The sequence below is a fragment of the Solea solea genome, chromosome 21, assembly GCF_958295425.1.
Source record: "Solea solea chromosome 21, fSolSol10.1, whole genome shotgun sequence".
Classification (NCBI taxonomy): Eukaryota; Metazoa; Chordata; class Actinopteri; order Pleuronectiformes; family Soleidae; genus Solea; species Solea solea.
The window spans coordinates 18,415,686-18,557,646 of NC_081154.1; the positions used below are offsets into that span (position 1 = coordinate 18,415,686).

At 40.7% G+C, this 141,961-nt stretch overlaps 11 protein-coding genes and 1 non-coding gene across 20 annotated transcripts in view; 6 read left to right on the plus strand and 6 right to left on the minus strand.

Moving 5' to 3' along the window:
- kif22 (kinesin family member 22) overlaps positions 1-2,618 on the minus strand; it is an 8,355-nt gene extending 5,737 nt beyond the window's left edge. The window contains exons 1-5 of one of the 4 annotated variants that reach the window (XM_058620553.1): positions 2,468-2,618; positions 1,975-2,169; positions 1,751-1,878; positions 684-835; positions 327-536 (exon numbers count right to left, since the gene is read on the minus strand). In XM_058620553.1, coding sequence (XP_058476536.1) covers positions 327-536; positions 684-835; positions 1,751-1,878; positions 1,975-2,162 — 678 coding nt within the window. In that variant the 5' untranslated portion in view covers positions 2,163-2,169; positions 2,468-2,618. The other 3 variants (XM_058620552.1, XM_058620555.1, XM_058620554.1) reach the window with 3 other exon arrangements.
- A 282-nt stretch (positions 2,619-2,900) lies between these two features.
- On the plus strand, positions 2,901-6,553 carry pagr1 (PAXIP1 associated glutamate-rich protein 1). 4 transcript variants are annotated; one of them, XM_058620576.1, is made up of 5 exons: positions 2,901-3,232; positions 3,854-4,115; positions 4,948-5,281; positions 5,369-5,457; positions 6,108-6,553. In XM_058620576.1, exons 2-5 carry the CDS (start codon positions 3,917-3,919, stop codon positions 6,341-6,343), a joined length of 858 nt encoding a protein of 285 aa, XP_058476559.1. In that variant the 5' UTR covers positions 2,901-3,232; positions 3,854-3,916; the 3' UTR covers positions 6,344-6,553. The 4 variants fall into 4 exon arrangements, with proteins under 4 accessions (XP_058476559.1, XP_058476560.1, XP_058476561.1 ...); XM_058620577.1 differs by having other exon boundaries at positions 3,857-4,115; XM_058620578.1 differs by having other exon boundaries at positions 2,901-3,095.
- A 2,255-nt stretch (positions 6,554-8,808) lies between these two features.
- On the minus strand, positions 8,809-23,136 carry tlcd3bb (TLC domain containing 3Bb). The gene is made up of 7 exons (XM_058620574.1): positions 22,654-23,136; positions 20,469-20,672; positions 18,829-18,912; positions 17,824-18,049; positions 16,548-16,643; positions 13,941-14,050; positions 8,809-12,672 (listed from the first exon to the last, which is right to left on the minus strand). Exons 2-7 carry the CDS (start codon positions 20,591-20,593, stop codon positions 12,405-12,407), a joined length of 909 nt encoding a protein of 302 aa, XP_058476557.1. The 5' UTR covers positions 20,594-20,672; positions 22,654-23,136; the 3' UTR covers positions 8,809-12,404.
- Positions 23,137-24,610: 1,474 nt separating this feature from the next.
- Positions 24,611-34,392, minus strand: mazb (MYC-associated zinc finger protein b (purine-binding transcription factor)). Of its 3 annotated transcripts, none has more exons than XM_058620563.1 (7): positions 33,573-34,392; positions 33,213-33,363; positions 31,519-31,823; positions 29,741-29,988; positions 29,583-29,646; positions 28,192-28,363; positions 24,611-27,444 (listed from the first exon to the last, which is right to left on the minus strand). In XM_058620563.1, exons 1-7 carry the CDS (start codon positions 33,603-33,605, stop codon positions 27,101-27,103), a joined length of 1,317 nt encoding a protein of 438 aa, XP_058476546.1. In that variant the 5' UTR covers positions 33,606-34,392; the 3' UTR covers positions 24,611-27,100. The 3 variants fall into 3 exon arrangements, with proteins under 3 accessions (XP_058476546.1, XP_058476545.1, XP_058476544.1); XM_058620562.1 differs by having other exon boundaries at positions 29,616-29,646; positions 31,387-31,823; XM_058620561.1 differs by having other exon boundaries at positions 31,387-31,823; positions 33,573-34,391.
- Positions 34,393-37,113: 2,721 nt separating this feature from the next.
- On the minus strand, positions 37,114-74,148 carry taok2b (TAO kinase 2b). Its single transcript, XM_058620589.1, has 21 exons — positions 73,577-74,148; positions 70,193-70,333; positions 65,000-65,071; positions 64,800-64,901; positions 62,479-62,524; positions 62,287-62,383; positions 61,978-62,091; positions 61,374-61,465; positions 61,136-61,229; positions 59,910-59,991; positions 56,564-56,731; positions 55,279-55,485; positions 54,441-54,510; positions 54,224-54,353; positions 53,738-53,915; positions 53,381-53,509; positions 52,948-53,151; positions 51,705-51,944; positions 45,267-45,479; positions 43,048-43,230; positions 37,114-40,748 (listed from the first exon to the last, which is right to left on the minus strand). Exons 2-21 carry the CDS (start codon positions 70,322-70,324, stop codon positions 39,798-39,800), a joined length of 3,504 nt encoding a protein of 1,167 aa, XP_058476572.1. The 5' UTR covers positions 70,325-70,333; positions 73,577-74,148; the 3' UTR covers positions 37,114-39,797.
- A 4,683-nt stretch (positions 74,149-78,831) lies between these two features.
- On the plus strand, positions 78,832-83,833 carry cabp5a (calcium binding protein 5a). Its single transcript, XM_058620583.1, has 7 exons — positions 78,832-79,120; positions 79,646-79,695; positions 80,515-80,545; positions 81,637-81,780; positions 82,478-82,587; positions 83,149-83,296; positions 83,440-83,833. The coding sequence occupies exons 1-7, from the start codon at positions 78,847-78,849 to the stop codon at positions 83,466-83,468; spliced, it is 786 nt and encodes a 261-aa protein (XP_058476566.1). The 5' UTR covers positions 78,832-78,846; the 3' UTR covers positions 83,469-83,833.
- A 2,801-nt stretch (positions 83,834-86,634) lies between these two features.
- nif3l1 (NIF3 NGG1 interacting factor 3-like 1 (S. cerevisiae)) lies at positions 86,635-92,670 on the plus strand. Its single transcript, XM_058620156.1, has 7 exons — positions 86,635-86,686; positions 88,118-88,734; positions 88,914-89,070; positions 89,156-89,279; positions 89,452-89,590; positions 91,276-91,359; positions 91,474-92,670. Coding segments are annotated over exons 1-7 (1,308 nt in total). The 5' UTR covers positions 86,635-86,684; the 3' UTR covers positions 91,659-92,670.
- Positions 92,671-99,841: 7,171 nt separating this feature from the next.
- On the plus strand, positions 99,842-109,860 carry prodh2 (proline dehydrogenase 2). The gene is made up of 11 exons (XM_058621200.1): positions 99,842-99,899; positions 100,006-100,401; positions 102,776-102,966; positions 103,477-103,603; positions 104,816-104,887; positions 104,979-105,059; positions 105,162-105,305; positions 105,462-105,628; positions 106,357-106,467; positions 109,357-109,445; positions 109,643-109,860. The coding sequence occupies exons 2-11, from the start codon at positions 100,168-100,170 to the stop codon at positions 109,816-109,818; spliced, it is 1,392 nt and encodes a 463-aa protein (XP_058477183.1). The 5' UTR covers positions 99,842-99,899; positions 100,006-100,167; the 3' UTR covers positions 109,819-109,860.
- Positions 109,861-111,825: 1,965 nt separating this feature from the next.
- LOC131448551 (ras-related protein Rab-37-like) lies at positions 111,826-121,396 on the minus strand. The gene is made up of 9 exons (XM_058621120.1): positions 120,928-121,396; positions 116,354-116,464; positions 115,392-115,433; positions 115,227-115,293; positions 115,091-115,143; positions 114,948-115,013; positions 114,265-114,321; positions 114,059-114,135; positions 111,826-113,538 (listed from the first exon to the last, which is right to left on the minus strand). Exons 1-9 carry the CDS (start codon positions 121,063-121,065, stop codon positions 113,433-113,435), a joined length of 717 nt encoding a protein of 238 aa, XP_058477103.1. The 5' UTR covers positions 121,066-121,396; the 3' UTR covers positions 111,826-113,432.
- Positions 121,397-123,767: 2,371 nt separating this feature from the next.
- Positions 123,768-123,861, plus strand: trnai-uau (transfer RNA isoleucine (anticodon UAU)). The gene is made up of 2 exons: positions 123,768-123,805; positions 123,826-123,861. It is a non-coding gene; the product is annotated as a tRNA-Ile (tRNA).
- A 5,513-nt stretch (positions 123,862-129,374) lies between these two features.
- Positions 129,375-130,844, minus strand: mrpl27 (mitochondrial ribosomal protein L27). Its single transcript, XM_058621196.1, has 4 exons — positions 130,783-130,844; positions 130,225-130,353; positions 129,973-130,040; positions 129,375-129,883 (listed from the first exon to the last, which is right to left on the minus strand). Exons 1-4 carry the CDS (start codon positions 130,820-130,822, stop codon positions 129,677-129,679), a joined length of 444 nt encoding a protein of 147 aa, XP_058477179.1. The 5' UTR covers positions 130,823-130,844; the 3' UTR covers positions 129,375-129,676.
- Positions 130,845-131,158: 314 nt separating this feature from the next.
- Positions 131,159-136,510, plus strand: eme1 (essential meiotic structure-specific endonuclease 1). The gene is made up of 9 exons (XM_058620185.1): positions 131,159-131,342; positions 132,356-133,115; positions 133,523-133,650; positions 133,750-133,839; positions 134,302-134,423; positions 134,508-134,649; positions 135,380-135,495; positions 135,608-135,797; positions 135,953-136,510. The coding sequence occupies exons 2-9, from the start codon at positions 132,383-132,385 to the stop codon at positions 136,124-136,126; spliced, it is 1,695 nt and encodes a 564-aa protein (XP_058476168.1). The 5' UTR covers positions 131,159-131,342; positions 132,356-132,382; the 3' UTR covers positions 136,127-136,510.
- Positions 136,511-141,961: the final 5,451 nt, after the last annotated feature.

Below are 141,961 nucleotides of genomic sequence, written 5' to 3' on the forward strand. Positions count from 1 at the left end.
AAAATTGTCAGATAAGCCAGCCTGAGTCTGGAATAAACACGACATTGTGCATATTCAGTGCTCAAAACACAGGAAGTAACAAAGAATATGGAAACGGGACAAAGTTGGTAAAATGGCAGATTGTGTCTCCATCAGAAAAGTCCCAGGAAGCCCAGAAGTTGCTAGTGGGAGTGTTGCAACAGAGATTTGATTTCAGCACCAGCTACCAAATCCTGGCCTACTGCTCAGAGGCCCGACCTGTTTAAGATGCTTTCTCATGCACAAATACACCCAAACAAGAAAACACTGCCTGAAATGTGATTTACAGGGATAATGAAGAATCAAACCTTGATGAGGAGAATAGCATGGCTGCGACTGGAGCGCTGATTTAGTTTGGTTGAAGCTGTTGTACGATTGAGGCTGGCGGGAATAAAGTGTTTGTCAAAATCTGAGAAGGAGGAGATTGTTGTGTGAGTGAGGCCCGGTATGAGGATGTTCTTGTCCTTGTCCTCTCTGATTGGCAGATCCTGAGAGCCTGGCGACAGAAGATCAAGTACCTGAGAGAAGGGCAGATGGACGCGATGGATGACTGGCTGCAGGGGACGTAACGTTTTTCACATGCAGTAAAAACAGCAATGACTATAATTTGCAGAAATGAAATGGCTGGAGAACCATCAAAGATCAACAAAACTAACTCATGGTACCTTCTCATTGTAAATTTCCAGATAAGACATGCCAATGCTGTATTCCCATCCTTCACCCTCATCCTTCGCTTTGACCAGTTTGAAGACTTCCCGAACGGCTCGGGGGATCACACCTGGCTGCTCTGAACTGCCCAACATGGTGTGCGTCTTACCTGTTGGCAAGGACAGAAATTAACCTCATGATCACTTTGAATGTTTTATGTCACGTGTATGAAATGTTCTCCTGTTTAACAAAAGTTTCCCAAACTCTTACAACAGCAAAAATCTTATTTTTTAATTTAGTTATTTTTAACAATAAGACTGAAATGTTTTTGATGGTCTTTGTGACAGTATTGACATGGCACTCAAACACTATACAAAACTATTTTAGTTTTAGTTTTAGACAAAGTATTGAGAGAAATGTTTAATGTGCACTCGTGACTGGATTATAAAATCCAACAAAGACAAAACGTGAAAAAAATGCACTGGGTGACCGTCTGTGAGTCAGATGGTGGTCTACATGAGTCAAGATTCTTGGAGCTTTATCCAAAGGCTTATAAAGAACACCAATGTCATGGGATAGCATCTCTCTGGCCCGAGCTGCTCTCATCAGATAACAGAGTTATCAAAATGGATAACTAAAGGCGAGCGCTCCATCTCTGAAACCATCTGTTTCACTAACTTTAGCCTTTTATAGGTTTAACTGCAGTGTAGGTCATATTTGAAAAGGACCAGTATGTAGAGCAGGTGCAGCAGTTCGGCTAACGGGAGCAGACACTCCCTCTGAAATCACCCTGAAATTGTGTTGTGAGTGGTTGAAGTCTCTCCTGTCCAAGATTTAGTTGCGAGTTGTAAAGCTGAAACATTGCTGGAAGTTAATTGATCAAATGTACAAATGACTTTTGCTGGCTGTTCTAGCAGCATCTCAATGAGTGCAAATGATGTGTGTGAGAGCACTAAACACTGGTATGCTACATGAATGGACAATAAGTTAAGATGCAGTGTAGAGCACTTTGAGAGGTCGCTGAGATTAGGAAAAACACTTTAAATGCAGATCATAAAATGGCTTTTCAAGAGCTTAAACATACCTGCTCCTGTTGGCCCATAGGCAAACACACTGGCATTTTGACCATTCAATATGTGAGGCAGGACGGGCTTCACCGATGAGAGGAAAACCTCTTGTTGCGTTGTTTGTTCTCCATGAAATACGTCAAAACTGAAAAAAACACAGCACCATAACGATGTTGTACAATAATGAGATAAAACACGATTTCATTTAAACATTATGCATTGATATGTGGAGGAAACGTACTGATATTTAACTGTTTCTGTGGCATTCCTCCAGTTGATTATCTCCAGGTTTTGCGAGTCCAAACCTTTCACACATAGACCCTCGTTTTTCTCATCAAGTTTGCCCATATAGGGTCGCAGACGAACCGCAACCCGAACTCTGGATGTCTTCTTGTTGCCTCCGTCTGCTGTCGCCACACGCTGAGCCATGTTTGTGCTGAAAAACAAAAGGCCAGAGTCAGCTGCCACGTACACGAGACAAACACTGGACTATGACTTTGGAAAATTAAAGTTCGTGGCTGAAGATTCACAAACTTAACATAATCACACATTCGCGACCTTCCCGTGCTTACTTCTATTTGTTTGTTTGTTTCTATCGGCTAACAAGCTAACCTGGTCGGCTTCAGGTTACGTTAAACTCCGCGGTGGTCTCACACGAACATTAGCTCGACGAAGGTCTGTTTCTGCTTCACCGAATTCATGCCAAATGTTTTGTAATAACTTACCAGTATTACTTGTGGACTTCTAGTGGACGAAACCCCTTCTTATTCTCCAAGTTGTACTTTTAGCGACATTGTGGACGCTGTTTTTTAACAATGGCGGTCGCCCCCTCTACAAGCCAAGCCAACGGAACACTTTTCAAAAGAAGAGCGCTGTCCCCGGAAGTGGCTATCGACCAATCAGGAGTCGCCCCAACACTGGCGCCAATTTGACGTTTAACGTCCTGACATAGAAACATATATTCCTACGTCAAAACACCTTTCAACAATGTGATATGTAAATATATATATGCGCCATTTGAGATGTGACATTAGCGTGGAGAGTAAAGCGAAACGCAAAATACAATTTGCGATTGCTCGCTGCACAGGAAGTTACGTCACAGCAGATCTTTACAACATCGACGTTGACTACAGGTGCACTTCAACACAGTATCGATGTACTATCCACATGATGATTAGTCAGTGGAAAACACAGCGCTGCGAAGCCGACCGTCACGTAGTTGTTGGAATCCAAAATGGCGCTATGTTTATGTCCATACTTGGTTGTTTTTTATACTTAGCAAGTGAAATGGAAAGTGCCGGTGAAATAAAACCCTGGAAAAAATAACTGAACTTCAACAATTGTGGTCAACGACAAAAACAGGTCGGTGATATGTAGTCAAGGGTCATGTTGTCTGTTAGCTCAGTGTAATTGCTATTAGAAGAAGCTAGCTTGTGCCTGAGAGCCATCAATTCCACCTTATTTCCTCCCGAAGCTTCATAAGTCTACAGGGAATAAAGGTATGTTTCGAATGTGACGTAGCAGCTCACTCACCTGCTCTTAGGGTACATGGTTCATGTGTGTCAAGTCGTTTAATCATCAATCTGGGTATATATTAGTTAAACGTTCCAGATATTCACTTTGTAATTGTTCCTATGCATTTAATTCACTTAATATAACACTCCAGCAAAATGACGCAAGTTTCATTCATTCTATTCACGTGTATAGATATTTTAACTGCAGATTTGATTCTAACATTATAATTATCCACAAGGATAATGGAGTTACAATCATGACAATAGAATAGAATAGAATAGAAATACTTTATTCATCCCCAAGGGGAAATTGTTTCGAAATAGCAGCAATACAAGAAAATATTATAAACATAAAATGTAAAATGTACAACAGTGGGGGAAAAAATAGTGCAATAATAGAGGAATGGCATAAAGGAGTGCAATGGCATACCGTATGTCATGGTTCATACACATGAATGGAAAAACTTGACTTCATCGAGACTTGAATTACAGACATCTGTAATACATACTCATTATTTAATATTTAAACTGCTTGACATAATGGTTAAATACCTGCTATGACTCTCTAGCCTGATGTAAACTGAAATGTGTGTATATGTTCATCAGTAGATCTGTGAGTTGGAGGTTGAGCAGCAGCAGCAGCAGCAGCGGCGGCGGCGGCAGTGGGTCATGATGCAGGCGGAGGCCACAGAGTCTTCACTCAGAGAGGGCATAGAAGCTCTGGGTGTGACAGACACGTCTTCAGCTGGCAAAGATGAGGAGGAGGAGGCGAGCAACACAGAGAGGAAGGATACTGAGCTGACAGCTGCCACAGAAGAAGAGCAGGAACAGGGTGAGGAGGAGAATACTGCAGCCAAGGAGGAGCAAGGTAACAAAAACACAGTGGTATCTTTACATCACTTTACATCACTAAGAGATAAGAGGTCTTAGTCTTCTGAGGTGAGGATATAGGAGAATGCCACATTTGAAATTTTGAATAACATATTATATAACAATTTAAAATCTCACAATACAATGAAAGTCCACTGTGTTTGTGGATTTTACGCTTTGGCTCCAGTCCAGCGTTACTGCACCAGCTTCTGAATCTTTTGTTTTTATTCACTAAAGAAAATGTTCTTTGGCTGGATGTTCATTGATAGTAGTCGTGCTGCTTTAAGGAAGTGTAGTTGTTTTTGTTTGATTTAGTTTTTTGGGATCCACCATAAACTACTGAGCCTACAGTGTCATCGTCATAACTCCAGTTCTTGATGTTACACTGTTGTAATTCATGTGATGAATTGAATGAATTACAATACTGTCATTAAAGTATCATATAATGACATATTTACTAAAACTAGCGATACTATTTTAACCACACTTAACAACTCCCATTGAATGAAAATAATGTGGTGAAATGACATATAATCGCATGTCAGTATGAAGTGAATGAGATATTTTTAAACACATTACTGATGATATTTATGATAAATGCAAGTCACAAATACAGTTGTTTCTGTTTTTAACTGATAAACAAGAGAGACATTTGTGGATTTCTACCGCATATGTTTTATATTGACAGTGCAGAACAATGTCTTATAATATTTCTAACGATGTTGTGTTTTGTCTCTGGTTCTGTGTCAGAACCACACGGCAGACAATCCTAACTGTCCTTTTATATACGGCATTTTCACTCTTTGTGTTCATTTTCATTGCTTTTTCAGGTGCAGACATGGACACAGTGGAAGGAGAGACGGACAAAGACGAGGCGCAGACAGAGCTGGGTGAGACGGGTGAGGAAGGGAAACAGGCTGCTGACGCGGGCGATGAATGGGAGATTGCATACAGTGACGAGGAAATGGAGGACCCCAAAAACTGGATGCCTCCTCCTTCTGAGATCAAAAGACTTTACGAACTTCTTGCTAAAGGAGAGACGCTGGAATTGAACTTTGAGCCTCTTCCTAGAAGACCGCCTACACCTGAACACGCACAGTCACCCGACAGAGATGACGAGGAAGAGGCAGCGAAGGAAAGGGATAGGGAAGAGAGAGAGTGCAAGTCAGTCTCCCCACTGGACTCACTCATTTCAGCTCTGCTGGTTTGGGATTTGAAGGCTTTTTTTTTCTAATTTCTATTTTCTTTCAGGCCTCCATCTCCAACTGAGTTTGACTTTGACGAGGAGCAGATGCAAGCCACTCCGAAAAATGCCTTTATCAACAGACGCAGAACACCAGGTGTGATACTCTAGAACAAACTCGCTCATTTTCTACTGCTCTATCCTTCTCACGAGGGTCGCAGGGAGCTGGAGTCAATCCCAGCTGACGTAGAGCAAAGGCGGGTACAGACTGGACAGCTCACCAGTCCATCGCAGGGCGAACACACACACACACACACAAGCAGCCATTCACTCTCACATTCACACCGACGCTCAGTTTAGACCCTCAGGTGAATCAGGATTTAAACCAGCGACCCTCTCGCTGTGAGGTAACAATGAATTATATTCATGTAAAAATCATGATTCAGATTCAGTGCTTCGGTTTAGATTGGCATAGCCTGTTTGATTTCTTGGATTTCATGTTGACAGATGTTTATTATTCAAAAAGGATAGATCGTTTTTTCACATGAAGCACTGACGTACAGTCAGCTGAAAACGCAGATTTTTCTCTCTGTACTATGATGACGTGATGAATAACATCCTTAAGATGTCTGTAAATTTTGATGTTATTCCTTGCGTCTCCACTGTGTCTCATGCTGGTCCTCGGTAATGTACCTCATTCAAGCACACAAAAACATGCGAACTATCCCTTTAAAGGATGTCTTTCTTCAGCTACTGTGTGTCTTTCTCTCTTTGGTATGGACTTAAACGTTGTTCCCTCTCTCCAAGGATCTTCTGCTCGCTCCTCTGTGAAACGAGAAGCTCGGCTGGACAAGGTTCTGTCAGACATGCAGCGACACCGGAAGATTGAGCAGCACATCCTGCGCACGGGCCGCGATCTCTTCAAGAGCGAGAAGAAGGTGGAGGAGGCGCTGTCTCCTCACAGCCAGAGGGAGCGAGAGAAGGAGAGGGAACGAGACAGCAACCCCAACACCATCTTCTCCCCGAGACAGAGGAGATACTGAAGGTTTCACTGAGACCAGGACCAGGACCAGAACTGTCGAAAAACTTGAATCTTTTTTTAGAAATTTTGTATTTCTATGACATTTGTTTTCTGCGTGTGATTTTTATAATGAATAAATAGCGTAACCCTGGAATAACTACAACACAGTTGTGCTCGCCATTTCAAGAGTTTTTAAAGATTAAGAAGAAGAAATAAATCACTTCAAACATGATTCACTGAAAACACTGTGGCTGATTTTTATTTACAGTTTTACAGTCTGTGCACATTCAATACGTAGGATTTACGATTCCCAATTCAGTGACTTGGACTTTAGTATCAGACCCATACTTCATCACATTGCTGCAAATATAATAACATTTCAGAGTGTACAACATTATTGCTAATACAGAATTGAAATATACAAATTTAAAGAGATCCCAAACTTCTGGCCCATGAGCCACATGTGGACCTCCAATCGATTTTATTTGGCCTGCCACTTAACATAAAGTTATAATAGAGTTATTCATGTGTGTTTTAGTAATCCTCATAAATACATTGTTCATGTCAACTATATATTGATCAACAGACACTTTTATTTTGAAATATCTATCATTGCAATATCCTGTATCCAGAATATCATGATGTAATTGTAAGCTCACTGGAGACCGTAAATGAGGGGTTTCTTTGCAGCAGAAGCCGCTGCAGCACCCGTCACGTGGCTTGCGTCATCTGGGTCCTCCGTCACCGGCTGCAGCACAGTTAACAGGCGGGACTTCACATGTACATTTGCCCTTTGGTCAGTGGCAGCATCTGCAACTGGTTGAATTTGGGCCACAGGAATGTTGCGGCTTTGTGGAGATCAGTGATGGACTTGGCCATTTTTTTCCCTCAACCGGTGCACATGCCGCTGACGCACGGCTGCGCTCTGTGCAGTATCGTTGGCATTGCATACACAGTCTATTCACGTTTATTATTATAGTAAGAAAATACCAGTTTATACGTATATGTACATATGTATATGTACATATATATACATATATACATATACATATACATACATATGTACATATAAACATATACATACATATGTATATATACATATACATACATATATGTATATATACATACACATACATATATATGTATATATACATACATATATACATATATGTATATATACATACATATATACATATATGTATATATACATACATATATACATATATGTATATATACATACACATACATATATATGTATATATACATACATATATACATGTATATATGTATATATACATATACATATATATGTACATATATACATACATATACAGCGGAGAAAATAAGTATTGAACGCGTCAACATTTTTCTCACTAAATATATTTCCGATGGGGCTATTGGGAAAATTTTCACCAGATGTCAGTAACAACCCAAGTTATCCACACATACAAAGAAATAAAAACAAATGAGTCCACAAATGAAGTTGTGTGTAATAAAGTGAAATGACACAGGGAGAAAGTATTGAATACACTTGCTGAAATGTATTTAATACTTAGTAGAAAAGCTTTTGTTGGTAATGGCAGCTTCAAGAGGCCTCCTGTATGGAGAAACTAGTCGCACACATTGATCAGCTGTGATTTTTGCCCATTCTTCCACACAAATTGTCTTCAAATCTTAAAGGCCATCTTGAAATGCTTCTTGAGTGTCACCTTGCTAATGAGAAATCTTTATAGGCCACCAATTACGACTTATCCAGCTAATATTAATTTGCACTGATAGGGGGCAGGATTGCTTCCTAAATATTGGCTTCCTGTGCCTTCTTACATCTTTTTTTCTTCATGTGTTCAATACTATTTCCCTGTGTCATTTCACTTACTTACTTACACATAACTTTTGTCATGGACATTCATGTTTTTATTTCTTTGTATGTGTGGATACGGTTGTTACCTCTCTCTCGTTCTCTCTCTGTGTCCTCATCTTGCAGGTTGCAGGATCCAGATCCAGTTTCGAGGCTATTACTATCATACGTATCATCACTATTACCATTATTATTCTGTTATAATTAAAGTTGATATCAGTATACAGTTTATCAACAGTCTCTGCTGCTGCTTATATAATATAAATGACATTGTAGTTCTATAAACATGTCATCACTGACTGTATAAATTTATAATCTCTCTCTTCTGTAATAATAATAATAATAATAATAATAATCTCTCTTCTCCCTCTGGTCCTTTCCGTCCCCCTCCTCTCCTCTGTCCCTCATTTTTCCTTTTAAACAAAACCGGTCGAGGCAGATGCTGCACATGTGAGTCTGGTTGACAGAGATTTGCCTAGTGTTTGCTCAGTGTGTGAACTGTTGTGTTTCTCTGCTCTTCATGATGTCGTCTATGTTCAGACCTGAGATAATGTATGTTGTGTATGTGATTCAGTGCCATGCAAATCAAATCAAATCAAATAAAATAGAAGAACACACAGGAGACAGACTCAGGACAGAGAAGTATATTTTTAGCTAAGTTGGAGTAACAATAGCGCCTTCATACAAGGCTCAGAAGCACAGAGTATAGTATGTCTGCATAAATATGCATTCAAAAAACCACAAACCAAATAAATAAATAAATAAATAAATACTTACAAATAAATAACGAGCATTTTCTTGTGGAATAATATACAGTACATCGGTTGAAATGTTTTTGTATTTGTCAAGAAGCGGTTATGGTGTATTAGGTCATGGGGTGGGGGGGGGGTTCTCTGTGTCCAACATGCCCACAGTTTAGTTTGGCACGCGCTGCCCTGTCCGCATGGTTTCTGAGTTTAATGCTTTCTCTTTTTTTTTTTTTTTTGACCCATTTCCAGGACAGTGTAGCTGCTTTAAACGAACAAAACAAAACAAAACAAGCCCGTTTGTTCAGTGACGGTTCATGGAACCAGCGGCTCAGTGATCAGAGCAATTCATACAAGAATTCAGTGGTTAGGTTTTTTTTTTTTTAAAGAAAATGAGCAAAATCAGCATCAAGCTAGAAGAAAATGTGCTGAAGGCGGAGCACGAGGAAATGACTGTGGAGCTTTGATGAATCCCTTTAGAAAACATTCAGCCAATTCAATGAGATTTACATCAGCGCTTAAAAAGGGACAGTTCAGGGTCCTTTTTTTGAGGTACGGACACAAGCCTGTGACACAGGAGGCGTTTCTCAAGCTCAAGGAAGAATCCTTCCACCTCAGAACCTCAGCAATCAATGCAGCCTTTCACACACTTGCTAGTACGCTCACTGTACGGCTCAAGACTTGGAAGAATCCTCTCTCCTAAGGTAGGGTCCTCGATCGTGAGAAACACCAAGAGTTTGGCTTCCATAGGAAACAGGGCTGCCAATGAGGGAAAACTGACACTAACAAAAAACTGAACTATCCCTTTAACGAAGAAAAAGAACGATTGGGTTTAAAGCGGCAGCTACTGTGGAAGCGAACAGCAGCGACGGCAGGAAGTGGAATGAAGTCGTATCTACACTGAAACAGGAAGCAGCGACGTGTAACGTTAGGGCTCGTCTGCATTCACCGAGCGGCCGAAAACTCCAAATGTAACAAAAACCCGAGGGGGAGGGGCTAATACTGACATGGAAACATGTGGACTATTCCATTACATTGGCGACGTAAACCTGTCACGTGATTGTGCCCGAGGGGGGAAATCTCCTCCGAGGATACAAATAAATAAAGACATAAAGAAAAGTAAACAAGGGTGAGAAGGGATAAGGCAGCAGAATACAGTCTCCCGTCTACAGATGAGTCAGTCTGCAGGTTGGTTACATTTGTGTTAGAGTGACAGTGATTACATAGAGGATACAGATAATTAAACACTAACAAGTCAAAATACTGCTTAGCCAGGAGAATCTTTTTGCCTTTTTTTTAACTTTTTTTAAGGTCTTCTTCAAGACTAAAGTGAAAGAGACCTTCTGTCTACAGCAAATGTACTAACATACAATATAATACATTCCTAGTTTCATTTCCAGCTCTCCTGCACAGGCAGAGAGCTCAGAGTTTGATCTACATGAGGGAAACAGCCACCTATGCTCACTATACATACATACTTACGTCCGGCAGATTCCTCTCAGGTGTCAGTGCGTGTTCCCGTCTGTCACAGTGTCTGACGACATCATGAAAATACTCCAGTGTCAAAACATCACTCCTTTCACTGTCCCACAAATGAGCTGAAGTACAAGTCGGCCGGCAACCGAATCACCCGGCCACTAAGTCTGGGCCACACGGGACGCTAGTGTGAGCGGCGAGTGACGCGCACTTAAAAGAAGAACTTAAGGTTCATGGAGACGGGGAGTGAGGCAACAGTCTGCTGTGGTCAGCCCTGACAGCGTGCATGACACATGCATGTGATCTCTGCATGGACAATGTCTTTGCTGTTGTCCTTGTGGATGCTCTGAAACACTCATTTCAATTCTGTGACTGAATGACGTAGAAGACCCTGCTGCAGTCTCTTAGGCATTCAAATGTGTTTTCTGTGATCACATGGCGCCTTAAACACAGGTGTAAACACAGGTGTAAACACAGGTGTAAAAACACCCGTGGACGGATTGGTATCGTCTCCACCCACAACGTCGTCATCGCCTCCTCCTGCTTCGAAAAGCAAAGAGGAGTCCGTACAATAGCACAACTTCATGTGTGGCTAACGTTGTTGTTGTTGTTGTTGTTGTGGCAAAAAAAAACAACAAAAACAACATGCAACACTATGGTCTGCTGCAGAAAATCTACAAAAGGGCGAGGACTGTGATCACCAGGGTTAAATGTTACCTGATCATTATCTGATCACAGAAAACACAACTGATGACAACTGACAAGAACTTCAACGATCTCTCACCAAGCAACATGATTTCTTTCACTGATCTCATAAGACGTTAACACCTCATTTTATTTGTTTTAAATTTAAACCTAATGTAAAAAGTATTGATAAATATTAAAATTTCGATTTTTTTTTTAACTGTAAATGCATCGTCTTTAGGCTTTTTCCTTGACATTGGCCTCAATAACTAGTCAAAATCAGTTATTTTGACTAGTTATAAAGTATATATGTATAACTAGCCCTGCAAAAATATTGGCCGACCCCCAAGTCTTAAATATTAGCAAGAACTCATACGTGTATGTAGTGATCTATTATTATTATTATGGCTCCGTCCCACATCAGTTAAAGTTAGCGTCATTTTAAAAGGTGTATCGATATTTCCTGTGTTCTAATAGAGAACATGACATCAGGAGACTTGGTTTAGGCTATTTCAACTGGATGTAACGGATTCATGTAATCATGTAATGATTCATGTGCACTGACATTACATTTACCGTTGTGCATTTAGCAGACGCTTTTATCCAAACAAGGGACTGGAGCACAACCTGCCAGGGCTGGAGATGCGTCTGCACACCTCTGAGCTGCTCCACCTCATCTCACCGGTTTTATTTATTTAAAAAGAGAAGATTTTGTTTAGAGACACAGGAAATGTTTTCGAGGTGAGAAGCATTATTTTGTTTTGTGGATAAAATATTACATTTATGAACAGCATTGTTTCCAGGTTTGGGGAACAATAATCATTCTTACTTGCAGACCGACTACAGTCCAGCAAAGGTCTCACAGTAAACGCCAGTGATGTCTCAGCCGTACTTTAGAAAGTGCCTTTCAGATCATGGATGTTGTGATTTGGCGCTACATAAGTTCAATTTGATTCCTATAGTCATTGACACTGAGGTCAAAGGTCAGTTTTTGATATGAACCAGACACAAGCAGAGAGAATCAGTGAAGGATCTGAGAGACGCAGCGTGGCAGACAATCAAATAAAAAGAAGTGGTTCTAAGACTTAGACTGGCTCCAGTGTGGCCCCAGGGCCTCAGTGTGGCCCCTGGGCGTCAGTGTGGCTGCCGGCCCCCAAACACTTCAGCACTATTTGAGGCCGTCGTCTGTAGCTTTCTTCATATTGCTACATTTTTCAAGTCTCACTTTTCCCTTTCACAGCTTTCTTTCCTTTAACAAACTTCATTGGTACATTCGCCCTCCCCCTCCCTCCCTCTCCCTCCCTCCCCCTCCACTCCTCTCAGTGAGTGGCCAGCTCGGGCTCTGTGGAGCGGGTGCTGTAGCCGTTGGCGGGCTGCGGCAGAGCGCTCCCGTCCTTCCGGCGCTCCTTTGGCGAGGCCGTCGTTGGGCGTGGTCTCTGGGAGCGGGAGGAGCCCAAGAATAGTCGCAGAGCTCCCCTGCAAATGAGGGAGAACCAATAGAGCTGCGGGGCCATAAGCAGGGAGGCACCCAGGTTACAGTGCCACGGCACAGAGAAGGGAACCATGTGGAATGGGATAGAGGCGTACCTGGATACAAGCAGAGGAAACACATGTGTCAGACCTGACACACGAAAACCACTCCAGATCTTTTTTAACTTGGATTCTATCATGGAAAGAGCATTTTGGGAGCACTGAAAACACATGTCGACAAACAATAAACTACTCTGGGAAAACAACCAGGTCATAGTCCCAATATTTGTTTAGTTTGATTGGTTCATAACTTTTATTTTCTTTCCTTAGTCGCTCCGGTTTTATTTCTGTGGTTGGATAGATTGTAATGCCTACTTATTCGAATAAAACTTTATTCACAAAAAATAGTTTGCACATAAGGTAAACGCACAGTAAACTACGCTAACTAACATTGAACTGGTAGGAAATTAAATGTTAGCATGTCATTTGTAATTAATTGTGTACGACACATGTTCAGCTTTCAGTTTAACGTGACGAGTTAAACGGCGTTCACTTAACGTCACGTTACACGTCATGTGACGTCCGTTTCATTTAATACAAATGTATTTGTCTCATTGTAATTTAAACGTGAAATAAACAAACCACAATAATAGATATGTTTTAGATCTGGCCACATACAAATAGATACATTATTAAAACGATTCAAATAAACTTAAACATTTGGTATAAATGAGAGTTGATGACTTAAATAATAATAATTTAATTATTGGTCCTATATGGGATTATTGTTATTCTTGTATTTTTTGGTAACTTTACTTTGTTGCTACATTATTTTGTTAAGTTGGCATCAAAAGATATAAGTAAATGAATCTTTCAGACCTATAAGCAGTGTTCATGTGATTTCACACATTCATAGCGTTTGTGTGAAATCAATTAACGCATAATAATCCTAATATTGTGATTCATTCTCTGTGAACAGTCGTACCAAGAACATCTATAATCATCACATCCCTAATCCCACATTCAGTTCACTAAGCAAACGCCTGTCACCTGCTCCTGATACATGAAGGAACCTTAGACTTGTCCTCACTTCTGCTGTCGGGCTTCACACGTTTATCGTTAGCGTGATCGTATGATGGGAAAAGGTTATTTTAGGTTTAAATAAAAGTGTGGAGCAGCCGTCGGCTCACTGTCCTCTCAGCAGTGAAGGAGGAGAGCAGTCAAACAGGAGGACGATCAATATACACAGTGAACAGTGATGATTATAAACAGGAGAGCCGGGAGAAGTCAAGCACATACAGTCTGTGTGAGTACGAGATCACGTGACCGACACCAGCTCAGCGAGAACACAGACTCTGAGAGAGGAGACGAGCAGAAAGACATACCTTCCATAGACGTAGTAGAGGTAAGGGAAGAGGAGGACTCGACAGATGAAAAAAGTGATCAGCATTAGAGCTCCGTTCACTTTGTGCAGGAGAGTGTGTTGCTGTTTGTACTGAGAGACGAAAGAAAACAAGAGGGAGAGATCGAGAGGGGGGAGAAAAGCAAGCGGTACAGTTTGGTGAAAGCTTGAAGACGTCAGGTACGGGATTGTTTCATGTCACAATAATACCGACTAAAATGATTGGGATTGACAATATCATGAGAAGTGGAAAAATAGGAAAAACAAGAGAACTACTGTAAGTCCAGAGTAAAAGGAGCCGCTCAGACTCACTGGCAGCTCATGAACAACTTCACTGCTCATGTCTTTATACGTCCAAACATGTTTTCACCAGGTACAGAGAGATTATTTACTCTATACACTTTTTAAAGCACATTCTGTATTTATATCGTTTATGTAAAAAGGTATTTATTTTTGGGGGGTGGAGATTTGCACATTCGTTTTCTTTGTTTTGTGTGTGTGTGTGTGTGTGTGTGTGTGTGTGTGTGTGTGTGTGTGTGTGTGTGTGTGTGTGTGTGTGTGTGTGTGTGTGTGTGTGTGTGTGTGTGTGTGTGTGTGTGTGTGTGTGTATTATGTTGGAAATAAAGCCTTCATTCATTCATTCATTCATTTTGAAGTGCTGAAGTTTCCGCTATCCTCTGCACATTAGTGCACACACACTGGCTGCACTGGTTTGTTTGTGTGCAGGATACACATGAAAAACGCTACTGTTTGGTGACAATGATCAACATTACACAGCAGACGTGAGTGATGCTCCAGTTGTTTCCAGTGACACAGCGTTGTCTGTAAATATTACTGTAGCTGTGCTGGAAATAGTCGTCGATCAGTGCCTCGTGTTTTATTTATCAAATACACACCAGCAGAATGCAGCCTGTATTATGATCAATGTTTCTGAACATACTTTTAATCCATGGTTTAGAGAGGAGTGATTATTTTTGACTGAACAAATATCATCTCAACAATAATTAACTTAAAAAAACACACAACAGGCCAGAATCAGTGTATGTGATGGCTGAGTAGAATTCACCAGAAACCACCAAATATGGCCAAACTATTTCTCTAGTAGTAGTGTGTGACTTCTTACAGGCGCTCACTGTCCGCCCTCGTCAGCATTTTCAAGCCACTCACGTGAAATATTAATGATTTTCTCTGTTCATGATTATCCATATAATGGAAATTCAGCACCATCAACTTACTGTGAGTGTTTTTTATCCAGAGACTGTATATGAAAATAAATGGACCCGTTTGACCTGCACCCAGGCTGCTACAGTATGTGTCCACTCGTGTGGGATGCCCAGAAATAGCTCATTTTCCTATTAACCTGCGTTCAAACCAAGTTCTTTAGGCGGTCAGTGCAGTCGCTGCCTTGTGACTAACTGCTACTTCCTTTCATTTGGCAAACCTGGAGACTAGGACTGGGTGAGATGGGAACAAAAATCCCAGTTTATTTCTTTGTGTTTTGAAGGTGAAATGAAGGATATTTATGTGTTAGAAACAATGAAAAAATAAATATGGTCAAATTCTGCTATCACACAAATAATTAGGCTTCAAATTTAAAAAGAGTTAAGTGACTTTCTAAATCTTTTTTTTTTTTTTTTTAAAATCAATATTTATAACATTTAGCACCGACTGATGCAATATGATGAATATCAATGCAACAGCCTTTAAAAGCAGGAAAAGTCATCACAGATTTCACTATATGACGATATTCAAAATCTAAAACCATGTCTTGTCTCACGTCATCATATTGATATAATGTTCATATACTGAAGACTATGTCCATTCTATACACAATCAGCCTTTATTGTGACGAAGATAAAGATAAGAACTTTATCTTCATCTAGAACCTGAACATACTGTTAATATCAGCGTGTTTGACATGTCACACACCCACACAGATAAAGAGAGGCCAGCACGTCATGGGGCTGATGTATAAAAGGTGGTTTTGTGCGTGTGTTGTTTACAGAAGACAACTTCACTTTTATCTTCAACAGTTAATCTGTTTCATTGAGATATCGCTCAGGACAAGCTTGAATATCCAAGAATGACATGACATCCCAACAATAAACACACTATTGTTCTTTCTTTTTTCCCCCTCCTAGCAGGACCACAGCCTTTAACCCACTGCTGTCAATCAAACAACAACAATCGCTGTTGTCAGGGAAAGAAGGGCAGGGTGCACAGTGACGGAGGACAGAAGGACAAGCTGAGATCTGAGGTCTGCTGAACAACCAGTCTAAATACTGTAGGAGCCTCAGATGAGGAGAAAGTAAAGGAGGACACACACACACACACACACACACACACACACACACACACACACACACGTAAATGCAGCTCCTACAACATGTATTCACTAAAAAAAAAAAACTGTGGTACCAAGTCAGCAGAAGACAGTGGACATGAAAGAGGGGCATGGTGAGAATGACAGGAAACACAGTCTCCAGTGAATGAGGGAAGAAAGGAGCAGAGTGCAGAGGAACGTCAGTGGCACAAACACGCACAAACACGCACAAACCCGTTTTACCTGAGGCTGAGAAGGAAAACTCACCTGGATAAGTATTTTTCCTAAGCAGACAGACGGAGTGCTGAGTTCAGCCATGAACATTATACCCTGGAAATAATCCCCCCGTCCTTGTCTCCAGAACTAAAGTGAGAGAGAAAATGATTTTATGATTTGTACAGAATGCACAAAACAAGTATTTGCTGCTTGGTAACAAATACACAAATGTTAATACACGTCTACCTTGAACAAGTTCAACTTTTAAAGACTAATTCCCACTTTTTCAGAGTCAGTGGATCTCTGTGGAGGACTTTTTAAATCTGTGGTGACGTAAAACAAGTGTACAAAACCTGATTTAATCAGTACAGCAATACATTTATGAGCTACAAGAGATGCACAGCTCATAAATATAATTTATGTATATAAGGCTAAGAATAGGTTTGATGCTTTAATCTCATTGTTAAATAACATTTTCTGACAGGAAAGTGAAGTTTGTGCTTTGTAAAGCGCTCACTCTCCTGCACCAGAGTCCATAGAGAAAATCTGCACTTTTACATGAAGGAACACAGGAGCCGCTGATCCACTGCTGCCCGTCTCTCAGGAGATTTAAAAAGTTTGACTTTGCAGCTCTGGTGTTTCAAATCTTTCAAGGCAGCAGTAGAACAGCAGCCAGCTCAAAATGCTGATTTCATCTATGGACTTTGAGTGAGCTGTTAAAAACTGTGCTGGCAGCCATGTTTTGCCTGAAAGCAAAGAGTCTCTTTGTGATGATCACTTTCATATTGTGTCAACAGATTCTAATATATTAGAGCAGGGGTGTCAAACTCGAATGACCTGGGGGCCAATGAGCATCTAGTCTGGTCAAGCGGGGGCCGACAGAGGAAAAAATGTGGGCAATAGAAGATATTCATTATGATATTAGACAGATTTGCAAAGTAAAAGTGCTTGTTTTGATATAAAATGATTCACAATAGAAACATTTTTATGATGCACAAAAACAATAATAACAAGGTTAATTGTGATTAAAACAGCTTAAATATATATAATTTCATATTGAGTGTGATACATTTAATAAAGCAATGATTACAACTGAATGTCTTATTACTATTATAAAATATTGTTGCAAATACATTTAGTTTTATATTCTGTCTCTATTCCATCACCTCGCACAGTGGTTTGACACATGTGTATTAGAGTGTTCCTCTGTCAACATGAAACTAAAAAAAGAAAGAAAATGAATGTAATGTTGTGGCTGATTGTCAAATTCTTCTCGATGCCTTCATCAAATCTCAGCTAAGCAGAAGGAGCCGTGCTTGATAGTTACCACAGAGACTGGGAAGCAGACGGTGACCATGACAACATGGTGCAGCACCATGAGGAACTCGCGCCGCAAGTAGCTGGTCAGCGCAGAGCTCATATGCTGCGGTGCTGCCGAGGCCTCCTCGTGCCCTTTGACCCGCAGCTTGTACCAGTAGCACATGAACATGGCATAAATGTCGTAGACAAAGTAGGGGACAGCAAACATGATGTAAGTGCTGGTCAGCCAGTGTCTGTGTGGAGAAGAAAAGAGAGTGGCTTTAAAAACACTGAAGTGTCTCTGCAACAGCTTCTCTAACACCATATTAGGCTGTTCAAACACAACCAGCGCACTGATTATTCCTAACACACAGATACTATCTGTCCACTCCTTAATCCAAAGATTTACAGTTAGAGATTAAATGCATGGAGCCATCAGAAAGTAAACAAACATCAGAGATAGCATGAGTGTCATTATTCATTTGTATTACTGGATCAGATAACTACAGAGGCCTAATGCATTCACTTCACAAGAGTACAAGTGGATCAAACTGAGAGAGCGGGACATGTTTCAACAGAGCCCTCTACAAGGCCATGAAAGCTTTTCTTGTTTTTTTATGAAGCTTATTAGTTCAGAAAGACAGAGCTAATTATTGTTTTTTTTTCTTCTTAAAGGGAAAAATCATCAGGTTTCCTCAGGTAAAGGCAAAATACTTCCATAGAGATCAGAGGACAAATGTAAAAAAACACTGAGTACTGTACTGATCCCTGATGCACAGTCAGTGCTGTGGACTGTGTCATTTTTTGTGTGGAAAAACTGAAATAAGCAGCAGCACTTTAGCTGTGTCCTAGCATAACATATTTGGAGTATTGTTTTTTTTTCTTAGGTTTTTAAAATGTCTGTTTATGGCTAGATCGTCTTTTTCCATACGACATGATTACGACCCTATTTTCTCTCTCGACGCATTACAACACAGAACAGGCTTGTCTGACATGTTACTAAACATGTTATGAACAGCATGTCTTTACTTACCGGTCCTCAATGATGTCCTCGCAGGAGGAAGCAATGATGTAGCCAGCTGAGGAAGCCATGACTGCCTGAACTGACGACACCAACCTGTTTGCAGAGAACAGACCGTAAACAAATAATGAGGTTTTTCATTTTCCAAGATTAAAAAAGAAAAGATTCAAGACTATTGACTTAACCAAGCTGAAGCAATAACTGCAGCCACAAGTTATTATGTATGGCTGTCAATGTGACTATTAACGAGTATATAAAGAAGAGATATTCAGGGTTCCCACAAAACCTTTCCACAACTTCCATGTCTCAATTTAAGTAGTACAAAGGTTGGCCCCCATCGTGACTATGGTCGTTTCCACACCTAATAGTCTCTGCTAGACTTGGCACGATTGGGGACTCGCAACATTCAGCCGCTCCGAGTTTACTTTCACACTTTAGTGAAACCAACCCAACTTTTTGAATAACGTATTCTCCTCCTCGCCTGAGGCGGCGCTGCATCAAGAATTACTTAAGGAGCAGACGCGACAATAACGAACAAGAAAACTCACTCAGCTGTTGGTTAATGCAGGACAACCTGTGTTTCCTCCACATCAGAGCAAAACATGGAGCTGCAAATCCAAGAAAAAACCTTGGATGCAAACAAATCACAAGCTATCCATTGTTAGCAATACGAGTGATAAGTAGAGGAACCAGCCCGTTGAGGGTTTTATAGGTAAGGCATTTTGAAAGTTTTAAGATTCTCAAATCTCAAGAAGTTGTAATAATTGGACAATGATAAGAGTATGGTTTTCTGGCAAATACCTTGATGGCTTTTTCTTGGAATCACATGTTTCCGAGTTTCAAACTCCAAGTTGCGTATACAACTACAAACACACTGACCTGAAATAAGTGTTACTTTAAATGTTTTAGCAGCAGGAACGCTCGCCACGCCCAGCAGGGGGCAGCAGTTTATCCATTTCTGCAATTGAGTGTAAAAGTCTCGAGTAGGCTATAAGGACACATCTCTGTGAAGACACTTGTGAGGACACACGTCCAACACAAACTGTAGTTTGTGTAACTTTGTAAAAAACATTCACGACCCAAACCAATGTGAACAGAATTAATTCAGCAATTTTATATCATAGCACACAGGAGTTGTTGATCCACTGCAGCCTCTCTCTGTGGGGGAAAAATCTCACTCTGACATGTAATGTAATTCACTCAATAATAAAGGAATGAAAAATAAGTACCTCAGCCATCTGAATCGTTCACACCAGTGTCATAGAATAATCTCCGAGTTAACTTCATTCATTTTCAAAAGGTACAGCATATTATTTTGGTTTCAAGTAGCAGCTACAGTGAATTCACAATTCACTAAAACCTACATTTGAGTGTAATGTAGATTTAAAGTGTTTTAAATCACAACAAAGTGAGTTTCCTGTGTGCAGCGTGGCAATGTCACCGGGCTACACAAAACCTCAACAGTACTATACAGAGAAACAGAGTCATGTGGAGCTGGCAGGCTTAATCAGCATTATAAAAAGCTCATTTGACAATGGCTTTAATGAAACAAGTATTCGTGTTTGTATTCAAAAGTTACAGTGTCAAAGTGTCACAATTCTACAACATGGAAGTTTAAGAAAAGAGAATAACCAAGAGTAAGGTTTCCTTACCTGGCAGACACGATGACTGCATCTCCTTCGCTCCATCTCAGTGCTGGGATGGACTTGAGGCATTGCTTGGACAGTAAGAACAGACCGGGAAAGAACACAGACCCAGCAGCTAGGATGGTCAGCATGGTCCCTGGAGATGTGTCTGAGAGGTGCAAAGTTCAGCGGGCAATCTGGTCCTAGAGATCTGTCGCTCTCTCCCCCTCTCTGCAAATTACAACACGACAAGGAGTGGTTTATATTGATCTTACTGGTGGACACTCCCATATGGTTGCGTTTACTGAGATAGCCACAAAACAGACTATCAGAGGGCAACATATAGGGTTCTGCTCTGAGTACAGCTGACCTGACGAGAGGTAAGTCAGTCGGGACATAATGGGAGACATTCAAAATACTGTTACTCATCTTCTACCACTTTATCCTCCACATGGAGGAAAGCCCAGCTGACAAAGACCAAACTTATAACAACCTATATATAACCCATAAATCATTCTTGCACAGCTGTTCTAGCCATCATGGCACTAATGGTTAACAAAAAGAGGAAATGGGGAAACTTACTTAAACATTTTTCCCACTTTGTAATTCTTCAACCATCATTGGTAGGTTATTATTATTATTATTATTATTATTATTATTATTAATAAATGAATTTCTTATTTATGCAAGTATGCACAGTTTTGTTCCCACAAACTCTGCAAAGTCACTACATTTTCATTTCTTTGTCCAGACATTTGACAGTTTAGTTAATTGATTATACATTTGATGCGTTTCATATTTAACTTGTCCATTGATTTTAGTAAAAATATGTAGATGCCGATTGGAAAAACTGACAGACAACTCAAGTGTTTTTCAATAAATGCTTACTTAAGATGCATTACTAAAATAAAATCATGCAAACAGCAGCTGGTTGATTTCTGAAAATCACCATCGGCCTTAGAACAGTAGAATCAGTCAACCTATAATTTTACTTCACAATGCTCATCTTCAATGTACATATTAAGTGCTTCATTTTAAATATTCCTGTTAATTTTATCTTGACTTGACAGCAAATAAGGAGTATCCAATGAAGAATTGTAAATGAGTACTTTAAGTTAAATGTGAAAAGCTGACTGATTCCCATCTGGACCTTTGTGGATTTAAATAGCCCTTTCTTCTTATTTACATACTGACTGCAGGGTCAGAGCATCACTTTAGTTTAGTTGATTCTGTACAACTGATGTGACACAGTCAGTCAATCTTGAGGAAACCATGAGGTCCATCTATACCGTCGTGCACTTTGCTTCCATCGGACAAGCTGACTCATTAAAAGTTGGAAGTCCATTAGCAAAATACGCATTGCGCTTTTTTATAGTCCTGAACGTCGAAATTATCGACACAGCCACGAGCTGCTGCTTCTCGTGGGTTAGGTGTTTACTCACTTGACCCGTCACAGTGGAAAGAAAGCAGTTTACTGTCGAAGGCTTTGCGGGCGGCTCAACACACAAGCAGACGCCGGCTGACTTAACCGATATGGCACGAGCAGTATTAGCATCTATGTTAGCGTTAGCATTAGCAATGCTGTCTAATTTGCACCACAATAAGTTTCTACGAGAACATTTAAAGCTACTTGACAACCAAACACACGCCAAGTTAGCTGCAATGTAAGCTCACAGTCAAACGTGCCAGCTAGTTAAGCTAACGACAGGCAGCCACAGGTAACGCTAGCTGTCATTTGATGGTCATATTGTTCATAAATAACTCTTTGAGTCAGCGGTCAAATGTGGATGTTTAACGAGAAGAAATAACGCTGCTAACCGCTGCATGTCATCCTTCAAGCCCAGAAACCAACAGTCCGCGCTGCTCATTTACTGCTAACAATGACGCTTTGACACTTAGCTAACGTTAGCGGTTCAGTTCACTCACTGCTGCCGCTCCAGTTCCCAACAGTCTTGTTATAAAGCACAATAAAAACACGGCAACTAGCGAGACGAGTACAGCCACAGACCACAGAGAAGACACGAATGTTCCACGGCCCGCGCTGTGCCTCCCGTTCATAGAAATGTTATAGTTATGCTAAACTGTTTCGCTCGGTTGTTATTTGTTTGTAGCAGTTAGCAGTGGCACACTGATCCTCGTGCACGCCACCCACAGCTAACTGGCTAACACACTCAAGAGTTCACGCGTGTTTAGAAGAAATCAAAGCATTTACGCAGAGACTGTGCAGAGTCCGGTCAGCGGCCAGTCGAAGCTCGAGTCCTGCAGAAAGCGTTCAACGTTAGAGGTGTCCCCGGGCTCTGCGTCTCGATGATCCGCATGTTTATGTGGCCACTTCAATGTCTGAAGGGTAGCGGCAGAGAGCTAACGCTAGCTTGCAGCAATTTAGATCGAAATCTGTGCGAGGGCAGCTCTCTGGGAGCATTGGTGACTAATTTGCGGTGTGTCCAGCTCACGCAAATAACTGCTCTAAAGTGAGGTGAAGCGACGGCAGAGCGGAGACAGTGCGGTCCGGTCCGGTCCAGGTGTGAGGGCGACGCTAGCTGCTGCAGCCGCTATGTCATCGCTACAACAGAGCAGATGTTACGTTGACTCAACAGTGAGGTCTGCGCCAGTTAGCGGAGCGGAGCTGAGCTGGGCTGAGCTGAGCTGAGCTCCCACAGCAGCGGCAGCAGCTCCAGGCTGCAGCTTCTGTCATGACGACACACATGTGCACCAGCACACTCACTGCTCCACTGCTCTGAACTGGCTTTCCGTTGTTTTCAATTAGTATTCTCCAGGAGGAATTCATGATTAACACCAGCTGCTGTCACACTGACTAATTATTACTTATACACTTCAATAAAAAAAAATTAAAAAAAACAAGCTGGCATTTAAATATATTAAAAGTTATTTATAATAATATTTTGTAATTTCCTGCTAGAAAATATTTATTAATTGATGACAAATTGCCCCACTGTCATCGTGTCGAGTTTCAAACAAATGTAATGTTTTTAATAAGTTTTGTTTTTCTTTTTAATAATAAATACATTTAATAAGGTTAATTCAGCTGTTGAAAACGGACAACATATGTATAATTATTATCATTATTATTATTATGCAATTCCCCGCACCTTCCATAACTTTCTACAACTGCACACTTGGTTGTATTCTAATATTCTATTTCTTATTCTCGGTGCAGCTGGGTGTATGACCTTCTCTTTTTTTCCACTTTTATTGTTATGATTTATATTTAATTCTAATATTTTGTTGAGTTCTTTGTGTAGCTGCTAATATCTACATCACATTTGGTTGAAATGTGTTAAATATTCTTATTTACATGTTTATTTTGCATTTCATTTCTTATATCTTTCTGTATGTGACATTTTACGAGTTGTTAGGTGTCTGAAACTGTGCTGCTGCAGTAACACACAAATATCCCAGATTTTGGGATCAATAAAACACACCTGTCTTTATATCTTTAAATCATATCATATTTATTCCACTTTAAGCGTGTCTTTAACAACACAGCAAAGTGTGCCATAGTGGGAAGTAAGTTATTATTTTCATCAAATTTAAGCTGCAATAGACAATATTCTGTCTCCATCTCTTTTCCCCTTTTCTCCTCAGTTTTTTATCCAACACAGCAGCGGCAGATGCTGCACATCTGAGTTTTGTTTGCTGAAATGTTGAGTTTCTCTCTATATGATACTATGAAAAGTGATTTGTTGCTATACAAATGAAAAACATTTGATTATTTGTGCTTTTGAGGTTAAAACTGATTGCACAGTGTAATGCAGTCTAATGCATATTTATGTTGATCCTCTCTCTAACTCTTGTTAAGTCTTAGCAATAACTCAATAACAACATATATCACAGTTCCATTTTCCTTAATCTTGATTGAAGAAATGATCAATATCAGTTATGAAATGATACTATTGAGCCATCATTGAGGCATTTGTGGCTCAAAAATTTAATTTGTGTTTCCCGAACTTCAAAATGATGATCTCAAATATCCTGTTTTGTCCACAAATCAAAATGAATCCGTTTGAATGATTTCTTCCGTTTCATGGAGCAAAGAATCTGAAATCGTATCAAAATAGTTCAGTAAATGACTAATGGCATAATCATTCATGTAAGCAGACCGCGACGTGGCAGTCAAACAACACACAAAAACAGACGAGACACACGAGGCCTGTTTAGCATTTTTACTTTAAACTTTCCAAATTACAAAATAATAACATGAGCTCTACTTCATCTACAAAATAAGATAATATTTATGACTGTAGTAAGCATCATTGATTTTTTTTTTTGCTCTAACAACCTTTTAGACATGCATACTGTTGAGAAATATAAAAATATAAATATAAATACATCCCATTAATATTCTTAATGAATCCATGACTAAGATTTGAAATATTTCATCTTAAAGAATTAAAATGCAGTTGAGTACAATAAGGCTTTAAGATGTATAACAAGAGCTGTACAGAGTCCTAGAGTAGAGGTATTATTTTTTTTTTATCTTCGTGTAATGGAGAAAACCTAAAAATGTACTCTCTTTTTTTTTTTTTTTTAATAATAATAATAATACATCACTACTTTTTCTCAACAGGAAGAACACATTTCCAAGGAAAGGAGAGGAAAGAAAAAGAAAGAAATCTACAAATTTAAAAGATAACATATCAAGGACAAAAACTGAAATAGCACTCCAGTACACGACCAGGATTTGTTTAACAGCATACCAACTGTGTGTTGTTGTCAAACTCCCAGTGGACTTGTTCACCTGAGTGGTGAGTTCAGAAGCCCTTTCCTGACACCACACAACTCAAAACAACCGAAAACATTATCCAGAGAACAAGTGAGAGTAGAGCATTCTTCACATGTTCGTGTGGAACCATCGTGATTTGTGTGCTATACACAGAGTTCGACGACTAAATCTATGCAGACGCTTCACTCATTGGACTGATACACAGAGAAAAACAAACAAAATAAACGATTATGGCAATGACAGTTAGAATCAAACGAATGGCCGACAATGTTAAAAAAAAAAAAAATCAACACTTTCATAAATATTATTGTTTACAGCGGACTAAATTAGTGGAACTGCTAAAAACGTTTCCTGTGTCGAGACACCTCCCTAACAATAAGCATGACCGAGCGCGCTTGTTTTCATGCACAAAAGGTAGTTCTCTGGAGCATAGTCGCCATGTCAGAAGCTCGAGTGCTGATTAGCAGTTGTGTGACGTTGTGTTTTTTTTAATGGCCAGACTCGGAGAGGGAAGACTCAGAGCAAGAAAATCCAAGAAACCCATTTTGACCCTCGCTGAATCAAACAATGACTACATGTAAGGTGCTTGACACGCCTAATCACCCCTCTACTCTCATCTCTGTACTGTTTTTAAGGAAACAAAGTAACCAGTACATCCATGACACATTTACACGTGTGTGGTCGTCTGTCCTGATCTGGTTACAGCCCTCTAGAAACGTCAGACACTCGCGGTACGTGTCAAATCAAATCATGAAGAGACAAACGCGCTAGACGAGCGCTGACTTATACAAAACTACATTACTAATGCCTTCCTTTGTCATGTTTGATTTGGAGTTATTCTCACCCTCCTGCTTTTCTTTCAACACAGGCCATTTGGATTCTCTGTAAGTGAGCTTTAAAATGGAGGTAAGATCAGAGCTGGTGTGAGATATACAGTACTTGATGCACTTGCAGAGAGCAGCCAATGTCAGAGAGAGGGAGGGAGAGAGAGAGAGAGAGGGCAGAGAGGGAAGAGTATTACAGTAGATGCTCACAATACCACAGTTTATTTTCTTATTTACCTATATACTGTCGTTAGTGTCAGTGAACCTGCCGTAGCCACAAACGCCCCCTTTGTTTTTCCAATGACTTCATCACTCTACAAACGCAGGTTTTCCTCTTTCTCTTGTTCTCCAGCTCTAAGCTGACGGCTGTTAAAGGGATAGTTCAGTTTGTATAAGGTACCGACACAGAGTCAATCAGCCTTCTGCAGCCTTGCCTGATAAATGATCAGTCAGTCAATCATTTACCTGCTTCCCACTGGAAACAGAAGTTTGTAAATCGCTCGCACCACCGCGGAAAAAGTCCAACTGAGAAAAGCAGCAATTTTTCAGCACATCACACCCTAGAGTTGTTGATCCACTGCTGCCTCCTGAAATCATAAACTTAGTGACACAAACATCATAAATGAGGCAGTGGTAGATTGTGTCACTAGCTAAAAACACTGATTTTTCCTCTATGGACACTGGTGTGGGAGATCGGGTGGTTTATAAACGTCAGTTTCCAGTAAAGAAAATAAGATAAATCAAAGAACACATCGTAAACATCACAGACCTAAGTGAAAATAGCTTTTACATGGAGGGTCTTTTGCTTGCTTCTCCTCTGACAGATGTTTTCATAAGCAAACCTACCTAAATGTCTCAGGCTGTTCCTAACACACGAGGCGCTCACACAACGGACTTTGTGCCAGTACCTCATACAACCAAATATGTATATATATGTATATATCACCCTTTTTTTCCCCCCACCCTCAATAATATCCTCATCTACTACATGGTAAACCTGAAACCTGATCAGCATCTACGAGTTACTCCAACCTTCTCTAACCTTGCCCTCTGCAAAGGGACTGAGGTTATTATTGCTGAGCTCTCTATTGCTAACTCTGGGACTGTGGCGCTGCAATGCTAGAGCAGTCTGTGACCAGCAGGTCCACCACCGTGTTGCCAGTGACATACACAGTGGGTGCTGTCACCATGTTGCTAAGGGAGACGGAGCTGCTGGCAGCCACATTAGAAGTGACGGGGCTCGGGGCACCTTGGCTGTTGCCATGGGTGCCCATGTGCCCCTGGAGCTGCGTGGGCGTCTTGCAGTGGACGCCACACAAGTGACAGACGAGCACGCCGCCAGAGCCCGAGCCTCCGAAGCCCCCGGGACTGTCCTTCCACTCCTGGCCGTGGTGCTTCTGGGCATGGACACGAAGGTACGTCAGCGTGGTGAAGCCTGACGGAGAAGACGGACAGAGAGAAAGATGGATGTTAGATGGATGTTAGAGCAGAGCTTCACTCAGAGACAAACAGACGCAAACAATTAAGTCGTGTCTTATCTATAGACAGTCGTGGGTGAAAGATTACGCGGTGATCACAGTGGCAGGACAATCACCCACTCGCTCTGTTATGTTACACATGGTTCATACACATTTTCCAAGGCCAAAAACCTTTTTTAATGTTTTTGAGCATCTTACAGCTGTGGTAGATTAATACCAATACACACATACTCAAAAAGAAAAGACTATTTCAGTCTTTCTCTCCGTGATAAGTGATGGTATTATACTATAAACAACCTAAAGGGTGTATTATAATCATCACAGTCACACACAGGCCCACTTTTTACTTTTGACTTAAGCAATAAGCTAACATTAAAATTCAAGCATTCATATGAACCCTGTAGAAGCTGGCAGGAGAAGTTTCTCCAAAATGTCCAAAAGCAACGTCTGTGTGGACGTTTGACGTCTCACATACAGCCGCTCTAGAAATGTCTCAGAAAACGTCCAAACGTCAGTGAACGTCTGAAAGCAGCCGTGACGTGGAAGTGAAAAACAACTCAAACAAAACAAAACAAAACAGAGAGTTCAGATGTTACACGTATGATGAACATGGAGCTGTTTCCTGTCGGCAGGTCAGGAAAGGAACACTGAAATCATGATCTATTATCAGCATACAGGTCATATACAAGCGCTTGTGTACTCACTACGGTTACAGAGGTGGCAGGCGTGGTGCTGCGACTGGTTGTGAACCCTCATGTGATCTGTGATGTAAGCAGCAGACAGCAGTTTTCCACAGATGTGGCAGGGGACCTTCTCCTCGTGGCGAATCATGTGCGCACGCAGACGATCCTTCGTGGCAAAGCTGGACTCGCAGGTCTGAAAGAAGAGGCGAGGGATAAGAGATAAAATACAATATGACGCCTGAGAACTTAAGAGATGATATTATTGCAGACATTTCTATTTAGTTTCACAGATTATCAGATTCAAACCAATTAAAAAACAGTGTTCAAGCTCCAATCATAGATAAGCAGTGTTTTACCACTGAGTGAACAATTCTACTCTCTATATACTGAACACTATGCATCACATTAACACTTAGTGAACAACTTGCACATCAACTCTTATTGCATATACACACATTGCCATGTCATACCTCTACTTGCCCATTCTTGTACTGTTATTGCTTATTGTTTTTATATTGTTATCGGTTTTAACCACTTTTATCCTAATCCTTCTTCAACTTTATTTTGGACTTTGTCATGACTACACCTTATCATAATTCCTGATTATGCATTGCACAAAGTGTACAGCATGTGAAGAAGTGTTCCTGTAAAGATCAGATATGAAGCTTTGAGCTTCTGCATGACGACCTTTGGTTATCTGGACACGGAGGTTTGCGCTCACTGAAAATCTGGCGACATTTATTTATTTATTCATGCATTTAACTAAAGGCTCACTGAATAAAATGTATGCCCACCTTAGTCCATGATATTTTAAGAATACACTCACTGCATTATCTCACTTCCAAAACTTTTCACTCCTCACACCAAAGTCTATAGAGAAAATCAATCATTTTACATGGAAGCACACAGGAACTGTCGATCCACTGCTGCCTATGTTCAAATGTGTTATTTTGTGACTTGACCACTTGTTTGAAATGGTTCAGATTAACCTCAGTGACACAAACTGACCACAGGAGGCAGCAGTCGACCCCGTGAGCTCAAATCACTGTTCGCCATGGACATCGGTGTAGCAACGCAACATGGTTTCCAAACTTCAGTTTCCAGCCTGAAGAGGCTGCTTTACACACTTAAGCAAGATAAACACAGACTTAAGAAAACATTGATTTTATAAGGTGAGCCTCTAGTTTAAGCGGCTAAAACCAGGTTCAGGCAGCCATGTTTTCAGTGAGTTCCCATGTCTCTGGAAAAGCTCGGTGCTGACTGTGTAATGCATCTACAGTACAGAGATGAAACAGGTAAACATGTTGTAATGTATAGTTCTGGACTTCAGAGATCCACCAGTGATTGGACTAAAAACAGACGCTTTGCAAAGCTGCTAAATGTGGACACTGCAGAGGGCAGACAGGACGTACTGGGCATTTGAAAGGTCGCTCTGAGGAGTGCACCTGTCTCACGTGACTGTTCAGATGGTCAGGCCTTAAAGAGAAAAGAAAGGAAACATTAGAGGAAGCACTTACACACAAGGTAAACTACAGGTGTCAGGTGGGAACAGTACTTCATGATCGTTCACCTGGAGAAAGCCTTGCCACAGTGGGGGCAGACGTAGGGTTTTTCCACACCACCTTGGTGAGAGCGCACATGGTGGCTCATGCGGTCCTTCCTCTTGAAGCGCTGCTGGCAAATGGGACAGGAGAACGGCTTCTCGTCCGAGTGTGACAGGCGGTGGCGGTTGAGGTGGTAGACGTCGCGGAAGGCCTTCCCACATGTCTCACAGGCGTGGTTCTTCTTCACTGGGTTGGGGTTCGGATTTGTGGGACGCTGCGGCAAAACAGACAGATAGATGTGCACACTACAGAGATTAGACCACCAGTGTTTTCCTCACAGGAGCAAATATTGACCATGTCAGGTGTGCTACATCCTGTTTGTGTTCGGCACGGGGTCATACTTTCTGTGTCCACGTGTTCGACTGACGTAAACTTCATTTTTCCATGATGGTCTACCAGACGCTGGCAAGCACACATCTATAGTTTGAGTCCACAGAGATGAGTTGGTGGTGTGCTCCACCACTGGAGACTCACACGAGCCTCAAGACGGGCAGTTTGGCAAAGAGCCATGATAAGATTTTGCATCCAAATATTCAAGATACGTCAAGATTTCCTCGAAATGATCATTAACGAAATATTTGATTGAATAAGAACTGAAACAAGTGATTGAGACCATTAACTCCTTTAAATTTGAGTTTTTCTTTAAGCTCCTCCCTCTCTACGGGTCGTACAGCTTATCAGTGAAGGACTCCATTTAGATTTAGTCAGTTTAAAGTGTCCAGTTAACACAATCAATGGGGAGTGGGTACCTTACCCAAGGTTTCAAGGCACCCCAGCCTGTTGGGATTCAACCGAGCAACCTTCCAGTTACAGTAAAATGTTGACTGAGATTATAAATGCCTGCTTGGAGACTATGTGACGTTAGCCAATAACCAAAGCCGTGTTTCCATCATGGTACAGTTCGGTTTGGTACAGTATGGTATGGTTTGGAACGGTAAAGTCCTCGGTCGGGCTCGCGTTTGGACTGAGAACAGAACCTTCATTTGTGACTCAACAGACAACGGAGCAACCGTTAAAGAAACGACTAATGTGTTTGGTCACCATCAGCTGACCGTTGTGGATCTAGCTCCACCCATACCGTACCACACAGTTACCCTGGTACCTCAAGAGAAGGGTACCGAAAAATGGAAGGGTTGAGGATGGTTATTCTGATACTATTCCTAGTGGAAACGCAAAAAAAAATAAGTACTGTACCAAACTGTTTCACCAGCGGAAACACACCAGAGATTGTGTACACTGACGTTTGACCGACGTGGACCCTCACATTAGTGTGAATGGGACATGTGGAAAGCAGCTCTGTCCAGACACAGAACAGTATGACCCAGGCCTGACAGAGAACATGCAGGGGAGCGTGGGGAGGGGGGGGGGGGCTTCTAGCACAGTGTTTCTCAAACTAGGGGCCAGTGCCAAACATTGGGATGGAACTGACTGGTCCCTAAATTTCATTTTACAATGTTTATGCAATTTTAATAAACAGGAGGATTTCATTCAGACTACGTATGACAGCAGGCGAGGGAGATGCTTGAATCATCCCTGAGGCAACACAGTTTAAGAAACATTATGCTGGAAGGTTGGGGTTGTCGACAGCCATCTCCACAAGGCCCTGACCCACCTGTACTGTCGCCCCTGTGGCCATGACGACAGCAGCAGGAGGCGGAGCATGGGGGTTAACACTAGCCATTACGTTTGGCATGGCAACCCCTTCACCATCCTGACTACCCAGGGGAGGCTGCTGTGCACCCACCAACACGCCGGGAGGGGCGAGAGTGGGAGGCGTGGAGAGGTGGAGCAGTGAGAGGGGAACAGTGGGCCTCTCCATCCTCCCTCCAGCCCCCACCACCATCGCCGACGGGGCCGACACCGCCACTGCCACCGCCACCTGGCCCGCTGCTCCCTCCTTCGCCCCCTCCACCTGCTCTCTGGCCCTGTCCTTCATGCGTACCCCGGTGTGGACCGACTGGTGCCGCCGCAGGTTGTAGTTGTTCTTGAACTGCTTGTTGCAGATGGCACAGATGTGGGGCACACGGGCCGGCCGAGACACTGGCTTCACTGGACCAGAGGGAGGCGGGACACAAGGCAGAAAGAAAAACAACAATCTGTTCATTTACACGAGATGAGTTTGGATTTTCAAAGAAGTCACTTTATAACAGCAACGGGTTTTTACTTCCGTTTCACATCACTACTGATTTATTACATTTATCAGCAAATTGACATTCTAAGATGTTCTGATTAACACTGAAACTGTTGTTTCTTAATTGTTTGGCTTAAAAAAAACTTCATGACACTGAGTCAATAATTATCTATGATGGATTGATTAGTTGCCTTATTGCCCCAGGTCTAATCACAGACTAGACCCACTAAAGAAAACAAGGCTTAATTTAGTTTCTTGGTGTCAGTTTATAGAAAGGTCGCATGCTAGAATATTGAAATGTTAAACAGTACATTCAATAATTGTGTATAATGATTCATTCAAGAATCAATGCTGAAACTGCTGATCATGTCTTGGGTGTTTAATTCTTTTTTTTTTTAATCCAAATGGATCTAACAGAATTCAGGTTCTGCGAGTTCAACTTAGTTTGACAGTTTTAGACGTTGGAACATTGAGAATATTATTAATGTTTAAATTTTCTCCCTGTGCATTTTAGAATTGATTTAGTCATGTTACTGGTCACTTTGAGTGCTTTTACAGTCCCTGCGTCTCTGAAGCATCTCAGCAGCACAGGAGTTAGAAGCTAAATGCAACACTAGATAAGGATAGGAATTTAAAAGTAAAACATATTACTTACAATGATAATATATACACACATATATACATATATATATATATGTGTGTGTATATATATATATATATATATGTGTGTGTGTGTATATATATATATATATATATATACACATATATATATAAAAAATGTTATTACTATTATCTCCACCAAAAGGGTTATATATATTATTTGTATTCATTATAATACAAAAAGCAAAAGGCAGATGATCCTGGCTGAATTTTGATGAACACAGATCTGGATTCAGGGTTTTGTAAAAACAAACATTATCCTTGCAGGATACGTGAGTTTATTGACACTATTGGAGTGGCCATGGCAGGCATTTGTGCTTCTACTGCATCTTTTCAGGCATACAATGCAAGCACACGTCTTCATCTTCACCTCACACATCAGTTCTCAATGAACTGATTATCTGGGGTTAGTGGCTTTTTTTGTTGCATTTTCATATGAGATTTTCAGAAACATTCAACAAAAGAGTGATTTCTCTGACTATTATTACTGTAACTTTCATATACTTTTCAAATCATTACTTTGATTCTTTGTCAGTCTCTGTGTTTCCTCACTGGGCTTCATGTGGACTAACTGAGTGGAGTTGTATCACTGGACTGTCCAGATGTGCTTCTGCTGACATGTGTGTGTGTGTATGTGGTTCACTCACCGGGCAGGGGCTCCTCATTGAGAGCAGCAGTGTCCACTGTTGAGGGAGGCTGAGCTATGTGCTCTGTGGGTGGAGTTTGGGGAGAACTCGTATGCACTGACATGAGCTCTGATTGGAGGCTCCCCTCCACTTGATTTTGGGTGGGAGTATGCTGAAGAAGCAAGCAGAAGGAAGCAAGGCCATCACACCAAAAAGTAAACACAAGACACACAGCATTAAAGTGGAGGAGCAGGGCTGTGATGGAGGGTGTGTGTATGTGTGTGTGTGTGTGTCTGTCTGACCTCAGACTGAAAGCAGGCAGCTGTACAGTGACAAGCAGAAACAGAGTAGGCCATTACATGTGTGCTCAGCAGAGCCTACCTGGAAGAGGAAATTGCTCCAAGCAGCATCCATTTTGAGCTACAGCGGTGGAGATTACACAGTCAGTTGGTGATTGAGGTCGCGGACAGCCGCCTTTGCATGGTGTGGACGGGGCCCAACGACGGCCGAGGCGCGAACACTCGCTGTCTTCGGGTTCTCGAATAAAAGCGTAACTGGCTTCGTCTGTGCTGTGTTCCAACTTGTGCTGTTGTTCTCATTGATGTAGCCGAATGCCGTGTCCATGTAAGCACGCAGCACACGGGCTAGCTCCAACAACCGCGTCTTCCCTCTCTAACTTTGCCTCATTATACAGTAGTGTTCATCAAACGCACCAGCACACTGACCCTAAACTCACCCAAAAACACCAACAGCGCACGGCACAGTGTTACACTTTAGCATTAAACAACAACCACTTTATCTTGAAAATAATGCGATTTCAACGCCATTTAACGCCATTTAAGAGCAAATATGGGTTTAAAACACACGCATTTGTTAGCACAGCAGTTCATGCTTTGGTTTTAATGTATGAGTCTATTTTTTTCCATTTTCTCCCATTAGGCCACTCGGGTGTTTGTCGAAGCCTCGATGTTGGTTTCAAGCCGTGACCCCGGCGAGAGCACCGCTCGCCGGGCTGCAGCCTATCACTCCACCTCGGCCCTTCTGCCGCGAGGATGTCATCTTTCTTTTTTTATCGCCCGCTCTCCCTCCTCCCTCCCTGTCTCTTTCTTCCTTTTCTTTTTTAATTCCTCTTTCTTCTCCCCCTCCTCTCCTTTCCTCGCACCGCTATGTCCCACTTGCTCTTAAAGGGATAGTGCTTCCTCTCTGGACACCCCCTCTCATTTCCGCCTCCCTCGCGCGCTCCGTCCTCGCCTCCCTTGTCCTTCCTCTCTGGTATTTTTTGGCCGACACTAAATGCTCCACCGTGTTTTTTTTCATTCTCCATTAACGCGGCGATGACAGACGCATCTTAAAGGGCAGTACACACAGTCCGTTCATAATAATAATGATGTCACACACACACACACACAATGGATGAGGATTCCTGCGCCTGACATCAACACAGATGAGGAATAAAAAAACACCCACAATGAATATTACAGAGTGATATGAAGTATGCAGCAATTAATCAACAGCTGATTTTTATTAATAACTGATTGTTTTTTGTGTTTGTCAGGTTTGTTAAAGCATGGGAAACATAGACAGTGACAATGTTAGCCTCTTAAAAAAAGGCTCACATGGTAAAACACATGCCTGCTTTAGTCTACCATATTATAAGAATATGTTTGCCTCTTAATCTCCTCGTTTGACAGCCTTTTATTGATGATGTTTGCTTCACTGACACTGATCCACATTGATACTGCTCACTCTTACCCACCAAAGTCCGCAGAGAAAATCACTGATTCTTACATCCTAGCACACGGGAGTTGTTGATTCACTGCTGCCGTCATGTGAAGGTTCACATGCATTATTTTTGGTGTTTGGAATCCTTTATTTGGATTTAGATTTGCCTTAGTGATAGAAACGTATCAGATGAGGCAGCAGTAGACCAGCAGCTCCTGCATCACTGCATGCTCATAATGCTCCTTTTCTCTATGGACTTTGGTGTGGGAGAGTGAGCGGATAACAAACTGCACTTTCCATTTGGAAAAGCCTGTCTAACAGTGAGATAACATGGCGAACGTATTCTTTACATATCGTAGACTTAAGCAAGCATAAGTTTTATTTGGTCAGCCTGCTGTTACTTAGCTAAAATTAGGTTTTTGTGTGTGTGTGTGTGTGTGTGTCCAGTCTGTATCTTCTTTTTGGCTCATATGTGACTCAGTTCTGCTTTTATTTTCATTTAGATTTTGATCACTTTCATATGAAAAGATGAGATTCCACATGACAATCAACAAATCAGTTTATCAAGAAAAAAGAAAGACAGTTGTAGACCTTGTAAACAATAAACGTAGTGGTTGATTAATCATTAGTGGATGGACAAAATTAGTTGCTGTATTGTTTTTGCTGCTCTTTCTGTCAGTTTTAATATCATAACAACACGTTTAATCACATATTCTTGCTTTAAGTTGAATCCACCTAAAGATTCTTAAACGTTATTCTTATTATTACTTTCCCAGCTCTGTAAACTGAATGTCTTTGCTTCAACCCTGTAATTACTAAGTAAAGTACATCAAATCCAGACGCGTTCATGTGTTAATATCAATTTATTATCTTTTTTTATTATTATTAATAATTTTGAAATCACCCACTTCTTTTTTTCCCGGTACATGTGTCAACACCCCTCCTCCTTCTCAAGCTTGGAACGGCTTGATTTGAATATTTCATCAGGACTTCACCCCCCTCCCCCCCTCCCCCCCACCCTCCAACCCAACAACCAAAAGAGGAAAAAAGAAATAGGGAAAAAAAAACTCTACACAGATGAGCCCGTGTTGCTTTTGCTTCATCACCATCATCATCATCATCATCATCACACCCAGTATGAAGCAGGGAGGAAGTGGGGCCTCCCTGCTCCAGCCTCTGATACTGTCAACAACCCACATACAAACACTAGCACACTGATTTCACGTTCCCCGACCCACCAAACTTAGTTTTTACAAGGAGTTTATGCATGCACTGAGTCCAACCAAGCATAATGTAGTAGGTTATACAGGGAATTGTCTTGAGCTGGTGTTTCTGAGTCATACAAACAGTAGGTTTGATTATCCTTTTTTTCTTCTTCCAATAAAATAATATTAACAATAATGATTAACAAACAAACAAAAGTCCACTTATTTCTGATCTCCTTCAAGTAAACGGCAGGTCAGAGGTCAAACGCCTGGGCTTCGTGTCGATCCTGGTGTGAGGACGCGCTGCAGCGGTCACTGCTGCCGTGCTCCAGCACAGCAGCTCAGTCAAAAGCCCGTCCTCTCACGTCTTCCTCTTCCTCCCTGCACGCTGCACCCCTCAGCGGTCCCACAGTCCCTGGGTGTCAAACGTATCCCTGAACTGAAAACAGTCAAAGGTCCAGTGTGTAAAGTGTGTTGGTGAAGTTGCACATTGCAGCTCCCTCGTAAGTGTGTTGGACGACCTATGTAGCCTTCAGTTAGCGTCACGTGTAGTGTGTCCATTGTGGGGCTACTGGAAAAATACTTTACACACTGGACCTTTAAATAAATAGGGGGGGGGGGGGGGGGGGGAACAGTGTTTACATTCCTGTGGCCAATAGTTTTTTTTTCTCTACATAAGAGTCCAGAGGAAGAGGTCAGAGTTCATGTGAAGAGAAGGATGTTGTGGGAGTGTCTATTAAAATTCACTTGTTTTGTTGTCTTGAAAAAAAGAAGTGTCAATAAAACCAGACTTTACAGCTCGACACACATACATTTACCATGAATGATTATTAACAATCCCTCATTAATAATCATTCATTCCTGGAACACACATACCATACCTGACAATGCATTTTTTGTCATATATATATATATATATATATAACTACATATACATATATATATATATATAATTATATATATAGTTGGGTTTTTCCAGTCAAAAGTGGGTCTTTTTCTCCTTATGAGAAAAACAGGAACATGATTACAACAGCAATTACATCAGGGTTAGTTATGGTAATATTGACACCAATAAAAAAAATGCCGTCGGGATCGTTGTTGCTCTAAACCTTTGAATTCAATACTTGTTTGAATATATCAAAAAAAACTACAATTGTTATCTCTGTGACACTATAAAACCAAACCACTTGATTTTCTTCATAATATTCCCCATAAATATGTACAATAAAGATCGCAGAAAGGAAAGTGAGGTGAGATGCCGGTGAGACTGGGACAGGAACAGCACACTTCAAATGTGTTTGGTCATGTTAACAAATGTTTCTACTGTACATCTATTTCATGCATCGGCCGGCGTGAGACACCTGTTATTTAGATACTCAATATGCCATGGATCCCAAAAAGCTTTTTTTGTGTTTTTCTCATGTGTACATGAATGTTTCTCCTCGTCCCTGCTGAGCTAACAGTCTCTAAAAACATTCTGGGTTTGAAATCGTCCCATAAACACTCTTGAGGCATAACATCCCTTTAAGAACCCCTTAAAGGCATCGGTGATGTTCCGAGAAACTCATTTTTGTGTTCTTTTTTTTTTATATACTGTACTTAAAAAACAACAACCTTGAATGCTGAAAATCAATAAAGTATTTTTCCAGTCTCCTCCGGGCTGGAAACTCAAATGACCCAGCTTTTGTGATTCTCCGCTCTTTTTTTCCTTTCAGGAGCTGCGAGTGCTTGCTAGATAATATCTAGACACTACACACTACATACAGGTACGTACACAATGCAAAAACGAGCGCACATTACTCCCCTTTGTTCGTCTCCCCCCCCCCCGTCCTCTCTCTTTCTCCATTCCATTGTAGAACATCATAGAAGAAGACATGGCTGCCGTCCTCTCTCTCTGTCTCTGCAGCTCTGGGAGGGAAAAAAAAGGCTGAATGTCTTTCTCTTCACACATTCCTATTTGACTTTTTTACATAAAACAGTACACACAGTCTAACTTCACCTCACTGCAATGGTGGTGTTACAGGTCCTCCCTCCCTTTTTTTTTATACCTGTGAGAATGGGGGAAAAGCTCTGGAGCCACCCTGAGTCTAAAGACGCAGGCTGCAGCTCAGTACAGTCGGGCTACATCTACACTGTTCCATTTTCATTTCAAAACAAATCCACTCTGCTGCTGATTCATCTGCTATCATACTGTCCTGACAACGGTCTGAAAACAACGCGAGCTCCAAAATTGTGTTCGCAAACTCGGGGGCGTCCACACAAGTTTTCTAAAAGATCTTCGTCCACATGAAAACACAAAGACCCACTGTTAGGTGCTATCAAAACATGCCGAGTCACCAGGCGGCAATATAACTATGACTGTCGAGCCTTGTCGGCCAATCGGGAGAGAGATAGACAAAATGTCTGTTCCTGTAGAAAAACCACTCACAAAAACAAGATTCAAAAAATTGGTTCCATTCGTAGTCAAAACTCCGAAGTTTCCGAGGTTTGAACTTCCAACTCTGACACTTCACCAACCCAAGACGGCCGTCACCATAGAAACACTGCTACTTTCACCATGAATAGCACACATAGTACTGTTCAACCATGTAGTACTGTTCAATCATGTAGTACTGTTCAACCGTGTAGTACTGTTCAACCGTGTAGTACTGTTCAAGACATGTTGCTACGCTATGTATGCACACGGAATACCACATGGAGCATTGCTACTGACTGGTGTTGCTAACAATGGCTAGCTCAATAACGCTTTAATGCTCCAATTTAAATGGAACACAGCCAAAGTGTCACCATAGTAAAACTCCAGTAAGCAATGCTAACACTAGCACAGGTCTGGCCGTAAATAAACCTGATCGACAACAACACACGACGTTTCGTTCGTCGTTCTGTGTCTGTGGCTGCAAACATTGTAATGTATAATTCAAATAAACTTTATTTCTTTTCTTGTTCAGTAATAGTAGTTGGTTTTGGGAGGTTTTGTGCGGATGATGATAATTTCCTGAAAGGACGCCGTGTTTATGGAACAACAAAGAAAACGATTGTTTACATTTCGTTCTGTTTCCATGGGGACGGGGCCAACAACTCCCTGTCTCCTCTGTTAATGCATATACACTATGAAGGGAGATTGTGAAATTCAGGGATTTTTCTGAAATGTGCGTTTTCTGAGAGCTAATGTACGTTTTCAAAAAATACCCACACGTGGTCTGGATCTTAGTCTTAGTTACTCGCATTCGCTTCCTGTTTAGTTCATATCAGCCAAAACTACCAGTTGTGAATGAAAAAGTGTTAACACTTCAGTTATCTGTCCACTAACAGAAACCCTTGCTCTGACATCAACTATCGTTGTTTCTCATTGGAAACACTTTTCTGCAGAGGAGAGAATCAGCATCATCATGCTCAGTGAACCTGAATATTCATATTATCATTGTTTTCAGGTGTGTTAGTATGGATTTCAAAAAGAAATACTGTTTTCAAATGAAAACACAGTAGTATGGATGTAGCCCCAGTTTGCCTCCTGGTTTTATGGAAGAGGAAACAGTAATATCCCAGAATCCTCTGCATGTTAGCTGTTCTGAGAGCTGACATTCTTCCAGGAAAGAACACTTGAGGCAAACTGAGAATATTGAGATGCAACCTGTGATAGCTACCATCCTAAAATCACGCCCTCCCTTCCATCTCCCATCTAAGAGTAAGAGAGGTGTGAGCCGTTAGAGATGTGTGAAGTGACGGAGGTGCTGCGGCTCAGAACACCGTCGCTGCCCCCAGCACCTCCAGGTCCCCCTCCAGACGCCGTCCTCCTCAGAGGCTGGGGACTATTCCTCAGCGCCATCAGACTAGGGGCACCACGCACACCCAGCCCGCCGCCACCATATATCCCACCCTGCGAGGAGGAGGAGGACGAGGAAGAGGAGGAGGGGCCGGAGATGGAGGGAGGGGCAGGTGGTGGGGGAGGTAGCATGGCCAGGGACTGGGAGGAGGAGCGTGAGGGCAGGTGATGGGAGAAGGGCAGGGGGTGTGGGTGGGCCAGGTCACCGCCGGAGCCTCTCACTCCAGCCCACTCCCGCTCCCTCTCCTTCTCCCGCTCCCTATCTCGATCCCGCTCCCGCTCGCGGTACAGCTGTGGCGTGCTCTGGTGGTGGTAGTGCTGGGGCAGGTGGTGCCGCTGGTGGTGGGAGGAAGACGAGGATGAGGAGGAGGAAGAGGAGGCAGAAGAGCGGGACGAGTGATGCACCTCCCTTCCATCCCGGACCAACCCGAGGGCCATTCCCAGGGCGTGGGAGGAAGAGGACACTTCGCTCCTGCGGTCGCCTCCGCTGCTGCTGCTGCTGCCAATGCCGCTGCTGCTGCTGCTGCTGCTGTTGTGGCTGCGGCGGGAGTGCTGCTGCAGCGCCGGCATGTTCTGCGGGTGAATGCCGTGGCTCCAGTGGCCGGCAGAGCGGGAGCTGGGGGCGGGGGCGTTGGAATAGCCCTGCTTGGGGTAGGCCTCGCTGGGGATGCCAGTCAGTGCCATGTTGCTGAAGCCCAGGCGCATGCTCTCCGAGTCAAAGGCCTCGATCTCACTGGCCTGACGCTCCAGGAGCGTGCGGATACGCTCGGAGCGTTCGTTCTGCAGCGACAGCATCTCCTCCTCGATCTGGAAGCAGAGCAGCAGAGCACGTCTCAGAAAGAAAGAAACACAAAAACAGTTTGTCATGGTTCGTACTGAAGACTCAACCTTGACCGTGACAACAACTCTAGCCTTGCTAACGCCGGACCACATCTGTAAGTATGCGTTTTAAGGAAAGTGTGTCGTGAACTAAACGTAGACGAAAATGCATCCGTACGCAACTGGATGAACTACAAGACCACCAAGACCACCTAAACCGAGACCAAGTCGAGACCAAGACCACAGTGTATCGAGACCAAGACAAGACCAAGACCGTTAGCATCGCTTTGCAGAATTTACACGTTGCGCTGTGTTTTCTTTTGGAGGTATTTCTGCACAAAAAGTCTTTGTGGTTCAGGTAACCAAATTTTATTATAGATGAGTTGGCTGACATGGTCTCACGGCCTCTTCTCCTGTCACTCACATGCACTTTTAACACAAAAGCTCACTTAATAAGACCTCTTCCTGCTTAATTCTACAATATCTTAACATCAGCTCGAGAGCTGCTCATTCTCCCACACCAAAGTCCATTAAGGAAAGTGGAGCTTTTAACCTGCTGGTCTACTTGTGTGGTAAGTTTTTCTAAACAAAGCTCTTCAAACACCACAGTTACAAATCAACCAGTTTACAAAGCAACACAAATGTCAACGAACACATTGTCAAGATGTCGCAGACACGATCTGCTGTAGATTTTGGTAGCTGAGTCTTTTCGCGTGGCTAAAGCGGTTAAATGTGTTTTTCCTTGTGTCCCTGAAGCAACTCCACACTGCCAGGGCTGCCTCCCTCTCCTCTGTGCTCATCCTCTTGGAAATTTCTGCAGCTTTTGACACAGTTAACCACCAGATCCTTATTTCCTCCCTTCAAGAACTTGGTGTCTCAGGCTCTGCACTTACCCTACTCTTGTGCTATCCTGGAGAGGATCTGTGTCGGAGCCCTGTCCTCTATCTACTGGGGTCCCTCAGGGTTCTGTCTTGGGCCCTCTCGTCTTCTCTCTATACACCAACTCTCTTGGTTCTGTTATTCTCGCTCATGGTTTTTCCTATCACAGCTACGCCGATGACACCCAACTCATTCTCTCTTTTCCGAGCTCCGACACACATGGAGCAGAACGGATCTCCGCTTGTCTGACCGACATCTCTCAGTGGATGTCTGACCATCACCTGAAACTCAATCTCGACAAGACTGAGTTTCTTTTTCTCCCAGGAAAGGGTTCTCCCACCACAGACCTAACCATCACCCTCGACAACTCTGTGGTAACTCCTTCTCATACCGCAAGGAACCTGGGTGTGACACTTGATGACCATCTCTCCCTCACTGCCAACTTTGCTGCAACAGCTCGATCTTGCAGATACATGTTGTACAACATCAGAAGGATACGGCCTCTTCTAACCCAGAAGGCGGCACAGGTTCTGGTCCAGGCTCTTGTCATCTCACGCTTGGACTATTGCAACTCCCTCCTGGCTGGTCTCCCTGCGTGTGCCATACGACCTCTGCAACTCATCCAGAATGCAGCAGCTCGACAGGTCTTCAACTTACCAAAATTCTCCCACACTACACTGCTCCTCCGCTCCCTTCACTGGCTTCCTGTAGCTGCTCGCATCCGCTTCAAGACTCTAGTGCTTGCGTTCCATGCTACAAACGGATCCGGTCCAGCCTACATCCAGGACATGATCAAAACCTACACCCCAGCCCGCCCACTCCGCTCTGCATCGGCAAACCGGCTCGCTGCCCCCTCACTGAGAGGACTGTTCACTGTCCTAGCTCCCAAATGGTGAAACGAGCGCCCCATCGACATCCGGACAGCGGAAAGCCTCCACATCTTCCGCTGCCGACTAAAAACACATTTCTTCCCGACTCTACCACGACTAAGACGACAACGACGACATAAAAAACAACAACTTATGACTAGCACTTCATAGTTTGGCTTACTTGAAGCTCTTACTTACTTCTAGCTCTTATTTGTACCCAAATGTTTAAATGCACTTATTGTAAGTCGCTTTGGATAAAAGCGTCTGCTAAATGACATGTAATGTAATGTAATGTAATGTAATGATAAGACTGAAAGCTCCACACGAGGACACTGTGGAGGCTCTGCTGACAAACATCCTGGAAGCCTCTGTACTCATTTGTTATCTACATGTTAATATCAAAAGCTGACAGTTTTAACAGCAGCAGCTGTGAGTTACCTTACTTTGAAATCCAGTTTGCGGTCTTCTCAGCCTAAATCAAAGTCTAAAACTCACCAAATCCTTGCACAACATTTTAAGGAGATTGTCTTGATTCTGACCCTCTGTTCTAACAAGGCGCGGCGGATGGAGACCCTCTGCTCCAGGTCCTTGACCTCCCTCTCATGCTGTGTGTCAGTGTGGATCTTGATCTTGCTCTGGTAGGCGTTGAGCAGCTCCAGCTCCTGCTGCAGCTGCATCCGCAGCACCTTGTACTCCGCTTCCTGAGTTTCATCCAGTCGCAGCTAAAAGACCAGAAACAAGCAAGCAGTGTGATGAGAAACGTATTTCTGACTGTTTCAGTGTCGCTAAAGACGGAGAAGAAATATGTGAAGAAATATGAGAGGAAGAGGAGCGGCTCAGGAGTGGGAGTCACTGTAAATATGAACATAGTCCGACTCTGAAGTGTTTTCAATGCTAAAAGTGAAACGTAACCTTTAATACATCAAAACATAAATACAACTTTGTACACAAGTGTGTGTTCTGTGTTTTGGGAATGTCCTGCAGTACAGGACACCAACGTCTGTCCCGTCCTGTGTTTACTAAGTGTGTTTATCATGATCATTAGAATCTCTTATCTATCATAATTATTATAAGACTTTAACCCTGGAGCGCTCAGCCGCACGGTCTCATGGTGCAAAGGAAAAAACATCAGAAACAATCACAGTTGTGAAAAGAGGGGGATACGTTTCTACGTGTGTGTCCGTTATATTAATTTTCTCACGTATGTGTACTTTTATGTGTACGTATGGATGTATCGCTGTGTCGTCAACACTATAATGAACAAGAGGAAATGAGTTTGTGTCACTGAGGATTCACATCTACTGTGTTACTGTTACAAAGTGACACAAACTCTCTTAAACATGCTTCAGTCATGTTTTCACAGTAGCCCACAGCGGACAAACTAAACATCTTTTTGGGGGTTTTGATGCAAACTGAAAGCTACTTGGGTTTTACAACACAGGCCGAGGATTTTTCGGAGGTCTGTGGTGCCGGACGTGACGTACTGAGAGTCCCGAAAATTTTTACTACAATAGGATTTCGAGAGAATGCTCAGAAAAGTGGAAGAAGAAACGGCTTCTGAGTATATCACGTACAAGAAATGACTCCATTTTGGGGAAAAGGGCAGGTGTTTAGGGTTAGGCATGGAGAAGAAGTGAGGTGAGGGTGAGGGATGTTCAGCTGCAACAGCTCTGTAACCTGAAGGTACCATAGACGTATCATAAATAACCTGAACTGCGATATGTGACGTGTTACGGTCTGAAGAACAGAGCAGCGTGCTGGTGGCAGCAGCTGGACTCGGGGCTTTAGTCGTGGTGGATCTCGGGATGAGCAGATGTTTAGGCTTCTGCTACAAAGACGACACAACAGTGAAAGCAGACGTTTCACCAGAACAAGACCTATGTTTTGGGACGATGTGAAGACGGCTGTGCACACGAGACACTCTGACAATCCCACAGATTGGAGCGTTTTTGCAAAGAACTGTGGGTAATTATTGCCATGCTGATAGACTGAGTGCCGTAATAAAATCCAAAGTATTAGTTTAAGGGTGTGTGCATCATTTTAGTTTCTATATTTCAGTTAGTTTTTACAGGTCATAGGTCACATTAAAGATGTGAAGTGATTTATCTTTGTCTCATTGTGTGTTGTTATGTTGATGAATTGTTGGCCTAACATGACCTGATGTATTATTTCTTCATTTCAAATGCATACACACACATGTTGTGTCGTGAGGACTGAGTTTAATCAGCGTGTTGGAAACTGTCCCACAGAGACTTCAGTGCAGCAGCAGCACAGGGGCAACAGGGATTTGGATTTGGAGGCAATTACAGTCACACAGCGCGTCATGTCCCAGACGGGAAGCAGGCGTTTTGTTTCGTAACATCACACGTGTGTGTGTGTGTGTGTGTGCGCTGTGATTTACTCTGTGGAGTCAGTGGTTAACGACGTAACACCTGAACCATCACTATCACAAGTATGGTGTACATATGAATTGTGGGTAATTTAATGCTATAAAAAGAATGGAAATCAGATGAACTATCAGTGAGCGGGATTGAAATCTAGTTTTCTCTCAATGTTGTTGTTGGTGGAGAACACAAACACTGCTATGAAAACATGTGCTCTGGTGGAGTTGACACTGAGGGACCAGGAGGAGGCTGGTGGGCGGGCACACAGGCAGGAGGAGGCTGGTGGGCGGGTACACAGGGGCCACCAGGCCGGGGCCCCGCAGCGGTGGTGTGGTGCGAGTGTGAAGTGAACGGCGTGTCCTTGCCTTACTCACAGCCTGAGTGGACAGCATGTCATTGATGGAGTGGTCATACTGCTCGGCCAGGATGGCCAGCTTACGCGTCTGCTCATCCTTCAGCCGCTTCAGCACGGCCTTGTGGTCCGACTTGGGCGTGTTCTCCAGCAGGTGGTTGCGCAGGGCCTTGTACTGACGGGTCTGGATCTTACACGTGTCCTGGAACTGACGCTTGATCTGAAGCTCTTTGGACTGGAGGAGAGAGAGAAAGAGAGATGGAAGCAGCTGAACATGGAGGACGACGTGCTGAACACAGACCGTCAGAGGGGAGAACAAAGACTAACAGACACTTCCTGTCTGTTCTGTTAGCCACTTCCTGTCTGATTTGTTAGCCACTTCCTGTCTGTTCTGTTGGCCACTTCCTGTTTGTTCTGTTGGCCACTTCCTGTCTATTCTGTTGGCCACTTCCTGTCTGTTCTGTTAGCCACTTCCTGTCTGTTCTGTTGCCCACTTCCTGTCTGTTCTGTTAGCCACTTCCTGTCTGTTCTGTTAGCCATGTCCTGTCTGTTCTATTAGCTACTTCCTGTCTGTTCTGTTAGCCACTTCCTGTCTGTTCTGTTGGCCACTTCCTGTCTGTTCTGTTGGCCACTTACTGTTTGTTCTGTTAGTCACTTCCTGTCTGTTTTGTTGGCCACTTATTGTTTGTTCTGTTAGCCACTTCCTGTCTGTTCTGTTAGCCACGTCCTGTCTGTTATATTAGCCACTTCCTGTCTGTTCTGTTAGCTACTTCCTGTCTGTTCTGTTGGCCACTTCCTGTCTACAGTGTTTGATGAATGAGTGTGTATTTTTTGATGTTCCCACTGATGATGATTTCATAAATCCCTCTGTTCTAATGGGCAAAACCAAGTTTCATTTAAATGTAACATGGTTCAGATGTGTGTATGTCAGTGACGTCATCTTCACAGATCAGGATGAATTTTTTCATGATTATGTAAGATGGTAAAGTTCGGCTCTTATTTTAATGTTGCTTTTATTTTATTAGTTTTTTTGATTAACGACATTTTAGCAGAAAATCCAAAATAATGGTGTAGAATGTAAAGCTGCAGTGTTCTTCTCACTCTGTGTTCCCGGACAGAAAGGCTAGAACGTGGGACGATGAGGACGAGTAAAGCACCAGCACGTTACACTTTAAATATAAATATACATGCTGGGTTATAAATGTTTTGAATAGATAATGAATGTTTAGAAGGGTGTTGTTGTTCAGGTCATTTAGTAGATGTAGATTAAATGTTTGAGTATAGGCATATGAAATGTTGGATTATGATATATGTATATATATGTATACATATGTATATACATACATATGTATATATATATATATATATATATATATATATACATATGTATATACATACATATGTATATATATATATATATACATACATATGTATATATATATACATACATATATATATACATACATATAGTACATCAGATCATCATGGAGTCTGCTGAACCTCAATTGTGATTGTTTCAACAGAATCTGTGTCATTATCCTTTGTCTTCTCGCTGTGTCTCCCTGTTTTTTTATGTCCTTTTCATTCTTGCATTACAGTTTTATGACATATTTTCACAACTGTTAAAGTGCATTGTCCCTACAGTTACAATATTATTATTTTACTAACAGTTGACTGATGTGTTAACTAACCATTTGCACACGTTAATCACAAGTTATCAATCCATACATTATTCAGGGCTCTATAAAGCTTCAGTTTTAACTATAATTAACCATTCTTTAAGCATATTTCACCTGCATTAATGCTCCATGTGACCCTTATTGTTAAGTGTAAAACGATGACTTCATAAATGTATTGAAGTACAGATATAATAAGCATTACTGAACCATAATTAACCATTATTACTTATTAATGCTCCTTTAAACACATAGATACTAAAAACCTGTGGAACAGGTTACCCATTTGACAACAAGGAACATTAATAAACGGTAAACATGCTAAATAAATACTTATTCAGTGTTCACACAAACAGATCACCAGTAGCTTTATAAGCCTTGAATAATGTATGAATGTATACCTTAATTAATGTGAACATGGATAAATGGAAAAGTAACAATAGTAAATGCTTATTACAACTTAATGAATGTAAAGTGTCACCAAAATGTCTTTTTCCTACTTTAACAGACTTTTATAGAGTAATTATTAGTGTATTTAAACTAATAAATGTGTTTATGTTTGTGGAAGTGTAACACAAGGAAGTTCACAACAGAGATAAATGATGAATGAATGAATGAATGATGAGGAACAAAATGGTGGAAGGAGCATTTCTATACAATCAGGTTTGTTGACTGATCGGGGGAAAAGTAAAGAAATAAAGAATGGAAACAAAAATCATAAAAACAAACAAGACAATGATTTTACACACAAAACTATTTATTTTTTTTATGTAAAGAAAGATTCTGGCAGTATGACAAAAGTAAAAATGTCTGCTTTTTGCGAGCACACGTACAGCTCAAATGATTTAAGAGGACAACAAAATGGCTGCCAAACAAACATGCAGTACTCGTCATGTAAATACTGCACAAATTAAATATAGAAATGCGACTGAACTGTGTGAAAACTCAAACACAGACATGTAAACATACACAGGAACAGGGAATAAACCAATACTGGAACACAAATGTAAATCAATGGTTTGAAAAAAAGAAAAACTTACATTCAAATAATGACTTTTGTCAAATCTAGGCTTCCAAAAATGTAAGTCGCTCAAAAACAAGTGGCGTACATTTGTGTTGTGTTCCCCGGGTGGAGACGCTGCTGTGTTTGTATGAGGCACTGACAGGACAATGGGACTCATTCATAGTGCTGGCATCTTATCATGATATGCTTGTTTATATGATTCCATATATATATTTGACAATATAAATCAACTTTTGTGTAAGGCTGGGTGACGGGTCTTTATCCTGATATGTGAGATGATGTGAGATAAAGCTGCACACAGCTGAATATAACCTACTATTTATGATCTGTATTATATGTTCTTAAACTACACTTAACTACCTTTTATTTTAGATAATACCTGCTTTGTTTCCCGGGCTTTTTAATGTATAATGAAGGATTATTCATGTGTGAAATTGACTATATATATAATATTATATATTTGACCATATTTATTATATTATTATATATTATTATATATTATATAATATGGTCAAATAAATAGGCTTAAAATGAAAGAAGTGTTATTAAGTGACTTCTTTTATTTATAATATTTCACAAATGTATTCAATATAATAAATATGATGATTATTAATGCAACAGGAAACGTTGTCACGGATGAAAATATCCAGAATCTGATGTCATGATATAGATATAATACCCATATATTGCCCAGGGTTACTCACTAATAAAACCCACTATTGTCCAACATCATAAGATCTTGTTGTTAGACTCTCCTGTGCTCTGGTGTGGGAGAGTGAGACTTTTATAAGCTTCAGAAAAGACTATTTAAGTGAACTATTGTGGTTTAGTTTTCATAGGCTTCAGCAGGGGCAGATGTGTGTGTCTCTGGACTTCACTGAAAAGCCTCGAGCAACGTGTCAGTGCCTCATACGACCACAGACTACCCTTCTTTTAAAGTATTTTAACTTAAAACATGCATTGGAAATATAGCTAGTACTTTTGATCTGTCTTGCAGAGACGTGTTCTCCATATTTGGTATCATGTTGGAAGAATCTTTGAGACGGTGCTAAATCACAAATACATCTGCACCTTCGTTCACATTCAGTAGTTTCATCAATCTTTGGACTTTTTTTTAACGATTGCATGTCTCAAAGGATTGTCTATGGCTTCATATAACATTAAATAACTTTATTATACGACACTTTTTAAATCTGTGTCCAGGATATGTCACTTCACAACATTTGTTTTAACTACATACTCCGATGATTGATTGAAAAAAAAAGAAGATCTAAATGTTTACACAGTAAATCATAATATAATTATGCACAAAGCACAATAACAATATTTCTATCTAACTAGAATGTGAACGGTATGGATTGTCCTCGCTGTGAATTTGGAGGAAAACCATTTGGTTTGTTTCTTGCAACCTTTCCCTCACTTTGTCTTGTGAGCATGTGAAGCATTTTTCAAATATCACACGTGTAAAAGTGGTCCCACGTGTTTCTGCTCACCTTCTTATTGCACGTGAGTCAAGTGAGCTTTACTGTGTGCGACCGTGAAGCTAATACGCCACACTGTGATTGTTCCTCACACATACACACCGCTATAAAGACAAAGAGCAACCATTGCACAAAAACGGTCGTCAAAAATAACCATTAAAACATTTGTCTTACAAATTAATTGCAAAATTAAAAAAAAGTAAAGACTATGGAACTTTTACAAAAAGCACAATAATGAAAAGTTTAACTTCACTCGGGTTAGGTATACTGCAGTTACCACGTGTGTGTGTGCGTGTATGCTTGTTTAGGTTGAGCTTCCAGCCGTGTGTGTGTGTGTGTGTGTGTGTGTGTGTGTGGGCATGGTGAAATACATATCATCTTTCACAAATGTGCCCAAAAACCAGTCTGGAAATGATGAAATAAGAAAGAAATGTGGGCCCAAATAAAAAAGACACACACAACAATGGTCCAACAATCAAACATGTAGCATATCTCTCTCTCTCACACACACACACACACACACACACACACACACACACACACACACACACACACACACACACACACACACACACACACACACACACACACACACACACACACACACACACACACACACACACACACACACACACACACACACACACACACACACACACACACACACACACACACACACACTCCAACTCTTTTTTCCTTCACTTTGTCCCCATTTATCTCCACGGACGCATTTTCCCCCTGACAAACCTTCCTGAAGCCGTTCTCCTCAGCCCACCCTCCCACCTGCCTTCCTCACGAAACATCCTCACCCTCTCCTCCCTCCTCTGTCTCTCCCTCTCTCTACTCCGCCTCTCCCTCTGCCGTCTCTCCCTCACCTCCCTGGGCAGCAGTCGGGGCAGGCGGCTGGGCAGGTGCCTCTTCAGGAGACCCAGAGATTGGAATTTGACGCGAACACTGCAGGGCAGCTGCTTGAGGGCCTGTGAGGCTACTTTTAACACGACAGAGTTAGCCAGGTCTGCCAGGACCCCGAGGGGGCGTCTAATGAAGCGCCTGATCCAGAGCAGGCCTTTGGCCCAGGCAGAGGTGTTAGTGCAGCAAGCTTGAAGCTCTAAAGGCAAACTCTTCAGAGGGACCGGGATTCTGGACTGGCGCACACCCCAGTTGCGTCCTGCTTTAGGAAACATCTCATAGAGGTTACGCTCGGCAAAACCACCTAAGACTGACTGACACATGGCAAACAGAGGTCGGGGCAGACGGAAAAGGACCCGCATGCAGAGGCGGTTTATTTTTCTGGGTGCGTGATGGAGGTAGTCCCGGGCCGGCCTGACTATCAGCACCACCACCAGGTAGAGGGAGAGGAAGAGGGAGGGGGAGCTGAGGAAAGAGGCGGAGATCAAGATCATGGGAATGTAATAAATGCCCAGACTGAAGGAGAGGCCTAAACTGAAGAAGCCGCTCGCCCAAAGGCTGAGCGACAGGTATGTGGAGAGGGACAGGGAGCAGCAGGAGCGCAGGAGGAGGTACGAGAAGAAGAGCGCCAAGAAGGCCAGCTCTGCGGAGAGGACGAGGGAGGCCAGCGAGGGCAGGGGAGGGGAGCGGCGCAGAGAGAGGAGGAAGATGGAGAGCAGCAGCAGAGTGAGGTTAGAGGGCTGAGCGGCAGCAGAGAGGGAGAGGAGGAGGCAGATGGCGTGAGAGAAGAGTGAAGGGAGGGATGTCTGGGCGGGGGGCGGGGGAGGAGGGGCGGAGACGGGGGCAGTCTCCAGCTCCTCAGGGCCGTCTGTAAAATACAATTCTGAGAGCTTGTCCATCTCGCGGACACGCCTCTTTTCTGGGGAGCGGAACGCAATAAGCTCTGACGGACAGCCGTCAGCCACGCCCCTGCCCTCTTCTTCCTCCTCATCAGCGTCACCTTCCCACTGCACTCCCTCCACTTCCCTCACCTCTGTAACTTCATCACTTAATTTCCACTCCGCCTTCTCACCTTCATCATTTACCTCAGGTTTGCTCTCATCATCCTCCTCATCTTTACTTTCAGGGACACCGTCTCCCTGCTCCTCTTCCTCCTCCTCATCCTCTCTATTAAAAACTTCTCTGTATTCAACCGCAGCTCCGTCAAACTCATCCTCAACAGCATATACCTCATCATCTCTCTGCTTCTCTATCTCCACCTCCATGTCTTCACTGACCACGCCCACCACCTCACTGTCCCAGCTGCTGCACTGCCCCTCCCCCTCCCCCTCCCCCTCAGGAGAACCCTGGCTCTGAGTGCTCTCACTCACTTTGAGGCTCTTGGGCTGCTGGCGGACCTCCACGGCGTGTTTCTGCCGCAGCTCTTGCTCGCGCCTCTTGTTGTACTCCATCTGGTTGGTGAGCTCCGTCTGGTGCTGCGTGCGGATCAGCTCAGCGCGCGTGCGTTGCACCAGACCCAGCTGGCGGAACTCCAGCTCCTGGGTGGACTCGTGGTGACGCAGCAGCATGGCGCACTCCAAGTCCTTCAGCGTCTGCTTCTTGTTCAGGTCCTACACGAGGAACGAGATGAAAGAGGAGAGCAAACTTATCCAACACTGCATGTATGTCGGCACAACCCTGGATAAATGTGTTTAACTTGTGTCATTTATACCAAACCGCTGATGAACTATTTCTCATTTAACTACAAATCCTGTATAGAGCTGCAACTAACGATTATTTTCATAATCGATTAATCTGTCGATTATTTTCTCGATGAATCGTTTGGTCCATAAAATATCAGAACACTTAAAAAAATCGGTGTTTCGTAAAATCTGGAAATTATGATGTTGTCAATGTCATCAGGTTAAATGATCTACTGTTCGGCACCGACGTCTCTTCCTGTGACCCGGGGCGAGGTGAGCAGAGCCGGTGGAACACGCCACATGTTAGCCTGGTGTGTGTGTGTGTGTGTGTGCTGTAGGAGGTATGAGATGTTAGTGTAACAAGTGAGGTGTGCAGGTGAAGCAGGAAGTAATGTGTGCCGCGTGTTTACATTAGCGATATCTCTGTCACCCTGCTTGTTCCGAGTTATTCGTCTTATTGTGGGAGTCGCACAATAATAAGAGAGGCTGTGTATCAGCCTGCAGCGTGTGAATAAAGTGACGGAGTCCCGTGGTTTGATGTGTTGTTGCCGTAACGAGCTAATCCGAGCTAATGGAGCTAGCGGTCTCCTTACTGCGGTTCGGGAGTCCGACACCAACGGAAATATTGATCTGTGTGAATATCTGTTTTCTTTTGTTTGCAAAGGAGGGAAAAGTTGAATATATTAAATGTAAATAGTAATGTCATGTATGAGATTTGAAAAAGGTGATGAGCAGAGATGAGCCCATACGCTGTTGTGGGCTGTTTATTTCTTCTCTATGGGAGAACACACAGACGGAGAGTGATGTGTTTGAAATAGCTCTAAAATGACTGATATCAGTTATGGACATTGACAGTGGTGTCGTGTCTTGTCATAACTACTTTGCTGTTAACCTGTTATTGAAATGTCAAACAAACAAACAAAAAAACTACCTCTCGCAGCAAATCTTGCTCCAGGTTGTGGCGTGCCAGCAACATCTTCCTCTTGTACTGACGACACTGAAGCTCGTAGTACTGCCTCTGGCGCCGCAGCAGATTGGCCTCCTCTTCCGCCTGCAGCTGCTGCAGACACTCCTTCTGATGCACCAACCACTCCTGTTTCTCTCGCTTTGGCGTCGACTGGTTCTCGTTTAGTTCCTACATTAAAAAGAACAGTATTATTTAAACTAGGCTTTTTAACAGCAGTATATTTTATTATCTATGGGTTAGATTCACTTCATTTCAAACCATTTCCAGGCCTGGAAGATAGTTTTTCTACTTTTAAAACTTTTCCAGGAATTCCATGACTGCGGGATCCCTGGATACAAGATGCACTGAAAGCGGATCAATGGCAGTTTATGTGTATTTCTACAGCTCAAAGACTTGCCTCTTTGAGCTGCTCCTTTCGTTGTCGATACTGACGTTTCTGCGACTCCAGCAGACCGGTCAGCTCCTTCTTCTGCTGAGCCAGGATGTGCTGCTGGAACTTCTTCTCCTCAGTCATGACGGCCTTAGTCTGGAAAACAACATGGACATTTTAAGAAGGAAAGATGAAGTGAAAGAAGCAGAACATGAGAATATTTATTGTATGTTACATGACACAGACGCAGACACTTGTGTAACATGTCAGTTTCTCCCTGCCCAGCATTCTTTTGCAACTTCACCTTCTATTTTTCAAACATCTCGTTCACCTGTCCCCCTCTTGTGCGTATTTCCATCCCTCTTTCAAACACCTCTAGCTCACCTCCTTCTCCAGAATAGCCTGGTGCTTCTTGGAGAGTTTATCCCCCTCCATTGAGAAGCTGTTCCTCTGGTTCTCCAGCTCTTTGTCCAGTCTCAGCTGGTGCTCGTCCATCTCTGCCTTCAGCTTGTTCTCCAGACCCATCAGCTGCTTCTGGTGTTGCCGCCGCATTCGCTTGTACCTGTGAGGCGGAGCAGGGCATCGAGGTCAGCAGGAGGGAAGAAATGAAGGCAAATTCATGATTTCTGCATCGATTCATCTGTCGAGATCCGCTCATGTCCATGACGGTGTGTGTGGACCAGATTCCATGTGTGGAACGCCATCATCTAAGGTTAATAGAACGTCAGCCATGTATGTGTGAGAGGAACACATTCACAACTCTGTGTCGTTTCAGTTCAAACTGTGGAGGTGTACTTACCTATTCAGTGTTTCAAGGTGGATGTTTGTTTGCTATGTTTAAGTTGTATATAAATACAATGTAAATCTCACCCAGACATCTGCTCTCTCAGCGCTGAGCCCTGTTCGTGTTCTTGGATCTGGCGAGTGACGAGTGAGGCTGTTCTGATGGTGGCAAAGTGGTCTCTGCCTCGACGGCGCCTCCCTCCTCCTCCTCCTCCTCCTCCTCCTCCCCCCCCACCTCCTCCTCCTCCTCCTCCACCACCTCCACCTCCACCTCCTCCACCGCCGCCACCATTGCCACCACCACCACTGGCAGAAACCTCTCGTTGCAAGTCGACCTCTGGCTGATAGGGATCATCGTAGATGTTGTCATGGCTCTACACAGTGGAGACCACAGTAGAGGAGAGAAGGTGTGCACAGAGAGAGAGAAACTGGTCATTTATTTAAATCTGGGGCTAAGGAGAAGTGAGGATTCCTTCAGTATCAGGAGGCAACACTGACATGTCTGCTGTACATGTGAATCATGTCTTCCCTGGTCCTGCTATTGCTTTTATTTTTCTGTAGGTGGTGCAGGTTTGCATATGCAGAGCTGGTCTGACGAATATCTGAACACAATTATATGTACGGTCACTTCCTGGTGATTAAAATAAGCCAGCCCAGATATTTCCAGTCAGCGGTCAGGCAGAGATGCAGTATTTACCAACGCTATTTAAGGAGCAATTATAGAGTTTAGCGGAGGCTGAGCACAGAGGGATGCAGCAGTGCTCTGCTGTTGTCTCCTCGCAGCACTTGCATTTAAACCCCGTTTTCATTTCAGACCATGTTGAAACCCTGTGGGCTAACGACTGAAACAACTACTCAAAGACATTGTAAACATTTTCCTTTAAATGTTCCCTTAAAAATGTCCAAGTTTCCCCTTAACAACAAATGACTGGAAGTAAAGGAGTTGGCTTTTGTTTCAGTTGTAGGTTTGAAGGTTTACAGTGATGCATATAGTCAATTTGTGCAATGATATACTCAGACATCGTGAAAATCCCAGCAGAACAATGTTTGAGACATTATTTGAAAGCTAAAATCCTTCATTGTGTCACTTGAAAGTCTTTCTGTAACTCAGAGCGATGTTGAATTACTGCAAGAACACTGACCAGGGGCTTGTGCAGGACGGAGCTATTGGAGGTGACGGTGTGCTCTCCCTCCTGCATCATGGCCATCTCCCCGCTGTCATCAGAGCCGTCCGCCAGGCTGTTGACAGAGCTGCTCTGGGAGCTGGCACTGATTGACATGGATGGCAGAGAGTGGGAGCTCTCCATACTGTTGACTGTGCCGGTGCGCAGCATGTACTGCTCCACATCCTGGTGGAGAAGAGAAACAGGAGGAGGGGTCAATTTTATGATGGAGAACTGACTCTCGTTTCTTTCTTCACTGAGTGACAGCATGAATGTAGAGGCTAGTCAACTGACACGATGATGTGTGACATATGACATAAAGCAGAATGTTGTAGTTCTTTTTGTGGCACAGACCCAAAACCAGAGGTTACACAGTGCCAATACAGGTGATGCTCTTCTGTTCAGGCTTTGACACAGGTGACTTTCACCCTGTTCTAAGTTGATGTAGCATCAAAATAATCCGAGACATAATTGAAGGTTGAAATGCAGTTGCTTTAGCATGCCTGTCACATGAAAACCTTTGGGAAAACACGTGAAAATGACAACGCACAAAGTCAAATAAAGGTCTACACTTTCGGAACATAGAGCCTTACACTCTCTAAATTCCTTCATTTCCTCAAGGGGGATTAGGAACAGTCAAGTCACATGAAATGCTGATGGAAACAATGGGCTTTGTATTGAGAGGAAGGGGTTCTGAGGTCTCAGTACAGTGCACATCACCTCCTGTCCTTTATTATTATTATATAATATTATTTTGTTTAACTACAGTAGAGCAACAATATTAGTAATCGATTCATTTTGTATTTTTTTCTTTAGCGTTATAACAATTATATTCAGGTCAAATTTTCGATGTGCGTTATAAAATAAGTCACTCTTATCAAGTCAAAAGTACTGAGCCATGCAGGACTCTGATACCTGGTAATAACATCTGTCCTGAGTGATCTGATCTTAAATAGACGGCTGTAAGTGTGATTGTTCACACCTGACATTAAAATGTATCCTGCGTCTCCCATGACTGCCAAATTAAGTACATTCCAACACTTTGCACAATTTTAAAGCAAAATGAAAGGATTTGGCTTCAATATATCCTAAACTGAAACATAATGTAGGAGCTAAAAAGTCCTCCTCATCCTGCAGCCCTGTTCGCCTCAATTCAATTCCATTTTTATTTGCACAGCACCAAACTACAACATACATTATCTCAAGGCACTGTACATAGTAAGACAGAAACCTTTACAATATTACAGACAGTCCAATGTCTTACCTCCTCCTCATCCCCTCCCTCTGGAGCAGGACCGTTGTGTGCCTCATGGAAGAGGATTTTCTTCATCTTCCGGTACTGAAGATTGTCCAGCTCACGGACAGCGTCCTTGGTGCGTGCGATCAGGTCCATCACCACTGTAATGGGACGTTCCCTGCACATGAAGTGGTGCTGGGACATGGACAACAACAGGTTAACAATTTAAAGAGTCACATACAGCTCTGAGGGACAGAGGTGGACCGTGTTGTGTTATTTTAGATATTTAAATCAGTTATTGCAGGTACTACCTCCAATAACTCCATACCTGTTGTGTCCATTGTGTTACTTTGGGCCTATTAATAATGTGTGCTCAGTCTTTTCTCAGCCTTTTTTGATTTGAATTATAAAAAGAACATACATAGTCTCTGATTAGTCCAATATAATCTGACAGACTCGTAAAACAGCAAAGCACCGGGGATCATTATAGAAGCTGGCAACACACGGTAAGTTAACGACAGTAGAGTGAAGAAGTCAAATCAGTAAAGTAAGAGGATTTTCTTCTGTTTACATGAACTCAAATGACCAAATCAGGATAAACCAAACTTTGGTCATCACTGTTGCACCTCAACTAAATTCCTTAGCGTTGCTTTACTTACTCACATTGATGCTGGCACGTTGCACATGCAAGTCACTGTTTTTCTTTGCCAAAGAGAAAAATCTGCTTTAAAGCTTTAGAGCAAAGAAAGTTAATTGCTTTACCAGCAGCTGACCGGCTTGTTTTGCCAGCAGATGATTGAGCCAACACTGAAATCAAAAATAAACAGCAACTTCTGTCGTGTCTATAAAACACTGAACAGCTGGCTGCTGCGCGGCTGAGGAGAGATGGTGGTGGTGCACAAAACAAAGCAAGGTTCAGCGTCAGCAACTGTGGAATGAGACTACGGTAAGCTGGTAGCCTGTGACCGGAGGGTTCAACTGATCCTAGTCCTGCCAGCGTCAGGCAGCCATATTGACTCAGTGGTAGTGATGGGCATGAATATTCAGTTATTTGTTTGTTAATAAAACGTTGATTAGATAAAGTAATTACATTTAAAAAGATATCAGTGACTGCAGTGATTAAAAAAAAAAAACTTTCTACCTCAGTGAAGACCTTATTTGTCGTATATCTGTAATCACAAGGTGGCAGCGGCATTAAACAGCACAGTGAACTGCACGACAATTTGCAGAAAGAAGAAGTTTCTTGAATATATAATATTCAATCATTAGACTAATAATCCCATCTTTTTAAAAGTACTGTTTTACACAAGCATGTACAATGTCGTACAATAACAAATAAAGGCATCCATCCATCTAATATTCAAACAGCTTTTTTTTTTGCTTGAAATGTCAATCCCTACTTAGTGGAGCACCATATAGCGGCATCGCTGGGGCCGGACTGAGCAGGCGCGGACACAGGCTGTGCAGGTGAGTGGAAGCCATGCTGATTTTCAAAACAATCAACGCACAGCTGATAGTTCATTAAAGATACTAATCAAAAGAATAGAATACACAGAGAAGTCTTCAAATGATTTGCATATCCTAAAATCAAAAAACTATACGTCCCCTGAGTAAAAGCTATTCTTGCTCATGTTGCCCCTTTGCTTGATCACAAAGAATATCTTTTACAAAAGAGCTAATCTCACGTTTTTGCCCGTCTTAAAAGTACATTGTATGAGAAATAGCGATATCTAATACTGATACTGCAGGTTCTTACAAACAGAGGACTCCTTTGATCACTACAGTAGCAAGCTTCAGCCTCAAGACACAAAGCCTGTGCTCTGGGTCGATGTAGAAACACGGGAGCACAAGATGGCCAACTTAATTAAAGAAAGACTTTTGCCTAAACTAAATATACAATTATTTCTCAAAGGCCATAAAAACCAATGCTCTTTTTTATTTTTAAGTGACTACATATTTGTAAATTATACATATGGCTAGCATACTACATTTCTGCCAATAAACCAACTTAAAGGGGACATATTATGCAAAATCAACTTTTTAACCATTTCAATACTTATATTTGGGACTCTGGAGGCCCTACCAGTCACCAAGTGGAGTGGAAAAAGAATACTGTGGAAAAAGAATACTCCGTCATGTTTTCGTGGTTCCCCTTAGTGTAAGTATAGGCGATAAAACACTCGATGTTGAATTCCCTGCGCTTATGACGGCAGCATGCGCATTTCACCGCGAATGTTACCGCCCACCAGTAAGTTTACTTGGAGAGCTCCACCTTAGCTCCACCTTGTCCCTGCGAGAGTGCAGGCGAGGGAGGAAGAGAGGTATTGTGTCAACGCGGAGGGACAAGTGTGCTGTTGGTGGCTGCACAGTGGAGCACAGTGTTTTACACAAACTTCCAGCCTCAGAGGATTTTATATATGAAGCTAATGTTCCGGATAAAGTCAGCAAACGTGTGTTCGCACCACTTCGCATCAGACTGCGGCCAGCGGTCGCCGTATTTAGTCAGCGAACGTATTTCACCGACGTACAAACACACACATTTTTAAGAAAAGGTCACATGGAGCTCATAACTAACCATTCTGACACGTCCTAATTAAAAATATTTGTTCAGTACGTCCTCCATGACCGGAGCACAGACTCAGTCTGATCACATACAGCGGCCGTTTATGCCGCTCGCCACTGGCGATCAGCGGTGCTGCACTCTCTGTGCAGCGGTGCTGCACTCTCTGAGAAAATCAGTTAAAAAGACAGCACCGCTGATCGCCAGCGGCGAACGGTGAGCTGCCTAAACTGATCGCCAGCTCCGGAGCATACAGTCACCGGTCTGATACAGCGCCAGTTTATTCAGTTCACCGCGCGCTGCTGGCGATCAGCGGTGGCGATCAGCTGTGCTGTCCCTAAGTGTATTTAACTGATTTACAGTTCGGCAGTGTTCGGCTCGATCCTTATGTAGGACGTCTCTTCCTTTGACGGCACTCTCGCTGTTTTCTGCGCATGCTGCCATGTTGATATTGTCAGAGAACTAGTGGAGGGAGGGGGAGACGAGAAGCAGCTGAGCGAGTGAGCGCTGTAACGAGGACAAATCAGAAACCCCCTGGAAGAAGTGGGTGTGTGTTTGCCTGTGTCTCATTTGCATATAAAAGGGACCATGCACGAAAACCGAGCGTTCTGAAAGGGGCGGGTTTAGCAGGGTTATTGAACTGCTATTGTGCTTCATCCTTATGGTATTTTGACCAAGGCATGTCACTGACATGTTCATTAGGACACCAGGGAACTATTTTAATGGGGGAAATAGGGTATAATATGTCCCCTTTAAATTTGACACATTGGACCTTTAATAAGCAGCATTCAAACATTTATTTAGGCCTTTTACCTTGAGCAGCACATCAGAGGTAGGTCTGTCCTGGGCAATCTTCTGCAAACAGGAGTCCACAAAATTGCGGAGATAGTCAGACCTGAAATGGATAAAAAAAACAAACTGTCAGTATAAAGGTGGGGAGGGAGCATTTGGAAATTTAAGGTGAAAATTGGCCATTCTAAGGGCCAGCAGAGGGGAACATTGTTATTTTTTCACCACATATACTTGATGGGTATTTCTATACCTTTGTATCTTAGCAGTGTGTAAACATTCAAAACACCACAAAGCCAACTAGTACTACCTGGAGAGGTGTTCCATCTACATGGAGATGATGCTTTAGGGGACCTGAAATGCTATTTTTTGAAAACACCTTCCAGAGTGGGAAAATTTGGCCGGCTTCACGTTTCCGTGACGACAGAAAATACACTACTTTAGGAAAATGATGACTTCATATTCCCAGCTCTCTCTCGCGCTGTCATTCATTGTCTTGTGTTTGGAGATTGTTTGACAGTTTTACCTTTAACTACAGTCAGTCTGAGAAGACATTAGATATCACAATAACACGTCCTGTCTTTAGAGATTTCACACACGGGGGTGAAAAAAGTGTTGAATCACAAAATAAAGAGAGGAGAAAACAAAACCTATTTTTTACTTGAATAACAAAATAGATATCTGCAATGAACTGTGTGTGTGTGTGTATGTGTGTGTTTTGGCCATCCCAAAACAACGTGTTTCACATTTGACCTGGCATTATTACACAAGTAAATACAGTCAAAATACCGTTACACTCCTCAATTTTGCGTGTCGGCTTCAAGGCATCGCGTAACAGGCCGATATGCTACCATGCGCTAGCTAGAACCCTGATTCATATTTCATCACCTGCAACATAATAAAATTGAAATTCCTCCTACTTAGAGCAATAACATGTATTACATATACAGTGGGTTGCATAAATACCCACACCTATTCAACTTTTTGACATTTTGCCATGCTGGGACCACAAACATAAATATATTTAATTGAAATTTCATGTGAAAGACACACACTAAGGAACACACAATCATGAAGTGAAATGAAATTTATACATGGTTTTGAACTTTTTTTTATGAATAAAAAACTGAAAAGTGGGGTGTGCAAAAGTATCTAGCCCCTTTCCTCTTTGTGCAACATAATAAAACACTTCTTTACACTTTTAATCTCGCAGAGTTCCATGCATGTAGTCTTGTGTGACCATCTCTCACCAGTGATTAGACTGCAACACGGGGCTCTCATTCTGGGCGATGTGGTATAAGGCACTCATAGCATTCATGTTGAACAGAGGAGGCTTCCTTTCCGCTGGAGAATAACAAAGTGTGACGGAGACAGAGGGTCAGATAAAGAGCAAGAGCGCAAAGAAAATGGTTGGATGCATGGTAAACACAGTAAACACAATAAACACACACACACACATACAAGGACCCACTTGAGGCCATTTCTTACCCAGCTCTATGCAGGTAATGCCAAGTGACCACACATCTACCTTCCCGTCGTACTGACCCTCGTCCATGGCCAGGATCACCTCAGGGGCCATCCTGCATTAAGGATTATTTTAGTTTATGATGTGTGCAATAAATCATTTAATTTATTTTAATTTTATTTAATTTAATCAAGCACTTATTTAGTGGATTCATTGGTTTGAAAAATACAAAAAATGACTACTGCTATTTTACATGTAATAACCCGACATCGGCAGCTTTGTCAACATTCTGATATGATCTTCAACAAAATGTGGAGCGTTGTTATTGACTGGTATTGCTAACAATGGCTAGCCCAGGTTTGCATCAATGTTTTTCCAACTTCTCAACTGGAATGTGGTGAACTTGACGGGTGACATCACTGTCAGTTCTAATGGAAATGGATTTCAGCAACAATGAAGTAAACACAGCTATAGTGGTATTTGTCCAGATGTTTACTGATACTATCATTTTAATAGCCACCCCTCCTCTCTTCCCCACCTTTTAGAAGGTGCCAGACAAGCACGCAAAGGGCAGGCTGTGATGACGTCATTGCTTACACTTGCACACGAGTATAAACCAGTGTTTACCAGTAAGGTGTTCCCACAAAAGAGTTGGCTGGAGCAACAATGGAGGCAGAGCCAAAGTCACCCAGTTTGACTTGACCCGGCTCTGTTAGCAAGATGTTTCCTGCTTTCACGTCCCTAAGAGACAGACAGAGAGAGACGGTGACAAAACTGTGACATAGTCAAAACAAACAGACAGGAGAGGGACTGTACAGTCTGATGTATAAACTCGAAGGCAGTACAGTTTGTGATTTTCTCCACTGTGTTTGTTAGAAGTGTGGGGGAGGAGAGCAGGATACAGAGACAGATAGTGTGAAAGGAAACGGGCGGTACCTGTGAATCATGTTGTGAGAGTGTAGGTACACCAATCCCTGCAATGCACCATGGATTATGGCAGCTATTTCCACCTCCTGGAGGGGTTTCTTGTGGACTGGGTGAAGAGATAATGAGGAATATGAGGGCTTGCGCCAACAACTGAAAAATAAAACCGACTCCCTTGCCTTTCATAATTAGTCATTTACTTACCTTCCAAGAGGTCAGAGGCTGAACCCAAGCAGTACTCCATCACCAGCTGTGAGAGACAGAGACGGAGTGTTATTATGCATGCTATTTTAGGGTGCACACTTGACTTTCAAAAGGTTTTCACACATTTTTGGGCTGGAGCCACTTTTCCCTGAGAGTACAGTACATGTATTAAGCCCAGAAATTGTTCATATGGTTGCATTTCAGTGTTTTTCCTTGTGTTGCATGTTTTCTGCGAGAGCAAGGGTCTCGTAACGGCATGGTAAAGCATCAGACCGTTACGCTATGATTTGCGGCATTCATGCAAAACTGAGGACCCTAATGCTAATTTTCAATCAGTGTCACAGTATTTTCACTGTAATACTTCCTCACATTAGTATCAACAGTGAAATTCTTGCTATAGATCGCGCACACATCGGCAGGAATACCATCGACATCAGCCACACAACTCACATTAGCAGCACGTAACATCTCCCATCCTAAGTTTCCCCCACGAGTGAGCAGAACAAAGACGATCGGATATCAATCACTGCACAGCAACTGCCAAGTCCATGGAAACCATCTCCAGCAGCGTCGCGCTTTCCATTAGATTCCAAGAACTAATCATGACGTTAGCAAACATTAAACATTTTTGGAAGGTCTTACTGAAGTGTATCAATTTCACCGCCGTAAACAACTTTCGACGCACGCTTCGCCCCATTCTCAACTTAAATGTGTTAATCGATCCTCTGATGGTTTTTTCTACTTCAAAATCACTTGGTTTCATTCATGAGATTAATATTTGGCTGGTTACACCTCACCTATTCCTTTTTAGTTGTTTGAATAGCTTAAAATATGGCAGTACAACCCATAAATTTGCATGTGTCATTAAGTGATTGCAGCTCCTACCTTGTAACATGAAGTTATTTAACCTCAAAATCACTCAATGGCACTCCCTCACCATTACGCTAAAATAAAATCCTGGCTAGAACCCTGGGTCTCAAGCAGGTTCTTATGGCGTATTTCCACCAGCTCCTTACTCAACGAGTGACTAATCACTTGTAAAGCAGTTGTTTTCAGTGTAACAGAATCAAATCACAAATATTTGTTCAGTTCTTCCTCCATGACCGGAGCACGGACTCCATCTGACACAGTCACTGGACTGAAATACAGCAGCAGGGTCTGTGATGCCGCTCGTCACTCACAATCACTGGTGCTGCCCCTAAATACACCAGACTCTTCTGTCTTCTTTCTGTGGGACATCTCTTCCTGTGACAGCAGTCTGACCAGTCATCGCATAGTTACCTACTCGGCATGCTTGTGGAACCTCACCGGAGAAGGTACTAAAAATAGTACCTGGTACAAGGTACTAAGCTAGTGGAAACGCTACTTAAACCGTGCCGTGGTGAGGCGAGTAGAGCCAGTGGAAACACGGCATTAGTGCAGGGGTGTGCCAGTCAGCAACTATGACCTCATTTAGACCTGGTATTATCAGTGATGTAATCACAGCCAGATCACTACGTTTATGTCTGAATGGCCCCAATCCGCCCTCAATCACAGACAACACATTTGGAGGTGGTGCATGGTGAGCTGCATGAAAGCAATTTGTCCTCAGGACTCATTAGATGCCTCCTCAGCTGATGTTTACAATTATGGCCCCAATTGATTAGAAAAATAAAATAATCAACCAAAATGATATTTACAAAATTGTGGAGTTTTATTCTGAAAATTACGCTTTTAATGTTGTAATGGCCAACTTCCTGTCCTGCTCATCATCTGGCAAAAACCCTCACTAGAGCTGAAACGTTGAATCGATTCATCGGTTTGAAGCTTTTTTCATGATTAAACAAGATTTTCGATTGTTTTAGCTTCTGAAATGTGAAATTTTTCTTCATTTCTTTGCTCTGGATAACAAAGAAATCATTAACAGTCAATAATTTTTTGAGAACCTCATCATTTCCAGGTTTGACAAACACCGATCAACATCGATTAATCGAGAAAATAATCGATAGATTAATCGATTATGAAAATAGTTGTTAGTTGCAGGTCTAAACCCCACAGGCATTCAGTGGTATCCCAGGGTTAAACACGCAGCACAAGTAAAGATATATACAATGTACAATAATTTATCGTTATTCTAAGGTAAATTAGAAATTTCATGTGGATGTTCAAAATAAATTGCATTTGTTTCAGGTTTAAGTCAATGAGTAATCATTTGAAACAATCCTGATTTAAATTTTGACCCAAATAATTGTGATAATTATTTTGTTCCACAATCATGTGGCCCTAATATGTATTGCACAATCAATGTGTGTTATGTGTGGTGCATACACAAAAGCACGTACCCATGCTGTGTGCTCTCTCAGATAGCAGCCGCGGTACTCGACGGTGTTGGGGTGGCGCAGTTTCTGGAGGAACTTGACTTCCTTGATGATATCCTGCCATTTCTGCAAAATAAAATCAATCATTCATGAACAAACCTCAGTGATCCCAATTTATCCAACTTTTAGAGTAGTCGCAAGATGAGACTTTAGCCAATACTTACCTCGTTGGACTGTTTGCCACTAAAGGACATCTTCTTGATGGCCACCACCTCATTGGTGCGGATGTCGTGGGCCTGAAGTGGAAAAAATAGTGACAACAAGTGAGAATCATATCATTCAAATCTTTCCCAGTTTTACTAAAACTTTTAGATTAGATTAGATTAGCTCTGGGCAATATATGGATATTATATCTATATTTTGACATGAGAAAAGATATGGTGTTAGGTTTTGGATATCGTCGTATCATGATAAAGTATCTGAGATGACTTTTCCGGGTTTTAAAGGCTGTTGCATTGAAAATCATCATATTCATTATATTGAATACATGTGAAATGATATATGTTATATATAGACAGTACATCATAACATTATATTAAAAAAAAGTAACTTAACAGTTAATTCATTTTAAGCCAAATTAATTGTCCTTCATTTAACATTTCATCCCTACTATGAGACTCTGCTCTTGTTTTAGTGTGTTATTGTTTTTATGTTTATATGTCTTACGTTCTATTCTTGTTTATGTACAGCACTTTTTTCCAGCTGTGGCTGTTTTCACCACGTTAAGTTGAGAATTTAAAAGATAAAACAAATAAAGCAGGTATAACCTTAAATGAAAGGTAAAAATAAGTGTATTTTAAGATCATGTAATACAAATAATAAACTGTATAAATAATATATAATCTACTGCGTACTGTCACTCTCCTTTGAGCAGCACAAACATGAGTCCAGAGAAACAACTTGTGTGCAGCTTTATACCCACAAACATCAGGAGGATATAGACTAAAATATCCGGATATTATGTATAAGCCATATTGCCCAGCCTTAAGATATCAAATTATATTAAATAAAGTATATTATAATAAGATTTGTTTTCCCACGTTGCCGTGCCCTGGTCGAGTTATTCTTGATTTACATTTCTGACAACAGGGTTTTAGTTCATTCATCATTTGATGAGGCCGATACAAAACCTGGGATTAACGAGCCATTTAACATTAGACTCAACAAAGAAATCACAGTTGCATAACACAAGGATTTCTTGTGAGCCTCCTCATCCTCATCCTCTCATCCAAGAAAGACTCATTTTTCACCCTTCATTAAACAGGGCTTTACATCCACCACTTAAAGACATCCTTGGCCGTGTACGTGTTTTTATCTTTATAGGTTTTATCCACCCCGTGTTCTTATTGGCACAACCATCAATATCCTCTCTGCTGTCTGACCGACACCATCATTCTTCCTTTGTCTGTCAGGTCTTTTCTGTGCTGCTCACCTTTTCTTGCCAAAGGCAGTTTTATGCTTTATCGCGGTGGCCTCACATTAAATGCTGTGAAAGAGCAGCACTTCATTTTATCAATGTGGTTTTATTTTCCACATCAGTTTAACCTGAAACAGCCAGAAATGCTACAGGTGACACTCACTAAGAGCACCAGCCAGTAAACATTGTTATTACCGATTACAAGGCTTAATAAACGGATTCATTTTAGGGACGGGCATGACTATTGATTATTTGCTTGATTATAAAAAAGACGAAATAATTGATTTTCATTCCAAGTTAGCAAAGCCCAAAGAATGTCTTATTTGGTCTCAGAAAGAAAGCAAAGCAACTCCTGCAACAACTTTCTAGTTATCTCTCTTTACAGGAGCACACAATAGGAACAGAAACGTCTTGTCAACAAATCTTCAGACGTTAGCTGTTGTCAGCAACAGGTTTGAAGATGTTTCAACTGGGTTAGGAGGCTTCATTCGTTCAGGAAGCTCCTTCAGTGTATAACTAAACTGAACTGAAGAACTACCCGTGTGTGCATGGGTTTTCTCCAGTTGCCTTCCACAGTCCAAAAATATTCAAAATGGCGATTAGGTCAATTGGAAACTTTAAATTGACCTATATGGATAGATGGATGGAGGAACTGAAGAAGCCTCTTGGATGAGAGATGAAACATCTTCAAACTGAACAGCTAACTACTGAAGATGACCATGACCTGGATGGATGAGAACCTTCACAGACATCTTCTAAACAAAAGTACCACTGCCAGATCTCTGGCAGTGGTGTGTGTGTGTCATTGTGTGCCATTAATGAACCAGAAAATCCAACAAGAGATTTTTAGCTGCCTTAATTATCAACTTTGTTCAGACTGCACCAGTGAACATCCAGGGTTTGGACATTGAGGTCGTGGAGGAGTACAATTACCTGGGTGTTCACATCAACAACAAACTGGACTGGACACACAACACAGATGTCCTGTATAAGAAGGGCAAAAGTCGTCTCCACCTGCTGAGGAGACTGAGGTCCTTTGGTGTGTGCAGGACACTGCCAGAAACTTGTCTCTGTGGTAGCATCGGCTATTTTTTATGCTGGGGCTGTGGAAGCTCTGAGAGGGACAGGAAGTCCCCTGGACTCCATTGAGGAGGTGGGTGAGAGGAGGACAACCTCTCTCACCCCCTACATGAGACTGTGGGGGCCTTAAGCAGCTCGTTCAGCAACAGACTGCTGCACCCGCAGTGCAAAAAGGACCAGTACCGCAGGTCACTCATCCAGAGTGCTGTCAGACAATACAACTCATAATGTAGCACTGTAACCACCTTCTCTTGCACTACTCCACCAATACTACCTCCACCATCTTGCCTACTGCCTATACACCAGTGCATTATCCTGTGCAATAGTCATAATATTTATGTATTTATATTCTTACTGAGTCCGTATACACAATATTCACCATATTTATTTACGCATCTACCTGCAATTAGAGTTGTTCCGATTCCGATACCGGTATCGGAAATGCCTCCGATACTGCCGAAAATGTGGGTATCGGTATCGGCGAGTACTGGAGTCCATGCACCGATCCGATACCACGTTATTTAATAGAGCTCCGTTAGCTCTGACGCAGTTCTTCTTCGCCGCTCTTGAAACAGTTGCGCTGTGCTGTTTTAGAGGCGTGAAGAAGAACGGATCACCCGACACCTGTAGACAAGGAGCTAACGTTAGCTCATCATGTCGGCGGTTTGGCAGTATTTACCAGTTAGCTCCGTTAGCGTTGTTAGCTGCGCTAGCTCCGTTAGCGCGTCTAACGTCAAACTGGAGCGGCCCGTTTATTAAACGAAAAGAGCAGCGCTACAACTAACCAGCGTACCTGTGTCCTGCGTATGTATGCCTCTGTTTTTAAAGTTTAACGGTACTTCAGAGACTCATTTTAACAATCTGGAGTCGAGTAAAAATGATGTCACGCGCGTCCTTTCCCGGTCAGTCGTCATGGAAACATGAAGCTCTGCCAGTGCTGCGGTGTTTGGACCAGAGTGAAAACAAACGTACAAGCTGAAAAACTAAATAACATATCACTGGTAAAAATAAATGATGTCCATTTGCTGTATTCGTTCATGTTTTACAGAGGGTTTAACCTGAGCCAAACCTTACCACCAATGATTTATTTATATATGTATATGTATATATATATGTTTATTTCGGTCATGTCAGTTAGATCACTCATCATCACACATCATCTTAGTGTAGTTTAAACAATACACATAACCAAAAGGGAAAGCCGGAGAAGCAAAAGCTTATCTAGTCCCGTCCCCATTACCCACAGAATACATATTTTCATCATACAATACATCATTTTTCTTTTTCTTATGACATTTTGACAAAAACATGTTTCAGCATCAGGTAGCACTCAGAGATGCAGTCTAGCTCTAGACAGTCAATCAGACTCCATGTATGTCAGCTGTTGTTTGGTTACATTTGCTTCCACTGCCGTATCCTCACAGTGTCTACAGATTTCTGTCTCTGACCTTTGTCATACTTTCCTCCTGGGTCATTCTGTATCGATTAATGATCATCTCTACATACTTCTTTTTAAATACACTCCGTTTTGCTGATTTTTTCATCTCCTCATCCAGATTATTCCACTGTCTGACACCCGTGACTGATACGGTAAAGGATTTGGTGATGATAATCATATCACAGTCATGCAGGCGTAGTATGATATATATTTTTTTATAACACACTGGTATCGGTATCGGTACTCGGTATCGGCCGATACCCACAGCACAAGTATCGGAATCGGTATCGGGAGGGAAAAAATGGTATCGGAACATCTCTACCTGCAATGTGCAATATTTAAAGCAATAATGGAAGTCAGTCTGCAGTTACAAGCCCCGGTGCTGAGTAAGTGCGGCACAGATAATAGAAGATAGTATGCGCTAAGGAGAAATAAATAAAAAAAGGTTCACATTCGGCTTGCTGCTCGCGATTGCATGCTTTCAGCAGAGCTATCGCTAAATACACCAGACTGCTCACTTAAATGATGAGATTTTGGAGATGAACCCAGGTTTTCAGGATTGTTAAGTCTTTTTAACTGATCTCTATTCAGCATTGTTCACTTTGATTCTTGTGTCTCTTCCTGCGACAACACTCTGACCAATCAGTGCACAGCAGTCTGACGACATCATGCATTTTCCCTGGGTATGACGTCACGAGTCGAGCGAGTGGAAACGCATCGTGTGTCACGGAAGCCACAACAATAATAATAACAATGATAACAATAAGCCCATTATGTAGGACCATGTTCAGGGCCTAAAGGAATGCCTAATTAAATGTTTGAATGTCTCAATTCTAAGCAAAAAAAAAAAATCATGATTCACATTTTTACAAGAATCAACCAGTCCTATAGGTAAAACATAATCTTAGTTTTTGTCTTTTGTGTCTTAATTTGTATTTTTTTGCTGCTCACTGCAAATGTGATGATCATTGTTGACACATCTATATTAATGGTTGTGTGAAATGTTCACAGTGGTGCACTGCTGCTCAAAACATCTTGGTGAAACACTGTGCAGTATACACTAGGGCTGAATGATGTGGGTAAGATATATTTCACTATTTATATAACAATAAAATTGCATTTGTATTAGTAGTATTACAGATTTAAAACGATGGAGCATTACAACATGAGATACCATCAAAAATATTTACTACCATACTCTAATGCAAGGATGAGAACTTCAAGAGATGCTGTTTCTAACATGTATGTATCACAATTTTTTAAACTGAAATGGAACTATCAAAAAAAATAGAGCAATTGCTGCCTTAGCCATTTTTTCATTGTTTGAAAAAAAAAAAAGTGCTAATTGCTCAGTCCTAGTACACAAAAGGCTGTAAAACGTTAGGTTTTTGTGTCATTGTCACAACAACTAACGTAACTTACAAAGTAAACTGCTCCAAAGCTCCCATGTCCAATCTCCCTCAGGTCTGTGAAGAGCTTCTCGGGATCGTCCCGGGAGAACAGTTCAGCCACCTCCGGGTCCTTCAGGCTCCCGGCCCGCACACTCGATGGCATGATCAGCGCCTGGTGAGAGGAAGAGACAAACTGGGTAAGCACGTGCTGTATGAATTACATTGTGTGTGCTGGCCACATGAGACACCCACAAACACATACTTGACACATTTGAATCTGTTAAGGAAATGATCCACATCTAACATCTTACTCGTAGTAAGTCATAAAATTACCATTTGTCATTGAGAATAAGGAAACACTGTGAATTTAAAGGGTAAATAAACCCCCTTTTCTGAGGCTAACACTGCCCAATGCCTTGCTTTGAAAAAGCAGTAGAGATGATGACACGACAGCTTCAGTGTTAAAAGGGGGAGAAGTCCATGATAACAAGCCTCACACTGGTTGGACAAGAGGGTGATTCAAGCTTGTACCAGTGATGCATGAATGCAGTAGCTGGTGTTTGACCAGAGTGGCAGTAGAGACACTGATTTTTACCACAACATGTATGATTTCAAAACTTTTCACAGTCCCGTAGCCCTTACATTTGACCTCCAATTAATTGGATCAATTACAGAAAAATTAATTTACATCTTTTCACCATATGAAGCACAGGGAGTTCACAGTGACAGCAGATCCAAGTTGGAGTGAGGAAGCTGATGCTTGTATTTACATTACGTCACCTTTCTAGAGAGCAATTGTTTTCTTAGCAGTTTATTTCATCTCCCATGTCATATTAAAGTGAAACAGAAAGTATACAGTATACATTTATGGTATACAGTGGTATGGTACAGTTTTACCATTCACCCACACTTACATCTACTGCACATCTATGTGCATTGTGTAATGCATTTTGTGTCAGACATGTTTCATACCCATTCACATGCTGCTAGCACAGCCGTCAGATGCAACATGAGATTTAAGCCTTGCCCAAGGACGTAGGATGTTGGCATGTAGACTTGCTGGAATCAAACCCACAACCTTCCAGTTGAACGACAACTTACTTTACAACTTTTCACTTTCTCTTCAACACACCTATTATTCCCAGGAGCAAGATTAGTGTTAATGTCTTGCCCAAGACACTAACACCAATTGGCAAGTAGACTAGCGGGGCCAGAGATCAAACCCCAGACCTCCCCAGATGTCACTTATAGGTATCTGAACTCCTGTTTTAAAGCCTCAAGAGTCATGATTTAGCTGGTGCATGTTTTGCAAAAGATGTCATCTACAACCAGGCTCCTGGCACCAGCTGTCAATCACAATGTCCTCTAAACTAGGGGGGCTGAACGATTTTGAATAAATATCTAAACGTGATTATTTTGACAGGAATTGCAATATGATTTGTGATATCAGAGGGAATTTGTGCATCATTCTCATTTTCATTCAAAAAACATATTTTGAATGATAACCGTGTAACATACTGTGTTCTCTTCAGTCTGTAAAATAAGATCAAGACAGTAATTCATCTAAAATCATTTAGATTAATTGTTCAGCCCTACTGTAAACTGGGACATAATTTAAAACATTTACATCACACTCTATTGAAGAAGAGCCGATGACCTGATTGAGAACAATAACTCCTCTGGAAAATGTTTACTGATGTCATAAATCAAGCAGGAAGGCACATTTTCCACTAGACTTCCACTTAAGGAGTAACTAAAGCCTCTTCTGAAACTAACTCCACCCAATGCCTGAGAGAGAGTGGGCGTGGTATGGTAGCGAAATCTGACATTAAGTCGCAGCTGTGCGAGGTGCTCAGTAAGATGAGACTTTTAATTGGAGAGAGAAAGACGACAAAGCCACAGCTCAAGCGTTTATAAATGAGGAAGTCTGGAACAACGAGCCTCGCGCTGGTTGGACAAGAAAAGAGTGACGAAAGAGTGTACCAGTGACGCAACTGTGGACTGAGCAGTAGCTGGTGTGTGAGCAGAGAGGCAGAAAATACATTGATTTTTATCACAACACACATATTTTTTTACTTTACACTAAACAGTGACAATCAACAAATAATATCAAGAGATACCAACATGCACTAGTTTACACGTGAACAATGGTTTAGGGGTTTAGTTTCACTTAAAAACTGAGTTCTTTTTACAACTAGTGGAGTTACACCTTGGTGGCTATTTGATACATTTTTATTTCCTGTTGGCTTCAGGAGGAAAACATTAGACTGCTTACATTTTTTTAAAATATACAATCTATGGTTGGAAGACGACCTGCACTACCACCTTTGCAGAGAAACATTTCTTATGAAAAAAAATCTTGATACAGCTCCCATGGATAAGCTTATAAAGAACAATTTAAAAACACCAGTCAATGGCAGGCCACATGCAACAAGTTAAAAGTAGACCGCAAACCAGTCTAGCAGGCACAATTATTATAATGCTCCAATTACAAAGCTTGGGTACAACCACCCATTGTGTCAGAGAATGTCAGATAATGCAAGGCAGTACAGTTGCAGGAAGTATCACTTTGCAAGAGAATCCATGTTCACTCTGTGCACCCAGCCTGCACCATGGTTTAAAATCCCAGTCTTCCACGTTTAATAAGAGACATAGGTTGGAAACTCATATTACTCATTCATTTTAGTATTGTGCTGTTTCTCAAGTTACCATAAATTTGAATTTTCTCAAAAGGCTTATGTGGAAACACAGCTCAACAACTGAGCTTACTTGAGTGTTTTGAAAACACTTCAAAATGGATGTTGACCTCATGAATTAAAAAGATATATCATGACCAGTTTGTTACAGTCAAAGAGGAAGCTTGTGTTTCCCTTTAAAAATGAGAAGTTCTTTGTATCCTGCAAACAACCAAACCTCAAGCAGCTCTTAACCTCCACAAAACACCAGGAAGCCAACAAATACTGCAATGATGCGTTTTCATCCGTCATTCCTCAAAATGTCACCTAGTTTTATAACCTTGGATAATCAGATTAAGAAGAAAATGCATACTGTCCTTGGTTGATGAGGAACAAGTTGTTCTCTAGATATGTATTCGCCATTAATATGATTCATTGTGTGCATCTCAGCCAAGCAAGCAAGCTCGATAGCCTTCGCACTTGGCTGGTCAATTATCCTACATTTGCTCTTGCTGACCAAAGAAATGCTTGACATGTTTTCAATAATAGACAATAACAAAACCAGGCTGGTTCATGTGTTCATGGTGCAGGCCAACAACAAGCCTACATGTCAATGTCAATCTCTCCGGGATCACAAATTGAGGTAGTTAGTGCTGCCAACTGGTGATTTCACTGCAAAGAGAGGTTGACAGGCGCATCCGGCTACTTTAGCATGCTGAATGATTTATGACATGTCTTACCGTGGCTTTTGGGATCCACTGTAGCTAGCTCTAGAGCTAGCTAACCGGCCTGGCAGGAAAAATATTGGTCTCACTCCCCCTCGGCGCTGGTGTCTATTCAACACGACCCAGCCACATTCTGTCTGCCGACGCTTTTTTCGAGGTCCCCCTCCATCCCGATGATCTCAGTCAAACGGTCTGCGCTACTTGACATGGAGCACAGTGGCAGGCAGTTGAAGTGACAGCTTGCTGCTGACGGACGCCTCTGCCAACCAGCAGCAGCAGCAGCAGCAGCAGCAGAGCTGTCTCCACAAGAAAACCACAGGCTAGCTCGAGAACTGCTGTTAGCCACACTGCTAACTAATATAACCTATCGCCAGAAGCCGTCTGCTGAGTTTTCAACGACAAACGTGTTCATTCCTTTCCACGGCTCCGCTCCGCGCTCCACTGTGTACTGTCATTGCGTTAGTGCTGTCGGTGGAATCCATGTCCAGTTCATGTTCTCCCCATTTTGCTCGACTCTCATCCGTTTTTGTTCAGGACTTCATGATGGCGGAGCGGGGCGGGAGCCGAAAGGAAAGCGGAAGTGCTGCTTCTTCGACGCTCCTAAAACAAGTAGACACGAGAGCCGGAACCGTGTCGTCACTGCTGTGGCTGATAATAATTATGTACCACAACATTAACAATAATAATAATAATAATTACTATTATTATTATAATTATAATTATTATAATTAATGATAATGATAATAATATTAATAATAATATTAATAATAATAATAATAATAATAATAATAATAATAATAAAATAAAATAAAATAAAATCCAATCTATTTAAGTAAAATATGTATTCAAGTTTGTATTATCAAGAAATACATATCTTCAATGGCAGAGGTGCCCCACATAAAAATGATGTTAAAACATACAACCTTTGTAAGCTTTACAAAACATTTTTCATCTATTATTTTGTATCAACCACTATTACTTACATGTCTTAGCACACCTGGCTCAGTTCATATTGCCAAGTGTATACATTGTGTGTATAATTTTTCTAATAAAGTTTTGTTAAAAAAAACCATTGCCATTATATATCACAAAACCAACAATCATCCATCCATTTTCTACCCCTTTATCAGGAGGGTCACAGGGATCATGTGGCAATCTCAGCTGACACAGGGCGATAGTGGGGGTACAGTCCATCACAGGGCCACACATAGAAACAAACAACCATTCACTCGCACAATCACACCTACAGTCAATTTAGAGTGTCCAATTTACCAATCCCCCCCCCCCCACCCCCCACACACACACACACAGGGAGAACACGTGACCTCCATGCAGAAAGGCAACCAACAATCAAACAAGATAAAATAAAACAAAACAACTTCATAATTATGATAGTTCCACAGCATTATAACAGAGTGATCTGACCAATCCTATACTAATGCTACTACTGCTACTACTACTAATAATAATAATAATACAGTAATAATAACAAGGCAATCAGAGATGGCAGACTTCACCCCATTCACGCAACAAGCCTCTGTCGGCCTCTGTTGGTCATATTGGCAAGTGCGGAAACACAGACAGACAGACAGACAGACAGACAGACAGAGCCACTAATAACAATACTTCACTCCTTTATTTACATTATTTAGGGTTTGAGCACAAGCTGCGTAGAACCCTATTGAAATCTTCTTCTTCTTATTCCTCCAGATGAATCACGTTTTTGAGGCCCTGAACATGCCCCAAAACTCACCAATTTTTGCAACTGCATCAGACCTGGTCAAAATTTACGTATATTAGTGGTTCGGGGAATGCACGTCAAAAAATGTAACTAGGCGGGGCTAAAACGGTGGAGTAGTGGTTAGCACTTTCTCCTTGCAGCGAGAAGACCGGGGTTCGAGGCCCGGTTGGAACAAGGGCCTTTCTGCATGGAGTTTGCATTTTCTCCCCGTGTGTGTGGGTTCTCTCCGGGTTCTCTGGCTTCCTCCCACATTCCAAAAACATGCAATGTGGGGATTAGGTAAAATTGGACACTCTAAATTGACCGTAAGTGTGAAAGTGAATGGTTGTTTGCCTCTGTCTGTGTGTGTGGCCCTGCGATGGACTGGCGAACTGTCCAGGGTGTACCCCGCCTATCGCCCGATGTAGCTGAGATTGGCACAGCACCCCCCGCGACCCTCTGGCAGAGGATAAAGCGGTAGATGATAACTGATCAAATGTAGGTCCAGATCGTCCATCCTCATACCTCGTGAGCTCTGAGGTCTCATAATAGGTTGTTTTTAGATGTCTTTTCTGTAGCTGCCCCCAAAACTATGGAACGATTAACCCACAGAAATTAAATCTGCTATTGAAAAAAAATAAAAAAAAATATTGAACATAGGATTTTTATCATTTTATTATTTTAAAGTTTTACTTTTATGATGTTTATTGTTTTGTGTGGCTTGTTGTTGTTGTTGTTGTTGTTGTAGTACCTTTTTACTTTGTAAAGCACTTTGGTCATCCCTGGTTGTTTTTAAATGTGCTGACTTGATAAAGTTGATTTGACTAATAAATATTCAGTCAGTACATGTAAAAATGTAAAAAATACTGTAACACAGTGTGAAATGTAGTCCAGTTAATACTGAAGGATGCACAGCTTATCTATTGTTTGGTCTATTATATTTGTACTATTGATGAAACCATTGAACCCAGCAGATCTGGCTGCTTGCTTTCTAATCTGACACCTGTAATGTGTGTTTCCCCCCAAAATGCTCCTTTCTGTAAGTAGAAAGAGGGTCCCCTGCCTAAGCAGCTAACTGTATTTTATTTTATTTTATGAATATTCTGCCTACATTTTCTGACATTATTCCATTTTAAAACAATGAAAAATGATCCACTGTTTCCCCCCCCCCCACATGTCTGTGTCAATGACTGTGAGAAAAGATTTGACTTAAATATTGACCAATGCATGTAAGCAACAGGCCGTGTGATGGACTGCTGCGCTGTGGCCCCGCCTTTCACCGTTTGTCAGCTGGGATTAACTCCAGGTCTCCACCATCCTCATCTGGATTGTTAGCAATAAAAGAAAATGATCCTTTCTTTCATTCCCAAAGAGAAAGCCCTTGATGTTTTTATAACAGTCTATTTTACCATATGTTTTTATCCATATGCTCACCACCCATAATATTCTTCCTGCCCTGCTCTCCGCAGTAATCTTGTTAAAGTGGCAAGCATATCTTTGTAAACCTCCCCACCCACTCCCACTATAAGAAGGGGAAAAAAAGATAATAAAACCTTTGCTGTTGCATTGTCCGTGGGATTAATGCTTCTTATGCAAACAGATTTTTTGATGAATTTACATAACAGGAAAGTAGAGAGAGGCAAAAGGTCAAGGCAGAGGTCACACACTCACCATAATCAGTGTTTCAGCTGAGCTGGTTAATTTGGACTCAACATTTACATCCTTGTTGAAGGAAGTTAGGATTAACCCTGAGGGTTTAATCCCCATTCATCAGAGTACTTCATGGAAGGAATAATCTATTTTACTCAAAAATGACCCCTGGGTCACATTTATTCAGCTTGTACTTTTGGTTGTAGTGTTGTTGCTTCTGGGTTTATTTGAACTTTGGGTTTCAGTTCTTCGTTTCTGGTTTTCTGTCTTGTTAGTTTTCTGTTTTATTTTGTAGTTCTTCTAAGTGTGTTTACATTGTTGTGTACATTTTACGTCCTGTTCTGTTCCCCTCTGTCTTTGTGTTTGTTTTGAGTTATTTCAGGTATTTTTCCATTTAGCATTTTTTGTTTTGCCTCCTTTATGCAAGTGTTATTTGTATTGTTATCTTTTGCTAACTTGACACAAACGTGTACAATTTATAAATACATTTAAAAACAATTTACATGATGATTAATATGAGCATTCATGCATTGTTAGTGTATCAGCAGTGTCATTTAGAGCATTCAAATGGATTTTTCACACTCACTAGTGTAAAATATATTGTTATAGAGCTAATTTAACAAGTCACTATTTGATTTAAATATGACTTCTTCAGTTGACCCCCTCACAAATGATACACCAAACATTTCTGTTGCAGATCTGCCTCTATTTGTAACTATTTCATAATTTCTTTTATTTTGTATTTTGTATTGTTTAAATTGTACTGTTGTCTTTAAAAAACAGTTCCTCAATGAAAGCATAAAAAACAGTCACAGGAAGTTGCTAACAGAAGGACAAACTCACAGATGCCTCCATGCCGTGTTGGAGGTAATTATTGTACAGAACAGGATGTGTAAACAAACACCTGTGTGGCCCCTACACTGGTAAAGTGATAGTATCCTATGTCCTCTTCCAGCTGCGGGTTCAGATGTCAGGATGCTGTTCAGCACTCGACTGGAAACCAGAGCTGGCGCCCTTTGACCTCTCCTTGAACTCAGTCATCTTCAGCATTTGACCAGTCCATTTTTCATGCTTCTGTGTTACTCGAGCGTGGCCCCTCGCTCGCTCAGACAGTTGTTTCCTCTTTTTCAAAGGCTCTGCTATGATGAACGTCTACAAAAACGTTGTCACTGCCTTGATCTAATAGCCTGTAGCTGGTGTGTGTGTGTGTGTGTGTGTGTGGGCTGGGCCATGACGTGAAGTTTATTTGTGTTTCCCAAGACTTGTGAGACCTCATGATTCTGAGGACTCTGGGTCTGGGATCTGGATCTTTCAAGGCTGGTTTTCTGCTAACAGACATTGGGGGCAGTGGAGACAGCCCCCAATCCCCACAACAAGACATTTAAACCATCACAATGCAGTGTACGCCTTGTGACGGTCCCAAGCCTGGATAAATGGGAGGGTTGCGTCAGGAAGGACATCTGGTATAAAAATCTCTGTCATATCACATATGTGGATCATGTGCTGTGGTGAACCCTAAAGAGGGAGAAGAAAAAAAAGACTTGCTTATCTTCAGAATTCAGAGCCTGAATTTCTGAAAAACATGAATCGAAAGAGGACTCAAGAGATTCTGTTGCTAGAATTGACAAGTACATGACATATGGTTTGTATTTATAAAGCTTTTCTAGTCTTGATGACCACTGTACAATAACTACTAGCATATGTTAAGCTCAAAGCAGAAGCAGTCATTCTCAAAATTGAAAGTTGATAGTTGAGATGAGAAACAAAGTTGAGTAGAAAAATGTTTTGGCCTGATACTCAATTGCATAGAAAAGAAAAACTTACGTGGCGACCCCTGCCCTTAGAGGAAGGTCAACTCCCACGTGAAGCTGCTGTCATCACCACTGACTCCTCCCCCATCAGTGTACAACCCTGGATGCAGCCACACCTCCTCTCATACATCTCAGCAGCATCAACGCAGGCTGGACACACACACACACACACACACACACAGGCAGAGGCAGAGGCAGGTCTGTTCAGGCTGAGCAGAGGGAAACAGAGACACACTGAGGAGGAGGAGGAGGAGGAAGAGAAGGAGGGGACGATAAAGAAAGAGAGGGGAGCCAGAAAGCTGCACAGGTCAGCTGAGTCCTCACTGCAACGCTCGTGTATGATGCGATTGGCTGAAGAGAAGAAATCACCTGAGGAAGGTGAGCACATAACCAACCCAGGGACACTTGTTTCTAATTTTGTTATTCAATTTAAAACATGTTTCTTTTTTCTTTTCTCATTAACTACTAATATTTTATTCATTCTTGTGCTTTGAGTTTGTGAAAAGTAATACATAAATAAAATGAAAAGACTAAATTACTAAGTAGTTAAATTAATATTATTATTAAGTCTAACCACAGGAATGTGTGTACATAAACTACATTTTGTATTCTTTTAATCAGTCAAATGATTTATTTATTGATGGTTAATATCTCCTGGTATATTATATAATTAATTATTATTCTTAGTAGTAGTAGTAGTAGTATCATCATTGCAGGTAACAATTACTGATAATGAGATTATGATGAGAGGAGATTATATTTACAGAAAACTCTTTCTGCCTCTCCATTGTGTAAGCAAATGTTGATGTGTTCATGTGTTGATGTGTTGATGTGTTGATGTGTTGATGTGTTGATGTGTTCATGTGGTTTCACATTTTCACACCAGCGTCTGTATTATTGCAGACATGAGTTTGGGGGCAGCGTGCATTTTCCTGCGAGGAGGGAAAAACAAGGTAAGTGCAGCAGAGATGGAGTTTATTTCTTTGAGTTGCATAATCACATTTCTATCCATTAGGATGCATTTTTATTACAGTCAAACACAAAGGATTAAGATTTAGATTTAGATTTACAGCATGTAAAATCCTGAATAAATCCACAGATGCTCTGAAATCTACAGTTCGTTCAAATGGATTGAATGAATGATTTCACAGGTTTTTAAAACATGTCTTAACTGATTCAACTGAATCGCTTTTTGGTTGTTGTTGTTTTTTTACACTTTTTACCAATTTATTCTGATTCAAATACATTTGAATGAAATTAAACAGTTGTGTTAATAATGTGCCATGATTAATTTTTCTGAGTGTGTTCAGTGGCTTTATTTATGTCACCTGCAATGTAATTTCATTCAGATGTTGAAATTATGTATAATTCTAAATGAGTAATAAATGTCTATATCTTAATCTGAAACTGCTATGCACATTGGATGTTGTTAATATTATTATAGAAATAAGAAAATAAAAGCCGACAGAGGGAGAGGGAGAGGGAGAGAGAGAGAGAGAGAGAGAGAGAGAGAGAGAATCTGTGCCTCCATGCCAGTGGTGATACTGGACCATGAAACCCACCTGCCATTATGGGCATAATCTCCATTCACTGTAAATCCATGCCATTAGAAAATCTCACCATCTAATCTTAATCTCTGCGAAACTACATTGAAAATCCATTTTGTTAATTGTTTGGTGGATATTTTTATAATTGATTTTCTTTAGACTGTTGTGCACAGTATCCAGAGTATATAATATTGATTGTTTGCTGTTTTCTCTCTCTGTATGCAGTCCAGAGGACTGGCTGATGAGGAGATAGAAGGTAAATTCACTTTGACTTAATCCAGAGCCAGTAATCATTAAGTTTGCTCTGGGGCCAATTTTCTTCTAAGCAACTGAATAATAGGCCAAAACATTCTTTGAACCTTTTCTTTTCTTCTAAGCTAGACTTTGATTTTTTTCCCCCCCAAAAAAGATTACTTTAATCAATGTAATGGTTTTTAAAAATAACTAAAATTTGCCTCCAACTGTTGCTTCTTCAGTCAGAGACAAACACCCACATTTGTGAGCTGCTTTAAGATAACAATTGGCATGTTTCCACCGGCTCTACTCACACGGCACGGCACGATTAGGTTGCATCTCCACTACAAAAAAAGTACCGACTTAACGTGGGCGGAGTCATCACTGCACGACTGAGTGAAACTGCGGTGACTTCGTTTTATACGCGACACACAGACAAGTGACTAGTGACTTTACCCCAAACTTCTGCAGTTGTTGGAGATTAACCCACGTTTTTAGGATTGTTAAGTAGTTTTAAGTGATCTACAATTCGGCGCTGTTCTGCTTGATTTGTGTCGAACGTCTCTTCCTGTGACGGGACTCTGGCCAGTCAGTGGTCGGCAGTCTGACCAATCATCGCATAGTTACCTACTCAGCACACTTTTGGAACCTCACCTGAGCAGGTATTAAAAATAGTACCTGGTACCAGGTTACTATGCTAGTGGAAACGCTACTTAAACTGTGTATTGGCGGCAAGGCGAGTAGAGCCCGGTGGAAATGCGCCAAATAGTGTCCTGTCATAATGTGGACGTTGTCTCTTTCATCCCAAACTTGTTACAAAGACTCTTTTAAGACACAAATGTGTGTGAGAGGTGGAGAATTAAAAAAAAAATACTCCTAACAAAATAAGAGTAAACTTAACTTAACTTAACTTAACTTAACTTAACTTAACTTTTCAGAACACAGGCTCTGGATTCTAGATGAAATAGTTTTGAAATCACCTGCTAGGCCAAATATTGCTGCTGGTGGGCTGACACTTGCTGACCACTGAACTACACATTATACAGTATATGCTCATTCTGTTTGTTGAAGTCAAACGTGTCATTATACAACATGATCAAATGTGTTGTGCAGAGCTGCGTGATGCATTCAATGAGTTCGACAAAGACAAGGACGGACTGATCAGCTGTAAGGACCTGGGGAACCTGATGAGGACCATGGGCTACATGCCCACTGAGATGGAACTGATTGAGCTGAGCCAAAACATCAACATGAACCGTATGTCCTTATTATACAGTACACAATTATTCATCAAAAATGACCTTCAGGGCTCTAGGTGGCCCTGAAGGTCAAAACACAACAACATTACAGAAAACACAACAACATTACAGAAAACACAACAACATTACAGAAAACACAACATTACAGAAAACACAACAACATTACAGAAAAATGTGTTTTCTCTATTGCTGAGTTTTGTGAAATATTGTTGTGTTTTGACCTTCAGGGCCACCGTAGCTGGTTTGACTCAAAGCTAGTTGATACAGAGATTCATCAAACCTATTATTCGTTCAGATAAAGTTTTTCATGAATTAGTAGATTATAGTATTTAATAAAAAGATTTTGTTATGATTTGACAAACAAAACAGATTCAGAACTAAATTGATGAGTTATGGAATCATCTAGCCAGAGAAAAGAAACTAAATCAAACGTTGAGTTCAACACTATTATTAAAGCCAACACATGGAGAGGATACAGTGATGTGTGTTTCTGGAATATTATTTTGTGTAGAATATCATGAAATGTAATTGTTTAACAGCGACAGGTAATTAAGGTCAGATTATTCTTCCTTCTGCTCCGTTCCATTCATGTTTTGGGGTTTTCTTGTTTGTGTGTTTGTATTTGCTTTGTCTGAGGAATGAAAAAAACATGTCTAATCTAAACTCCTACATCTTTTCTTCTTCTTCTCCCACAGTCGGCGGCAGTGTGGACTTTGAGGACTTTGTGGAGCTGATGGCTCCGAAGCTTCTGGCAGAAACAGCTGGGATGATCGGCATGAAGGAGCTCAAAGACGCTTTTAAAGAGGTGAGAGTGAAGCATAATCCCTGAACCTCCCTGGAATTATTATTACTATTAGTCAGAAATTTGAGGAAAAATAGTCATATTTGTGAGGTTTAAACGTCAGAAATTTGAGGGAAAAAAGTAAAAATTGAGAGAATTATTCAGAATTCTAAAATTGAAGTCACAATTCTGACTTTAAAAAATGTAAATTGTATTCACACATGGCCCCAATCCATCCTCATCCATAAATCTCAGATTTATTTATTTTATTTTATTTATTTAATTTATGGTAGCCTTTGTCTTATTTACGTCTGTTGTTCCCGAGGCAGGTTGTTTGAGACACAATACACAAGTACATACTGTATATCACTATGAATTTGTAAACATAGAAACATAAATAAATAAACAAAAAAACAATAAGTAATATCAACAACAACGAGATCACGCTAATTGACTTCCCTGTCATAGAATCTATTCCAGTAAACAAAGACAGACAACGATATAAAGTGAGCGATGCAACAAGGAAACAGACAGCATAGGTTTTTAAGGACATTTAACACATAATAAATTCTCTCCCTGATTTAGTTTGACATTGACGGAGACGGAGAGATCACCACCCAGGAGCTGCGGGCGGCCATGATGAAGCTGATGGGTGAGCACATGACTCAACGAGAGATCGACGCCATAGTGAAAGAAGCCGATGACAACGGAGACGGCACAGTAGACTTTGAAGGTACAGGGGCGCACAGATCAATACAGATCAATACAGATCAATACACAGCTGTACAGAAATGGTCCTCACTGACATCCATGCATGCAACTCAGTGGTGAACTGGTGTAACTTTGATGTAACTTTGATGTAACTTTTCCATGCAGAGTTCGTCAGAATGATGTCCCGTCAATGACGAGCCAGGAGAACGTGGATCTGCAGGAAATGACGCCGTCTCCTGTTTGACAGATTCGCCTCCTCGGAACTCACGCAGTAATGTTAACGTTCACATTTAGAAGAAGTAGAATATAATAATCATAATATTAACTCGTCCTCAGATAGAATCATCTGTACAACTATGCAAATATAGCACATAGACCTTTTTTCTACTGTAAAAATATTGAAACGTCTGTTTTTCAACATATAGAGCTAAAATGGTTTTCTTTGATTTTTCTGTACACGTTGAAATGACTTTGGAGGATTCACTTCTGTCCTTGTAACAACAATCAACAAAGTGCATTTCTGTGAAAAAAATAATTAAATAAATAAATTTAAAAAATATGCGTATATGCACGTGTATGTCCACTTGCTGCCTCTTTACTTACTGTCACATTTTGAAGTGAGTGTGTATTCTGATTCTGTGTCAGTGCCCCAACACAGAATCAGTGTGTTGTAAACCTCTCACACTTCTCACACCAAAGACCACTGAGAACATCGCAGCATTGACCCACTGCTGCCTCCATCAGTCACTTCTAATGTGTTTGAAGTTATCAGCAGCTCATGTGTCGCTGTGAGCTAAATATGATGATTTGGTTTAAAAAAAAAAAAAAACACTCCTTTTCCTGTGGTGTAAGTACAACTGCGCTGTTTTAACTCAGTGTTAATGAGCACAGCAAATGTAGAACATATTTTGCCTGATTTTCATAATAGATCATCTTGCATAACAATTCACTGGGTGCACAATAAACTGAGGTAACCATCCACGGATTTCATGGACCAAGAAGAGGATTTTATAAAGCAAACAGCGTCAGTGACGTCAAAGCTGTGCTGAGGATTGAGTTATGTCACTGCCCTGTCTTTGGAGGGATGTACAGAGATTGTACGACCAAACATGGGCTCGTCATGATTTGATAAGTGTTCATAAAACAACACACACAGTTTATGACATTATGTTTATTTCAGATATAAAAAAGGGAACAAAATGTGTTCAGGTATCTCAGAAATACGGCTTCACAGTCTGTGAATACGGTATTTGTAATTACAAGTTGTTGAGGTTAAGGTATCTTTATAAATTATTATTATATAATTATTATTGTTTTTTCATTTTGTGGACCAACGTGTGTTTGCTGGCAGTTCTCAGGCATTTTTATATAAATGTGTACTGTGGCATTTTTATGTTAATCGTTTTGCAATAAACTGCAAAAGGATATTTGAAGACAATGGAGTGGTCGCACACAGCTGCTCTGTGAGCTGCATTTATTCCAACGTTCACGTCGCCTGCAAAACAAAAATCAAATCAGAAATGCCTTTATTTTACATATATTTATATATAAATTTAAGAACATTTAAGAATAACTGTGAGCGGCACACGTCTGCTTCAGGGCCATTGTCAATCGTGATGATGATATTTGTTGGCCTTGTATGACATAGAGGGGTTGTTACTTATCTGTTAATAAGGAACAAAAGTTCTGAACTGGTTATGGTGTGTGTATGCGGGATCAGACAGGTTTCTGGATCTGATCCAGATGATGGATTTGGTGGCAGTTTAAATGTAACATGTTTATCTAAGATGGTAATAAATATAAGCAGGTAAAGTTCTATACAGATCCTGAAAGTTCTTCAAAATGTAAACATTCCCGTGTGGATGTGTAAAATGCAGGTGACAAAGTGTTCAGCCTTGACGGAGGTCTGTGCTCTCTGAGTTTCCACCATGACACAAAATACCACTGAACGCGAGTTGAAATGTGGTTTCCCTTCAACACTGTGTGTCACACTGACCCAAGGCCAGTGCAGCGGAGGGTAAATAACTCAGTGGAGGGATTTAGGGACGTGAAAGAGGACGCGCTGCACCTTTACAAGCAGATGTTGCTTCATATTAAACAGGGCAGAGCTCCAAGCCCATTGACAGACGGGGTAAGAGGGCTTAGAGTGACAATTAGTAAAATTGAAGCTGTTGTCACTGTGAACACACGGACCTGTCTAAACACACATCTGTCCTCGGCACTCGTCAGATTACACCCAGAGGTCACGGCTGCACATTTATCTGTGGCAGAACCACAGAGAAACGGTTCATTTTTAAAGATTTATTTCTTGTTCAACGACTTTTAATTGTGCACAAATGTCTGATGACGGTGTGCTGTTGAAACTGTGGCGTGGGCCGTGCACAGACTGATGAGGCCAAAGGAAGAAACACATGATGTAATGCATACTGCCCTGCCTTTGCCCTGATCCTTCCCTGATCCCTCAAACATCCAGCATCGACCTTTATTGCATTAATCCACCATAATCTCTCTCTCTCTCAGCCGCTGTCTGCCTCAGTAGCCATGCTTGTTGTTGCTGCATAAAGAAGAACTGCGGTGTTGACCTTTTGCAATCATCTCCCAACTTTGATAACCCTTCTGCTCTGTCTTTGTTTTTGTTTTTTATGTGTGGATTGTTTATTCCAGAAGTCCTGCTAATCCTTCTGAGAAGAAATGGACGTCTCCTGCTGTTCTTCAGTCATTTCCTGGTTCCATTAATCTGTAAAGTTGTTTGATAACATAACAGATGAACAGTCAGTCTGGGGAAACTGCTTTAGCTTCTGATTCTGGTGAAATTAAAACACACACGTTTCTTCCTTTTCTTCTTCGTAACAGAAATTTACAAACAATGAAAATCAACCAAAGAATAGATCAAATAAAAACAAAACAAAGAGGGAGATAAAGGCAAATGATAATAGGTGAATTAAGATTTATAATTGTACTGTGTGTGTTTTAAGAAGTGATTTGAAAGATGTCAGTTAGTCTTTCTGTGGTTTTAGCTTATTTTTATTTTTAATCTTTAGTCAATATATCAGAAACTTCATGACATTAAAGGTTATTGAATATAATTTTGCAGCTTCTTAATAGAACCAATAAAGACATGTTTTATACAGGTTATCCTATTTAAGAGCAATACAGTGCAAATGATTCTTACAATCCATTTCAGAGCAAAATAACAAATGTAAACATAAAAAACCCAACGATTAGAGGTTTAATTCATCACAAAGTGCTTTAGTTTTCAGAGCTTTAGGGTTTCCAGGAAAGATAAGAGCGCATGGAGTCAGGGAGACATTTAGATTGAGTTGTTTACATAGATTCAATGACGTTTTCACTGTCCAATCAGATCGTCGCACTACAGACCGGAAACCGGAACCGGAAGCGACAGTGTCTTAATGTGAGTGTGCTACTTCTCAGTTTCTCTCTGAGAAACGTGTTCAGTTGGGGTTTAGTCTCTTAATAATAGTCTCTTTAAATCACATGTTAGGTCAACGTTGAACCGCTTCCCTCACTCTACATGTTTATATGTTGATACAATGTTTTATGCGTCAGCTGTGTCGCTTTGTTGTGTCGTAGCTAATGTCTGCTAGACGGCTACTGAGCTGTTAGCATGGTGTGCGTCACTCTTATACTTGTGCTGTTGTCATGTTTGAATAACACTCCATTCATCTGCTACAGTTGTTTTTGAACAAGAATAAACCAACCTTTAGACTCTCAACTGTGACACTTATTAGGAAAATTAACATAAAAACAATATATTTACTATTGATTTTTGGTTCATCTGGTCTATCACTATTTAATTTAATTGTAGGAGTGTGATTTTTGTATTTTTTTAAACAGGATAAACGTTTGCACCACTGAGGCAATCCTCTCAGGTACTCTAGTTAAATTATAGATATAATAGCATTTCATATATACATTTGTTTATTCATGGCTGCAACTTATAAAATGTCTAACAGTGTTAACCAAACCTCAAAGTCCGACAACGGTCACAGAAAAGTAAATAAACCAGCACATTAATATTTAAGAGCTTGAAACAAGAGAGTTCTTAAGAAAAAACCTCAAAAATATATGATCAAAATAGCTGGCAATTAATGATTTATCAATATACAGCTCTGTTTTTGCTGTTGTTGAAAGGCCAATGTATTTAATGTTTTATGTTTTATAAATGTCAGAAGAATGATGACTGGTACAGGTTTGTAAAAACATTCAAAACCCCACATGTGGCGTCTTTTAAATTTATTTAGCCAAATCTCCTTAAATGGAAGATATTCAAAAAATAATTAAATTAAATTTAGAAAGTGAAATATCCATCCATCCATTATCTCCCACTTTATCCTCTGTCCCTGTGGGGGGGATGCCAATCTCAGCTGACATAGGGCGATAGGCGGGTCACACCCTGGACAGATCGCCAGTCCATCACAGGGACACATATAGAGACAAACAACCATTCACTCTCATGCTCACACCTACGGTCAATTTAGAGTGACCAAGTGAAATATCATGAATTAAAAAAATAAATTAAAAGTTGTGCTTTCATATACGAATTAGGGTTAGGTTATAGTCATTATAAATAATAACAGCAGGTTAATTAGTAATGAAAGTAGTTATTTGTCCAAACCCAACTGTCAATCATTCTCCAATTGAAACTGCAAACTGGGAATAAGTTATTTTTGATTGATAAATGTTTAAGTTTAATGTGACAATTTGTTTATTAGAATCAATGAATCATTTTGGTGATTATTTCGCATCTGTGGGACAATAGCTCAGGTTTATTCAGTGACTGATGTTCTATTGATGTACAGTTGTTTGTGTTTCATCCACACAGGTCTCCACTGGTGTTGATGGGATGTAAAAAACACACGTGGACATTTGTATCGCTCATCCACAGAAGACTTTGTGCCGGAAGGAGCTTGATCTGTCCCTCTGCTCTATTCTCTTCTGCCTCTACAGTCTCACCCAGCCTGTCATTTCCTCCTGCACCCACCCAGAGTCTCTTGACAAACCGACAAATCCCAGTTTCCCTGCATCCACCTGCTCATCTCTCCTCCACTCGCTCCCTCTTGCACTCCACTCCCTGTTGCAGCGTGATGGAGCTAAAGGAGGTTCTGCAGGTGCTGGAGCAGCTCGCTCCTCTGGCACTCGCCGAGTCGTGGGACAACGTGGGCCTGTTGGTGGAGCCCAGCAAATCCCGGCCTATTAAAAACATCCTGCTCACCAACGACCTCACAGACGTCGTCATGGAGGAGGCAGAGGCCATGAGCTGTGACCTCATCATCTCCTATCACCCTCCGTTGTTTCGGCCAATCAAGCGTCTTGTTCAGGGCGATTGGAAGCAGCGGTTGGCCGTGCGGGCAGTGGAGGCGGGGATGGCGATCTTTTCCCCTCACACCTCATGGGACAGTGTTAAAGGAGGGGTGAACGACTGGCTGGTGGGGGGGCTTGGTAAGACCTGCTCATTCTGAATAGAAAATGCATCACACACACACTACATAGGGTGCTTGCATATTTAATGAAGGTACAAGATAAAATGTGGTGACACATGACACTAACGACCCACTGGTCCACTTTTCTGCTCCCCTTACTCTTTCTTTCCATCTCTGGTGTCTGTCTTTGATTGACAGGTAGCGGCCAGGTGTCTGTGCTGAGTCAGGCCCTCTGCGGTGCTTCCCACAGTCACAAACTGGAATTCACAGTCAGGAACACAGAGGAACTGAACTCTGTGATGGAGGAACTGAAGGCTTGTGCTGGTGGAGCGTCGCTGCAGCATTCTACCAGCAGGTGATGTTCGATCATGATCATGATTTCTGGAGAGAATTTCTCCGATCATTGTGGACAGATGTTAATGTCAGGCCTGTCTTAACAGAGCAGACAACGGTGGGATCCGTGTCGGTGTCACCTGCAGTGACTCAGTGCTGCCCCTCAGTGTTCACACTTTGCTACCGCACACTGCAGCCAGTCAGTCCCTGAACATCCTAAAATTGGAGAAGGTAAAGCATGAAATCATCTCGGTCATTACAAGATGAATGTGAAGTTATCATCATTAATAAATGAAACAGGAGACCTTTGTTATTTCACAAACATCAGCAACAGCAATTGACGTATGTAAGTTTGTAGCAGTTATTTCTTTAAAGAAAGCACTGTACCTGTCACTCCCTACAGTCTCCTCTCCCAGGACATGGTCAAGGGCGACTCAGTGTTTTGGACCAGCCTGTAACTGTGGCAACAGCCATCCAGAAAATGAAGTCTCACCTGGGTCTGAATCACCTGCGTTTGGCCATAGGATGGGGGCAGACACTAGGTAAGGACCTCACGGCATTAGTTAGTAAAGAGTACGGACACTTTGTGGTTTGAATATTCTCAGAATCTTATCGCAAGCAGAGAATTCATCTGCTGGTCTCATGAATGAAGTGGTTGTCCAGGTTTTGCATGAGCTCCTGACTCTGAGTCGACGCTGAATGCACTGTAACGTGGCTGCTAGGGGAGACACAGGCAGATATTAGCCACTTCGTAACAAACTGAACAAAAATCTAAAGTGCCCATGTTTACTGTAGCTTAAGAATATTTTGTTTGTTTGTGTTGTTTACTCCCTCCACCAGTCCATAGAGAACATCAGCAGTTTTACATCACAGCACATCCAGAGTGTTATGTTGTGACTTTGGTGTTTTAAATCCTTTGTTTGGATTTATCTAAGTGACACAAACTAACCAAATGAGGCACAACAGCAGCTAAAAATGCACATTTTCTCTGTGGACTTTGGTGTGAAAGAGTGAAGGATTAACAAACGCTGTCTAATGCCGAAATAATGGTGACTTCAGTTGGTATATATATGTCATTAGGTGAGCGTTATGTTAAGTAACTAAATTGTCTTAACACTGACCAATTCAATTTAAATTCAAAAAACTTTATTGATCCCCAAGGGGAAATTCAAGGTCCAGTAGCTTAGACATCACACACAACATAAACAGTATGATGAAAAAAGAAATGAATGAACGTGAATAAAATGGACAATAAAATACTAATACTAATACTACAAGCACACTTTAAAATAAAAGTAGTGAAAACTGTTATAACTTGTCTATAATTGTTCACAACTAGTAGGTTTTAGCCAAAGTAATTCTATAATTATAAGTCAGCTATGAAGATAATCTTATTTGTTATGGAAATTATTGTCTGAAAACACCAAGAGTGACTGGTCTTTGTGTGATTTATTTCTTGCAAGAAAGAGAGAAGTTCAACAGATGCAACTGAGAGCAGTCTGTGAGGTAACAGACGCAGCTTAGAAGAGAAAAGAGGAGGTGAAGGTATCAGGAGAGAACCCAGCATGGTACGGTGGAACAATGTTGGAACCATTTTCTCATGGAAACAGAGAGAACAGACATTTCCATTTCAATATTGTAAACAGGTTGTAAACATGAAGCACGGTACCACTGGTAGCATGTATGTGTCATGATGTCGCAGGAAACGGGACCCAAAAAATAGAAACTCAGACAGCCAGGTAAAAGTCCAAAAAACAGGGATTTATTCCCACACAACATAAAACAGGCTTATCTTGCAGGTCTGGACACTGCAAAAAAAAAACTACAAGCAAAAGCGAGGCACTTTCCTGATGAAACTAAATCCAAAATAAGCACACGGAAGTCTAGAGAATCACTACACGAGGAAACAATAACGTGGGCTCTCGCGCGCTCTCTCTCTAAGTGAACCAACGATCTGACACTGACTGAGGTAACAGCTGCACTTAAAGAGTGGCAGATCTAATTCAACAGAATCAGGTGCAGCTGTGCAGGTGAATCAGCGCTGCCACGCCCACGACAGCATGTAGCACACCTACAAACAAATCTGCCATTTCAAGTGACTTCTAAAAGTGACTTCTAAATGTCTTCTGTGAAATGTTGAGTACACAGTTTTATTATACACAAAGTATACACCAAAGTATACACGATTACACATGAGCAATTCATGAATGTGCCTTTTTCCCCCCAGAGTCCTCTGTGTGTACTGTGGCTGCATGTGCCGGATCAGGAGCATCAGTACTGAATGGGGTCAAAGCAGACCTCTACATCACAGGTACAGCTTCCAACTTGTTAAAGTCTCGTCTGGTTTTCCCACACCGCGACGGAATATGTCCATTGTAACGCCATTAGGTTTCAAATCCGATGTTTTGGTGTGTCCATCTGTTAGGTGAGATGTCCCACCACGAGGTCCTGGACGCTGCTGCGAAGGGAACCAGCGTCATCCTCAGCGATCACAGCAACAGTGAGCGAGGTTTTTTGACGGTGTTCAGGGAAAGACTGGCCGTGCGTCTTCCTGACACGGTCACAGTGGCCGTGTCCAAGGCTGACAAGGACCCCCTGGAGGTTGTCTGACCACTTGCACGTGTTTTGATCAGAGTCACTCGTGTGCGCTTAGACCAAATGTTTGTGAGAAGATTGCATTAAAAAAAACAAAAAAAACCCCCTCTTCATTCAGGCCCTTTATATAAAGCTGAGCTTAAAACAACAGAAGAGTGAGAGCCTCATATAATGATGACAGCGCTTCCTGGTACATGTTCTATGTATTTGTGGCAGGCTTATAATGAAATGTGCCCTGGTTGGTCAAAAACAGAGTGAATCATGTCGTCTGTCATCTAAATGCATGCAGTGGATTTATTTACACACAGCAAATTGTGTGATTTAATCCTGATCATCTGTGACCTCAAGTGTGTCCTTCACTGGGTGTGCAGAGATGATTTCAGCATCCACAAGATTGTTTGCATCAAGCAAATGATGAGACTGAGGAAGACTAATAATGACATTCACTTTATTAATATAACACTTTTTACGTGCTTTCCAGATAAAACTAAATAAGAGGAAACATTAGAAATGTATACCAACCCCAACCTTATTAGTGGGACATATTAAGCAGCAAGGAGCTCATACCTGAAGTGATTCTTCTTCTTCTTCTTATAATAATAATAATAGTATTATAGTTGCATGAAGAAATGTGATATGCTGTGCACACCCCTGTACTGAGAACCAGACTGACACACTCACTCTCAAGACTCTAAAGTCCATGACGACTTGAATCTGTGGTATCTTAACAATACTGTATATTCACCACTTCATCTCACCATTTTGACGGGAAACTGAGGTTTGTGTCACGTTGTAAAGCGCTCACTCTCCGTGCTCACGGACAGATCAGGGTGCAGTCGTATGTCTCTTTGGACATTGGGTCTAGTTAACATGCCAGCGTGTCCTTGGGCAAGACATTGAACCCCTCATTGCTCCTGATTGCTGTGCCGGCAGCGTGTCAATGAGTATGAAAGTGTGAGTGAATGGGTGAATGGCTGAAAAACTGTGGTGACGAGAAAAGTGCTAAATAAATGGACCTTTGACTCGACCTGACCCTGCAGTTGTCTCCTGCATGCTCCAGTATATGACACACCAAGTTTCTTTGCCACAGACTTTACATTAGTGTTGACTGCATCTGTAATTTATCATGTTACTGAAAATCTAAACCTCAGTTTTATTTAAAATGCATAACATTGTGAATGATGAATTTAAAGCTCCAGTGCGTAGAATCACCTCAACATACATGTATTCTCAACTTATCAGTTCCCCGACAAGAATCACAAGCAGCTCTCAAACACTATTGGATCTAATCTTCGCGAACAAACCTGATCGCATTACTCGCACATACAACCTTATTACGGGAATGTCCGACCACAACCTCACCCACAGGAACAGAACTACATCGTAAAAGCTACACCAATATTCTTTATTCCAAAAATGAATAGACATCTCATGGAAAATGAGTTGAAACAAATTAATATATAGAGATATAGAGCAAATCCAACATGAGGGAATACTGTGTACAAACAGTTCAGAAATAGCAAATAAATTCAACGAGTACTTTATAAACTCTGTAAATGAACTAGGTCACAGCTTCACACCAATACACTCCTATGAAAAAGAACCATCAAATGACCCAGAGTTGAACCTGGATCCTGTCGGTGAGGCGGAGATAAGGAAAATACTCTCTGGATTGTCAACTTCCAAAAGTAAAGACATTTATGGCCTTGACACAGCCACCATCAGAAACAACCATGAAACCAATAACAAAATCCAGCAGAGTATTTTCCCTAACACTCTCAAACATGCAATAATAATTCCTATCCATAAATCTAAAGATAAAACCAATATGACCAACTATAGGCCAATCAGCATCCTCCCAGTTCTAACCAAAGCAATAGAAAAGGTTGTTGCTAGGCAACTTGTGGATCACCTTGAAACTAACACCTTGCTACACCCCATACAGTTCGCATTCAGGAAACACCACTCACACATCAAACATTAAACATTCACTTGATAAAGTGAATGTTTGTTGTTGTTGAATTGTAGCATCCATTTTTCTTGATCTCCGTAAAGCAGTCGACACAGTTCACCATGAGATACTTTACTTCAAATTGGCCAAAATGAATGTATCCTCTGAAACCTTAAACTGGATTAAATCATACTTAACTGATCGCACTCAAACAAGCCACCTCTGCCCAAATACCATGCACCACAGGACTTCCACAAGGTTCCAATCTGGGTCCGGTTCTTTTTACTGTATACATTAATGATCTACCAACAATATGTAACAATGTCAAAATGCAAATGTTTGCTGATGATACCGTCATATACACTCATGGGAAGAACAGGGCAGAAGCTGCAGCCAAACTCCCATCAGGCATGGACAGTATAGCTCAATGGCTCCAAGATTCCTGCCTCCTGCCTCACCGCTGTCATGTCACTTACTACTTAGTTACTACTCACTTACTACTCAGTTACTACTCACTTACTACTCACTTACTACTCAGTTACTACTCAGTTACTCCTCACTTACTACTCAGTTACTACTCACTTACTACTCAGTTCCTCCTCACTTACTACTCAGTTACTACTCACTTACTACTCAGTTACTCTTACTTACTACTCAGTTACTCCTCAGTTACTCCTCACTTAATACTCAGTTACTCCTCACTTACTACTCAGTTACTACTCACTTACTACTCAGTTACTCCTCACTTACTACTCACTAACTACTCAGTTACTACTCACTTACTACTCAGTTACTCCTCACTTACTACTCAGTTACTACTCACTTACTACTCAGTTACTCCTCACTTACTACTCAGTTACTACTCAGTTACTCCTCACTTACTACTCAGTTACTACTCACTTACTACTCTGTTACTTCTCACTTACTACTCGGTTACTCCTCACTTAATACTCAGTTACTACTCACTTACTACTCTGTTACTTCTCAGTTACTACTCACTTACTACTCAGTTACTACTCAGTTACTACTCACTAACTACTCAGTTACTACTCACTTACTACTCAGTTACTCCTTACTTACTACTCAGTTACTCCTCACTTACTACTCACTAACTACTCAGTTACTACTCAATTACTACTCAGTTACTCCTTACTTACTACTCAGTTACTCCTCACTTACTACTCAGTTACTACTCACTTACTACTCAGTTACTCTTACTTACTACTCAGTTACTCCTCAGTTACTCCTCACTTAATACTCAGTTACTCCTCACTTACTACTCAGTTACTACTCACTTACTACTCAGTTACTCCTCACTTACTACTCACTAACTACTCAGTTACTACTCACTTACTACTCAGTTACTCCTCACTTACTACTCAGTTACTACTCACTTACTACTCAGTTACTACTCACTTACTACTCAGTTACTCCTCACTTACTACTCAGTTACTACTCAGTTACTCCTCACTTACTACTCAGTTACTACTCACTTACTACTCTGTTACTTCTCACTTACTACTCGGTTACTCCTCACTTAATACTCAGTTACTCCTCACTTACTACTCAGTTACTCCTCACTTAATACTCAGTTACTACTCACTTACTACTCTGTTACTTCTCACTCACTACTCAGTTACTACTCACTCACTACTCAGTTACTCCTCACTTACTACTCAGTTACTCCTCACTTACTACTCACTTACTACTCAGTTACTCCTCACTTACTACTCACTAACTACTCAGTTACTTCTCACTCACTACTCAGTTACTACTCACTCACTACTCAGTTACTCCTCACTTACTACTCAGTTACTCCTCACTTACTACTCACTTACTACTCAGTTACTCCTCACTTACTACTCACTAACTACTCAGTTACTACTCACTTACTACTCAGTTACTCCTTACTTACTACTCAGTTACTCCTCACTTACTACTCACTAACTACTCAGTTACTACTCAATTACTACTCAGTTACTCCTTACTTACTACTCAGTTACTCCTCACTTACTACTCAGTTACTCCTCACTTACTACTCAGTTACTACTCACTTACTACTCAGTTACTACTCAGTTACTACTCACTTACTACTCACTTACTACTCAGTTACTCCTCACTTACTACTCAGTTACTACTCATTTACTACTCAGTTACTCCTCACTTACTACTCAGTTACTACTCACTTACTACTCAGTTACTACTCAGTTACTACTCAGTTACTACTCAGTTACTCCTGAGCTCACGGCAGATGTTGAGGTAAACATATCTACATGTCAGATATGACAGAAATGCTACTAATGGTAAAGGTAGGATTGTTTCTGTGGCGGCCCCTACAACAGACCCCTGCAACAGACATATTAAGTCATTGTTATGACCTGCTTTCTTTTTTCTAAGTGGCAGAAACAGATTGACATTCATCTAAAATGCCTATAAAAGCACACGTGACTGGACACACTGTATCATGATAGTGGCCTAACTGTCCAATGATCCCGCCTGGGACTCACTGCTGATGATGTGTCTGGAAATGTAGATAAGAAATAACTTCATTTGTTGTAATTATCAAAACGTGATGAAATTGGCAATTAAATTAGCTAAAGTCAGCAATTTTATTTAAATAATGAATGAAAAAAAATGTGTCACAGTAACATAGACCGTTACAATATGAGACACTAATCATTTTTTGCAGAGCAAAACTAACATTTAAGCAAAGCTTCCCTAACTTGTGGTTATGCTGCAAAACCCAGCCAAAAACATGAAGTCTGCAACAATCAAATGAGCAAAAACAGCTGACTATTCATTTGATACTACTACAATGAGTAAAGGACTCATCTGTAAAATGAACAGACTGAAGAATCCAGTTTAGACTCAAGTCATCAAGTCTAAAGTCACAGGTCAGGCGTCAACAGAGGACGTTAATAATACTAATTGAAAATAGCACAAATCACATCAATGAAACTTCAAGAAACTCCACATTTATTCAGCTCAGCTGTTGCTCTGAGCAGCGATGTTTGTGTTGTAGAGGAGGACGATGTTGAGACAGGGAGGCTAATGAAGAGCCCCACACACACACACCTATTTAACAGAGCGAGTAGCCACTGTGGACATTTGTAGCCAAAGACGTCAGAGGGACGAGGACAGAGAGAAGACCAAGGACGAAGAAATCACTTTCATTGAGGAATAGGTTAACCCTTTACCTGAAGTAGATCTGAAGAAGAGGTAAGAGTTGACACAGGAGTTTGACGAAGAAGAGGGCGAACGCTGATGAGGAAAATGCTGAGTGTGGAGATGTTTCCCAGTTTGACTCTCAGAGGTGAGTGTGTGTGTGTGTGTGAGTGTGTGTGTGTGAGTGAGGACAACAGTTCACACAATGAGCAAACACTAGGCACCAGACTCACAGATATGCAGCATCTGCCTCGACCGGTTGTGGTGAAATGAACAATGAGGGACAGAGGAGACGAGGGGGACGGAAAGGACAAGAGGGAGATGAGGTAGAGACAGAAGAGAGAGACCAGGAGGATGGAAATGTGGAATTTCACTCCAGAATTCAAGATTCAAAGTACTTTATTTGTCCCAGAGGAAGAATTTAAGGATTAAAGAAGAGACTAACTGACCTCTGTAGTTGGGGCGTGGAGACTGATGATTTGATGATTGGCCTGAGAATTCATGATATACAAGCTAACAAGTCCAATATTGTGCATCCCTAGCTTTTATAAGAAAACATTAAAAGACAACATTAAAAGTACAACATTTGTGTTTTTACCATACAACCACAAGGAATAGTAGATGTACAATTATAAATGAATCATTTCAACACATATTTTAGCTTCTATGATGACAAATGTTTGCAATTAAAAAATAAATAAATCATGCTGTCGGATGTTTAATTATTCATAAAATTACAGTAAGAAGGTAATTCATCACACATCTGAAAAGAAGGGTTACATGAAGGCTAACATGTTACAATAAGGTACACAAAAAAATTGGATTATTATTAATAATCCCATTTGTCTTTATTAAATATGCTCTCAGAGCAGGAGGCTTCTGGCCATATGTTCCCTCCCACATGTGACGCTGCAGCCAAAGCCCTGCCCCCGAGGCCGTTGGCTCCGCCCCCTGTCCTGAATGAACCCACTGCCAAAGCCCAAAAGGATGAGGTGAAGATGGAGCTGGAGAACACGTCGCTATGGAAACAGTTCAGCTTGGTGGGCACAGAGATGATCGTCACGAAGAAGGGCAGGTGAGATCAACCTCAACCTTTGACCTCTGGCTTCACTTTTAATCCTTCCGTAATGACAATAAACGTGTTTTTGTGACTTTGGTGCAGCAGAGTGAGCGATTTACAAACTAACCCTGACCTTCAGATAAAGCAGTCAACATATTCTATAACATAAGTTATTGTAGATTTTGTTGGATTGGTCTTTAAGCTACAGGGTGTAACTTTTAAATATAATGAAATATAGAACAATGTGATGTGATGCATTTGACATCATGAGCAGAGTCAGAGTTAACCACAGTCTTTGAAACACGAGAGGTGAAGTGAATGTTCAGGAAGGAACCATAGCTCTCTGAAGGGAGATTCTGTCAGAATATGGACCTGAGACTCAGAAAACGCCCATTCACCTGAAGGGCGGAACACCTGAGGAGTAGTGACCCGCCTCTTTTTGCTGGTGTTATCATGTGCAGCCATGTTGTTACCCATGTAGGCAGGTGTTTCCTCTCAGAAACATCATTATTTATGAGAAAAAACACTGTTAAGTGTTTCCCAAAGCCTGCCAAGTCAACAGGGGGCGATATAATCATAACTGTAAAGTCTTGTTGGCCAATCAGAAGAGTAAACAAGTTTAAAGACTAACACTAGCATAAGTTTGGCTACATACACCAAACTCACCTCATGTTAACAAAGGTGATGACATTGCACACTGATGTCCACTGAGACCTACAGCAGGGGCCACACGGTGGAGTGGCTAGCACTGTTGCCTCACAACAGAAAGACAAGGGTTTGTGACCTCATGTGTATGTGGCTCTTCTCCAGGTGCTCCAGTTTCCTGCCACAGTCCAAACACATTTGGAATCAGGTTTATTTGACACTGACTTGAGAGTGAATGGTTTTACGTGTGTGTGTGTGTGTGTTTGACCCCTGTGACCCTCATGTGGAGGATAAAGCCCTCAGTCATCCTCCTCCTTCAACCCTACGGATACATCTGATCCTCAGACGTCCGTCCCCACTCTTGATAATCCGTCTGTCCTCTCTTCTTCACCGCCCTCTCCTCCTCCTCCATCACTCCCTCTCTGCAGCAGACTACCTTCACCTTCCCCACTCCACCGCCTTCCAACTCCTCCTCACCACTCAGCCTCTCCTGTCCTCCCCCCTGCCCCCTAAAAAAATAAAAAAAATGCCTTCTCCACGCTTTTGTTGTTGAATTATTTTGAAGAAGACAGTTTTTAGAGACTTAGTTTTAGTCACTTTATTAGGTACAAAGGACACCTAACAATATCTCCTCCTTTTATGGTCAGTGTTCTGCATATTTAGGTTATTTGACTTCCTGCTGCCTTTGTGTCGTCCTCTCCTTTTCTGACCATCCCCTGTAAACGCTAGCGTGGTTGTGTGTCCCGGTAGATCAGCAGTTCCTGAAATACTCAGACGACGACCGCGCCACGTTCATATTCTTTTCAATCAAATCCAAATCAGTCACAAAGGAAATGTGCAACTTGGAGTTCTTCTTTAGAGACCACCAAACCTTCATCGTCTCCAGTCATTTTAGAAAGACTGCACACTCCTGCTGTGTTTCCTCTGCCTCCATCGCTGCAGACTGGATTCACTGCCTCTTCATAATGAGTGACACTATATTCACACTGAAACACTTCTCACCCTTTAAGTGCTAACATATCCAACCAAAAGCTGAAACAATGAATGGATTATTTATCGATTAGTAAATAATCAACAACTATTTTGATCATCGATTAATAGGTTTGAAGCGTTTTTCATGATTAAAACAAGATTTCCGATGAGTATTTTCTTCATTTCTTTGCTCTGGATTCTAGTAAGGGTTGGGGTTAACCCAAGCTGGAGTTTCTTTACACTGATCTCAGACGTAAACTCTGACTGTTTAACGACCCACTTCAGATTAACAGGAGCTTCTGCCGCCAGTTGGATTCATGTCCAGCTGAGGAAACGCTCGCTGCTAAGGGTCAACTTGATGTTGACTCGATTTTTCAAAGAGTCACTGATTAACCAGTGAGGTGAGAGATGATAACTTTGTTTTTTCAGCTCGGCCACTTGTCAACAGAAGCGTGGTCGGGAGGTGAAGTCTGATTCTACTTTTGTTGGTTTATTCTCAATCCAAAATCTCCTGACACTAAAATGTTACATGTTATTTATTTTGCTCATTTATTCTCCTTTTCCAACAGGTTCTGACATAAGGAGGATCATCACTTGTGTCGGGACTGTCATTCAGACTCTGACGCTCTGGATTATTGATTTTCAGTTGAACCCACATGTTAGGGACTCACGTTGGGGAAGAACCTTAGAAGCACTTTAAATCCTCCACTCTCCATCTGCAACAACTAAATATGATGATGGCGTGCGTTGGTCTGCGGCCCTCGTTCCCTCAGCTTATGCTGCTGAGGATGACCGGCACTGCGGCCTCCAGGTCGGCCGCTGCCAGGCAGCCTGACCTTCTCCCAGCGACTCTGGACTTCACAGATCCGAGCGCCTTCAAGGTGAAGAGCTGGACTGAGCTGCTCCGAGCTCTGGCCGTCTTCCGCTTCTGCTCCTTCCCTGTCCTGGTGAACAACAGTGACAAGGTGAGTCCTTAGATGTCGCTCACCGGAGGAGAAGAAGACTCTGAGGCCACTTTAAAGTCACTTGATGCTGTTAGAAATGTATTAATGTTATTCAGGTTAGTGAAGTTATTCATTCATATGTCATTAAGGGTGTATAAAGCTACTGTTCATGACAGTTACACATCAAACTTTATTGACATAGCACTTTTCATACAAGGCAATGTAACTCAAAGTGCTTCACAGGATACAAACACACATCTCAGCCAACACATGGTTAACATGTGGAAAAGAGCAAAAGAGAAGAGAAGGGAGGAAGAGAAGGGAAGAAGTGAGGAAGAGAAGGGAGGAAGTGAAGGGAGGAAGAGAAGTGAAGAAGTGAGGAAGAGAAGGGAGGAAGAGAAGTGAAGAAGAAAATGGAGGAAGAGAAGGGAGGAAGTGAGCAAGAGAAGGGAGGAAGTGAGCAAGAGAAGGGAGGAAGTGAAGGGAGGAAGAGAAGTGAAGAAGTGAGGAAGAGAAGTGAGGAAGAGAAGTGAAGAAGTGAGCAAGAGAGGGGAGGAAGATAAATGAAGAAGAAAAGGGAGGAAGAGAAGTGAGGAAGAGAAGGGAGGAAGTGAGCAAGAGAAGGGAGGAAGAGAAGTGAAGAAGTGAGGAAGAGAAGGGAGGAAGAGAAGTGAAGAAGTTAGGAAGAGTAGTGAAGAAGTGAGGAAGAGAAGGGAGGAAGAGAAGTGAAGAAGTGAGGAAGAGAAGGGAGGAAGAGAAGTGAGGAAGAGAAGTGAAGAAGTGAGGAAGAGAAGTGAGGAAGAGAAGTGAAGAAGTGAGGAAGAGAAGGGAGGAAGAGAAGTGAAGAAGTGAGGAAGAGAAGGGAGGAAGAGAAGTAAAGAAGGGAGGAAGAGAAATGAGGAAGAGAAGTGAAGAAGTGAGGAAGAGAAGGGAGGAAGAGAAGTGAAGAAGTTAGGAAGAGTAGTGAAGAAGTGAGGAAGAGAAGGGAGGAAGAGAAGTGAAGAAGTTAGGAAGAGTAGTGAAGAAGTGAGGAAGAGAAGGGAGGAAGAGAAGTGAAGAAGTGAGGAAGAGAAGGGAGGAAGAGAATTAAAGAAGGGAGGAAGAGAAGTTAGGAAGAGAAGGGAGGAAGAGAAGTGAGGAAGAGAAGTGAAGAAGTGAGGAAGAGAAGGGAGGAAGAGAAGTAAAGAAGGGAGGAAGAGAAGGGAGGAAGAGAAGTGAGGAAGAGAAGTAAAGAAGGGAGGAAGAGAAATGAGGAAGAGAAGGGAGAAAGAGAAGTGAAGAAGTGAGGAAGAGTAGTGAAGAAGTGAGGAAGAGAAGGGAGGAAGAGAAGTGAAGAAGTGAGGAAGAGAAGGGAGGAAGAGAAGTGAGGAAGAGAAGGGAGGAAGAGAAGTGAGGAAGAGAAGTGAAGAAGTTAGGAAGAGTAGTGAAGAAGTGAGGAAGAGAAGGGAGGAAGAGAAGTGAAGAAGTGAGGAAGAGAAGGGAGGAAGAGAAGGGAGGAGGAGAAGTAAAGAAGGGAGGAAGAGAAGTAAAGAAGTGAGGAAGAGAAGGGAGGAAGAGAAGTGAAGAAGTTAGGAAGAGTAGTGAAGAAGTGAGGAAGAGAAGGGAGGAAGAGAAGTGAAGAAGTTAGGAAGAGTAGTGAAGAAGTGAGGAAGAGAAGGGAGGAAGAGAAGTGAAGAAGTGAGGAAGAGAAGGGAGGAAGAGAATTAAAGAAGGGAGGAAGAGAAGTTAGGAAGAGAAGGGAGGAAGAGAAGTGAGGAAGAGAAGTGAAGAAGTGAGGAAGAGAAGGGAGGAAGAGAAGTAAAGAAGGGAGGAAGAGAAGGGAGGAAGAGAAGTGAGGAAGAGAAGTAAAGAAGGGAGGAAGAGAAATGAGGAAGAGAAGGGAGAAAGAGAAGTGAAGAAGTGAGGAAGAGTAGTGAAGAAGTGAGGAAGAGAAGGGAGGAAGAGAAGTGAAGAAGTGAGGAAGAGAAGGGAGGAAGAGAAGTGAGGAAGAGAAGGGAGGAAGAGAAGTGAGGAAGAGAAGTGAAGAAGTTAGGAAGAGTAGTGAAGAAGTGAGGAAGAGAAGGGAGGAAGAGAAGTGAAGAAGTGAGGAAGAGAAGGGAGGAAGAGAAGGGAGGAGGAGAAGTAAAGAAGGGAGGAAGAGAAGTAAAGAAGTGAGGAAGAGAAGGAAGTCACAAACAGCTGTGAGGAAAAACACTGAAAACAACCTAAAAGTTAACAGATAAAATGAAACAGACGAGTGAATGAGTTAGTAAAAGTATCCATTTATATCTAACATCAGTAAATAATCATGACTTAAGTCTGTATTCATGCTCCTTGCTACATTTGGTCATTCATTCATTCATTCATTGTTTGTTGTCGTTGTCGTGCATGTCTCTCCACACACACACACACACAGCTGTTGTCTGTAGGGCGTGGCCTCGTGGGCAGCAGGGGCGTGTCCCTGCTCACTCGTCCCACTGTGTACGCTCAGTTTGTGGCTGGAGAGAACGAGGAGGAGATTTCTGAGTCTCTGGAGAAGATGAAGCTGCTGCGACTGAGGCCAATGCTGGCTGTGCCCATCGAGGAGGATCTGGGAGAGAGCACTGGGTTTGTCCTTCTTTCTTTTTCTTTTTCTTTTGTCTTAAAACAAATTAGTTTTAGGGAACAAACATGTGAAAAAAAAACATCTGTGAAGTTAAGACTTAAGAAAACATGTCTAACAGGGATAGTCTTGTATAAAGTACCTGAAAGGGAGTCACCTTTGACAATACTAGCCAAATATGAAGGAAGAAATTGTGAGAAGAAAGTTTGACCTTTAAAAGCGCTTTATTACAATAAATAACATTTGATTTTAAGCTACAGAACCTTCAACGTCTTCAAAAATGCTCCCTGACATGCCATCATTTCACAATAAAGGTTTTTATTACTAAAAAATGTAAAATAAACTCCGTCACAGCAGCAGCTGCAGCTGAATCTGTGAATATTAAAACATCTTTGCACGTTCATTTAATGAGCTCATTATGGGTTTTGACAGGAAACATGTGACTGCTACGTCACGTCTGCCTCTTTATCGCAAAGTAAAGGACATGGTTCTCACTTCCTGTTCATCACCTGCAGGGAGAAGAGGTATGAAGACAACATGGCCGCCATGCTGGAGTGTGTGCGTATGTCACACAGCAGCTCCTGGAGCACGGAGCCCATGATGCAGCTGAAGGTCACGGCTCTGATCAGCGCCGACCTGTGTGTAAGCTCATCATGTTTTCACTTATAATACAGTCTCTCTGTGCACTTACAAGAATACAGATCCACTGTAGATACCACTGTGCCAGAGGAAATGCAGATGGGACCCACAATAAATGCAGAAATAGTGCATTTTAAAATAAATATCACCTGCAAAAATGTGCATTAGGAGCTTAAAAACTCCTAAAAGCTTAACTCATTTTTAAGCTTTTAGGAGCTTAAAAATGATTAAACCCATTTAATTTGACTTACATGTCACTGTTGGTCTAATAAAAACTTATTTTGAATTAAAAAAAAAATATATTTTTTAATTTTTAGGCATTTTTCTCTGAAGCGTCAGAGATGACTCTGAGCCTCAGCCTGTTCAGTGCCATAGCTCCGGCTGTGATTGGCCAATGTGGGTGATTGACAGCTCGTTTTAATCCTCTAAACCAATAGAATCAGGCTGCGGTGTACGAATGTACATACCTCCCTCCGGTCGCACGTCAGAAGGACACAAATGCGTATGACGTAGTTTGACGGACATCCGCCCTTCTCCAATCAAAACAAGCTAACGGCCGTCAGGCATGACCAATCAGACCAAAAACAGGCCTCAAAGCATGCTGGGAAGTCTAGTTCTCTGTTAGAAGTTTTGTTTTGGAAAGAACAAATGTTCCCCAAAATACTCAAGTGTTATTATTGTATTATTATCGTGTTATTATCGTGTTATCAGTGGTTTGTGTAGCCTGAGAACCCTGACACATGTGCGACTTCTGGACCTGAAGCAGCTGTAGTTCAAATACATGCAAACAAAGATAAGAACGTTCACACTGTTAACAGCTGCTGCTGCTGCTGCTGCTGCTGCAGGTTTAACTGCTGCTGCTGCTGGTTTAACTGCTGCTGCTGCTGCTGCTGCTGGTTTACCTGCTGCAGGTTTAACTGCTGCTGCTGCTGCTGGTTTACCTGCTGCAGGTTTAACTGCTGCTGCTGCAGGTTTAACTGCTGCTGCTGCAGCAGGTTTAACTACTGCTGCTGCTGCTGCTGCTGCTGCTGCAGGTTTAACTGCTGCTGCTGCAGCAGGTTTAACTACTGCTGCTGCTGCTGCTGCTGGTTTAACTGCTGCTGCTGGTGGTTTAACTGCTGCTGGTTTAACTGCTGCTTAACTGCTGCTGCTGCTGCAGGTTTAACTGCTGCTGGAAACTCTTACTGATTCAGAGTCTGTGCTTCTTGTATGAAGGTGAAGCTCACAGCCATCAACGCACAGCAACCGTACGACCTGAGTCAGGTGGTGAGAGCTATGGATGGAGAGGTACGTGTACGTCCACGTCCACGTCCACGTCCACGTCCGCTGTTTCCCTTGTCTCTGACCTCACCTGTGACTGTCATGGTTTCTCTTTCAGATGATCAGCTTCCCTGGTTTAAACGACAGTGAACTCGCTCACTTCCTTCGTGGTTTGCAGAGACTCAACAAAATAGCCGAGGTGCTGCACACCTGAGGGCTGATGGGACATTTTACAGGAAAAACTGATAAAAAAAAAACAAAACAAGCCAAGAGTTATAATTTTGTCACCTTCCTTTTTTAGGCTAGTGTAAACAAAGTCCGAGTCCTGGTGGATGCAGAGTATACCTACATGAACCCCGCCCTCTCTCTTGTCACCATGGCGATGATGAAGAAGTATAACAAAGAGAGCGCCTGGATTTGGAACACGTATCAGTGTTACCTGAAGGCAAATTTTTTTATTTTTTTATTCTCTCTATGTGATATGTTGTTATATAAGAAGCTGTTGTATTTTGTGGACAGAAACATGTCCACAGTAGCATGTGGACGGCTGATTTACTGTTGTGTGTGTGTGTGTGTGTGTGTGTGTGTGTGTGTCTTTCAGGAGTCCAGCAGCCTCCTGTTAGACGCTCTGCGTCTGTCTCAGGAGGAAGACTTCTGTCTGGGAGTGAAGCTGGTACGAGGAGCTTACATGGACAAAGAGAGGGCACTCGCAGAGAAACAAGGACGACCTGACCCCGTCCATCAGTGCTGGGAGGACACCAATGACAGGTGGACACAAGTTAACGATGATAAAACAGGACATAATCTGCCTCTTATGCTCATTTTTAATCTGGTTTGAGAACACATTTAAAGATCAGTGAGAATCTGCTAATTTCCCAAGCATGTCAGGGAACTATGGTGGCCTACATATACCAGAAAGCATGTTGTCAAGACACAAAACATTCTTCCTTCAGGGATTTCAGCCTCTCTCATGTGTCCTCACGTCCTCCTTCTCTGTGGACTTCCTCTTGTCCTCCACCAAACCATCTCAACCATGACTCTCCTACTTTATTACCAAACCGTTCAACCTGAGCTTGCAGTACAAGCACGTGTTATGCTTTATTGTCTATTTTCCTCTAAGCACATCCTTTACAAAATATACAAGACATAAAACTAGTGTTTGAGATCATTAACGCCGTTGGAAAATATTTACTGACATAGATTTAGTGAGAAGTATTCAGTATTCAGTTCTTTGTGTGACAGCTGAGTGGTCGCACACACACACACACACACACACACACGCACGCAGACACCTGGCATCTTGATTATGGAAAATAATTTAAGAACAAAAAAAGATCTTCCAGAGGAAGTTGTGTTGCCGTGTGTATAAGGCTTGATTTTCCATCCTACTCTATAGGCTTCACTTTTCAAACCTGAAAATGATCTATGATGAAAACACACCTGGATATTAACCCTCAAGTCGGTGCCAGTTCATGTGTTCACCTGTGTTTTCACAGTTACAACACCTCTCTGGACGTCCTGCTCAAGGTCATATCCCAGCAGCCGCAGCGCCACAGGATCATCGTTGCCTCTCACAACGAGGAGTCAGTGAGACGAGCGGCCACAAGGTCAGACAACAAGAGACAACCACGTTCTGTCGAAATCAAAGCAACGATAGAAGATTTGATCACGTGTTGACATAAAAGCACTCGCGATAGGTCGATTGAAAATACTATTTTAAGTGAGATAGTGTGTGTAGTTTAAAGCAGATTATTGTACAAATCTGGATACACGTCCTCTGGAAGCTACAGATATGAATCAAACAAAGGTAGAGCACTTACTATCTACAGTATGCTGTGTTCCATTTACATTGGGACTGGGGCGTGGAGACTTTCCAGGGGGGGGCGTGAGCTGTTTTCTTTTTTTGTTTAACTTAAGTTTAGCAGGTGGAACTTTTGGTCTTGCTGTAACTCGGACTCATTTTAGTGACGTACCGCAACAAAATCTACACTGGTGACAAGGTTTGGATGATATCGCATGTCTCAGTCTTGAGCTCTCTGTGTTGTCAGGGGACAGCATGAAACCTAATAAATTGAAGAGACACATGGAGACCATTCACGAGTCATGTTGGTAAGCCAAGTTTTTCAAGAGGAAACTTTAAGAAAACAGAAAGCAGGAAAGTGGCGCGGCCACCACAGGCTACAGTCCTCCCTGCAGGCGGCCCCAGTTCAAATCCTGCATCGGGCAGCCCTTCCCTGCTTTCCTGCATGTCATTCCCCCTCTCTGCCTCCCCATTTACTGTCTCTCTCTCCACTGTCCTGTCAATTAAAGGCAAAAGCCCAAAAAATATAAAAAAAACAAAGCACAGCTAGCTTCCTACAAGGTTCATACAGAATTGCACGTTGCAAGAAATCACACGCGATCACAGAGGAGCTCACACTGTCTGCAGCTCGAAATGCATTTATTGTTTAAAAAAAATGGCGTTGTACCCAACTGGGACAATGAGAAATTCATAGAAAAAGTTATCTCGTCTATACCTGATGCAGCCTAATATTTGGTGGAGACCTAAACTGTACAATTGACCCTTCCTTGGACCGTTCCAGCCCGAAGTAAAAAATTCCCTCCAAAATGAACCAAAACATTGTCATCGTTCATGAACCAAATTGGATGTTTAGACCCATGGTGCTTTCATGTCCCTCATAGCAAAGTACTCTCCTTTTTCTCACATGTCCACCATTCGTATAGCAGAATAGATCATTTTTTTTATTACTCCCCTTTGTTAAAAACAAAGGGGAGTTTTGTCATAGGGGACGATTTTCCACCATCCAATTGAATTTTATAAAAAAAATTCTACCAAATTAACACTGCTTATTATGGAAATGTTTAATGACTTGTTGGGTACAGTGGCCTTGTACTTATACACTGGACAGAACACAGTGTGGGTCATATCGTCCCATCTCCTTATTAAAATTCTAGCTAAGGCACTTGCCCTGCGTTTAGAATCTGTTACAGATGAGGTGATCTCACCGGATCAAACAGGTTTTTATGTCTGGTCGTCACTCCTTCTCTAATGTTCGGAACCTCCTTTATGTCATGCATCCGGGGAGGTACCTGAAGTAGTTATCTCCCTGGATGCTGAGAAGGCCTTTGACAGAGTGGAGTGGGAATATTTGTTTGAATGTCTGCGAGCCTTTGGTTTTGGAGCCATTTGTATTGCATGGATCAAACTCCTATACGCATCGCCAAAGGCTTCAGTGGTCACGAACGGGAAGCGATACAGTTTTTTTTTTCGTTATCAAGAGGGAGTCGTCAGGGATGCCCACTAAGTCCGCTTTTGTTTGCATTTGCCATTGAGCCTCTGTCTATCATGTTAAAATCGTCCCCTATGATAAAAGGAATTTCTAGATGGGCGGGAACACAAAGTGGCTCTATACGCCGACGACTTACTGCTGTGTGTGTCTGACCCGGTGCTGTGTGTTCCCCACATAGTTCAGATGTTGCGTAGATTTGGTATCTTTTCTGGATACAAGACTAACCTTATGAAAAGCGAGTGCTTCCCATTCCATCTATCTAAAACTGGCTTCAGATATCTAGGAATCAATATTACTCCGTCTTTCTCTAAATTATACAAAGAAAACTTCACACGCCTCAGTGATAAGCTCAAATTTGACTTCCATTAATCTCTCACTGGCTGGAAAGATCAACTGTATTAAGATGAACGTGATGAACGTGTTGCCCAGATCTTTTTCAAAGTCTCCTTATATTCCTCCCCAAATCGTTTTTTCTGTCCATTGGTAGATATAAATCATTGTTCATTTGGAGGGGGGGGGGCAAAGCCCCTAGACTACAAAAAAAGCTTTTGCAGCGACATCGATCCCAGGGTGGTTTGGGTTTGCCAAATTTGCTTCACTATCACTGGGCAGCTAATATTCACAAAATCATATACTGGTTTCATGCGCCAAAGCTGTCGTGGTGCGAAATTGAAAATGAGTCGTGCATTTTGACATTCCTCCCCGCTTTGGTTGCTTCGAGTCTCCCTCTTTTGACTTCTCTCTATACTTCTAACCCTGTTGGGATCAGTACTCTACTCTTCAGTGTACCAGATTTCTCTTATCTGGGCCCCATCTGTGACAACCATCTTTTTGTCCCGCCTAGATTAGACAATACCTTTGTCCTGTGGCCTTTATACATTTAAAGATCTCTACAGCGAGGGTGTCTTCGCTGCGTTTTTTATTAAAACTTTTAAAAAAATGATGTTAGTTAGTTATAATTGCACATTTCATGTTTTTATTTGCTTTCTATCAGGAAGCAATATCGAGGTTATTTGTATTGCTGAAGCAAAAATGTTGTTTGCACAGCAAATTATTGAAAGAAAAGTGAAACGTTTGTTCTAATATTGATGTTTCTTTCAATAACTGTTATACTTGACAATTGTGTGAGAGTCGGGGGGCGGGGGGCGGGGCTAACAGGAAAAAGAGAACCACTGTTTTCAGGTAACTTTTGTGTGTCATGTTCAGGATGCAAGAGCTCGGGATAGAAAGAGACGGAGGATGCGTGTGTTTCGGTCAGCTGCTGGGCATGTGTGATCACGTCTCCCTCACACTCGGTGAGTTCCCCCTCTGCTGGGATTCCACAGGTGCAGGGATCAGTGAACGCTGTTATTGAATGAATGACTTTGTTGCTTCCTAACTCTTGGATCCTTCTCACATGATTGTGTTCAGTTATTCCTTCACCTTCAGTTTTCTTGAAGTCTTTATTCCTGTTCATGCAGTCACTTGTCCGTGTGTCTTCTCATCTCTGCAGCTAAGGAAGGTTATGCCGTGTACAAGTCGGTGCCGTACGGCTCAGTGGAGGACACTCTGCCCTACTTGGTGCGTCGGGCTCAGGAGAATCGCACCGTGCTGCAGGGAATCCGGAAAGAGCGAGACCTTATGAGACAGGAACTGAAGAGGAGATTGAGACTGAAGAGACACACTTAATGCTCGATCATAATCCTGATGAGGATTATATGGAGAAGATGAGGCTCTAAGTGATGAAAAAAGTAGTTCAATAAAAAAAAAAAGATGAGACCTGCAACAGGTGGAATACTGATTTTAATGTCTTCAACTAAGCTTAGGACAATGAAGTGTAACATTCTACTTCTCACAAGCTGTAGAAAGCAAGACACGTTTATCATATATCATGTATATACTGACTTACCCTGCTGAGGAGCAGCAGTACATACTGTAAATAATTCAAAAAGGGGTCATTATTTCAAAATGCATCTTAAATTTATTTTTAAGACTGAAGTTACTTAAAAAGTAACAAGAGAATGTGATAGTGTTAGATGTTTAAACAGAAATACATCACCAGCAAGAAGAGAGAAAATATTTCTGCATCTTTAAATCCTGAAAAAAAAGGAAAACTGACACTTCGCTCTTTATTAAAGCATCCTTTTAAACACAAACATTTCCAGCTCAGTAATTGCCTTGGTTCTGGTTTCTGTAGCCTCCTCTCTGGCAGCCTGACTTATTCTTTCTGATCTGTGAACATGAAAAACTGTTGGTAACCTCCTTTCTGATCTGTAACACAAACAAACAACAAACAGTGACCAATGTGACTTAAACAAGGTGGAAGTAAACATTAGGGCTGGGTACCAAACTATGGTTCTTTTATGGCACCGACCGTGCCTTGTGTTTCGGTCCTAAGTTTCGAGACCTTCAGAACTAAAATGAGTTTGACACCCCTGATATAGACAGTAACTGATCAAGCTTAACCTGTTAAAATCGGCTGTTGAACAGCTCAATGTTATGTTTATCTCGTCCTCACAGTGACCTCTGACCCTGATGTGAGAAGGACAAAAAGAAAATGAGTAAAGAAAAAAAAGACGAGTGCCACAGTCACAACTTTATTGTTAAAGGTTTGCTCCCCTTTTCTACAGTGTAGGTGAGTAAGCTGTTGCTATTGTTGACCAGTTAAGTCTAGGTTATCTCAGCCTAGATTATGGTTTTTGAGTAATAACAATACAACCATGGGTCAAATGCAGAGAAATAATAAAGTATAAGATTTAGATTTGTCAGCCGAGGTAACGCCGTCAAGTTATTGCAATAACAGTGACAGGCGACCACGGATTTTCAAAATAAGACTACAAGCAAAGATGGAGAGAAAAACAAACAAATTTTGAACGAATTTTGAGTAAAATCAAGAAACTATTTGAATAAATTCAACAGGTATTTTAAAAATAAATAACAAAAAAAAATATATAAATAACAAAAAACACAGATGTTTTCCCTTTTCAAGCTTCTTAAATATTAATATTAAATGAAACATTTAGCTATTGTGGTAAAATGAATATCTAAGAGAATTGCAGTATTTTTTTTTATTATTTATTTATTTTTTATGTGAGAGTCAGTGAGAAAGAAAAACATGCAATAAGTTTATAACGGTTAAAAACAGGAGAACAAGAAATAAAGAAATAAAGCTAAACTTAATTTATCAGTATATACTGTACATGTAACAGACCTATTTAGTTGTAGAATTATTTCCCTGTTATTATTACACTTGTACTTATTAAAACTTAAATAGAATTGTTTTACCTTTTCAACGGCAAAGAAATATGAACTAAAATCTTAATATCTTAACTTCAATGTTTCATTCACCAAACTGTTACAGTGCAACCGCTCATAGTGACTCCACGTATAAAATCCCCTTCACTCACTGAGGTAAACATTAAAAACAAAAGTGTAAGATTAAAAAAAACAAAACAAAAAAAAACCTATTTAAAAACTTGAGCTTTTATTTTGAAGATTGAAACAGGAAGTGGGGTTTCTACTCATTTTCTATGGATTTTTTGTAAAAAAAAAAAAAAAAGTATATTAAAAATTAATGAATGTGCAACAGGTAATAAAATAAAATGCGATCATTTAAAAATAATTACTTTTATTTATTTTTATGCAGCAAACGACACAAAGATCTCGACAACAAACTGTTTACAAAGTCTCAGGATGGGGAATCATTTCATATTATAATCTGTATCAGACCTGAGCCCATGACAAAACAATAACAGTTATTATAAATATTGTAAAATATTGGCAGAAGAGAGGAGCGTTGCATACTGTACTCATAAAAAACCCTTCTGTGTGACATCATCGATCATTAGTGCTTTATATTTATGTTAATTCCCAATACGTCAAATTAATGTGGTTAAGGCAAAAGCTAAAGAATCTCAATTATAATTTGACTAAAGATAAGGAGAATAAATAAATACATAAATAATCTAAGACCAAACTTTTGACCCTGAGTTCAAATTTAGATTTTAGTGCTAAAATGAGTTTGTTCTGTGTTCATTTCATGATGCAAATATGAATAATATTTAACACTGTGTGTTTATGTCGAGGCAGAGAACGCACACACACACACACACTTGATACATGCGATCGCTAACATGCTACTGAAAAAAAGTCATCAGGCCGATAAAAATACACATTTATACGCAGTCAATAATGCCAAAAAACTGTCATCAATAATCGACTCAGCCGTAAATACACGTGTTTCAGAGATTAAAGGTCCAGTTTGTGAGATTTGTTTTGTTAAAATGGCTTAAAAAATCGTTTGTTCTTCATAATTTACATCAGAATTGACGTGATCTCTGACTTGAATAAAAATATGGACGCAAACGTATCTCAGGTTAGCCGTCGTTAGCCGTCGTTAGCTCCATGTACGACTGATTTGCTGAGAAACAAACACAACGGAAGTGATTTTTTACTATTTGCATGAGTGGCAGCCATTTTGGAATCCTACGTAAAAGAAGAATGTGAAGTTGCTCTAATTCACAGTTAGAGTTTAAAAATTTAATTTAAGAGGGAAGTTCCTTCAACTGGAACAGCCCTTCAAGTCGGGAATTCCGACTTCCGACTACAACTGGAATGCTTGTAGGAGAGGAAGAAGAAGAGGAAAAGGATGAGAAAGAAGAGGAAGTAGAAGAGAAGAAGAAAAAGGAAGAGGAAGAAAAGGAAGTAAGGGAAGGAGAAGAAGAGGAAGTAAGAGAGGAAGAAGTAAACGAGGAAGTAAGGGAAGAAAAGGATAAAGAAGAATAGGAAAGGGAAGTAGAAGAAATTCAAACTCTGATTAAGAACTTTGAACCGTCGAGGGCAGCATTACACCTTTTAGTGAACTGAAGAAGAAGAATGGCTCCGCCCACATAAACCTGATGAATAAACCAATGAAGAAGAAGAAGAAGAAGAAGAAGGAAAAATCAGCTTTGACATCCTTTGTGGCACACGAAGGCCTCTGTAGTTCACTGAGGTTTTAGAAAAGTGAAGAGTGAACTCTGTTGTTTCACCAGCAGGTGTCACTAACCCTCACACACTGGACCTTTAATAAGAAGAAAACTGGACGAACAATCACACGTTCACGAGTTTCTGCAGCTGCGTCGCATCGTTTTTGTCAACATCAGAACAACTTTTTATAAAATAAGACCAACTTTTTCATTTTAATCCTCAACACAGTGTTTGGTTCATTCTGTCGCACGATGTTTGCAGCAAAGTCGGGGAGAAACTCCGGAGAGCAGCGCCCCCTGTTGGCTTTCATCAGCAGTGTATGTTAGGGCTCGTTTTTAAAAGTAGCTGCAGCAGCTCGACTTCTCCTTCCGTGCTTCGATGTACTCGTGGATCTGGAACTTGGGTTCACTGGGATGTCGCACAGATCTGTGTTTTAGTTCTCTGAGGAAACAGAAGCAGATGTTCGATACTTTTAAAAATCTAATATATAACATAATAAAAACCTGTGAAAACATAAAAAACCCACTGAAATAAGGAATAAATTGTAATTTTTAAGGGGTATAAGCATCTTAAATGTGCATAAAAAGCATGTATTTACACATTTACTTGTGTAAAAATCTACTCTGTTGTAGGGAAAATTCAAATACACACGTAAATTAGGGTTATGTCTAAATGGTTTGAGTCATTTCCTGTTTTTACCATATTATTCTGGGTTCTTCAGTTCCTTTTTTCCGGTCCCTAACTCTTGCAAAAATATGTTTATTATTATATGTTTATTATTACACAATATTCAATCTTTGAAACAACAGTTGTATGTATAATTCAAAGGATTTGTGTTAAATTGCTTGATCTTTCAATTATTTTTTTTGGAGGCAGAAAAAGAGAAGAATTAGCGAGAAATAAATTATTTTTGAAAATATATTTTTGCAGTGCATTGTGTGTGTGTGTGTGTGTGTCATACTTAGACACAGCAGTGAAGGCCAGCTCTACATTAACTCCAGTCATCGCACTCGTCTCCATGAAAGGAACAGAATATTCCTGAAAACATGAAAACAAACAAACATTTACTAATAGAGAGTTAACCAAAGTTAAAAGTTACACTGAAATCAGGTGATTGAATGAGTGAATGAATGAATGAATGTCATCAGCAGTGAATGAGTGACTCACTCTGGCCAGCCTCTCTCCTTCATCTCTCCTGATCGCTCTCTCACTGCTCATGTCGGCCTGACGAGAGATAAAAGTGGTAGATATTGAACAGGGACTGTAGTCGTTCCATGTATTTTATTTATAAATACCGTAACACCATAAGAGTCTCTTTAACTTAAGGAAAAATTTTAACTGATCTTTAAATGTAAGATTCTACGGAAGAGGATAAGGGTCAGATTTTTTTTTTTTTAAACAAAATAATAATAATAAAAAACTCACTATAGAGAAAACTCCTCCTTTTTTACTTTAATTTCAGAATATTGACATTTTTGAGTTCTGATTTTTTCCCTTAGAATTTCAAAAAAACCTTTCTCTTTCTCTTAGTATTAAAAAAAATCCGACTTTTTTCTTTACAATTTTGAAAATAAATCTGAAATTTACTGACTTTTATGAATTATATGAATTTTTCTGGAATTGAATAAAAATGTATACAGAGAAAAAAAATTATTCTGACTCAAAAAAAGAATTCCTCAGAATTCATTATTTTTTCCCCTGAAAAACAAAACAAAACAAAACACACACGGCCTCCCTCTTCTCTCCTGTTATAATAAGCAAAGAAAAAAAACACAGTTCTTTGGTATTTAGTAAACTTTCAACAGACATAATTTCCTATTTCTTCAGTTCTCCCCCTCTCTCTCTCTCACCTTGTTGCCCAGCAACATGATGACCACATCGCTCTGTGCATACTCATGGATCTCTGTTAACCAGGCCTGAAAACACAGAAACATACACTCATGTTAAATAAGAACAGAAACAAAGAGAAAGAAGTCACTGATGTCAGACTCACTCTGATGTTGTCAAAGCTTGATTTGCTGGTGATGTCATAGAGGAGGAGCAAAGCTGTACACACAGAAACAGAACTTTGACCTTAAAGCTGTAAATATCTACAGTTTGAGTGTAACATGATGGTTTCCTGTGGTTACCGTGAGCGTCTCTGTAATACGCATGTGTCACACTTCTGAAGCGCTCCTGTCCGGCCGTATCCCAGATCTGAAACAGGAAGGAAATGTGTCCCGGTGTCACATGACTAACTTTAACTTTCTGTCACAACAGCACAAATGTTTTTGTCCATGAGAAGAGAAGCTGACCTGGAGTTTGACCTTCACGTTGTCCACGTTCACAACTTTATTCTGAAAAGCAGAAAGAAAAAGAAAAGAGAAGCTTTTCAGTCTAGAGAAAACATTGAGATCTATGTATATCTATATATCTATATCTATATCTATATCTATATCTATATATATAGATATAGATATATATATATATGTACACATATATATGTATAAAAACATAGGGAATATAATAGATTTTGATTCAAATGCTTTACTTCATAACCACCACACGGTGGTGTTTATTAAAAGAATAAAGGGCAACATAATAGATACTGGATTACACATCTGATACAATCCCAAAAATCATATATTTATATTTAGATATGTATATATATATATATATATATATATAGATATATGTATATGTGTACATATATCTATATATATATGTATATATATACATAGGGAATATAATATATTTTGATTTAACTGCACTACTTCATAACCGCCACACGGTGGCGGTTATTAAAAGAATAAAGGACAACATATATAGATACTGGATTAGTCAGATCAAAATGTAAAATCTGATACAATCCCAAAAATCATATACAGTATTTATATTTATATATGTATATACATATATATATACGTATACATATATATATACATATGTATAGCTAAAAAATATTATAGCTTTTAGCGTTCATTTTGGGCTTTTGGGAGAACGTGTATATATTTATATGTACTGTATGTATATAAAAAACATATGTACATGTATATATGTTTATATACTTATACATATATATACATACTGTGTATATCTATATACAGTATATATGTATATGTATATGTATATATATATAAAAAAAAATATATATATATATATATAGAGAGAGAGAGGGTCCAGCAGGGGGCGTGCATGTAGTCAGTCAGTAGTCATACTCCCGCTCCCCCCTGAAAACACCCTGAACTGTCCCTTTAATGCAGACACGTAAACTCACTGTGAATCCGATGCCGACTGTAGCAGAGAACGAGCCGGGGATGAACTTTCCCTGATCAAACTGCACCAGCAGAGAAGTTTTTCCCACGCCGCTGTCCCCGACCAGGATCGTCTGCACACACACACACACACACACACACACACACACATCATTTATTTGTCATAGTAAGAATCCACTGATCAGTTTCTCCTTCTAGAAAGTTACATAGTGGACCTTTAAGAAGGCAGCGAGTGACGTGTGTGTGTGCGTCTCACCTCAGTGTGTGTGTGTGTGTTTGTGGAAGGTTTTTTTTTACTTTTCCAAGTGGGCAACAAATGACAGACAGCCCTGTGTCTGCTGCTGACTCACTGTCAATGTCGCCTTTCATTGATTTGATTGTTGTGAAGGTTATCGCTCGCTTAGTCAGTGAGTCACACTGTGACTGTGCTGCACTGCCAACCACTTTCTATAATATATATATATATATATATATATATGTGTGTGTGTGTTTGTGTGTGTGCCTCTTGGAAACAGGAGGGCTCTTCATGACGCAGACGCTGACACATAAGTGAATATTATAAAAGTGAGTGTGACAGTTGAGCCAGTTTCAAGGTTGACTCAGATTTCAGTTATAATAGAACTTGACTTGAACTAAAGTCACTAAACAAACACTCGTTCTTTCTTTCTAATAATATATAAATGCTGTGTTTTTCTTGCACCAAGTATGTGATTGTATTGTAGTCACTACCACGTATGACCACACTTGTTTCGCATAACTATAAATAAATTCTGTGTTTTAAGTGAACATTTTTAAGTGAAAAACAAGAATCTTTAACGTCCAGTGTGTGAAATTGTGTTAATTTGGCAGAAATAAGAAAGAACAGTTAAAAAGTACTACACATGCGTAGCCTAAATGCTACTTATTACCTAAATAATTCTCCTAGGTTGATTAAGTATTTTGCTATTACACCCTGGAGCAATAATTAATCAAAATAGTACAAATCAGAAATAATATGTGCACTAGCTGATGTTTATCAATTGATTTTTAGCAATTTAGAGAAGGACAGAGCTGTTACTGTACTCTCCAGTTGTGTTTAAAACATATGCTTCTATGTTTTAAACATAAGCTAACTACAAAACCAAACAAAAAAACACAAGAAGCAAAGTGTTATATCTTTCTATTCTAACTAACTATCTTACTAACCTAGCATCATTTCTAAGGCCTCTTTTAGGTCACGTTAAAAACAGCTAATAGTTTAACCACCATTCACAGTCTTTTTTAAAATTGTTGCCGCTACAGCTAAACCAAATTTATAGGACAGAGCTGCTAATGTTAGTTTACCCTCCAGTTGCGCACAACAGCTGTTTTTAACATAACCAAACTATATTTAAACAAATTAACTAAGGCTTTAGTAATGATGCTAGGTTGGTAAAATAGTTAGCTTGGTTGGAGATGCTAACATTTACAACTGTCTTCACACTAAAAGACGAAATTAATTAAATGTTGTTATTTCTTTGGCTTTTTTTTGACCTAATCACATGCTACAGTGCTGCTACAGCTAAACCAAATTTATTAGAGTAGGACAGAGCTAGCTAATGTTAGCTTACTCTCCAGTTGTGTTCAGAACAGTAGGAAATTGTACACAGTGTAGCATATATATGCTATTAGCTTTTTTTTTTTAACATAACCTAACTAAAATTGAGGCCTCAGAAATGATGCTAGGTTAGTGAGATAGTTAGCTAGGTTTGAGATGCTAACATTTACAACTGTCTTCACTTCATTCCAAACGATACAATAACTTAAAGTGTTAATTTTTGGTTTTGTAAAGACTTAATAATTTGCTACAGTGGTATGCTCACATTAGCAAGTGCACAATCCACCCACTGGAGCAATAATCCCACCAATAATCCAACATATTACAAAGCAGCAGCAGCAGCAGCCACATTAGTGTTTATAATTCTGTGACTTAATGGAATCAGTTTCCTGTTTACTGGACATTGTGTGTGTGTGTGTGTGTGTGTGTGTAGAATTACACGTGTGTACACGTGATACAGATCAGCGTCTGTGTGTGGTGGGCGAGCCCCCCTCGGGGATGGGGGGGTTTTAGGATGACGCCGTTTCCATGGTAACTGAGGTTACAGTCATCCTGTGTCATAAAAAACCTCCCACTGAAGCCTGAAGGCAATTAAGAGAGAAACACAGAAGATGTTTGTGTTTGTGTGTAAAAGAACAAATAACAGCAAGATTTTAATCCACATCAGGATTTAATCCCCTCTTTAATCCACTGTATGTAACTGTTTAATCCTGGAGAATATAAAGTCACACATGGTTTGGTTTATTTCAGTTTTTTTATTCTAAAGTAATGATGACGCTGTTCATGAATCATGAATCATTTATTTACTCAAACATATGATTATATATGGAAATAAATGACGCTGGTAACTGTTTACGTAACAGTATAAGAAGAATAGGAACAAGTTTATGACATCTACTCTCAGAAATATCTGAGAGTATGCCATTTTTGGAATTTTATTGAAACATTACTCATTATTTACGCCATTTTTGTGCATTTTAATGTAAATTTTAATACATTTTTGCGACAGCATGCATCATAATTTTTTTTTGATTTTTAATCTTAATGAGTTTTAATCCTGGTTAAACCAAGTTTCAATGAACTTAAAGTAAAACTATTATAATAAAAGGGGGGTTTTAAATCATTTTGAAACAAAAAAACCCAAAAGATAATTTATGTTAACTTTTTTTGAGTGCAAATTTTTACATATTTGGAACAAACAAAAAATGTAAATATTGTATAGACTTGTTTAGTACATGTTACATAAATATATTATGTCATTTCCAAAGTAATATTATGTTTAATTTATTACAATTTGGTTTTATAATTATAGTTTAAATTCCTAATTTAAATACCTAATTATTATGTTTATTTTAGGGAGTTTTTTTTTTAACCTGAAAAAGACTTAATTTCTGTGTAATAAACAAGAATCATTGACTAAGTTGTTCATGTTAATTTCACGTTACATTAAATGGTCATTTGTGTGTCTGTATGTGTGTGTGTTTGTGTTTGTGTTTGTGTGCGTGTGTGTGTTATTGATCTGCCGTTGTTTCAGAAGCATTAACAGATCAATAAAACCCAGGAAACCAAGGAGTTTTAAACGATGTAAAAATGCCGCAGACGTGGTTTTAGTTCAGTGTTTTTTTGTTTGTTTTTTTAACCAAAGCAACAATCTGTATAACATTAAAAACATCTTCAGAGCTGAGGTTCATCATCGTTATTAATATTCATGGATTCATCTCTTTACCGTTTCTCAGAAACTTTATTGATCTGCGAAGCTTTGACGTCGTTAATGGGAAACGAGAGGTTTTGAGGTCAAGAAAAAACAACGAGCAAAAACGTTTGAGAAGTGAAATAACTATCTACTCCGCCCACTGCCAGTGAAGGGGACGTGGCCTGTTGGTGAAATCTGAGAAAAGCCAATAGCAAAATTTGAATGCAGTAGCAGGTGTTTGGCCAGAGAGGGCAGTTGATTCACTGATTTTTTTTTTTTATCACAACGTGATCATTTTAATACGATAAAAACAGTAGTTTAGATGTTTGGTTACATTTTAGATTAATCAAGGCTTTTTATTTGAAAAGCACTCTTCCTACAGGAAGTCATCTTAGGTGCTGAACATGGACGTTATTTACATTAACTGTGACAAAATGTGAAAGAAATTAATGTAAAATTTAAGAAAAATTCATAACTCTTTGTTATAGAGCAATAATTAGTAGTTTTTTTATTTTTTGTTGTAAAATTTAAAACAGTGAAATGATAATTGTATAATTTTGTATAAATGTTTTTCTTTTTTTGGTAAGTATCCTAATGGTGAAATTTGACCTGTGACTTTGTCGATAAATAAATAAAAAATGTTAATTGAAAAATTTAATTTTGTATCTCTAGAAAAAGTAACCACATTTCTGGCTAAAATAAGAATGTTTTTTAAAAAAAAACAACAACACAGAGGTCAAATTTGATCTGTCACTTTAATAATGTACAAAGATTTTTTTCATTCAAATCTTTGCTAAATTTAAGAAAAATTACAGACTAAAGCAAGAAATTTTCTAATTTCAAAATGGTCAAATTTGACCTGGAACTTTTTCTATATACAATAATAACATATAAAATATACATTTTTTTTCATTTGTATTTGCATTTTGATTTCGATGACACGATGATCACACGTGTGTGAAAGAGTGAATAAATTCTACAACTTCTAACACAAACTCTTTTCTATTAAATGTTCATTAAATAGTTAAAAATCTTCAATATAAAATAAAAGAAGAAGAAGAAGCGTTTCCATGGAGACATGTTTGGATGCCATCACTGTACTTTATTTATTTATTATTATTTTAACAATAGAGGTGTTTTTATTTCTTTGTATAGAATAAAATTATGTTAAAAAATGTTGGTTACTTTGTTTTAATTTGTAAGTTTTCAGCACCACGGACAGCGCCTCCGTGGAAAACTGGGGTTTACACGTTTTTAAACCAAACGCGTTTATTTATTTATTTAATATTAATAATATTTTTCTTTACCTTGTGAACTAAATCCTCGTCGTAAGTCTGCGGAGCTGAGGGCGGAGTTCTGTCCTGGTCCTCGCGCTCGGGCTGAATCTCGGGATAATCCGTGGTGTAGTGTTTGGAAATCGGCTCCATGGACTCCATGCGCTCCATCCTCGCGTTCCTCTCTCACTCACTCACTCCTTACTCCTCCTCCTCCTCCTTCTTCTTCTGCTGCTGCTGCCCGAGCGCTTTTACAACAGAGACACAGTGATGATGATGATGATGATGATGGTTATGAAGAGGAGGAGGAGAGGCTCTCTTCTGCTTCTTCTTCTTCTTCTTCACTGAACATTAAAAACCACGTCGTGATTGAACCGCGTCACTGTTTCTGAGGAGGAAAGTGATGAAGATGATGAAGATGAGGAGGAAGAGGAGGAGACTCTGTCATTCATGTGAACATGTGAACTCCCTCAGGGTCTCCTCCTGTGTGTGTGTATGTGTGTGTGTGTGTGCGCGCGTGAGAATGGGAGGATTAATGAGGACAGAAGGCTGCTGCTGATAATGATGATGATGCATTCACGTACGAATATAAACACTGTATTTTCTCTCATTTACACTAATCGTCATGTTCTCAATAGAAATATCACACCTTAAAAAAACAAATATTATTGTTAATGATAATAAATTAAAAATAAAATTAGTATCAGGGCCACATGTGAATCAAAAAAAAAGGTCACATTTTTCCATAAAAAATATTGAAGAAGGTAATTTGGAGAAAAAAGTCTGTCTTTAATCTCAAAATTCATGTGTTCACCCTTTAATCCTCCTCCAAAGTCTTCTTTGATTTTGTTTTAAATAAACAAAACAAAACAAAACAAATTAGAATTGTGCGTTAAATTTGAAGATTCTGAGTAAAAGTTACGTACATTTTGTAAAAAATTCTGACTGATTACAAAAATTAGCTTTGATTAAAAAAATTCATAAAACATGCATGTGGGAAAAAAAATCAGGGAACATTTTGTAAAAAAAAAAGGTTTATTTATTTATATTTTAACAATATACATTTTTAGCTGTCAGTTTAAATTCAGCTGTTTCTCCTCTATCGTCCACTAGAGGCCACACAAACCTCAGCTTTTCACTTTTCTTTCCTCTTTTATTTTGAAGGGACTTCTGAACTCTCTCTCTTTTGACCTGGTGTTAATGTTTACCTCTCCCTCTCTCTCTCTCTCTCGCGCTCTCTCTCTCTCTCTCTCTGTGTGTGTTGTGTTTTTTCTTTCTCTCACTCAGAAACAAAGGAGTTGTGATTTTTTTTCTTTAAAAATGAGTGAAAACCCACGTTTTTTCGTACCTTTTTCACAACTTTAATGTATTTTTTATTGTTTTGTTTGTTTTTTTCTGGACTCTGATGTTGAGAGAATCTGCAGCGATGGCTCCGGAGCTGTTCACTGTCATCGTTGCCTCAGGTAAAAACTAAATTAAAACTTTTTAACACCTATTATTTTTTTAAACAAAGAAAATCACCTGAATGGGTTTTTAAAAGTGACAAAAAGGCAGGTTTTTGTTCTTATTTGACTGACGAGTGTCTGTTAAACACTGTTAAACTATTGTTTATGTCATATTATTGTATGTATTCTTACATATACACATCATTTTTCTGTTTGTTTGTGCATAAATGAGTCAGTCCAGGATTATGATGGTAAAAAATTTAATTATGTGATTTAATTTCCTATATTTTCTTATTTTAAAAGCTGTTTTAATCCCATTTTTTAAAAAAATCTAATACTTAAATATACTTTACTACAGTTTTTTGTCGTATAATAAATTAAAAAAACAAAAACCTTTCTTTTCCTGAAGTGGCTCAAACAAGTTATTTTCAAAATAAATGTCTTCAACAGAACTGTAATAATAGACACCCTTAAAAAAAACATGTTATCTCATAATAATCTGGTTTATTCGACACAGTATCAGTAACATAATGTGTTAATCTCTGTATAATCCCAATACAATGTGGAATTTTATATGTAAAAAAATCTGTATTTTGTGCTTTAACACATTAGATAATAATTAAAGCTTCAGTGTGTAACTCACTCATGTTTCACAGAACTGGGGTTAATTCCTTAACCTAAAGTTCATTTTAAACTTTAGGTTAGCCTCACTTATGTTTCAGAGAACCAGAGTTATTTCTTTTACCTAAAGTTCTCTTTAGGTTAGCATTAGGTTAGCCTCGCTTGTGTTTCAGAGAACCAGAGGTAAATTCCTTAACCTAAAGTTTGCTGCCGTCTTGCGTTATTAGCGTCATTACGCTGTGTCTCCACAGACACAGAGGAACACACTTAAAATAAACTCACAGACTACAGCTTTAACTGTGCAAGTGTTTTTTAATAAAGAATAGTTCACGTCGTCCTCTCATCTGTGTTCTTTGTCATGTAAAGTTCGCAGTGACATGAACCGCGTTGTTGATTGATTGATTTTCTTCGTCGTCAGTGTCGTGCGTGGCGTTCTGTCTGCTGGTCGTGATGCTGGTGGTGGTTCTGTACCGCAAAGATCCGCTCTGCTGCAGATTCACAGAGCAACGACGTCGCACAGTAAGTCATCAATAACTCAATCGATCGATCACAACATAAAACTAACGCTCTATACGCGCTGACGTTCAAATACTGTGCAGAAATGATTACGATCAACATTAAATCTGTTGTTTTTAGCAACGATCTTTGAGTCTTAAACAACACGTTTCACCTGCACAACACTCGATATTTATCATAATTCTTTTTACGAGTAGTTTCTAACAGCTCACTTCCACTTAACTCCTTCAGATAGATCACTTAAAGCATCTTTTTTGTCCAATAATGGAGAGGAGCGAAGAACAAAAACAGGCTCCAGTGGCGCAATCGGTCAGCGCGCGGTACTTATAAGACAGTAACCTGCAGAGTGATGCCGAGGTTGTGAGTTCGAGCCTCACCTGGAGCAAGAACTGCTTTAGTTTGTTCAATTGTTGCTAGATATAAATGAGAATTTAATTGCGAAAGTGTCACAGTATGTCAGCTGACATTGGCACGGCACCCTCTGCGACCCTGCATCCTATGGAGGATACAGCCATAGAAAATGGACGGATGCGTAATTTAACAGTTTGTTTATATAATCTACCACAAAATATTAGAAACAACATCATTTAGAGAACAGAACTCTGCTAACGATCGACACGAACGCGATGTATGACCAAGCCAACAATGTCGAAGTGTAGATCCTAATATTTCATCTTTAAAAATGGCTGCTGTGAAAAAAAAGGGTGTTTGCGCCAGGTTTATTTTTACTTATATGCCAAAGTTCATAGTATTTGAGACAAACTGGACTCTCCACATTCAGTTAGCACCAAAACTTAGTTTATTTATCGTATAAAAACATGGTGAACCAAAGTGGTCGCCTCATCACCTCATCCTGTTTATGAATTAATGATAAAATTAATGAAAAATAACAATTCATATCATGGGAGGGGATTGAAATATGATTATTTTTATCTTCCATTCCTGCTAAAATAAAAACAGTGAATCTTTAAGACGTTGGGAGTGACACAGGGCTCGTCACGTGTTGACCTCTGACCTCTCTGCTGCTGTAACAAGTGAATTTTCCCACCACTATGACGTCATCTAATATCTTTCAGTTGAAGTAGAATTTTAAACAAACTTTGCTTTATCTTGACTAAGTCAGAGACTGGAAGCTGTGAATCTGAAGTTCAGACTCTGACACTGATTAACTAGTATATCTTGTATATTTATGTACTTTTATTGCAATGTGTCGGCGTTCTCTGGAACAGAATGAGGGGTCATTTGAAGAAGAGTTGAAGATTTATTCTGCGGATTTAAAGTGACAGTGAGCTCTTAACGCTTAAAAACCAGTGCAGAAGTGTTTCCCGCCAACATGGTGTCATGTGACGACCAGAGCCTTAAACACGTGTTTAAAAAGAGATGTATCGCAGTATTGTGAGTGTGTTTGTGTGTGTGGCTGTTTTATCAAACTGAACTGAAACTGTTAACGATATATAAAAAATAAAAGCCCAAATGAATCGTATTCCCGATGTTTGTGTTTGAGGACGATCCTCCGCATTATCACAGCAGACACACGCTGATGTTTCCAGACCAGGACGAGAGCGGAGCTGCTGCCAACCCGGCTGCCGTCGGACCGCAGGTGAGAGGAACCGGGAAAGAGATGGACAGCGACACCTGGTGGCTGACGTCGCTGACGCAACTAAAGCGGCGCCATATTGGCAGGAAACGGCGCTGTTTATATTCATACGGATAATATAAACCATATAAACCAGACAATATGTCAGAAAACTGATCTGTTTTGATACAAAGTGAAGACGTAGTGAGTCAGGATGATGAAATAGATGCTAATTAACTGCAATATCTTAATTTTTTACGTGCTTTTACTGCGATGCATTGGCGTTCTCTGGAATAGAATGAGGGAAAATTGAAGATAAGGTCTGGAATAATATTTCCATATTCTTGAAAAGCACCAGGGGGCAGTACAACGGTCAGATATGTTCAGTCTGTCAGGTTCTGTGATATATTCTACAATTTAAAGTGACAGTGAACTCTTAAAAGCTTGAAACGAGCACTGATAACATTCAATTTGCCAGAAGGTTTTCCTGCCAACATGGCGGCGCAAGCAAACTCCAGCTCTATACATTTGTCTAAAATGAGACATATCGCAGTATTTCGAGTTTGTTTGTGTGTGTGTGTGTGTGTGTGTGTTTAGCTTCCTGGAAGGTTGTTCATCATCGGGAAGCCAAATCACTACCACATGGAGGGAATCGCGCCGAGGCTGCCGTCCTACGAGAGCGTCCGCAGGAAGGACAGGCAGAGACAGATCCACAGCATGATCGCAGAGCGCTTCGGCCTCAATGGCAGCTGTGACGAGGTGAGCGGACGCGCAGGTTTTTTTGGTTTAATATCACTTCTGTTCTGTATTTGTTTCACGGTAAATCTTTCAACCACAGACATGATGTTGCTACGATGTTTGCGCAAGTAAAGCACCGCGATGAGCACCGCTATCGAATGCTATTGCTAACAATGTGCTAAGATACATTTGCGTCAATGTTTCCTGGACTAAGCAATGTTAGCTGCTATTGAGCTAGCTAATCACTTTCAGGTTCCTAGCTACAGCCTTTGTAGCTACAAAATAGTCGTTTCTGTATATTCTACAACAACCGAGGCAGCTAGCCAGCTAGCTAGCTGCATGTTAAAGTGGAAACAACACAGTTTTGTTCACAACAGTGCGATAACGACCGGAACGTTCATGCAAATTGCTGCTAATCATAGATAGCTATTTCTGCTGTGTCCTAATGAGAGCTAACTCAGACATTATTCGTAAAAACTGACAAAGGGAGCTCTCAGAAGAAGAGTGGCAAATTCATGAGAGATTTCTTCTTCTTCTTTGATGGTTTTGATGTTTAACAGCAGCTTGTACCCATGATGTTGCATGACTGCCACCTTCTGGAATTAGAAAACTCTTCCAACAGTTAGCCTCATCCTGGCTAACGTGACGATTAGCCTCGTACAAAGATCAGTCCTTCAAGTTCCTCGTGTCTTGTTATATTAGTTACGACTATTTCTAACAACACACGTCATAATTATCTTTTTTTCAGCCTCCACCATCGTATGAAGAAACTCTGCGTCACTCTCTGCAGTCTGTCGACGTCCACGTGTCTTCACACTCCCAGGACGAGTCGTCAAACCTCAGTTAGGCCTCAGACTTTGCAGCTTCCTCATCCTCCTCCTCCTCCTGCTCGGCAAAAAAACGCCAGGTTTTCTTTTTCACGACTTCTTCTGCCAAGTCACAGCGTGAGGACGGGTTTGTACAGCCAAGAGGACGACGCCATCCGGGGACAAGAAGAAGAGCATCCCAGGAAGAGAGAAGCCAGTTCTGTAGATCTTTGTGCTTCTGCCAAAAAGGTATTTCATGATTCAAGCTGCTCAGTTTTCCCTGAGGGTGACATTTCTTCAGCCCTCTAAAACCTCACAGGCACAGTGAAATCACAATCTCATCACAACAGTGTTTGTTGATGTAAATAACAACAAATCCAGCCATGAAACATCTCGTTAATGTTGCCTGTAACTTTGTTTTTGAAGGAAAAACCACTTTATACAACATTTCTTAGCAGAACAGAGATTAGCTTTTTTCGAGAGTAATTGAAATTTAAAGCTCAGCTTAAGTTTACAATATCTTAAGAACACGTTTACTGCTTTATCTCACTGTTATACGGTGTTTTTCCTGAAGTTTAAAAACTGCGAGCTCTCCCACACCAAACCCCATAGAGTAAACCAGGGTTTTTAGCTCGCGGGGAAACAGGAGCTGCTGGTCTACTGCTGCCTCGTGTGGTCACTTTGCGTCACTGAGGTAAATCAGAACAAAGAATTTCAAATGCCGAATTGCCAAAATAACGCATTTTATCTTCCTGACGGAGGCATCAGTGGATCAACAACTCCTGTGTGCTGTGATGTTAAAATCGTGGTTTTCTCTATGGGGTTTGGTGCAGCGAGTGAGTAGCTTCACAAACTACCAGAAAAGGTTGTTTAACAGTGAGATTAAGCAGTGAGCATATTCTTCACACATTGCAGACTCAGGCTGGTATAGATATTGTCAGATAAGCCTTTTGTTAAGAGTCCCCACGCACAAACAAACCCTCAAGTATTTGTGGATTCTTTGGTCTGTTGACCTAAATTAATTGGCCGGTGACTCTGTGTGTGTGTGAGGCAAAGTTCAACAGTTCAAGGTTACTGTTTAACTCAGATCAAACACTAACCCCGGCGTCGTGAGCAGAGACGAGTGAACCGCAATGATACCCAAAAAAAAGACACATTTCACGCCACAAACCTAGAGACTCATTCAAGAAGAGAGAAAACACTCAACGATGGAGTGCTCGCTCGCTCGCTCGCGCTGCTGCTGCTGTTTTATCTCAGCAGCGAACACCGTGACCCGCACACATCGCATTCATTTCACAAGATTACGAAAACTCCTCACATCCATCATCCGTGCTGTGCTTCAGGAGAAAAAGTGTTTCCACTCGCAGACTTGTGGTGTACCAGGCGTTACCCACACTCCCTGTGCTCTGCATACCAGCAGACACACACACTCACACACTCACACGTGTTTGTCTTTGTAATCTCTTTAAAGGAATGTTAACAAAACAATCTGATTGATACAGATTAGATCACACGGTCAAAGTAAAAGCTCATCATCGCAGATTACACCTTTAAAATGTCGTCAATGCCAACGGACTTTTACTTTGTTCTGTTCAAATCAATTCATGAAGGAAAAAAAGAAGAAGTTTGGCCTCTAATCAAGCTGCATTTCGACCATTTACTGACATCTGGTGGTCACTTTTGTTATTGCACCTTTTTTAAAAAGAAATAATCTGAAAGTTTTTGGAAGAAACTGCGAAATATTTGTGACAGAACTGCAGTTAAAAGTGTTGTAAGAAGAAGAAGAAGAAGAAGAAGAAAGGATTGTGTGATGTTTACATGATTTAAATCATTAATTTATAGTTTTAATAGTCTTTTTCTCCTTTTATCAGTCATCATCATCTACCGCTTTCCTTTTGTATTAATAATAATTAATATGTATCTAGGATAAAATCTTACACTGACACCTTGTGGTCAAATGCTGGCGTTGCAGTTTTATCAGAGTAGAACATGAAAATTTAAGATTTTTTCTTTAAAAAGCAACTTTTGTCATTGTTTTTGTGATTATAAATAATCTGCAGTGTGGTTATGTTTTCACATTATGTTGGTTTTTGATTTTATACATAAACAAACTTGTGTGGGTGAGAAAGTACAATTTTTATACAACTTTTTGACAAATTTAAGTTATTATTAAACAGTAAAAAAGTTAAAAAACCTGATTGTTATCATGAAAAGTTGATTTCGAGATGTAAACCCCCCCCCCCCAAAAATCTTATATCCTTTATATTATTATTATTACATCAAACTAAGGAACACAGGGATTAGATGTGATGTGGTGACATCTTGTGGTCAAATGATTGTATTACACATTCACAACAAGCTTCAAAATGTGCTTTTATTAGTTTACGAAACTCTGGAACTGATTCTACAAAATTATATTTTCTTGCAAATCAACTCAATTTTAATTATTTTATACAGATATGAATTTTTTTATGGTGCAAAGTTTTGTATTTTTTTTCCAATGTTTTCCAACTAGATTTTGGAAGTTTTTGAATTTTTCACACTGATCATAAACCAAAACATAACAACTTAATACAGAAATAATTATCTTATGGAATATTTATCATGATTCCATTACGAAAATTGACATTTCCGCATTATTTCAGCGACTTTGCGCATCTCCAGTCTTATTTATTGTACTTGTAATAAAATGTTTTTTCTAACTTTTTTTCCACCTTTTCTTTCAACACTGACCAATTTGACAAAAATATTCCTACAGACACAAACCTGAAGACACAATTACACATAAAAACTTTATTTTCAATACAGTGAATTGAATTTAATCAGTAAGTAACGACTGTGATAATGACTCAGCACATGTTCTTTAAGGTTTTTCATGTCCAGAGAGTGTATGAAGCGTCTTAATAATGACACAAATGATGTTTCGGCACAGTGGGGAGAAGGTGGAGCCTCCTGGTGGACGTGAGCATCATTGTTTTTTGTTTTTTACTGACAGACCGAACCTCACGCTGTCAAAGTCCCTCCAGGATCCACGTGACGTTCTGTGATCAACATAAATAGTGTTCCGGCCGAGTCCACGTTCACACCATGTCCACCAGTTTAAATTTGCCCTCCTGTTTGACCGGCATGACGTTGATGAAGGTCTTGTAGAGCAGAGCTCCTTTGGGCAGTCTGGTGATGACACGCCTCGACTTTTGGCTGCGCGGCGCTGGGACGAAAATCTCCTTCGTGAACCTGACTTCTCCGTCCTCCAAAGCAAACAGAGTCCTGTTGGTTCCCATCCCCACCTGCAGGACAGGAGGGTGGAGGGGAATTGTCTGAATATCTGGATGTTTTAAAAGTCTGAGTTTCACAGATTCTGACCCTGTTTACTTACGTGAGCTCCTGGGTGATACCTCATCGCCCCCTGTGTTGCCAGGATGTTACCAGCGTGGACAAAGTTACCTTAGAAACAGATGAAAAGTGAAGTTCAATGAACAAAAGTGCTACTTGAGAGAATAATCTACAGTTAATAGTTAGTCGCAGCCCAAATCAGACTCTATGAAAACCTCTATTTACCAGATGAGTCATCACTGTACTTTAATGTGTATGTATACATCAACTGTAGAGAGAACACAAATTCCGTTACCATCCTGTTTCTTGAAGCCATATCTGCGACCAGGACTATTTCCACCCAAGTTCTTGGAGCTGCCACCGGCCTTCTTTGACGCAAACCTCACAGAGTCCAGGAGGAAGGACTGGTAAGGAGCCAGCAGACCTGAGAGCAGCAAGAGGAAATTCATGAAAAATCACAGAAACATCCATATTCAGCCCTTAAACAAAACCCCATTACAAAAACCAGTGAGTTAAATGTGTTTTATGCATTTGATGTGATGTGAAAAACTCTGAGTAGGTGGGATTTAGTACAATACGTGTCCCAAATAGGACTTGACAATTCGGCGATTACGTTTCCTGATGTTATTGCACAGAGGTTAAAAATTAGACGCTAAAGTAAAACCAAATCAGCTAGATGTCACTGGCATGTGTATGACATTAGATGCTAGTGGAGTTAGTTCAAGTAGCCGGTAATAACGTAAATAAAACGTGTTTGCCGGGCAGCTAAAATAATAAAACAAATATTTAGTTTACATTGCGTAAGTGTACGTACAGCAGTATATACATTACGTTAAATAACGAGAAATAATACCCGCTCGGGACTTCAGCATCAAGGACGCCAGCGCTGCCATTTTGAGCGGAAATTACTTCCGCGAGAGTGACTGCGTCATATCCGGATATGTTTGTTAGCTTCACGGTCCTCAAGGAAGGTGACGAGTATTCGTTCACAATTTGCGGGTTAATGCTCCCAAAAAGTAACAATTCCGGCATTTTAATCAATTCAAAAATAATCCTAAACACGAAAACGATAAAACTAGGATATGTAATGTTCACACTTTACGATTTGTTGAGGCGGACTTAAACCTAAACCGTTTTCACTGTGGTATTATCATTTCAGTGCAATCAAATTTCACAAATCAAATATGCATACATTTTTAAATATATTTCATTAACTTACGTTACCACCCAATTTTACATCACTCGAATTGCATTTAATAGCGTTGAAATACGTAAGAGTATGCGGATGTCCCATTACCTGTGAACGCACCATAACCCGGGGAAATCAAACATTCTTCTTCGGTCGTACTTCTGCAGTATTTTTTTATTTTTCTGTGGAAATAAACAGTTTAAATACTAGAACTACAAGCCACAGTAAGTAGTTAATGTGTATCTAAAATATAAGTGCACTCGTAAACATCGTTATGCAGGATTTCATCGTAAATGAGCGCGTGAAAACACAGCAAGTGAATGCATTTCAAGCTAATCTAACGTTTGTGTGTGGACGCTCGTACTGAGATCGACTTTAGCAACATTATTAGCTGTTGTTAAGTAATATATGTATATAATATTGTAGTATATGTATATAATGTTGTAACATATGTATATAATGTTCGTAAGGGATGCGGAAACTTTGTTTTAACGTGTCATTTTCCGTAACTGTCGTTCTATATTTTTCAAATCAAACGGTGGTGAACCGTTGAAGTAAGTTTTAAGTTGGGTATTCATTTAGGGACCGTCAATAAATTATTGTTTGAAGAATTAGAATTTATGATAAATAAATAAATGATAATATCTTAAAAACACATCTTATTTTTTTTCAATTAAAAATAGGCAGAAAGAGTATAAATAATTATGGATTTGATTCTGTTCAGGATCAGGATGTGTCATTTACAATGAAAATGTCTACAGGATCATAACAGTATGCAGGTTTTCTGGGATTCTGACCACTTCAGCCTTTATGAAAGCACTCAGAATCCCAAAATTAGGCATTTAGACCTTGCAGTATCCAGGATTCTGTCTATTTACATCACTTTCTGAAGCTGGTTTAAGCTGTTTATACCAGATTGTTTATTACGTATTATCTATATCTTTACTGTCTTTACTGTCTTGCTGCTGTAACAATGCAAATTTCCCCACTGCGGGACAAATAAAGGATTATCTTATCTTATCTTAGAATCATAAAAAAGAATAACTTTTTCTTCTTGCTGAATTATCTGTTATATCCATTGTCTGTTATTGGTTTATGTTCTGACTGGTGATGCAATGTAATTACTAATAAACACTTAAAGAATAGTTTAAATTGTGAGAATATTGGCTGAGGACTGGTGTGTCTTTGTTTTTCTCCAGAAAAAAGTAACTTTTTTGTTTGAATTCTTCCCTCACAGTGAGTTTCACTTGGATTTGAAAGAAACATGTGCAGCTACAGTGACTCCATCAGTGACTTGGATGAGGAGCTGCCCGTGTTTGACTTCCTGCGGCCCGGTCCACACCGAGACCGGACCTCAAAGAGCTGCTCTTTGGAACCAGACTTGGTGGATCTGGATGACTCGGACGCAGAAGACGCCGTCACCTGCACCTCGGCGACGGAGAACGATGGCGTGGGAGCACCTGACGTGATGATGCTCAGCAGTGATTCTGATGATGATGATGTGCTTCATGTCCCGCTGGCACAGAGACTCAAACAGAGGCAGGAGAACGTAATTAGTGCCTCCTCCACTGTCACTAATGAGAAACATGCTGAGCACAAGTCCCACTCCAATCTGGACTGTTTACAGCTCCCTTGTCGGAACGGGATTCCACAGTCGGCGGCGCCACTCGGCCGCCAGCAGGTGAGAGGTGTGGGAGCCTCACTCGGCCCAGAAGAGGAGGAGACACCAGCTGTCCCTCAGCGGTGTCCAAGTGAGGGGAGCAGTGACACGTCCCCTGCCAAGAGGAAGCGTGCCAAGCGGACGGTGGAGGAGATCCAGGCCTCCAGGGAGGAGGCGCTGAGGCGGCGGCGAGCCAAGGAGAACCAGCAGAAGGAGAAGGAGGCGCTCAGGCTGCAGCAGGAGAGACAGAGAGCGGAGAGGAAAGTGGTGGCAGACGCTGCCAAAGCCCTGAGGCCAGAGGAGTGCGTCAAACACATGGTGGTGGCTGTGGATCCAGGTGAGGAGATCATATTTAATAATGTCTGGCACTGGGATGAGTGGATAATGAAATTATCAGAGGTGGAGGATGATTTCACACTGCATGTTAAGCCAACCTGTGTGTGTTTGTGTGTCATCTTAAAGGGAGCTAAAATCAGTGATTTTAGCTCACGGGAAACAGGAGCTGCTGGTCTACTGCTGCCTCGTGTGGTCACTTTGTGTCACTGAGGTAAATCTGAACGAAGAATTTCAGACACAGAATTGTCAGCAGTGGATCAACAACTCCTGTGAGCTGTGACGTTAAAATCTCAGATTTTCTCTATGGGGTTTGGTGTGGGAGAGTGAGCGGTTTACAAAACTTCAGTTTCCTGAAGATAAAGACGTGAAGTTTCTCACAGATTTTGCGGTGTGTGTGTGTGTCTGCAGCTCTGTTGCAGTTGGAGGGAGGCGGGACTCTGCTGGCGTCGCTGCAGACGCTGGGCTGCAGCTGTGCCATCGAGAAACAGACGCTCCCCCGCAGCGTTAGCTGGATGAGGAGGACGCCGTCTGCACAGGTGAAGCCGTTTTCATGTGTTAAATGAAACAATTTCATTTATTTTTACAGTTATCCTTTGTTGTTACTGACCTCCCTCTCCTGTGAACCTGTATTTCAGCCTGATGGGGGCGCTTGTGTCCCTGAGGCTCAGGTTGTGATGCACATGACAGTTGAAGTCTTCTGCTCTCTCATCCACAGCTACGTTCAGGTCAGTGAAGCGGCATCAAAACGACATTTTCTGCCCTTTTTTTTTGGCCCAAACTAATTGATTAATTAAGAAAATATAAGTCATATTGGTCTCAAAAACTCAACTCAAAATTACACATCTGTAACAATTTATTTTGTGATTTAGACGGTTTTAGTTTACTATATATACTATAAATAACGGAAATAATCGTTACTCTCATCTTCAGTTTTGACATATTGTACAATTTTCATCTCTTTTTTTGAACATAATTACACTCTGCTCTTATTATTTTCTTATTTTTGTATTTTATTTCTATTTTTTTTAATTTGTTTTTGTACCAATCAACCAGAGCAAAGTCTTCATATTGTGTTGGTTAATCACAGAATCAGAATATAATGATGAAGTAAATATGAAAAGTCAAATTAATTCCAATCGATCAGTTGTCTCAGTGACCACTTGACTCGTTACTTTTATCAAATCCAGGAGGAAAGACTCGGCAGCTCGGACGCCGGTCCCACTCTGACGTCTTGGGTGCGGCAGCAGCAGAAGAATAATCCCGGTAAAATCCTCAGCCTGGTCGTCATCGACATGGAGAAATACTTCAGGTTGGAACACTGAGCTCTGTTCACACACTGTTCACAGAATTCCCCGCTTCACGACACGAGTATGACCGTTTTATTTATCCTCAGATCCCAGAAGTCAAAAAACCAGAAGAAGTTTCGAGAAGCTGTGACGAACGAGGAGCGAGGAGGAGGAAAAGTGAGGAGGAAAGGGAAGAACGGCAGCGCTGAGGCTTTTTTACCCGAGGTGTCACAAGTGGAACTAGAAGAGGTGATGTTGTACACGACACGTTTTTAATTAAGTATGTTAAAACTACACTTGATGTTAAGGATTATTTGAACAGCTTTTTATGATGTAAAAAAAGGAGATGACACAATGACATTGCAGCCTTTATTCGTGAGATGAGGCTAAAAAGAGTGTTTTTAAGTAAAATTTAATTTTCTGGTTGAGTTAAACCTCTTATTTAAATTTTTTTTTAAAGCACTTTTTTTGCACCATGTAACAGAGAAATCATGAATAATTTTAGTTTGTGGACAAAGGAAAACAAATCAGTTCATCCAGAAAATAATCTACAGATTAATCGGTCATGAAAATAACCGTCAACTGAAAATTAACAGATTTTTTGTGAAATGTTTCTGCTGAATTGAACTGAAAAGTAAGGAGTCATGTTCCTCTAGTAGTGACTTTCAAACATTGGGTCGTGACCCACAGAAGGGTCACAGGAAATGTTTTTGGGTGGTCCCCAAATAAATTGGCAGGATTTTCCCATTTTAGTGCGTATATGTTTTTAAATGTATGATATAAGGTTTTTAATTAGGTGTTGTAGATATGTAAAGATTTATATTGTGATTTAGATTGAGAGAGTTCCCATGTAGAAAGTTTGGGAAACACTGCTCTAATTTACACTTAATTGGTAAAATAAGGGCATTTTTAATGGGTTTAGTTTTAGTGATTGACAGGTTTTTGGCATGGTGTAAAAAAAAAAAAAAAATCCCATCAGGCCATGGTTCATCTTCAGCTTCACACCGGCGTCTCCGTGCGCTTCTTGTCCACCTGGAAAGACTTCTCGGATCACATCACCATGGCAACCAAAGCGGTTGCCGAGGCCCCTTTCAAGTAAGTGAGCGCAGTATTTTTCCCTCTCTTTCATATCTGTGTCAGATGTTTTGACCCACGGCAGACAATAACACACGCATGTGTGTGTGTGTGTGTGTGTGTGTGTTTCCAGGCGAGAGAGAGAGAAGACAGGCTTCTCTTTCTACCTGGAGAGCGAGTGGGCGGGGGGTCAGCGGGTGGACAGAGCCGGCCAGGGTCTGCTGCAGGTGTGGAAGAGACAGATCCAGCAGCTCAACAGAGTCAGTGCAGACATGGCCTCAGCCATCGTGGCTGCTTATCCTTCACCACAGCTGCTCAACAAGGTACGAACACTGCTGATATATCTGCTTATATACTGTATTTATATGTTTCTGGGGTACCCCTGAGCAAGGTAGGTAAGATTTAGATTTAGATTTAATTATAAGAGTTTTCTCAATAATAGTTAAATCCCTCTCTCTGTGTGTGTGTGTGCATGCAGGCCTACCGTCTGTGTAAGACCGAGCGTGAGAAGATGAACCTGCTCTCTGACCTCCTGATCCGCAGAGGAGAAGGTTTGACCTCCACGACGCGGCGGGTCGGTCCCGAGCTTTCCAAACGCCTCTACCTCACGATGAGCTGCCGCGACCCAGAGCAGGCGCTGGAAGCTACGTGACCTACGATCTTTCTAATCTTGGACTAAAGTATTATGAATCCAAAACACTAGCTTTTTTTTTTCAATGTCGTGTACGATTTACGGTTCATGCTAACTTTTCACTCACTTTCAACAAAACGTCCCTATTTTTTTATATTTTAAACACAAATTTACTGTTAAAGTAAACAAACTACACCCCATGGATTAGTTGTGAATCTTCCAGGGCAAGATGTTTACTAGACAAAGTAATAAATGTAGGGATTAGTTTTTTCAATGCACATAAAAGGTCAAATTTCCCTGTTTATAGCACGAGATAGCTAATCAAATCAAGCAAAGGTTAGCTTTGTAACCTAAAATTTTCTGGTTTACCATGTCATCGACAAATAAAGCAAATAATAAATTTTTTCCTGTTGTATGTGACAATGTTGTTGGCAGTTAACACATGCTAACAAACTTCTTTGAAGCTAGTTAGCTTAATAAGATGGCTGTGTTAGGTTAGTTAGTTAAGTGGCTAAATTAGGTGTCAGAGAAAATATGTTTGAAACGTTCACATAGAAATCAGGTTTATTGTGAATGCCTTAAGTTGGCTAATGCTAAGAGCTACAGGCTAAAGATTAAACCTCAAAAGACCTTTAGCTACTGAGGTAGTGGGAGCAAAATTAGCATGACTCATTGTTAGCATTAAGGAAACGTGAACCATGTTGAAAAATATGGCACTTTTTCGGTACCAACACCAAATAAGTGAGCGCAAAGTTAGCATGAGTCATTGTTTGCGTTGCGGAAATGTCAACCATTTTGGTAAAAGTAGTACTTTCTTTCAACAAAACTGACATTTCTTTTGAAAAAGTAATCATTTCTCTAACAGAACTGGCATACACCTGACATTTAATTCAATTTTTCAGTACCTCATCATAACCAAATCAGTAGTAACGGTGCTTAATAAGGTGTGGAACAACGTCTCTTTAATTCACAGCAAATCGGTCTCAATTACTAATCATATGTGCAGTGTTACACCTCAGCCCTGCTGTTGATAATGCGGTCCAACTGATTTAAATGTGGCTGAACTCTTGAGTTTTCTGTGTCACTGGGCTGCGTCTTCATTGCCTGTGTTTGTGTCGAGTGTTGTTATGTCTGGCCCCCGGTTTGTGCACCACCAGAAATCTGCCCCACTTCACTTTTGCAAGTGCCCTTGGCTCATTTCCGCCGCATTAGCAGAAAGTGGAACCTGACCAAGAAATGATGAGTGCCTGGAACCGGAGGAAAAAGAGGGCCGAAAGAGACGAATGGGTAACGAGCTGTTAAATGGGCTTAAGAGATGAGCAACATGCCTCACTCGGAGAGAGAGAGTGAGAGAGAGATTCATGGAGAGGAAAGAGCTGGAATGAGAAGTGAAACCACTAAAATATAAGGTTTCAGAGTGATTCATAGGGGGGAAAAAAGATGGGGAAGAATGTCAAGTGAGGATTTTTTCACATCAAATTGCTCAATAGCGATTTGTTGTAGTCGTAACTGACATGAAATGTGAAAAAGGCTTATTCTGAGGCTACAAGAATAATATCTATATTAATGCGACTATACATTAATATAGATATTAATGTATAACTAGCCAAACTAGTTTAGGCTAACTAGCAGTTAGCAGTTTAGTTAATTGGCAAAATCAGATTCAGAAAAATGACTTGCGTTCAAAGTCTAATTATTTTAAAATGTCTTAGTCCAAGTTTATTATGAAAGCTTGAGGTTGGCTAAACTCTAGGCTAAATAATAAGCAAAAAAAAAGAGACAATGCTAAATCTTAATGCTGAGGTAGTAAGTACAAAGTGAGGATGACTCATTGTTAGCATTATGGAAATGTGAACTATGTTTTTTGCTGCGTTATCAAGACCATATCTGTGTTTTTCACAGTAGTACAAAACATGAAACACAAAATCTGTCTAATTTTGGACTGAAAAACTCTTCAGTGTCAGACTTGACACTTCATTATTAATGAACTTTCCATCAAAAATAAAGCAAAGATGAGATAAAATACACTTTTCCTGATGAAAAAGTTCACCTTTTGTGTTCAAACAAACACCTGTTAAGCTAGTTAGCTTAATTTAGCTGAAAACCTAGGCCAACACTTAGCGCTAGGCTAAAGATTAGGAACAAAAGACAAAATGCTGAGGTGGTGAGTGCAAAGAGCAGAGAAACGTGAACCATGTTGTAAAATACAGGACTTTTTTTCCGTGTAAGTAATAACTTTTTTTTTTTAAGCTATTATTTGTCCAGCAAAAGGAAAAGTAGACATTTAATTGACTTTGAGGTTGTTTTTTTTGCAGTAGTAATCATGCTTCCTTTATGTATTAGCTTCTGCCTCCAAACACAAACATTAAATGCTAATTTTGGGCTGTTGTATAAACACGATGGCCTCTGTAACGCAAGACCTTTTCTTCAAGTACATCCAAAAAGCTTATTCCAAGGCTACATAAACACTGTTTTATTTTACAGTGAATACACTCTTAAGCAAACACCCTCATGGCTAATACATTACATTTTTTTTGCCAATAAACCCTTGATGCAGTAGCTTTTATTCCACGTAGCTACTTAGAGGCGCTGTTTTCTGTCATCAGATAGCCTGCACTCGGGTCACAGAAGTTGACAACACCGTGAAAGAGACACGACTTGGCTCTGCCGCCCTTCATTTCATGTTTGCTTTGAGGCGTGAGTGACTTCAAGGACACTGTAAAGGGATAGTGCGCGGTGAAAGACTGAGATATGTATGAAATGTCTCATCCGTGGCAGCGTTATTTCCCCCGTGGCACCTGCTTTTCTTTGACCTCCGCTCAAAAGGAAAGAAGGTTTATTTATTTATCTGTCTTCACAATGCTTCACAGCATCTGTGTTTCTGAGCGGAAAACCACTTGGGGATTCCGTTTGACGCACGTGAGAATGTGTGAATGTGGCGGCGGGAGTGGGAGATAACGCCACGCTGAGAGGGTTTTTAAAAGGCTCCATTTGAACCTTACACGGAACAAAAGTGCTGCGCCGTTGGAGTCGGTCAGAGCTGCTTCATAGAAGGAGTATTTTCATAAAATTTTAAATGCATAACAACTGCGGAATGGGACACTTATCGACTATACGCAGTACATTTATTTGATGACACTGTATGCATAATTCATGAGATGTACCATCATTATAGGCGGCTATATGGCAAAGTAATTGCTGAACCTCAGCTGACCCCATCACAATATGTCTAAATGATCGCACTCACAAAGTAAATAAATCCAATAAAATAATCTCACTTTATTAGGAAGATTCATCTCGGATCAGAATGTAAACACATTTTTTTAAAACCCTCAGTAATAGGTTTTTGTCATCTGCGTAACTGAACATTCAGGAAATGTACTCACTGTTATACAGACTTTTACAATTGGCAAGTGAAGTTCATAGTTTGCTCTACTGCTGCCTCGTGTGGTCAGTTTATGTAAATCTGAACAAAGGATTTCAAACACTGAAGTCACAAAATAAGACATTTGAACTTATTTATGGAGGCAGCTGTGGATCAACAACTCCTGGGTGCTGTGATGTAAAAGTGTGGGGTTTTCCAAGCAGCACAAACTTCACAGACAAAGCAAGATAAATTAGCAAACATACACTTAAGATATAATAGACTTAAGATGACATTGATTTGGAAACTTTTGACAGAATTAAAATGGCTTGAATTCATTCACTTTGTCTTCGGGGGTAATAATTATTGACGTGTTCATCGTTTTGCTGCTGTTTTTCAAACACTGAACATCTGAGTTAATGATAAAGAGTTATTGTTTGTTTTTCACAGAAAAAAAGCCAGAATAATTGTACCATGCCTGCAGGTTTTTCTATCAGTTAATTACACAAACACTGGGGGAAGAAAAAAACCAAAAGCAATTAAACATAAGTTCACAATATAAAGTAAAATAAATGTCGCACTTCAGTGGAGCGGACATCTAACAAATGACTGATTAATGAAATTATAGGAACAGAAATTGGGAACTCGGTGAGGTAATATAGCCCATGTCTAAAATGGCTTCATGTAGTGCGATGTATATATTGTAGTTATATCAAATGCAGTATAAAATCCGTGCCAATTTAGTCTCGCTGTTCCACAGCTTTTTTTTCAGCTTTAATTACCAGTAATGCATGGAATCCCAACTGAGGAACAACATTTATTTTTCTTATTTTAAGCACATTTGCACATCTAATGGAGGAGACTACACTGCAAAAGTCACAGAAAACGAGCCAGAAAAATATTCTAGACAATTTATGTTTGGCTATAAAACTTAAAAGTAGTTTGTACAAATCTGCAGCCACTTTCAGACTGTAATGTTCCACAAAATGAGCAAAAAAACTGGCCAAAATTTGAGAGAAATTTTCATTTAAGTTTCATTTAAGAAATGTTTGCTTAAAGTGAGTCTTCCTTTATTTATACCTCTAGAATATCTTATATTTGCATACACAACAATCAAAAAAGTAAGTTAACTTATTAGGATAGCGTTAGACATGTTATTATTTCTCCATAGTGCCAAACTTGCTGGCCAAGTTTATTTTCCTTAAATAACAAACATTTCCCAGAAATTAGGCTTATTTTTGCTTTCCTCTGTTGTGTGTGCAAATATAAGATATAAAAAAAGGAACTTTAATTAAAATTCAAGTAAATATTTCATACATTGTTGAATGTCTTTGCTTGTGATGAATACAATTTTTCAAATTTAAGTCCTGTTTCTCCTCTTTTTTAAGCACATTTACAGCCTGAAAGTGGCTGCAAATTAACAAGCAAAAATTCCTTCCCCATTGTCAGATTATTTAAGAAAATCTAAATCAATTGAAGAATATTTTGTCTTATTTCTAGCAGGGCTGTTTTTACAGTGCAGCTGTCAGGTATTCAGACCTCCGTATCATTTTATTGCGGTAACATTGTTCCGTGTGAACAACCATAGAACAACCACAGGCCTATTTGTAAACAGTGAACATCATGATGATGCCTTCAGGGACCCTACAGGGTCTCAGGACTTCACCACTACAGCCCTTGTTTTTGCATAAATTCCTCACAAAGTGTTTCATTAGCAGAATTCTAATAATGTGTAAAATACTTTTTTTTTTTTTCACACATTACTGCCTAATTACACCCCGTCGAGTCATCGCGCTCGTCCCGAATCACCGGCGTAAGGCAGCATAAAAACACACTCGCTAATTAGACCGAGTTGCAAATGAATCCACTCACTGAATCCTGCCTGGATGTATGGGGAGGAGATGGTGAGTGCATTATGAGTGGTGGGGGAGCTTGTTTTCAGCCACCAGGGGGCAGAACTGCACCACACACCGAGCGCACCCTCCAGTAGGTCCAGTTATGGAGGCGGACAGAGAGAGGAACACGAGCACGAGACCGTATGTGTCAGGCGTTTGGAGGACAGATAAATTATCCGGCTGTATTTTGTAAACTAAAGGACAAAAAGGAAAAGATGAATTTGCTCAAAGGAAAAAAAAACTCCTCCAGACTTTGATAAATGGCTCAGATAAGGTTTTCCTGTCGGTGAGTGTTTTATTTTATGTGCAGAACGTCCTGTGTCTTTTTAGGATTTAGCTGCGGAGGCTCGTCCGTGTTCGGGGAGCTGCGGTGATGTGGTCAGCATGAATTTAGATGGAATCAGCGTCCTCTGTCGCCTGCCTCGTTAGAAACGGTACGCTCTGACGTGATCGCACTTGTAGCTTCTTGTGCAGCACTAAATCCTAACTTTGCCACTGAAAATGTACGTGAAACAATATTAGGAAAGTACACTGAGTTACAATTGAATGCAATTATTCTTGAATTTCAAGGACTTGGCGTGGAGATAAATGGCAAAT

What these genes read in the sequence shown, in the direction of transcription:
- pagr1 (XM_058620576.1), top strand. Translation starts at nt 3,917, where the DNA reads ATGATGCAGGCGGAGGCCACAGAGTCTTCACTCAGAGAGGGCATAGAA. An exon ending in TGCAGCCAAGGAGGAGCAAG is followed by an intron (nt 4,116 to 4,947) that starts GTAACAAAAACA and finishes TTGCTTTTTCAG; the next exon opens with GTGCAGACATGGACACAGTG. An exon ending in CAACAGACGCAGAACACCAG is followed by an intron (nt 5,458 to 6,107) that starts GTGTGATACTCT and finishes CCTCTCTCCAAG; the next exon opens with GATCTTCTGCTCGCTCCTCT.
- prodh2 (XM_058621200.1), top strand. Translation starts at nt 100,168, where the DNA reads ATGATGATGGCGTGCGTTGGTCTGCGGCCCTCGTTCCCTCAGCTTATG. An exon ending in TGGTGAACAACAGTGACAAG is followed by an intron (nt 100,402 to 102,775) that starts GTGAGTCCTTAG and finishes ACACACACACAG; the next exon opens with CTGTTGTCTGTAGGGCGTGG. An exon ending in CGTATCAGTGTTACCTGAAG is followed by an intron (nt 105,306 to 105,461) that starts GCAAATTTTTTT and finishes TGTGTCTTTCAG; the next exon opens with GAGTCCAGCAGCCTCCTGTT.
- LOC131448551 (XM_058621120.1), bottom strand. Translation starts at nt 121,065, where the DNA reads ATGGAGCGCATGGAGTCCATGGAGCCGATTTCCAAACACTACACCACG. An exon ending in GTATTACAGAGACGCTCACG is followed by an intron (nt 115,144 to 115,226) that starts GTAACCACAGGA and finishes CTGTGTGTACAG; the next exon opens with CTTTGCTCCTCCTCTATGAC. An exon ending in AAGGAGAGAGGCTGGCCAGA is followed by an intron (nt 114,136 to 114,264) that starts GTGAGTCACTCA and finishes TCATGTTTTCAG; the next exon opens with GAATATTCTGTTCCTTTCAT.
- taok2b (XM_058620589.1), bottom strand. Translation starts at nt 70,324, where the DNA reads ATGCCATCGAGTGTGCGGGCCGGGAGCCTGAAGGACCCGGAGGTGGCT. An exon ending in ACGAGAGGTTTCTGCCAGTG is followed by an intron (nt 54,354 to 54,440) that starts GTGGTGGTGGCA and finishes GGGGAGGAGGAG; the next exon opens with GAGGAGGAGGAGGAGGAGGG. An exon ending in AGCAAGATTTGCTGCGAGAG is followed by an intron (nt 51,945 to 52,947) that starts GTAGTTTTTTTG and finishes TTCCTCGTGTAG; the next exon opens with GACCTGAACAAGAAGCAGAC.
- eme1 (XM_058620185.1), top strand. Translation starts at nt 132,383, where the DNA reads ATGTGCAGCTACAGTGACTCCATCAGTGACTTGGATGAGGAGCTGCCC. An exon ending in TCATCCACAGCTACGTTCAG is followed by an intron (nt 133,840 to 134,301) that starts GTCAGTGAAGCG and finishes TATCAAATCCAG; the next exon opens with GAGGAAAGACTCGGCAGCTC. An exon ending in CACAAGTGGAACTAGAAGAG is followed by an intron (nt 134,650 to 135,379) that starts GTGATGTTGTAC and finishes AAATCCCATCAG; the next exon opens with GCCATGGTTCATCTTCAGCT.
- tlcd3bb (XM_058620574.1), bottom strand. Translation starts at nt 20,593, where the DNA reads ATGCTGACCATCCTAGCTGCTGGGTCTGTGTTCTTTCCCGGTCTGTTC. An exon ending in GCAGTCATCGTGTCTGCCAG is followed by an intron (nt 18,913 to 20,468) that starts GTAAGGAAACCT and finishes CTCTGCAAACAG; the next exon opens with GTTGGTGTCGTCAGTTCAGG. An exon ending in GAGGACATCATTGAGGACCG is followed by an intron (nt 18,050 to 18,828) that starts GTAAGTAAAGAC and finishes TTCTCCACACAG; the next exon opens with ACACTGGCTGACCAGCACTT.
- mazb (XM_058620561.1), bottom strand. Translation starts at nt 33,605, where the DNA reads ATGGATGCTGCTTGGAGCAATTTCCTCTTCCAG. An exon ending in CAATGAGGAGCCCCTGCCCG is followed by an intron (nt 31,824 to 33,212) that starts GTGAGTGAACCA and finishes CCTCTGGTCCAG; the next exon opens with TGAAGCCAGTGTCTCGGCCG. An exon ending in CCACAGGGGCGACAGTACAG is followed by an intron (nt 29,989 to 31,386) that starts GTGGGTCAGGGC and finishes GTTTTGCCGCAG; the next exon opens with CGTCCCACAAATCCGAACCC.
- nif3l1 (XM_058620156.1), top strand. An exon ending in CTGGCTGGTGGGGGGGCTTG is followed by an intron (nt 88,735 to 88,913) that starts GTAAGACCTGCT and finishes TTTGATTGACAG; the next exon opens with GTAGCGGCCAGGTGTCTGTG. An exon ending in CTGCAGCATTCTACCAGCAG is followed by an intron (nt 89,071 to 89,155) that starts GTGATGTTCGAT and finishes CTGTCTTAACAG; the next exon opens with AGCAGACAACGGTGGGATCC.
- cabp5a (XM_058620583.1), top strand. Translation starts at nt 78,847, where the DNA reads ATGCAGCCACACCTCCTCTCATACATCTCAGCAGCATCAACGCAGGCT. An exon ending in TCAAAGACGCTTTTAAAGAG is followed by an intron (nt 82,588 to 83,148) that starts GTGAGAGTGAAG and finishes TCCCTGATTTAG; the next exon opens with TTTGACATTGACGGAGACGG. An exon ending in CGGCACAGTAGACTTTGAAG is followed by an intron (nt 83,297 to 83,439) that starts GTACAGGGGCGC and finishes TTTTCCATGCAG; the next exon opens with AGTTCGTCAGAATGATGTCC.
- mrpl27 (XM_058621196.1), bottom strand. Translation starts at nt 130,822, where the DNA reads ATGGCAGCGCTGGCGTCCTTGATGCTGAAGTCCCGAGCGG. An exon ending in GATGCTGAAGTCCCGAGCGG is followed by an intron (nt 130,354 to 130,782) that starts GTATTATTTCTC and finishes TGCTGCTCTCAG; the next exon opens with GTCTGCTGGCTCCTTACCAG. An exon ending in TGGCTTCAAGAAACAGGATG is followed by an intron (nt 130,041 to 130,224) that starts GTAACGGAATTT and finishes TCTGTTTCTAAG; the next exon opens with GTAACTTTGTCCACGCTGGT.